The sequence below is a fragment of the Brachyistius frenatus genome, unplaced genomic scaffold, assembly GCF_029030835.1.
Source record: "Brachyistius frenatus isolate BFR_SWC_R1_liver_20210118 unplaced genomic scaffold, ASM2903083v1 Contig_183, whole genome shotgun sequence".
Lineage (NCBI taxonomy): Eukaryota > Metazoa > Chordata > Actinopteri > Embiotocidae > Brachyistius > Brachyistius frenatus.
Window position 1 is genome coordinate 51,233 of NW_027210782.1, and position 121,896 is coordinate 173,128.

General features: G+C 40.0%; 15 protein-coding genes across 18 annotated transcripts; 6 read left to right on the forward strand and 9 right to left on the reverse strand.

Annotated features, from left to right (window-relative positions):
• Positions 1-7,307: 7,307 nt before the first annotated feature.
• LOC138632389 (inhibitor of nuclear factor kappa-B kinase subunit alpha-like) lies at positions 7,308-16,016 on the forward strand. Of its 2 annotated transcripts, none has more exons than XM_069717922.1 (22): positions 7,308-7,578; positions 8,164-8,324; positions 8,422-8,516; positions 8,627-8,744; positions 8,820-8,889; positions 8,987-9,075; positions 9,182-9,271; positions 9,360-9,484; positions 10,180-10,287; positions 10,490-10,625; positions 10,742-10,942; positions 11,414-11,516; positions 11,708-11,831; positions 11,919-12,070; positions 12,170-12,231; positions 12,317-12,426; positions 13,441-13,490; positions 13,811-13,919; positions 14,051-14,198; positions 14,926-14,975; positions 15,255-15,354; positions 15,642-16,016. In XM_069717922.1, exons 2-22 carry the CDS (start codon positions 8,220-8,222, stop codon positions 15,696-15,698), a joined length of 2,202 nt encoding a protein of 733 aa, XP_069574023.1. In that variant the 5' UTR covers positions 7,308-7,578; positions 8,164-8,219; the 3' UTR covers positions 15,699-16,016. The 2 variants fall into 2 exon arrangements, with proteins under 2 accessions (XP_069574023.1, XP_069574024.1); XM_069717923.1 differs by having other exon boundaries at positions 15,645-16,016.
• A 1,092-nt stretch (positions 16,017-17,108) lies between these two features.
• Positions 17,109-24,941, forward strand: erlin1 (ER lipid raft associated 1). The gene is made up of 12 exons (XM_069717900.1): positions 17,109-17,291; positions 18,191-18,319; positions 18,854-18,935; positions 20,172-20,218; positions 20,309-20,370; positions 20,451-20,576; positions 20,663-20,736; positions 21,010-21,068; positions 21,258-21,349; positions 21,470-21,559; positions 21,675-21,754; positions 22,538-24,941. The coding sequence occupies exons 2-12, from the start codon at positions 18,207-18,209 to the stop codon at positions 22,718-22,720; spliced, it is 1,008 nt and encodes a 335-aa protein (XP_069574001.1). The 5' UTR covers positions 17,109-17,291; positions 18,191-18,206; the 3' UTR covers positions 22,721-24,941.
• Positions 24,942-28,820: 3,879 nt separating this feature from the next.
• Positions 28,821-33,587, reverse strand: spef1 (sperm flagellar 1). The gene is made up of 7 exons (XM_069717906.1): positions 33,392-33,587; positions 33,066-33,177; positions 31,668-31,815; positions 31,488-31,533; positions 30,321-30,399; positions 30,134-30,239; positions 28,821-29,484 (listed from the first exon to the last, which is right to left on the reverse strand). The coding sequence occupies exons 1-7, from the start codon at positions 33,498-33,500 to the stop codon at positions 29,374-29,376; spliced, it is 711 nt and encodes a 236-aa protein (XP_069574007.1). The 5' UTR covers positions 33,501-33,587; the 3' UTR covers positions 28,821-29,373.
• Positions 33,588-33,771: 184 nt separating this feature from the next.
• Positions 33,772-42,046, reverse strand: adam8a (ADAM metallopeptidase domain 8a). Its single transcript, XM_069717938.1, has 25 exons — positions 41,957-42,046; positions 41,717-41,826; positions 41,536-41,609; positions 41,337-41,415; positions 40,582-40,658; positions 40,056-40,287; positions 39,486-39,563; positions 39,331-39,399; positions 38,773-38,942; positions 38,589-38,670; positions 38,357-38,499; positions 38,068-38,245; positions 37,879-37,968; positions 37,515-37,710; positions 37,341-37,422; positions 37,064-37,244; positions 36,875-36,961; positions 36,716-36,800; positions 36,228-36,339; positions 35,917-36,115; positions 35,492-35,539; positions 35,335-35,391; positions 35,165-35,215; positions 34,979-35,059; positions 33,772-34,642 (listed from the first exon to the last, which is right to left on the reverse strand). The coding sequence occupies exons 1-25, from the start codon at positions 42,000-42,002 to the stop codon at positions 34,598-34,600; spliced, it is 2,652 nt and encodes an 883-aa protein (XP_069574039.1). The 5' UTR covers positions 42,003-42,046; the 3' UTR covers positions 33,772-34,597.
• A 749-nt stretch (positions 42,047-42,795) lies between these two features.
• znf511 (zinc finger protein 511) lies at positions 42,796-46,192 on the forward strand. Its single transcript, XM_069717925.1, has 6 exons — positions 42,796-43,049; positions 43,122-43,195; positions 44,003-44,204; positions 44,389-44,513; positions 44,943-45,218; positions 45,526-46,192. The coding sequence occupies exons 1-6, from the start codon at positions 42,864-42,866 to the stop codon at positions 45,596-45,598; spliced, it is 936 nt and encodes a 311-aa protein (XP_069574026.1). The 5' UTR covers positions 42,796-42,863; the 3' UTR covers positions 45,599-46,192.
• Positions 46,193-47,173: 981 nt separating this feature from the next.
• On the reverse strand, positions 47,174-49,075 carry msx3 (muscle segment homeobox 3). Its single transcript, XM_069717926.1, has 2 exons — positions 48,612-49,075; positions 47,174-48,161 (listed from the first exon to the last, which is right to left on the reverse strand). Exons 1-2 carry the CDS (start codon positions 48,970-48,972, stop codon positions 47,755-47,757), a joined length of 768 nt encoding a protein of 255 aa, XP_069574027.1. The 5' UTR covers positions 48,973-49,075; the 3' UTR covers positions 47,174-47,754.
• An 18,483-nt stretch (positions 49,076-67,558) lies between these two features.
• Positions 67,559-68,997, forward strand: LOC138632373 (uncharacterized). The gene is made up of 4 exons (XM_069717898.1): positions 67,559-67,640; positions 67,781-67,835; positions 68,004-68,041; positions 68,133-68,997. Exons 1-4 carry the CDS (start codon positions 67,633-67,635, stop codon positions 68,842-68,844), a joined length of 813 nt encoding a protein of 270 aa, XP_069573999.1. The 5' UTR covers positions 67,559-67,632; the 3' UTR covers positions 68,845-68,997.
• Positions 68,990-70,721, reverse strand: fuom (fucose mutarotase). Its single transcript, XM_069717899.1, has 6 exons — positions 70,633-70,721; positions 70,341-70,409; positions 70,183-70,253; positions 69,991-70,089; positions 69,826-69,899; positions 68,990-69,370 (listed from the first exon to the last, which is right to left on the reverse strand). Exons 1-6 carry the CDS (start codon positions 70,715-70,717, stop codon positions 69,304-69,306), a joined length of 465 nt encoding a protein of 154 aa, XP_069574000.1. The 5' UTR covers positions 70,718-70,721; the 3' UTR covers positions 68,990-69,303.
• A 3,085-nt stretch (positions 70,722-73,806) lies between these two features.
• Positions 73,807-78,768, reverse strand: echs1 (enoyl CoA hydratase, short chain, 1, mitochondrial). The gene is made up of 8 exons (XM_069717897.1): positions 78,631-78,768; positions 76,979-77,176; positions 76,738-76,865; positions 75,484-75,583; positions 75,278-75,382; positions 74,610-74,729; positions 74,344-74,411; positions 73,807-74,250 (listed from the first exon to the last, which is right to left on the reverse strand). The coding sequence occupies exons 1-8, from the start codon at positions 78,719-78,721 to the stop codon at positions 74,185-74,187; spliced, it is 876 nt and encodes a 291-aa protein (XP_069573998.1). The 5' UTR covers positions 78,722-78,768; the 3' UTR covers positions 73,807-74,184.
• A 1,650-nt stretch (positions 78,769-80,418) lies between these two features.
• sprn (shadow of prion protein) lies at positions 80,419-80,886 on the forward strand. Its single transcript, XM_069717942.1, has one exon. The coding sequence runs from the start codon at positions 80,419-80,421 to the stop codon at positions 80,884-80,886; it is 468 nt and encodes a 155-aa protein (XP_069574043.1).
• Positions 80,887-82,081: 1,195 nt separating this feature from the next.
• On the reverse strand, positions 82,082-85,828 carry mtg1 (mitochondrial ribosome-associated GTPase 1). Its single transcript, XM_069717918.1, has 11 exons — positions 85,591-85,828; positions 85,391-85,457; positions 85,071-85,173; positions 84,896-84,982; positions 84,707-84,763; positions 84,214-84,304; positions 84,059-84,120; positions 83,872-83,968; positions 83,665-83,746; positions 83,429-83,541; positions 82,082-82,344 (listed from the first exon to the last, which is right to left on the reverse strand). Exons 1-11 carry the CDS (start codon positions 85,691-85,693, stop codon positions 82,247-82,249), a joined length of 960 nt encoding a protein of 319 aa, XP_069574019.1. The 5' UTR covers positions 85,694-85,828; the 3' UTR covers positions 82,082-82,246.
• Positions 85,829-86,954: 1,126 nt separating this feature from the next.
• paox (polyamine oxidase) lies at positions 86,955-92,530 on the reverse strand. The gene is made up of 10 exons (XM_069717924.1): positions 92,195-92,530; positions 90,857-91,033; positions 90,468-90,598; positions 90,117-90,304; positions 89,726-89,907; positions 89,185-89,354; positions 88,884-88,969; positions 88,647-88,759; positions 87,705-87,859; positions 86,955-87,614 (listed from the first exon to the last, which is right to left on the reverse strand). Exons 1-10 carry the CDS (start codon positions 92,346-92,348, stop codon positions 87,462-87,464), a joined length of 1,509 nt encoding a protein of 502 aa, XP_069574025.1. The 5' UTR covers positions 92,349-92,530; the 3' UTR covers positions 86,955-87,461.
• A 475-nt stretch (positions 92,531-93,005) lies between these two features.
• Positions 93,006-112,001, reverse strand: rassf4a (Ras association domain family member 4a). 2 transcript variants are annotated; one of them, XM_069717931.1, is made up of 11 exons: positions 111,920-112,001; positions 105,289-105,357; positions 105,077-105,152; positions 98,486-98,592; positions 97,781-97,851; positions 96,808-96,977; positions 96,350-96,451; positions 96,212-96,263; positions 95,988-96,109; positions 94,963-95,060; positions 93,006-94,205 (listed from the first exon to the last, which is right to left on the reverse strand). In XM_069717931.1, the coding sequence occupies exons 2-11, from the start codon at positions 105,339-105,341 to the stop codon at positions 94,136-94,138; spliced, it is 921 nt and encodes a 306-aa protein (XP_069574032.1). In that variant the 5' UTR covers positions 105,342-105,357; positions 111,920-112,001; the 3' UTR covers positions 93,006-94,135. The 2 variants fall into 2 exon arrangements, with proteins under 2 accessions (XP_069574032.1, XP_069574034.1); XM_069717933.1 differs by lacking the exon at positions 93,006-94,205 and having other exon boundaries at positions 94,966-95,060; positions 96,212-96,259.
• On the forward strand, positions 106,138-107,944 carry LOC138632403 (C-X-C motif chemokine 10-like). The gene is made up of 4 exons (XM_069717941.1): positions 106,138-106,218; positions 106,382-106,511; positions 106,609-106,692; positions 107,339-107,944. The coding sequence occupies exons 1-4, from the start codon at positions 106,152-106,154 to the stop codon at positions 107,469-107,471; spliced, it is 414 nt and encodes a 137-aa protein (XP_069574042.1). The 5' UTR covers positions 106,138-106,151; the 3' UTR covers positions 107,472-107,944.
• Positions 112,002-114,263: 2,262 nt separating the features above from the next.
• Positions 114,264-119,574, reverse strand: tmem72 (transmembrane protein 72). Of its 2 annotated transcripts, XM_069717907.1 has the most exons (5): positions 119,309-119,574; positions 116,580-116,646; positions 115,743-115,814; positions 115,309-115,448; positions 114,264-114,967 (listed from the first exon to the last, which is right to left on the reverse strand). In XM_069717907.1, the coding sequence occupies exons 1-5, from the start codon at positions 119,382-119,384 to the stop codon at positions 114,504-114,506; spliced, it is 819 nt and encodes a 272-aa protein (XP_069574008.1). In that variant the 5' UTR covers positions 119,385-119,574; the 3' UTR covers positions 114,264-114,503. The 2 variants fall into 2 exon arrangements, with proteins under 2 accessions (XP_069574008.1, XP_069574009.1); XM_069717908.1 differs by lacking the exon at positions 116,580-116,646 and having other exon boundaries at positions 119,309-119,374.
• Between the last annotated feature and the right edge of the window lie 2,322 nt (positions 119,575-121,896).

Sequence of the window (121,896 nt, forward strand, 5' to 3'; positions counted from 1 at the left end):
GAATTATTTCTTTATCTCTTCGGAAAACCAACATTTATTTTTACAAAGTTTGAATGTACCGTAATGTATTTTCCCTCTCCTCTTCCAAAAGGAGGCCATGCACTACATCTATACTGATGTATACACTGAATCATTTGCTTGTTACCACATGCAGACAGCTGTATTCTTAATCAAGACCACTCTTTAAAGGCACGTACTCCTGAATCTTGAAATAATGACAAGTTAAAGCAAATGTTTGACTGATGTCTTTGATCCTGAATCTGTTTTGGATAACAGCGCAGTTGTTTTGCAAGACAACATTTGTTGCACATCCTTTGTAATACCACTTCCCCCAAAACAATAGGCATTGTAAGTAATTTTGCATGGGACTTTCAAGACTAAAATCTCCCCCATAAGTTACCTCATAAATAACTGACGTCTGTGTTACTCACATTTCCTCGTCTTTGGTCATGACAATGACCAGATATGACACCTACACGTCTGAGGTTTTGTGAATTGGAGGTCTTTGAGGGATGAAATTAATACAAGCATAATGACCAAAAAACATGTTAAATAAATGATTTGCTGACTCCAATAGCATGTACCTGATTAAAGTCTACTTTAAGTCTCGCACAGGTGTTTCATCAAAAGAAAAACTACGTGTTAAAATTACCCAACCCAGGGAAGCCCAGGATATTTGTGGTTTAAGCCAGCTGCAACCTGGAGTGTCCAAAATATCTGACGCCCCCAGTTTAGTCTTACCACCAGCCACACAAATGCTGCCCTAAAGGCTGAAAACACACCTCTTGGTGTTCCTGAATCTTCTTCACTTTACCCTTAAACAGCTGTTGTCGATTTTTAACTCTTTAATGTCCACAGTTGCAGAGACAAGTGATGTTAATAGTCATCAGGCTGTTCTCTGTCTTTATCTAACAAAATCATCTTTGTTTTTGTTTGAGCTCAACTGTCCTCTTTTTGGCAATACTATTTTATAAAACAAATGTAATTGAAATAGAGCTTAAAACCGAGCTTTAGGTAAGATCTTTCTCTTTCCTTTTGGACATAAAAATACTATTCCCACAAGAAAATGCTACCATATATTTGTGAATGACACACCTACAAAAATAACAGTGATTATTATATATATTTTCTAAAAAACATATGGGCTGACAGATTTGTCGATACATCCTTGCAAACACACATTCAAGTCAAACAAATTCGTGTTTTACCTTATTTCTTATTATTAATATTATAAAACATATGTATGAAGGAGCTTCTTTTTAGACACAGGAAACAAACTCGTGTGGAGAGAATGAGTAAGCAGAAAATTACAAATAAATACATACACAGAAACAACGTATGACTCGTGTTTTATTTTTGTCATAATCACATAATATTAGAATAAACTTCACAGATTTGCTCTCTGTCTTGATTACAGACGAGAACATGTATTAATATTTTTCTGAATCTTTAACTTTTGTAATGTGCAAAATATCTTTTCACTGTTCACTTCTACTGTAGTGATGGGGATTTTCAAACCACATCCTTTCCAGCGTACTGATGAAAAGCAGCATTTCACTGGGAAATGTGTAAGGGTAAGGTGTTTTGAGAAATGCCTGTTATATTTAATAATTTGCATCATCCCTTCGTCACTGTTTTGACCATATCAGCACTTTTCTGGATTGATCACACATTTCTTACTGTGAGCTCAGCTTTTGTTTAAAAAAAAAAAGAAGAATTTTTTGTTCTCTCAAACAGTTTATATTTCAGTTAAATAAATCCATCTATTGCACAGACAATGCAGATATTCTGCAATATACTCATTGACAGTTGATTGTTAATTTCATGTTCTTTTATTTTATCTTGTCATTGAAAATTGATTTCTAAAAAATGTTGGAAAATATTGTTTACCCCTGTTTGCATAAAGGTTTCTGCAAAACGCCCTCAAAAGTTTCCATGTCTGACTCAGGTTTACCTATTTGTTAAAAATACATGACAGACATCGTTTGGACGATCTGATATGACCATCAAATGTTGAACGAACGGTCCAATATATATAATATGTTATAGGCTGCGCCATCCATTCGATTTTTTTCAAATTCAACAATAGGCTAAATAACTTGAATAAATTCATCCGACCTCATAGGTGTATTGTGCTCCAATTTACTTTACAGTCACTTAATAAAAACACAGTCGGGTATAAACCTTTTTCTGTTAATAGGCCTACTCTTGAAGCAACATCAGCGGGACCAAAACATTAATATGGAGCCCCTCAGGTCCCGATTGATACATTACACACAATATGTTGTGTGCAAAATAAATAAAGCTGTATCCATATAGTGATCTGTATATTTGTATAAATATGTAATAGCCTGACTTAGGCTCGGTGAGGAAACAAATCTGTGGAGTATTTCATCTGGTGATATTAAGCAGAGAAAGGCATATTTTTCAACCAAAATAATGAACCAATGGAACCCCTGCGTGGATCTCCTGTATTTTTTGTTTTTGTTTGCCTGTGTATGTGCCCGCAGATTATACCGGCTCCAGATAATCTTCAGGTGTGCGTAAGAGGCGCGTTTAAAATTTATCCTGAAATCGTTATTGACGTGACAGTATTGCCTGACTGTCTAATGTGTCGTCATCAAACATGTGGGGCAGAGCTAGCCTGATAACTCATCCTACAAGACCATATCTTAATTCACACTTTGTTGATTTCGGGAAATTAGTGTTGATAAGTGATGAGCCTAATTTCATTTGAAAATCTTGTTGTTTTTCTTAAGTTTATTTTTTTCAAAAATATAGTTATAATAGTTCGCCAAAGGTCTATTTGTGCGCATGCGCCCACGAGTGGGTGTGGGTGTGGCTGTTTGGAAGGTCTTTAATCTTTTTTATGTGTGACGTCATAGGCTGTTGTGGAATACTATAAATTGAGCTGCTTATTAAGGGCCTTCTTTTTCATTCAGACCCGACTTTAAGAGCACATTCAACAACCACAGTGAGGATCCAACAGTGAATATTTATAGAAGCCCAAGTTCCAAACAAGCCAAAGAAAGCAGCATTGTGAAAGAAGAAGGAATGTCTACAATGGAACAAATCAAAACAAAAATTAACTCTGTGAAGGAATTTGAACCAGATGTTGACGTTATGGAGCAATTGAAATTAAAAGTTGACGCTATGGGGGAATTTCAATCAGATGTTGACGCTATGGAGGAATCTGAATCAGACGATGAGGCTATCATGATCTCACAAGATCTTATTCAGCCCATCGTCAACAAACATTTGAAAAGGATCTCTGCAGCACAATGGACCATGTTAGCTACAGGGGCCAATGACTTTGACACAGCAACTACACTGGCTGATATGATGACTGAAATCATACAAAGCTGTTCGACATATATCCTGAGCTTTGCCTTTTCAATGATTTTTGCATACAATTTTCATTGCAAATCTGGGAAACCCGTAGCTGTGGTAGGCTTTGAAACATCCCTGGGAGACTCACTCTCAGCCAGCTTTGCCGAGGCTCTTGATCTCCCACAGAAGACATGTAGGACTTCTAAAAAGTTGACATCACTGGTTGAGAGGGAAGTGTCACACAAGGTAAACACCATTGTTTCTAACACCATCAACAAACCTGATTGGCCATCAGATCCAACCGTTAGTGTCAGTGGCTCCATGTCCAACATAAAATCTCTTCGACGCATGGTGTCTCATACTGCTAAATGTCTTGGAAGATGTTTAAGAAAGGTGAAATCCAAGTACCTCAGACTCTGTTGGCCAAAAAGCAGAGTTTTTAAGTCAACCACATGCTCTGAATCAGAAGGAGATGTAATAGAAATAGAGAAACCAAAGCGATGTGACATTAAAAGCATAAAATCCAAGAAAGTGGACTTAGCTACAAAAGCCATAAGCAAAATTCTCATGAAACATTCTGAAGAGAAAGTAATCATTGGGAAAGATGCTGAATATTCTTTTGTGCCTTTCACCACCTGTGCGGATGCTAATGAGACAGCAATTGAAATTGTCCAAGCAATTGAGGACCTGTATTCTTCTGGAAATGTTGCTGAAGTTGATCAGGAAAATATACCTTATTTTGATATGAGGGAAGTATATGAAAAGGTGAACACGTTTTTCACCTCACTGGCTGCACCAGAATATACCGCCAAACAACAAGCTCACAAAACTCACTTTTGCAAGTTTGCCCAAAAACAATTTGAAAAAATGAAGGAAGAGCTGGAGACCATATTTAGGACAAAAGACACAAAGTTCCTGTTGAATCCAAAACAGGCTCCAGGATCCTCCAAGTCTATCCCGGAAGCTGCTGAAGACATTTTACTAGAATCTGTTCCACATTCTCCCCAATCTAAAACTTGGAGTCTGCCTGGTAGGGTGAAAGAGAAAGAACGTCAATCTTTATCAACAGATTTTGACACCATCAAGCCTGACGTGGAGAGCGTGTTTGATCACTTAAACCAGACGGATAAACCTACAGGACATGCCAGAAAAATACTGAAAAACATCAAGTGCAGTGATGAAATAACAAAGTTTTCAAAGAAACTAAGTGATAAAATGTACGGCAATCTGACACTTGGACGCACAAATCTAGTTCCCGTTACTAAAATGGGAAAATGTCTTTCTGACTCTATCATTCCTATAAGGGGGCAGATGGACGACAGTCCGTTCGACTTTTCTCCTGAAGTCCTCTATGCCATGACAGAGGACGCAGTAGGAAAGTTCTTGCAGCAGGTGCTACTCTGGTTGGAGAGGGAGACATGGGAAAAAACGAGTCACCGTGAGAAAGTGTCCAGTGCACTAACTGATATTGGAAAAATACTCACAACAATGCTGTCTTCAGAAGAAGAAGAAAGCCTGTCAGAGTCCCCTGAAACCAACTACAAGCAGTCAACATCATCTTGGACAACTTCCGTCTTTCCTGTTAATGACACTGTATGCAAAGCAGAAATGGAAAATGAGGACATCATCAGGCCAGAGTCTCCGCAAACCAGTGATAGTATCATTCCATTCAATGCTTCTGGATCCAAAGAGGAACCAGAACCAAAGTCCCCTGAATCCTGCGATAGTATTATTCCTTTCAATGGTTCTGTATCCAAAGAGGAACCATCTACAACAACTAAGACAATGACCAATTCCCTTATCACTACTCTGTTCTCGAGAATACTCAAAAAAGCCCCTCAGAAAAGCCAAACTTTCCCGATGCCAGAAGACACCAGTGACATCATCAATCGTCTGTCAAGCAAGGTGCTGGATGAGATGGACATCACTGAATCTGCTGTCATTATAAATGATGACAATATAAAAGAATTCATGAAGGCCGTGGTTAAAGACCTTCACAAGGATTTTGAATCCCCAAAAAAGCTTCTGGCGGCTGCAATGGCATCAAACGATACATCTTTTGAGGATGCTGTTGTAACATATCTGAAAGTTCATCTGAAGTTTATACCCCGGCCCCCCGAAAAGAAGTCTGCAATCGGCAAGTTGGCTCAAGTTTGTCAGATGTGCCTGTCCAACTGCTACAGATCAACCTGATACCTGCTTATCTAACCAAATACGCCGCAAAAAACACCATCAACCCCAACCCCTCCAAAAAAGACTCATATAACTCAACCCATCCAATTGACCCCCCCCCCCCCCACACACACACACACACCCTCAAAAAATGTAATCAACCTACCCCCCTCAAACATCAAACCAACACCCCCAAATTAAATTAAACGCACCTCACTTCTCTATAAAGGGCAGAGGCATCTCGGTGTTCTCTGTAAAATATCCTCTTGTGTAGGGAAATATTGACACTTCTGTAAATGTTTAGTCTGCACACACACACACACACACACACACACACACACACACACACACACACACACACACACACACACGCATTTTTCAAATGTCTGATGTTACAAAAAACATGTTTTTTAGCTGTTAGTTTATGCACTCATTTGTTTATGGACCCAATTTAGGCACTGATTTGTTTAAGCATTATTTCATGAACTTAAGTTATATGCACTTGTTTATGTGTTTCCTTATGCATTAGTTTATGCGTTGTTTCTACCCTGGATTGATACTGACTTTATACACTGAGCTTATGTGCTGAGCGTACGCACTGTGTTTATGTTTGTTTTACTGACTTAGATGAGTTCAGGTACTTTCAGTTATCCAAGGATGAGAGTCTTTGTTAAAAATCTACTTCCAGACAGCCAATTTCCCATCTGCTCCTTTCAGTCTGTGTTTTATTTGACTTTGGGATCATGACTGAGGCTGCAGCACATGGCACCATCTAGTGAACAAATGAAGACATCACCAAAGTTTTGGAAACATTAGGTCTCATCTGCTGGGGATCGAGCCCAGCTTATAAAAAATGGCAAAGAAAAGAAATAGTCTTGTTTTTAGAGGTTGAAAGTCAATTACTCTACATATGTACATTTCTGAGCTAGGATTGTTACTCAAGTATTTTCATTTGATGATACTTTATACTTCCACTCCACTATCAAAGGGGAAGTATAGCTTATCATACACTACACTTATTTGTCAGATTTAGTTACTTTTTAGATGAAGGATTTGACCTTTTTGTCCTCTTATGTCTTACAAAAATCAGATTGTAGTCAGAGTCACATTTCAGATGTCTGTGAATTGTCAACAGCTCCCCCAAATAGTTGCTAATTTCTCCCTCTAAACTTATCACATTGTTTCTTAACTAACAGTTCAAAGGATCCAATATCTCACCAAAAATCATCTGAAGACCCTTCAAATTTATCTCCTGTCCAAGTGTATAAAACTGGACATAAAGTAGACAAATTAAACCTAGCTTCACCTGCAGTAGCAACAACAATGCTTACACACTGATGTTTCAGTATTAATAATAAAATGATGGTATATCTATTTTAGTCAGAGGGACCAAACCAGTACTTTTTACTTTAATACTTTAACTTCAATTTGCTGTGGGTTTTTACTCCTCATGCAGAACATTTGCCTGTAGTGTAAAAGAATACTTTGCATTGCTGTTTTGGTCATTTTACTGAAGGAAAATACCTGAATATTTCTTCCACTGCTGCTATATAAATACATTTAAAAAAAAACAACGATATCAAAAAAAAAAAAAACTTCTTTCACTGCTGCTAATTTCACATCCCTGTAAATCCGCAAACTAACTCCTCATTAGCTGGTTTGGGTGATTTATGTCTCAGGGTGACAGAAAGCCTCAGCGCCCGCATGCTGCTGGGAAGATGGACACGCATGCGCAGAAGCAACGTCTGGCTGTCAGCGTGTGTACTTTCACTTTGGCCAGATTGAAGCTGTCTGTCTGTCTGTCTGTCTCTCAGCCGAAGATTTGTTTTTTTTCCTCCCCTCACCAATTCCCCCCCACCTGAAACTCCAACGAAAATACAACTTCAACTTCATGTTCGATGAGTTTACAAACGCGGACGCGTAATTTCGCCGGCTCGACCTTTTTTTTTTTACTCAAAACAACACACGAGAAAAAACGAACCGTAAACAATACGGTTAGCTAACTCTGCAAGCAGCAATGTGCTGACACTCAAAAGTGATCCAACTCTCCTCTGCAGACTCCGACCTCCCGGACAGGTGAGTTCAGCGTATTTGCGGAGTGAAGTGTTGCTTTGGGTTGACGTTTTGGTCAAGACGGTCACGCTAACTTTGAGTTATGCGACTTCGCTGAACCCAACTACAGCAATAAGACGACAGCTAGTTAGCTGCAGTACGAGACACATCCAGCATCAGGGGTTAAATATGGCATTAAAGAGCAAATAAGATATTTAAAATGTCATTTTTACCACTTGAATATACAATAAAAAAAAAAACATAATAAGATAACACGATAAAACAATAATCGTAAATATATATATGTGTATAAATCAGGCTATAATATCCATGGAAAGTAGTGTGGGAAAGATATATTAACCTTTGTGTTATTCACTATATATGAAAAGTTTTATATTCCTTAAATACGTGTCGTAAAGACAGTTTAACTGTTGAAAATAACCCTGTTTGTCCTGCTGGCTCTGAGAGGAGTGCTACAGATAGTAGTCAATGAAGTGACTATGTGTTGCATTTATAGTTTAAAGGAAAGAAGCCGTGATGAAAGCTTTCAGTGGAGTCCAAAATTATTTGGAACATTTTTTAATTTGTTGTTGTCGTGGCTCTTTCTAGCTGAGGTCGTTTGCAGACTTCCTCCGGAGCCCAGAGACGGCAGCAGACGTCTCACTATGGAGAGGACTGCACTCAAACAGAGTCAGCTGTGTGGCTCCTGGGAGATGAAGGAAAGACTTGGTATGGGAGGCTTTGGGCACGTCTACCTGTACCAGCACCTTGTAAGTTCTGTCATCCGTCTATACATCCGGGATCATGTGAACTCCAGGTCCAGGTGTGCCTTTTCTTTGTTTTAACCCCTGTTTGTGTTTGGAGCAGGAGTTGGGAGCAAAGATTGCTGTAAAGCTTTGCCGCCTGGAGCTGAACTCCAAGAACAAAGACCGCTGGAGCCGAGAGATTCAGATCATGAAGAAGTGAGTGGAAATCAGCTGTGTGGACAGATAAAGTAGCCCATGCACAAATTGACTGCACATTTTGTTTTTGTCAAACCATTGCGGCATGTTTGGTAATCTTCTTGTTACAGGCTGAACCATGTAAATGTGGTTCAGGCCAGAGAAGTACCAGAAGAGCTGAGCTCCATCGCTTTAAATGACCTACCCCTGCTGGCCATGGAGTACTGCTCGAGAGGAGACCTACGCAAGGTACCAAATGAATGTTTTCTAAAGACCGTGTTGTCTTCAAAGTACTGCACTTAAATGACTTACCTCTTTATGTAGGTGCTGAGTAAACCAGAAAATTGTTGTGGGCTGAAGGAGAGTGAAATCCTCTTGCTGCTCAGTGACATTGGTAATGTTTTCATCAGCTTTTACATTGACTTAAAGTCACTGCAATCACATGTTAATGTGTAAACGTATATTAATTATTTTTTTGGTCCAAAACACAGGTTCTGGTATCCAGTACCTCCATGAGAACAAGATCATTCACAGAGACCTAAAACCAGAGAACATAGTTCTCCAAGAGACCAATGGGAAGGTGAACCTATTTCCCTTTGCACATATCCTGTGCAATCTGCAAGTTCATATACATATTAAGTGGTTCTCTTTGCCTTGCTTTCATAATGAAAATACGTTTCCTCCAGCTTGTCCATAAAATCATTGATCTGGGTTATGCAAAAGACCTGGATCAGGGCAGCCTCTGCACATCCTTTGTTGGAACTCTTCAGTATCTGGTAAGTGTTGAATCACGATGCAGTCTTCTGCACGCAGGTTTCTTTCTGTCATTTCCTGCTCTTGTAAATTCATCTGCACATGTTTTAGGGTCCAGAGCTGTTTGAGAGTAAACCCTACACTGTAACCGTGGACTACTGGAGCTTTGGGACGGTGATCTTTGAATGCACATGTGGCTTTCGGCCCTTTTTGCACCACATGCAGCCGGTACAATGGTGAGTCAACATGGCAGTGATGCAGCTGTTGTCTGCATACTGAAAAATCCAGGTATATGCACAACATTAAAACACACAAGTTGGTAATGTTGATGTGGATTAATGTGAGCTGTCCCATAATAATGAATTAATAAACACATACATGTTTTACATTAGACAGTTCTATAAGAGATACTTGACTAGGTTACAATGAACTCAATACAGACATTTTTATTAGTCAACCAAATAGGTGTTTATTAAAGGACCAGTGTGTAAGATTTTGGAGGCTCTATTGTCAGAAATGGAATATCATATTCAAAATTATGTTTTTAAAAAAAAAAATTATTTAAAGGTGTATAATAATCTGAAAACTAAGAATTATTTTCGTTACCTCAGAATGAGCCCTTCATATCGACAGGTCCTCTTCCACAATGCCACCATGTTGCGTCACCATGTTTCTACAGTAGCCCTGAAGGGACAAACCAAACTTTGGCTTTAGAGAGGGCCCTTTATGTTTTCCATGGGTTTCGTGGCCCCTGTAGATCCTCTGACACGGGGAGGATGAGATGTGGGTTGGTTACAATCTGCAACCTCACCAATACATGCCACTAAATCCTACACAGTGCTCTTGAGGGAACACAGACTATTTTGTGGCTCTAGTTTGCAATTTAGTGGATTTATTTTCTGTCTTTCTGCATGTTTTTCTGCTTTTACAGGACAAGCAAAGTCAAGAACAAAGGTCCCAAAGACATAATGGCCGTAGAGGACATGAACGGAGAAGTCAGATTCTCTACACATCTTCAATATCCCAACAATCTCAGCAGGTGGAGACACACAGACCCTTTTCGGTGCCTGCCAGTAAAGCATTCCTATTCTAACTAACATCTAACCTGTGTGTGTGTGTGTGTGTGTGTGTGTGTGTGTGTGTGTGTGTGTGTGTGTGTGTGTGTGTGTGTGTGTGTGTGTGTGTGTGTGTGTGTGTGTGTGTGTGTGTGTGTGTGTGTGTGTGTGTGTTCGTGTTCATAGGCCGCTGCTGGAACCAGTCGAGTCTCTTCTGCAGATGTTGTTACTGTGGGACCCGGCGACCCGCGGTGGGGGGCTGGATCCCGACACAAACAAGCCATATTTCTGCACCACTCTGCAGAACATTCTCAACATGAAGGTGCATAATGTGAACTTTTGCTTGTATCTAGACTTTTCATGAGTTTTTTTCATGGCTTCATACAAACCGCAAGACTGGAATGTTGTAAGCAAAGAAAACCTCATATTTTCGTCCAGGTCATTCATGTGTTGGACATGACGTCAGCACAGCTGCACTCGGTGGTTTTGGGTGCTGAGGAGAGCTTACACTCCCTGCAGCTTCGCCTTGAGACACAAACTCAGACACACATTTCCCCGCTGAGTCAAGAGCTGCTGCTGGAGACGGGAATCTCCCTCGACCCACGCAGACTGCCGGCACACTGTTTGCCAGAGGGATTGGTATGTAAAACTATTTAATTTCAAACAGGTGAAACAACAAGTACAGTGGACAACAGGAGATTCTGTTTTTTATCTCCATATTTTAAAATGTTGACTTTGTTTTGTAATATTGGACAGTCTGTACTGTAGTGTACTGTAATTTCTGTCAACAGAAATGTGTTTTTGCAATTTTTTTGCATTTCTATTTCAACAGCATGTTAAATTAACCTTCAAATTTCCAGTGGATTTTTTTGTAAAGTAAAAATAAACAAGTCGGATTCGTTGGTTTGTATTAACTGATAAATTATTTTACAATACATTTGCTGACTATATGATTGAATGTATGAAAATGTCGCGCTTACAGTCCCTCCGACTCACCTGGTATGAATTGCAGAGGAAAATCTAAACCTCTGCATTCATGGACGTCCACAATGAGTGAACTTCTGCTAACACATGATAGTATCCACAGTGATATTTTTTGGTTGTTTTTAGCGGGGATGGGACAGCTCCATAGTCTTTCTGTTCGATAAGAGCCTGACCAAGTACTCCGGACCTCTGACTGCCAGACCTCTGCCAGAGAGTGTCAACTTTATAGGTGAGATGTATAACTGTGCAAAGTTTATGGTTCCTTTTCAATCTACAGTGAGTTTTTGGTTTGAAACATGCCCTTGCATTAAAGAAGATCTTTGTGTAATGTTTTTAGCAAAATTATAGCAAATTCTTTGATTGTGGCATCCAAATTGAATTGTGAATCATGTATCTTTTGTGAACTCTGTGTTGTCTCAGTTAGGGAGACGAAGACACAGCTGCCACTGTCTGCTCTTCGAAAGGTGTGGGGCGAAGCAGTAAGCTACATCTGTGGACTGAAAGAGGACTACATTCGCCTGTACCAGGGGCAGAGGGCCGCCATGTGAGTGCATAATCACACACATAAACACATCCACTAACACTCTGACACATTCTTAACTTGGGTTTTTTGGGTTGGTTTTTTTTGTAGGCTGAGTCTGCTGCGTTACAACACCAACCTGACGCGCTACAAGAATCTGCTGTTCTCCCAGTCGCAGCACCTCCGAGCCAAACTGGCCTTCTTTAAGACCAGCATCCAGCACGACCTTGACCAATACACCAAGCAGAGGAGCACCGGCATCTGTGAGTGGATGTTGATGTACTGATGTAATACTGCGTGTAGTTTTATGTCATGACTGAAGCCCTGAGTGGACAATCTGCTGTCATTGTGTTTATCTGAAGCTTCAGAAAAAATGCTGAAGACATGGCAAGAAAATGAAGAGAAGGCTGATGAGTGTACAAAGGTAGGACCGTTTTTTTAATCCATTGTAATTCTACACAAACTTACCTCTCACTGTCACTGCGATGCTGAGGCTTTCTCTGCTGTAGGTTGCAGATGTGGGGTATCTGGATGAAGAGATAGTGGCTCTACATTCTGAGATTGTGGAGTTGCAGAGGAGTCCGTTTGCGAGGAGACAAGTGGATGTGATGGAACAGCTGTCAGTATCTCTGTGACACAAACTCAAAGTATAGTTATTTCCTTAAATTAATGGTTCACGTGTGGCTTTAAAATATAGTCAGGTGTCCATATGTACAGTAAAACCGATGTTTTGAGTGCTGTAATCATTCCTTCTATTTATCAGGCCCCCCAGCAAAGCACAATCTTGAAATCGCAATAATTAACACGAATTCAAGCAATCTCCACAATGGCGCTTGCAATTTAGAAATTTTTTTTCGGCAAAAAAAGGTATTAAAGCCAAAGTAAGGCTTATAAAAAAAAACCTTGCTTAAGTAAAAAAAGATAAGTCCTCATTTACAGTCAGCAGAGCTCTTCAACTTTTGCTCTCATCGCCAAAACAAACCACACACTGGCTGAAAACATTCAGAGCAACTGGAAAAAACATTCAGGGGTTTTGTGGGAAATATGGTTTTATCATGGGAATGAAAAATACGTTATATTAGTTTAATCCACACTTCCTGTCTTTGTGCATCACTTTTATGATTTATTTGTTAACATTTTTCCAAGTGCAAAACATTTACAAAAATATTAGAACTGAAATATTTCTGTGATGTGCAATATGCCTATTATCATGGGAAGTGATTACATAGTAAGCGGTTTCAAAATTGTACGGTTTTTTTCCCCCTGGATTTTTGCAAGTTCTGTAAGTACTACATCGCAATTTTTGAGAAACCATGCTGCAAAATCAGGCAGTTTTTGATTTTAACAATCACAAAAAACTCCTCGAACTCTTGGAGGGTATCGTTTATTCTGTCTTTTCCACACCTAAAGTGGAAGTGATGGGAAACTGTAATTGTCTTTTTGCAGATAAACACCGTCCAGGGAAACACAAAAAGTAAAAATGGAAACAGAAAGTAACTTTAACGGCTGAAGCTTTAAAATATATTTTTGAATGGGGTTTCAATGTACATATGGACACTGTTGTTGTAGGATAGATGTCAACCTGTATAAATAACCATGGTATGCACAAGTTAATATGATCGTTTTTTTCCAGTGAAGAAAAGGCTATTGAACTCTACAAGCAACTGAAAGCAAAATGCAAAAGTTAGTACAAATCATTATACAACTACTAAAATAGTAGACGTGACCTATTACAGGCTCCTGCTTCTTTGTTCAAAGTCTATTACAATGCTCAAGAAACTGATAATGCTTGTTGCTATGGATACAATTCAGTTGTAAGATGTGCAGAAGGAGTCACTGAACAAACATGTCACAATGTCTTTAATGTTTAATTGACTCCTCAGCATGGCTGTGAATCGAAAAAGCAGGATGCATGATGGGTGGTGTGCAGTGTGTATGTGTGTTTTACATCGCCGTGTCAGACGATAGTTACATGGATGATCGTAGAAGTTTGTTTTCTACAGGTCCGGACCCTCCACATGGCTACAGTGACAGCTCAGACATGGTGAGGACCATACTCCAGACAGTTCAGAACCAGGACAGAGTGCTGAAAGACTTGTACACTCACCTGAGGTAATTTATCCACGTTTCATTCAAACAGATACACCCACAAGCACGCAAAGTTCAACACTACCGACGTGTCATTTCACCGTTCCATGTGTGCCGTTTGTGATGTTCCGCACATTTCTCTTTTTTTTCTGTAGTACAATTCTGGTGTGTAAGCGACGCATCGTGGATTTGTTCCCAAAGCTGGAGAGGGCGGTAGAGAATATAAAAACTGCAGAGGCAGCAGTGATGCAGATGCAAATGAAGAGGCAGAAAGAGTTCTGGTATCTCCTCAAGATTGCCTGTGTGAGTATGTAATAATTATACTGGCAGTATGATAATTGGCAGCTGCCTTCTAATGAGGGTCATGTTTTCAGAATTGGTGGAGGTCCCGTTATACTTTTAGTTGTATGGAGTTTTTCTTTGTAATTTGATAATGCATGAGGAAAATGCTAATGTTCCCAACGGCAACATGTTTTCCCTCCATTTTTTTTAATGCTTTTTCAGCATTATGTTACCTGCCTGCTAGCTTGATAAACTGTTAGCCTCTGTTAGATGCTGACAGTAACTTTGATATTAGCTAATGCGCTTTTTACAACCCTGTTTCCCAAAAAATCGGGAGACGCTGTGTCAAATAAAAATAAAAAACAATGCGATGATTTGCAAATCATGCGAACCCATATTTAATTAAAAAAAATAGACCAAAGACAACATATCAAATGTTGAAACTGAGAAATGTTATTGTTTTATGAAAAATATATGCTTATTTTGAATTTGATGCCAGCAAAGCGTTTCACAAAAGTTGGGACGGGTGCATGTTTAACACTGTGCTGCATCACGCCTTCTTTTCACAAAACTATGTAAATGTTTGGGAACTGAGGAATCCAGTTGCTGGAGTTTTGAAAGAGAAATGTGGTCCCATTCTTGCCTGATTTGTAGTTTGGGTCCATTTTGTTGGAATGTTTTAGCAGCTTAAAGCTCTTCAGTGCAGTATGAAATCTATAAGTAATACCATGTGTGCTTGTCTTCGTAGGCCCAGAGCATTTCTCCATCGCAGTCACTTCAATCACAACCCACGGACAGGTAAGATCTGGTTGAGTCCCATTTCTCTGCCTCAAATGTCACAGAGCTTGTAATCCTATATGTTACGATTACATCTGAAAAACATCGAACGAATAGCTTTACTAAAAAAAAATCATGTGGCTGTTTTTCTGTCACCAGATTTATCTGCTGGGTTTTGTAAAAATCACTAGTCTGCCACAAGAGGTCACTCTCTGAACCTTAAAGTCTAGCAGGGGAACTTTTCTTGAATTACTAGACTTGAAGATATGCAGTTAGTTTAATGTCTCTTGTGTCTTTCAGTGAAACTGTTAATCAATTACTGGATGAAAATCAGCGCTACCTGAGTCACCTAACTTCTCTGTTGCAAGACGCCACCCAGGAGCTGGAGCACAGCGTCATGGTACGGTATACAGGCGAGAGGGAGTGTGTTCATACATATGAGCAGATTTCTGAAGTAAATCAATGCTCCCATTCACTGTTGATGCCAGAAAGCATTTGTTAAAAAGTAAATTTTATTTCGAAAATTGTATTGACTTTTTCCTTCTTAAAGTTATACATTTGCATTTAGTCTTTACTCGATCATGCAGGTTCTTCTGTTTGAGATTTGAGAATTGCATGAAAATAGATGGTAGATGGAGAATGGTATGTTGAGTATTAACAGTACATACATGTATCTTCTCTCTCCAGCAGGACTGGAGCTGGACTCAGTACGGAGCTGCGAGAGCCCAACCTCAGCAGTTGTAGAAACTTGCCAAAGACTATACAAAGTGCCTTATGAGAGTTACACTGTCAGAAAGCTTTGTGATCCCTTACTGTGTCATTTACATGTATGTAATGCTGCCAGACAATAATGTATGAAACAGCATGATGTAAGTTACTCATGTTTTAAGTTAATATAAAAATATATTATTGAATGTTCAGAGGTATTTCCCTCTTTAGCCACCATATATTTATTTTAATAGTAATATTGATTAGAGTTAAACGATTGCTGCTGAAAAACAAGGCATGATGGAATGTGAATCTTTTTTTCTTTTCTTTTTTTAAATATATTCATGGCACTTATACCATGTCTTGCCTTCATTCAAATTCTCTTTGAATCAGTTTATTTCTCTCCTGCAAGTGTGAACCTGCTAAAGATAGTAAATTATTCTGGTCATTAACATTCACACAGTGGACCAGATTTTACTCTGGTATAAAGAATGCATTCAAGGATGCAGAAAATTACACAAAACAATACTACATCTATTTTATTCCTAGTATAGTGCTATTTTGTTTTATTTTTTAAATGAAAATATAGCTTTGTAACATCCAATAGATGGAGACATTAGCACATACACAAACACACACATTATACAGACATACATAGATGAGAAAAAGCGGTACTTGAAGCTAATGCAAATAGCCCTCCTCCCATTTCAATGCAAGAGACCAAAATATGTAGCTCTTATCATGTGTGTATATTAACAACGTAAACTATGTATACTTCGACTGAAGTATTTAGGTGTTTATACAAGACAAACCAGGTGAACTGTATTGAGTGGCAGTATAATTTTGAAGAAAAGAAAAAAACTCTTTTAACAGGAAGAGGACCTCCAACAGAAACAGACTCAGGGGCAGGCGACCATCTGCTTCAACTGGACGGGCTGAGACAGGAGCAGAGACAGAAAAGAACAGCATAGAGTTACAAGACACAATACGTAGTTGGTGGGGCCAGTAACCAGAGACCAGAAACATGCTGGTCCAGGGACAAGGATACCTGGAGAAAAAAAACAACTACAGTATACGTCATACCAGGCATATTTTTTTTAATCCGAATTATTTGTGTGGTGTACGTGAAATATTTGAGTTAAAACAACTTGGATCTGTCCGATTAAGATCCACAGGGCAGAGTTCAGGCACTTAGGATATAAGCGGCATCTTATCAACTGACGTGATCGTTTTGTTGATTGTGCTTCAGTCAAATCTTGACGACTGGTATGGGAAAAAAAAAAAAAAAAAAGGTCTCGTCTTGAAGATATTTGGCAAATGTTTATGTACATGGAAGTAAACGGTTGGACAAAAAAAAAAAAGATCTCGTTAAGCTCCTTAAACGTAATAATAGATTCTGTATTTCCGAGGGTCCGTGAAGGCAGCATGTGTAATAGTCACTGAGATATAGAAAGCTGTGGGAGGCGGGGTGAGGGGGATGGGTCGTTGAATGATTAGAGGAGAAGGGGAGACGGTTCGAGTCAGTGGTCATTTCTATTTGTATTGATCACAAACCTGTCGTTTACTCGGACCCCCCGCCCCCTCCAGCCCCCACCCCCCCGCACAGCGAGCGTTTCATTGAGCCGCAAGGTGAGTTCACGCGTTTGCTTCACGGTCGCCGCATAGCGAAGGTAAAGTTAGCATGTAGCAACACGACGGACGGAGTGGCTGACTTCCGAAACCACCCCATGTTGAAAAGCGAGCTAGCCCAGCCTGTTGGGGTTTAACCACGAAGGGAGGCTCAGCCTTGTTCATGAATTAGTTGTAGTTCACAGCGGTGTGGTTACTTTTGAAGGATATAACGCAGCTTTCGGTGACAGAAATGGACCGGGAAGACTTTCCCTGAAGTAATTCTGCAAGCTGATCGTGCATGTTGGCTTGTTTGGCTGTTTAACGCAACGTGAAGTAAATCATTAAACTGGGTGCACTTGTGTTCAAGTCGGGATATAACACGTCCTAGGTACAGTAACGTAAACATCTCAAGCTGTGGGTACGACGTGCTGGATGTGTACTGTTTAATTTACACTTTCATAATTCCTATAATTCCCCATAATTCTCAAGTCACTTGTTAAACCTTAGTTTTGAGAATGAAATACGATAATACGTTTTTTTTTGTTTTTTTGTTTTTTTCTTCCTCTACAGGGTTTTCACAAGCATGTCTGTCTGCAGTTGGGACAATTTCCTTATATTGTTCGTTTATGCGTTTTCTCTCGTACCACGTTGATTTATTGAGATATATATATATATATATGTGTGTGTGTGTGTGTTGTAATTGATATTTCACCTACTCCACGTGAGAGCAGACTAAATATTAGAAACACCTCTCAGTGTGATGACGGGTTAACAGCACTGCAAAAACTACAGGCTCCAAAAAAAAAAAAAAAAACCATAAAGCTGTTACCTTTCAAACTAACCAATACACCTGTGAATGACTGCATGCAGTGCCGCTGACAAATTCACCATGTTTACGCTTCTTTCTCTGCCTGCAGGTGATCTCTGGTAAGGATGACGATGCCGCACGTCGGGGCAGTATTTGCAGCAATAGCAGGAGTGATGGCCATCATATTGCACTCCTCTATCCACAAGATAGAGGAAGGACACCTTGCTGTGTACTACAGGTATCCTAACGCTGACCCTAATATCTGTCTGGCCGAATTAACACACACACACACACACACACACACACACACACACACACACACACACACACACACACACACACACACACACACACACGTATACCAAGAATGAGGACGGCGTATTATTGTTTGTAAGAGACCTAGTTCCTGATAGTGATTTGTATAAATTCAGCCCGGATGTGTAAATATTATCTGTGGCATCGTGGTTCTCTTGAAACCTTGTTTGATGGAAGAGATCAAGTGTCCGTTAGTGTACAAATTACCAAAATGTAACAGGGACGCACAACAAACCTTAATTGTTGACAGTGTTCATGAGATGGGTGAAAATTATAGGGACACCCTGTAAAAAAAAAAAAAGAAAGAAAGAGGAACATTTTTCAACAAAAACAAATTATTGCCACACCTGAAGGAACACATTTCTGTCCAGTCCTTTTCCCACCTTCTTTAAATATATACATCAGATAACCTGATGTTCAGAACGCAGACCAAATTATTTGTTTATATTTGTTTCAGAGGTGGGGCACTGCTGACTTCTCCCAACGGTCCTGGATATCACATTATGATGCCTTTCATAACCACCTTCAGATCAGTGCAGGTAAACCTGCCTTGCAGTCCTGAAACTCGGCCTTTTAGCGGAGGCATATCTATTACATAACGTAAGAGTCAATCGTGAGGTGCTGCTCAGGAGAACCAGAGTGGGATCTCCTATAAATAAGTCCGCCACAGCATGCAAATAGCTGTCATTCAAGCATGGCTGCCGTGTTTCTGTTTTACACCCTGGTCATGCATCAGTTTTGTGCTGCTGCATACCTGTACTAGAATAGTAACTCTATAAAAAATATATCTGTATTTGAATGCTGAATCTGTTGGCAACGGGACAAGACTTTGGTACTGAAAGTGTTCTGGTTTCTGTTTGTAGTCAACCAATCATGTTTGAGTGGGCTTTAGTTGCATACAGATAAACAGCCAGCACAAAAACAGGAATGCATCGGCTGAGATGTAATCTCTGAACCCATCGTCTATCGTCTGATGAGGATTTTGCTTGTTATTAGCTTTATTGTGGCACTTTAACTGTAAACTGGGTAAATTGGGTCGTAGATGTTGTCTCGCAGCTCCAACTGAATTCTCACGTCTAAAGCTGCTAAGCAGACAATAAACAATGAAGAGAAAGTCTTGGCTCAGATATCATCTGCTGGTTTTACTGGAACCCTAAAAATATTGATTGTTGCCCCCCTGAGGGTAAATCGTCGTCAGACAAGATGCCAGTGGGTTCTGTGATTGATAAGAAAAGAAGATGAATTGGTCTTAATAACGTTCAGTGTTTTATATACAATAAATAATTATGTATTACAACAAATAGCTGATAGAAGATCTTGGTTGAATTCATGCATTTTAACAGTATTTTCAAGTTTTCTGACATCACCTTTTGTTTGCATTAAGGGTGAAATTCCATGAATACAACATTTTAATATTTTCTAAATGAAAATGAGATTGTCAAATTTGATCAAATTACCATTATCAAGGTCAGTTGCATTGGAGATCTCACATCTCTAAACTATAGGTCCTAAGTTGGCTAAAAGATTAGTTTACCAAACTCCTTTGTCCGAAGTTCTTAATTAACTTTTACCATCAGCATTTATATGTGACGTATGTATTATGTATGTAGTGTATGTATGTATCTTCTGTAAACTTAAAACAGACATGCAATACTTTATGTATTCTTGCATTCTTAACATAAACTCGTAACATACGTCTTGGAAAAATGCAAAGATTTGTGTATTATTGTGACACTGCGTTTTGAATGAGACTACGTTTTGAATTTTTGTTTCAGACGACACTCCAGACGGATGAGATCAAAAATGTGCCTTGTGGAACGAGGTACGACTGAGCTCACTGATGTAGCTGCCATCACATTCATCCCCTCGCCAAGCTAATAATGTATTTAACAGGTTCTTTGTTTCTTCACAGTGGTGGCGTGATGATCTATTTTGACAGGATAGAAGTTGTTAACATGCTCCTCCCTTCAGCAGGTAAAACATGTTCTCACTTCTTTATTTGTCAGACTCATTAGGCTTTACAATAACGGTTGCTTTTCTTCTTTTATGTGGAGTGGTGGAAATTGTGAGGAACTACACCGCCGATTACGACAAAACTCTAATATTCAACAAGATTCACCACGAACTCAACCAGTTCTGCAGTGTACACACTCTACAGGAGGTGTACATCGAGTTGTTTGGTGAGTTAAGTTTCATGTCGGTACAGTTCAGTTCAGTCCTGAAATACCCGAGACGCATATTCAAAGTTCTTGATTTTCTCTTGCAGACATTATTGATGAGAACCTGAAGACGGCACTGCAGAAAGATCTTAATGGCATGGCACCTGGACTTACAATACAGGTATTTAAACTTCGACACGTGTCACCATTTTATTGAAGTGGTTGTAAAATGGGGTCATAGGTTTTCTGCTGCAACAGCTTATTCAGCCGTTAGTTGACGAGTTCTAGAAGACAGTTGTAAATGAGGCTTAAAAAAAAACAACAGAACATCACAGCTCGTCAATATTACTAAAAAGATACTAGAAGACCAATTCTACCCAGTCGTCCCCTCGGTAAAAATGTCTTGGTTGTGAAGCGAAGTGTCAGTTTTCTTCTCTCTGCCTCTCTGACGAAGGCAGTCCGTGTTACCAAGCCAAAGATCCCCGAGTCTATCAGGAGGAACTTTGAACTCATGTGAGTGTAAAAAATGTACTTCTTTTTACTTGATTTTTTTTTTTTTTTACTTTTACTTTGTACTTTTTTCTTGCACCAAACCTGCTTCAGTTTCTGTTTGACCCAACCACTCAGCTTAAGTAAGATTGCACAGAAAGCACAATATTGGTAAGAACGTCATTTTTTTTGTGTGTGTGTGCGTGCGCGCAGGGAAGCGGAGAAGACTCGTCTGCTAATAACAGCTCAGACTCAGAAGGTTGTGGAAAAGGAAGCAGAGACCGAAAGGAAGAAGGCCATTATTGGTAAATGTGCTGTTTTACTGTAAATCAGCCAGCTGTGGCAGTTTGTCTCTTGGAGTCACTCATGTGAAACCCCACTGCCGAACTACACCTTCTTATAGTTCATGTTTTTTGGCACTGCAGAGGCTCAGAAAGTGGCTCAGGTAGCAGAGATCCACTACCAGCAGAAGGTGATGGAGAAACAGACGGAGAAGAAGATCTCTGAAATAGAAGGTCAGCCTCGCTTGCTCGGTCATTTCTCTTCTGCGAGATGGATTTGTGTACGGTGGCGTCTGGTGTGCTGGTTTATCATGTGTCTGTCTCATTCAACACTGCTTCTTTGTCTCAGATTCTGCCTTCCTGGCCAGGGAGAGGGCGAGGGCTGATGCGGAGTATTACTCTGCTTCCAAGTTAGCTGACGCAAACCGGGTAAAAAAAACAACAACAACTGTTAAATCACTTTCATACATAAACACAGACATCAAGCAGTATCTAATCGAATGGCCTTAAAATGATATCACGGTCGGGAAGTATTTTTGTGGTAGGTACTCTAGAAATATTGCTGGACTTTAACTAATATTTTTGATAATTGTTGCAGCCCACGTGTGTTTTTTGTAGATTTATACAGTAAGCCTGTGTATTCTGATTGTGGTGGACTTGTTTGTTTTGGCTGAGCTGTAGCTCTCTCCACCTCTTTAAAATTACACTGATCAGAGTTTTAATGCATACAAACCTGCTGTCATGACATGAATCAGTTCAGTGCACCTGATCAATAGAGAAGTAGCATTAAATAGATGCGGACTATATTGGATAAAACGTGTCCTGTTGGGTTTTTAGCAAACTAACTTCAGGTTTTTTTTAATGTTTTTTTTCCTCCATGTTTCCTACATGTGACTATTTCTATAATAATAAGAACATTTTCCACCAATCGGCTTCTCTTATTGATTTAAAGAAAGATGTAATGATCAGTTCATAACTGTCCCCTTGACTAGAATCAGATCCTGAAGCCACTCATTTAACTGAAAGTCTGTGTAATCCACCATTTCCGCACTCCTTAAGCTGCCCCAGCAGCAGTGTTAACATTTAATACACATAGATGGCGTACATTGTCGGGTCACATTACGATTAGCACCAGTATTGTCATGAACAGTGGTATGACTCGGCACTAATCCAATCCTAACAGACTGTTGTCTTTCTCTTGAATCTTTGCAGATGAAGTTGACGCCAGAATACATGGAGCTGGTGAAGTACCAGGCCATAGCAGCCAACAGTAAGATCTACTTTGGCCAGGACATCCCGAACATGTTTGTAGAGGGAAGCAACGGCCCCCCCAAGTCTGCGCGCTCCCCTACTTTGACCAATGCTGAACCAGGCCTGCTTAAAGATGGGCAGTGAGTCCACTACTCTGCCGCTGCACAGGACGGGAGACCCTGACGAGCGCTTGTCTCGTCAGTGGGGTGGAGAACGTTGAGCTGAAGACGACGGGTGGGATAGCTTTGCTGCTAATTTGGTGAACAACACAGTTCAGTCTTAAATCTAAATGGCAAAGAAAGAAGTGGGGAAGTGTAAGGTGAAAGACAAGCGACGCAAGTTAAAAAGAAGAAAAGGAAAGTGTTTTTAACCTTCCACTGTTTGGGGAAAAGACGAGCTTTAGGAATGAAATCGATGCCATAGTTAAAAATCAAAAGCATAAAAAATGATTATGCCTAGAAAGGTGGACAACTAGGAGTCGCCCTAATTTACATGTGCTTGCAATCTGTGCAGTGTTTAACTTTGCTTTTGGAGCTGCATACATTTTTTGTTGTTGTTTGCAAGCGGAATGATTTGTGATGAGTTATATTTGAGCATTAAATACCGTCTGCTTTAGCTGCACTGGAATCCACTGGTGACACTAATTAAACGATGGATGGACAATGATTAGGGTGCAAAGAGGGGGAGGGGGGGAGTCATCTCTGTGCCATCTTCTCTTGCACTGTGCCGCTGGTCGCCTCTCAACTCGATTCAGCTTGAGGGCCATTTCATCACAACTCGTGAAAAGCTTCTATTCAGAAGTTTGTGTAGTATAAATAGTGTAGTTCACGACAAGGAGTCCATTCTCATTTCCAGTTGGCTGAAATCATACAGATGCTAGCTGTGAGAGGGGAGTGGTGGACAAGTGGTGTCAGAAGGATAGTAATGTAGTTTATTGTCTGTTCTCGGTTGTGGTTGAGATCCTGTGGCATTTACTGTGAAGCAAAATGAGATAAAAGGAAGGAAACGGTTCTAGTGCTACTTAGACAAAATCAGATTTTGCCTTCTTGAAACTAAGATTCAATAATTCATTAATATAGCAGTGCAACGGTGAAGCAGTTGAATTATAGTAGGTAGTTCCACTGCAGGAAGTTGTGATTTGTATTCCTTGTCAAGAAGTCGGGACATTTTTTTCTTTCAGGGCCATGCATGTTGAAATTTGTAGTTTGGTTTGATTCAGATGATTAGTGGAGCCTGCGACTGTCTGCCAACTCTGTTGTTATACAGCTCATTCAGACGCGGTTAAATGTAAATTCTCAGGAAATGTGTTTTATTTTAAGAGGATAGCTGCCTCATTTTTGGCAGAGCGTTCGCTCCCAAAAGCCAACATCGACAAATAACTTTGATTTAAAGATGAGAGAAGCTGTGATTTAGTGTCCAATGGAAATGGAAAAAAAAATACTGCGCTCAGCTAAACTCAACATGTCTCCTGCCGATGCGTAGGGTGACCTTTTTACTGCACCACCATCATTTTTATTGCACCATATATTCACAGTGGGTGTCAGCGGCAGTAACAATATTATGAGGATGTAGCTGTCAAAGTACAAATAATACAAACACAATCTCCCTTCCACTGTCAACGTTTACATTTTTTTCTGTAATTCAACAACTGATGGTCTAAAAACTTCAGTTTTTGATGAACATGATCATTTAAAGGGTTTCCATGACAGCACACAGCTCCTAATTACAATACTAACTAGTGGGAATTTGGTTAACGTCTGATCAGTTTTGTGACGACATGAGTTCCAGAGCTACACAGAAACGAGCGTTGAATGTTGATATTGCTTTGGCTTAAAAATTTTTTTAAAAAGCTGCAAGTTGGTGCTAGTTTTCTTGTGTTTAAGCTTTTGGATTTTGTTCAGATCTGTGTTTCACAGACATGGAAATACTTCCACTATCGAGAATTACAGCGTTAAATAATGTTGGGTTTCCCCAGACTTAAATATTCAGTGATTCTTGCGAACTAAAAGGCTCCACTTGGACTCGGCTGCAAGACCTCTTGAGAGCTTGGATGTGGACGTACAGCGCGGTACAGCCTCATCATAGATTGTACCCGAGAAAGACTCATGTTTGGAAGATGTCTTGCTGTTTACGTGACCTCCAAATGGCAGTTAAAGGCTGCAGTCTGCATTCACTTTGGTGGTGGGTTCTAATAAAGATGCAACAGAGGTGTATGAATCACTCATGAAAATGATTTTTTTGTTTTTTTGTCAGTATTTTGTACAATCTGTGAAATTTAAACATTGTCTCCTTGTTTTAAAAGGTTTATATGCAAAAATGTTTTCACAATGTTCTTATGTAAAATAAAGCCTATTTTGGTACCTTTCTTCTGTGTTGTGTGTGTGTGGGTGCTGTGGAGTACACTCGGGTGCCAGCAGGAGGAGAGCTGCCACCATGTTAGAGAAGTAATCTGATTGGAAAGAGATGATCAGTTCAAAGTTAAATTTACTGTGACGATCAATACAAATGAATTATACTTTCTTGACATGACAATCAGTTGAACTGAAATTCAAATTCAAACCATAGACCACTAATAAAGTATTCACAGACTTTGTCGCTATCATAATGTTTAACTGATAGATTCAATTTCAAATTATGATCTTTAGATTCAGATTTTCAATTCGATTATTCAAGTTCGATAGTACGGATATAAATTATCGATTCAAATTCAGTCAGTAATTATCTTAAGTTGAACAATTCAAATAATGATTAAAATTCAGTTGTGACATTTCTATGCATGTTTTATTTTGATATTTTCAAAGAGTACCCATGTTTCATCAACTTGTATTTCTTTTGTAGAGGTTTTTCACAGGTTTACAAATGATTTAAAATAATTCCGCAAGCTTGAAATGATTCATATTGCACCAAATAGTTTAATTCAAAAATTGTAATATGATGAGCATGTGTAAGTTAGTTATTCATTTGAATGGCTGGGTGGTTGTAACAACGTGAGGACGAGTCAGTGAAAGCCTGCTGAATAAATAAACAATCAATCACACAGTCCCTGTTGTTCTAACCCACATAATGTGTTGCAAACACGACAAAAACAGAGCCGCGTCTGTCCGTTGTGTTTTTAAAATGGTCGTCCCAAGAGAATGACTAAAACTCAAGTCCTGCCCTCAGCACGGCCGGTCAGATGTTCACAGGGTCTTTCCAGGAAGCATTTGAAGTGTGTGTGAGTGCGTGTGATCACTGCCTGAATGACCAGATGAGGGATAGCTTCCTCTTCTGACCTCTCAGTCCTCACGGAGATCTCCGGTATCCCCTTTACAGCCAAACCATCCGTCTCTGGTTTCTTGTGTCTTGATTTTTTTTTTCCTGATAATAGGATTTGAAAGAAGTCCGAACAGAAAGCAGAAAGGAAATAAACTTCACTCGTCCTCATTTATTTACGAAGCTGAGCAGTGTTTAGTGTGTTTGTCTGTGGCCTGTGTTCGTTTTAACGGGTGGTCTCATTATTTGCTGTCAGGGGTAAAAAAGTCAGTGAGTTTAACGCTCTCCCTCTCAGGAAGTGAGGTCAAGGTCAGGTTTTACTACTTCCAGGCTGAAACAGCACTTTTCTTTCCTTCCTTTTGTCCCCGATCATCAGATCCTGCATGAGCCATCTTGCCTTGACTCCTTCCTGGATCTGTCCCTCCCCGGAGACACAAGGGTGTGGTCCCTCATCTCAGAGTGAATCTATTTCCTAAACAGCAGTGTGATGCTGAGTATGATTCATCAGCGGCAGGCTGCGCCTTTATCAATAGCTGCTCTGTTCTGCAGTTTTTCTTTTGCATTCTTATCTTGTGTGTTTGCACTATACAACCTCACCAGGAGCATTAGATTCACTGTCTCCCTGCACTTTTCACCGTCTGAGCTCCTCTATATTTCTCTGGTGATCCTTTTGTAGTCATGACTCAAGTCTGCTGTTCAATTTAGGCTCCAATCTTAAGTCTGTTGCATCATTTATGCATATTTTGGTCAACCTACTTGTGCTTTGTTCTTTTCATTCTCCCGTTCTCAGTGTAGTCATCATATGAGTACTATTCAGCCTGTAAAAACGTTTGCATTACATTTTCTGTGGCTCTCAAAAGAGCTTTGTTTCGGGGAAAGTGACCCTGATATCGTCAGGGTTATATTGACTTAAGGCACAGGTCACACCAGCAGGTAAAACAGACAGAAGTTGATGGTACAAACATTTCTTTTGAATAATCTACTTTAACTTTTAACTGTTAAGGACCAACTATTTTTTTTTCTATCTTCAACACAACTTTTTGTTGATCCTGAAAATCCTGGACAATCCTGAGACTGAATGAATGTCCCAGCACAGATAAAACAGCCCCAATAATTAAGTCCCTTGGTTTCAAACATCTGGAGCACAACATTTGGTGAAGAGCAGGCATTTGGGCCTGACACTTAAAATGATTTGAGATTAAAAAAAAAAAAAGTTAAAAAAAGCAGTATTATGAACTGGGGGATTGAGGTTTAAAGATGAGGGGATTTCACAGGCTGAGGAAGTATGAAGACATATACTCCTGAGTTGCATTGTGAGAATAGTAGTAATTATTCATTTTATGGAGTTTGACTACAAGAGCTCAATACTCTGTTACTTGGATTTTGGAGACGGCGATAGCAACAGCTAGAGGCATCATGTTTTTGGGTTGTCCGTCCATTTGTCTGTAACTCTGTCTGTTATTTCAGGAACGCCTTCAGAGAATGTTTTCAAATTTTACACAAACGTTCACTAAACTCAAGGATGAACTGCCCAAAGGGTAAAGGTCAATATGCCGGTGGCCATTACTCAAGAATTAATCAAACTAATTATGACAACATTTCCCACAAATGTCTAATAGGATAAAAGGATGAGGTCATGACATTAAACATGTAAAAGGTCAAATGTCAATTTCACTGTGACATCAAAACGGTCTGCAGAAACACTTTTCTGTCCATTATTCAACACAATAACTCAGAGAAGGAGATCATGGCCATATTTTACATGTGGTCAGATACTGAATTGGCGACACTAATCTTTTTTAGAATTTGCAGTTTTGTTGCAGCAACATCTTTGGCATTGTCGGCTGTCAATCATTTATTCAGTGGCCTAGCACGTGAAAACATATCATTTCTTCACATTCACATTTCTTTCACAGTCTTCACCAGATGTATTATACGAGTTTGGACAGACATGGCTCTTAACTGCAACTTGATTAGCTGGTGGAGGTGTACCACCGCAATGCCCTAACTCTAGTTTTTAGTCTGTCAAGAAACTCCTCCAGCTGTATGGAAGTTCAAAACTAAATCGCAGAACTATCCCTAAATAAATAAAACTTTTGATGGCATTCATTTTTCAAAGCATCAACACTTTACTTTTAGTGCCTAAAACTTGAGTACAGATTTATGTATGTAGTCTGTTGTCAGGGTGGAGAACTCTTTTAAGAGGAACCATTTATGATGCTTGGTGGGTTTGCAGAGGCACAGTGGTTCACCACACTTGTTGAGTGGGTTCGGATCAAATGCTTTACGAGACTTAATTTACCCCAAAATAGAATGAGATGCAAGCAAACAGTTTATCAGTCTAACCTACTTTTACTCTGTATACTGTAAAATACATGCATTGCAATGTTCTTTAATTCCCAAATGTATGGTTGATCTCATTTAAAAGTTGTATTTTTTTTATTTTTTTTTACTCTAGTGTTGTGTTCCTTCAGGCTTGATAACGGTGATTAAACAGGTGGTATGAAGCGGAGCAGAACAAGAACAGTGACAGCAGCAGGCAGCTGGAGAACATCAGCTGCTCCTGATAAAGCCTCAGCAGGTTGTCTGCCTCCGGTATTACCAAGAAGACAACAATAGAGACACCACCAGGTCCTATATGATGTGATACGACACTGAAACAACCTTTACATTTCAACAGACTGACCACAAGCCGTGTCAGAAATGCTTGTCTGTATTTGGTCATGTCTCAGCTTCATCGTCACATTACTTCTGAAACGCAGTGGTCGCAAAAGTGGAAATCATGAATAACTGTTCTATCTATAATCAGTTTTCACAGTTAAACAGAAACTCTAGTGTCATTTGAAAAAAGTGATGTAATTTTAGACATGGAAGGAAGTGACGGTCACAGTGAATAAACCTAACGCCACATCTAATTATGTTTGCAGCTCTGACTGGAAATCTCCACTGTCATTTGCAACCCTGTGCTCTTATACAGTGAGACTGGAACATCAAAGTGGTCGGTCACTTTATTGAGCACTTGACAGTCAGAAGTCGTATCGGCTGTGGAGAGAAGACTGTAAATACATAAACACCATCAAAAACACATTCTAAACACTCCTCATAAAAAAAAAAACTATTTCTATGTCAACAAGTTTTTTTCTCACATAAACAGGATTATAAAACATTTACAGCAGAATCTCCATTATTCACAAATATGCATGTTTTGAAACATGTGCACTTTTACGTTATGAAGCACGAAATACTCGTACCTACATGTCTCGGTTGTGAATGATGCAACTGATGTCACCGGGAATTGAATGACTAAACTCAAATTTCTTCATCACAAAAACACACTTTACTCAGAAAACAAGACATTGAAAGATTGCACAGCTGAGGAATTCTACTCAACAGGTCATTTTAGCTGGTAGGACCAAAATCTGGGATCTTCATATGATCATATTGACTAATGGTTTATTGGTGCTTGTGTTGAAAGGTTTTATATCAGAACTTCTAAAACAAATTCTGTGTATATGTGTTACATATTATTGGTATACACATTCGTATCAGCGCTTGGTGCTTGCTTTGTACGTCTCAAGATGCTGTCGCAGAGCTTCAATTCGCATGTCCTTCAAGTGGACCAGATGCTCTAACCTGTCCACTTTCATCTTCAGGATCTGCGCACACACACACACACACACACACACACACACACACACACACACACACACACACACACACACACACACACACACACACACACACACACACACACACACACACACACACACACACACACACACACACACACACACACAAGGATGCAAAAGGGTGAGGTTAAACTCGAGGAAGTTTCTTTCGACAACTGTGAATTAAGAAGAAAACTACCTAATGTGGTCAGAGGAAGTTGCACACTTGTGTCATAATTCAGCTTCTTTCTTAAAACACAGATGTGCCCACAGATGGAAGAGTTAAAAAAAAAAACTGTTATATCCGCTGAGTAGATACTGACTCATTGACCGCTGCTAACACAGGGTATGACGCATATATAACACACACACACACACACACACACACACACACACACACACACACACACACACACACACACACACACACACACACACACACACACACACACACACACACACACACACACACACACACACACACATCTGCAACAGCATTTCAGGTGGTGTTTTCTTTATGACAAGGTTCTTCCCCTGCAGAACATGAGAATGGAAGCCGGTTCTGTTTACAGATGTTGGACCAGTCAGCAGAATGTTTCCCATATTCATGCGAGTGTGTGTATGTGTCAGTGTGTACCTCCACAGTCTCCTGCAAAGCCATGACAGCTTGGTCTTTTTCCTGAAGGACTAGGTGGAAAGTCGGGTCCGTGTCTGAGACAAACTTGGCTTCATGCTGCGGTTTACTGTACAGGAAAAAAAAGACACATTATAAACACTTATACTGATTTGTTTTATTTAAATTAAAAGCAGTGTTTTGGTCAAACCTGTTTTTCTGTCTGTTCTTTTCCTCTTTATTAATCTCTGCCAGCTGAGCCAGAAGTCTTGTTTCAGTCTGATGGATCGCTGACGAAAACCACACAAAAGTACAACATTTCAACAATAACAATGTGAACACATGATGACTAAAAACTCTGCTGTTGTTGGAGACCTGTAGCGGTTCATCTGATAAATGTAACGTAAAAAGATTAGACTGGAGTCTAGAAGCTAGGAGAAGAGGGAGAAACAAGGAGGGAAGATAGAGAAAGAGAAAAATCAGGCTTTAAGTCGGCAGGGCTGAGCTCAGGCCAGCGATAAAGGCCATCTGGTGATGTTGGGAACTGATATGAGGATGTGAGTTTTGTGTCCGATTGTGGATGGGGTGTAGCTTGAAGAGGAAAGAACAGAGGGAGGAGGCCCTGGCCCGAGGTCAGCTGAACAGGATAGTTTCAGGGACAGATGAGGTGTGGGAAACATAAGAGACACATATCAGCAATTCACTCCCTTAAGGTCGTGGCATTTTCTAATCAGTCCAGTCTGTCGCCTTCAAACGGAGGGTTTGTGTCTCTGTGTGGTCACTGCTATCTCTGGGGCTGTTGACAGGCCACATGCATGGACAGTCAAGAGAGAGGGCAGGAGGCAGAGAACATCTCGTGAAAGCATCATTTCAGTGGCAAAATCAGCACCGACAGCAGTCACTATATGGTTCTCTCAAACGCAAAAACCACCTCAGTGTGTGTTGAATATGCTGATTTGGTATTTGTCAGCTGAGCAGCAGATACATTACTAGAATGAATCTAAAATTATACCCACTTCCTTCGCTGTGCTAAAAACAGGCAAATTTCTGACACTATCAGTCCAGTCAGGGTTACAGACTGTGTCAGCTAATACTCTCCCCACAAGACACTAACATGCTGCACAAAAAGGTATAAGGCACACAGTCATCACATTCGTTCTCATTCAGCAGCTGTAGTGTCCGTAATCCACTTGATTTCGCTGACTTAGTCATAGTTTAGTCACTTCCAGCTAAATCTTTATCACTATCCTGTGGTGTGACACGATGTCGGGTCAAATATGACACCAGATATAGTGTCTATCAATTACTAATTTGCTTCATGAGTATGTTGGTGAAATAAGAGATATGTCAGTTTTGTATAAATGCAATAATAGAATACCTGCACGAGATCTCTCCTGGTTCCTAATGTCATAATATTCCAACTCCTAAGTTAGAAAGAAAAAACAAAAGATCAAATGTAGTCATATTTTGTGATTCACATGGAAGACAATCACAAAATACAACACAAAATACTGATTCATATTTTGTAATTAGCATTCAAACAAACAAAGTGTGTCACCAGTATATCGTCAGCGGTGTGCTCCAGTTTCTTTTCCATCTTCTCCCTGAGGGCGCTCAGTACGGGCACTATCACTCCTACGGTGCTCAGAGCAATCTTCTTCACTGTCTCCTCAGGCACATGAAAATCCAGCTTGGAAAACACTTTTCTGTCCATAAAAAAAAAAAAGAAAAAAGAAAAAAAGAAAGACACGAGTCTGATCAACAAAACGAGTTACAATAGGAGCAACATGTGATTTAATTGAGGAGAGACACCACAGGGGCCAATATATTTACAGTGAAGTCCCATAAATCTGAAGCTGGCTATGTGCCATGTTAGTGGCTGGGGAGAGGATGAGTGGGTGGATGTTGGATTTGTTCTCACGACCATATGCAGAGGCGCAGCAAATGCTTTGCCTCTGTGTTTATAGAAAAATTGTCCTGAAAAACAAAAACTGAAGCGAAATCTGTCATTTCTATGAAGAGATATAGATTGGGATTGTAACATTTTGTGAAGTCATGTTGAAATCTGACATTTTCCAGCTGTGAGGTAACATTTTTCGGTAGTTATCATCTCATGACCTACATTCACTTCGTGTTCAGTAGCCTACATTAATAAGGCCTCTTTCATTAGATCAATATGAAATCCGATTAAACAAATAAACAGCGATAGAAAGAAGTGCCTTTACTCGAGTACTGTACTTTATTGAGGTACTTTACTTTAGTATTTCCATTTGATGCAACTTTATACTATATACATTTTAGAGGGAAATATTGCACTTTTTTTTTTACTACACTACAGTTATTTGTCAGCTTTAGTTAGTTTTCCGATGAAGAGGTGTCACAAGCTTTTAAAATACATCACATTGTGAAAGATTAAACCAGTAGTTTCCAACCTTTTGTCTTCTGAAGTCTTAGAAAATATCATTGTGCAGTCGGGGTCACATTTCAGATGTCTGAGTTGCTGACAGTTCCACCAATTTCTTTCTGTAAATTTCTCACATGGTTTCACTTGACTAATAGTTCAAATGATCTAATGTCTAATCTAATGTCTCCCTCACAAAAATGTAAAACACATTTGTTTCAGAAAGTTTTTTGGTTTTTTTTCTCATTTCATCTCCCAGTAAACATCTTACCGCCCCTCAGATTTATCTCCTGTCACTTTATATAAAACAGAAAATAAAGTAGTTCAAACTAGCTCCACCAAACTTTTACTTTAACACTTGAAATACATTCTGCATCTAAAAAGGCTATTTGTGTACTTTGAAAAAGTAGTTTTTTTTTTCCCACTCAGGACTTTGACTAATAGTGGAGTATTTTTTTTTACATTACTCTATTAGTACCCTACTTCTACCTAATTAAAGGATTTTAATATTTCTTCTGCCACTGCAAATACATAAAAAATAAACTGGTGTCTTGCCTGTTGAGGAGGTCCCAGTTAATGAGCTTCTGCTGTGTGGAGTTTGCAGGATTATAGTTGTGCAGGTCAACAAGCTTTGGGAAGAAATATTTTACAACCTCAGCAGCCATCACTGCAGAGGGTTCATCAGAGAGACAGTCAGTTCACAAGTCAGTCAAACCACAAACAGGACATTTGAGTTGGTAAACTACGCAAACAGCCAAACAGGATTGCTTTAACTAGATATACGTGACACTTTGGTGTAAAGATCGTGTTACTCCTGCTGCTTGTTTGGTTTAACATCCTCCCTGCGGACTTCCAGCATAAACGAGGGCTGACTTCACTACCTCCGTCGCTGAAGTCTCTTGATATATGTCTTTTGGGCCGGGACAGAGGTATTTTGTCTATCCATGCGAACAAATCCTGCAGTTCCTCTTCGTCCAGTTCTCGGTCCATTTTTTTTTTTTTTTTTTTTTTTCTTAAAGCGGCATCTGTTTCTCAAACAGTTTGTGAAGACCCAAACTGTTTGAGGGAGCTAGTTTCGTTAGCTTCCCGACGAAAACAGCTTGTTTGAGGAGTTGCTAGGTTACCGCTGCTCGAATATGGCAACGCAGATAAAGACTTCCGGTCAATAAAGGTGGGAAAAAAAAAAAAAAAAAAAAGTGACCGAAACATTTATGGTCGTCATTCACGTTTATTGCAAGCACCTTTTTTTTTTTTTTTTTTTTTTTTTTTTTTTTTTTTTTTACAGGAACAAAGGAAAATCTCAATAAATAAGAACATTCTGTGCTCAGAGTTTGCAGGACAAATCAAGGCAATTGTAAGAATCATTGGCATGAAGGACTGTGTGATCATGTCTGCTGCATAGAATAATCAATAAAAAAAAAAAAAAAAAAAAAAAAAAAATCCCTTGAATAATTACAATCAACATGTATCAAGTCAGCACACAAATAAAGCAGCTGCTGGAATAATTCAGTCCCACAAAGTCAAGCATACATCAGTTAGTACAAAAAGAAAAGAAAAGGTATGTAAAATATTGTTGATTTAAAAAAAAAAAAAAATCTGTAAAGTGCCCATTTTGATGACACGTTTTAAAATCCCTTAACAACATTATTTCCAAGAAAGGCAGTACCAAAACCATGTGAGGGAAGAGTAACTGTTAGTAAAACAGTTACAGCATTGATAGTGCAGTTGTCTCATAAAGTGTTCACATATCCCAGGATCAAGGCAGAGAGATATATCCCTTAAAAAAATCATCATGGCAGCATCGCCATTTGTCATTCAGAAAGCACAGAAGTAGAGTCTGTCGATCATGGCTTCAGGTTTTCATCAACATACAGAAGGCCTATATAAGCAAGACACAGACAGTGGTAATCCTCCGGGAGTCCACGAGGGACAGAAAAGCTGTCACGAGACTTTGCTGGTCTCTCGTGGATCTCGTTTCCACTTTAAAACGGACGAGCGTCTCCTTCTCTGTCCTTCTAGTTGGGACAAAGACAGCGTCCACTGTCAGAGGATCTCAGTGTTTACTCCAAGATGAATTATTCCCTCTGTCATCTGGGCCTGTTGGGGGGCATCAGCGCAGATCTCCCTGCGAGCTGCAAAAACAAACAAATACTGTTAGCACACATACTTCAGATAAGCGTCTCTTAACACAACTGCTCTCTTGTGTCTTTATTTCACTTGTGTCAGTGTCTTAGCTATTCAGTGGTGGCCAGGAGAGGTTTATGAGTTTACTGACTCACTAACAGTGAGCCACTGCTTGTTCATTACACTGCTATGTTGGGACGACTCCAAAAACCACAGACATTCACGTTCCAGCCTTTTGAAACGTGAATGCTGTGAATAACATTAACAATGTCTGAAGGCCGACCGCTGGGATTCGGAGGTTTTAGGAAAGTCTGGTTGTCTCTTGCCGCTGTCTGAACACTTACCAGCTGAGTGTGTGGCAGTGAGGACAGGACTGCAGAGGGCTTCGGCTTCATTGGAGGCATTGGAGGCTTTGGCTTCATGATCTAAGATGGAGAATGTCCATATCATAAACAGGCAGCAAAGGCAAGGACAGTCAAATATGTGGAAAAAAGTGTAGCTTTTATAACGCCACTTGTAATGTTCCTTACTGGTTTTGTTGCAAGTGGTGGCAGAGGTCTGGATGGAGGTAGCGGCTTTCTCTGACAAAAAAAAAAGAGACCAAAAAAACATTATAACAACAATTTATGCATCATTTTTCAAAGCCAACAGTAAAAAAAATAAAATAAGGGATGTCGCCAAATTGATTGTGCAATTTTACCTCAGTACAGATTGGATTCTTCAACAGAGTTGATGGGTGCATGAATGGCCTTATAGCCTAAAGAAAAACATGAATTTACTAAATGAAACACAGTAGTCTGCAATTCTACATATCAATAATGTTACATATAAACTAAGGTCAGAGCATATCTGCTTACCTGTTGTATCGTTGATGGCTGAGGCACAGATGGCAATTTCTTGGGTGGCTGTAAAGAGAAAAAAAACTCAGATAAGTGGAAGCAAAAGCATCTGAATTCTTAGTGGTTTTTGCAGCTTAAATACAATAACGGCCTGTTTATGATGCAGAATCACACTGTGGTTGTCAGCGTGTGGCTCAGGGACACTTCAGCAGGCACATATTTGCTGTTTCTGTAGCTTCAAATATGTTCCAGTCACTAAAAATTAATTACCACGTTGACATGGCTTGAGATGCAAAGTTGCATTCCTACAAATGGAAATTTCACGTCAAAGGTATCGATACAAGATAAAAAAAAAAAAAAAAAAAAGCTAACGCATACAGTGTCAGTGTGCGACACTCAGTGCTCTCTGGTGCCGAAGCTGTTTTATCGAAATGGAAGCTCACCTCTGGAGCTGCTCTGCTGGGCCTCGCTGCTCCAGCCTCTGGTCTGACGGCAGTAGAGAACAGGGGTTTACAAACTCGAGTGGCCGACGACTCCAAAAACGTAGGCTGGCTGATGTGTGTGGGCCGGAGACGAGGGCTACCTCGTGAACTGCTTGACCGAAACAACGGGTTGGATTGTCCTGAGGTAGCTGATAGGCATCTACAAAGAAATATACACACAGGAGCTCAAATTAAAGATGGACAAGATTATGGTGTTTGGTTAAGTGTCTTAATGTACAAAGTGATCTGAAAAGAGCAACATCTTTCTGTACCTCTTTGCAGGTCGCCTTTTTTTGATGCAGCACATTAACGTCCCGATAACCAGGACCATCAGCAGAAGTAAGCCGACCGCCAGTGACACAATAAACACAACCAGGTTCGACTCTACACACACACACACACACACACACACACACACAAAACAGAACAGATTACACTTTTATTGCAGAAAGATGAGCATGCAACAACATACGTCAACTGCTTAGGAAACAAAATTCACTGTAACATCATTACGGCATTTGTACAGACAACCAGGGAAATTCCACTAAATCAGTGTGTGCTTACGCTCATCGGAACAGAGCACAATTGTTTCAGGGTCCATGAGATACCTAATCCAAGTATTAAACTATGGTGAAATACAGAGCATAAGAGTCATGTGTAAATTATGGTTGCTAAAAGGTCAAGCATGTACAGGGGCAGCTACACAGACTCTGACTGTCAGTGTGCACATGTGCATGGGAGGACATTACAAGTACAATACCTTCAGGCAGCTCTGACTGCTGCACGGCACAGAAAGGTGGAGCCCAGCCAGGATCGCAGTGACACTTCCTCTCATGGTTGCAAACCTGTCAGAGATCACACTCAGTCAGTTATGTTATCACGGCACTCCAAAGTGTTGAGATTTCAACAAAGTACTCACCCCACGGTTGTTGCATTTAGCAGAACAGTCATTTGTTCCGTACACTTTTACGTTCTTGATGTCTTGACACCGTTGATTGTAACAAACCTGAAGGACAGATAAAGACACCGTGAGGACACTGATCCTGTTCACAGGTTTGCAATACATGGAGGTTTTGATCACACCGACTGTCACCAGCTGTTTTCTTACCATGTTGCTGCCACACTTGGTGCCAGTAGGTACCATGCCCAGATCTGCGGGGTAGTTATCTTCAGGGTTCATTGTAGCCTCATTGCACATGTCACCATTTCCTAGTTTGTAAAAGGACTTCCTGGATGTCACTGGGAACTCCCATCCTCCAGAGCAGAAGAGCGTCCCACAGGATTGATCTCTGTAACCGATACCCACAAAATCTATTTCAAAAACTAACAGTTCCACCTTTTTAATATGCACCGTTGCAGTGCTGTTTTGGCTTTTGATTACATACCGGCTGGAGCATCTCTGGCTAAACAGTGTCTTTCTGCAGTTTCCATACTGGTAGAAACAAGCATCTGCAGCTACGCCAGCATCTGAACACAATCATAACAAGACGGCTTTATGAGGCATGATGTATCAGAGTCAGAGCATATCTAAATCAAACTGTCAGTCACTGGTGTTTTACCTGGTCCCCAGAGTCTTTTGCAGTGTTCCTGGCGTGAAGGACATTGTCCATTGTAGCAGTATCCTTTCCCGCGGTTGCAAGACAAGCCATTTTGGGTGTAGGCGTCAGTCGGACAGGAGGCGGAGAAGCCAGAGCAGTACTCTGCCAGGTCGCAGGCCCCTGCCTTTGGTCGGCAGACGCTGCCTGTCGGTTTCAGCTGCAGATCAGAGAGAAACACAGATGGTGATGTACCGACTACTGAAATACATAAACTCACACATAACCAGCCAGACGGCGCGGTCACACCGTTTCTAGTTATACTGTAACTTAATTAGTATCAGTGTGACTTCACTCGTCTAGAGAGGACACAGCGAGTAGTACTTACTTGGCAGTTCTGGCAGCACTCTCCCTCTGCACACTGAGCTCCTGCCTTCAGTTGACAGGTGGTGGCATTGCAGCAGGGATTCTTGCATTCCTATGTGGCAGACAGAGGGATGCAGAATATGAAAATTCAGTGTCCTGTGTGTGATTTGCTTATGTGCATGCAAACTCTTTGGGTGTCGCATGTACAAACCTCTACAGTGCCACAGTCGCACTCTTCTCCGGGCTCTAGAAAAGCATTTCCACACACTTGTCCCCCATAGATGCGATCAGTGGTGGGAGTGTCCACCAGACAGGCGGGGTTGATCTCCTCCAAGAACCTGTTGAGCTGCTGCTGACTGCAGCTGCTGAACAGCTCTGGATACACAATTCTACAGGGAGAAGTAACAAGAATAAGACGAGAGAAAGAAAACACTAGCTTTACTTTGGGTTTAAGATTTGTATATTTGGGGGTTTACGTGCACGTCAGAAACTAAGCTTACCCGACACTCTCAGCCATGATGCAGCCTTTTTTGGATGTGAAGGAGCCACAGACGCAGTTTTCAGTATCGTGGGACAAACCCAGGTTGTGACCCATCTCATGTGCAATAGTAGAGGCCACTCCTATCGAGTTAGTGTTATGGTCCTGTGTGCATAGTAAACATAATTCCCTTTAATTACCTATTAATTTCCACATTTTTGCATGAAAATAAGTAAATATTGAAGTATAATTACCTCATTGACAGCTCCAGAGTTAGAAGTGCACATTGCATTGGTGTTTGCTAAGCCGACAGTGGAGCCATCAAAGTCCACACCTCTGAATAAAGATGAGGTAAAATGTTGAGACATCCGCTCTAACAGTTCAGACATCATCCTGATATCATCATTTAAGTGGAGAGTTAAAACAGCAGCATCTTACGTTATGAACTGTGCATTGTCGTGCTTGGTCTTCGGCAGCAGGCTCCGCTGACGCCAGTCGAGGAAGCGAACAAGAGTGAGCTCAGGGTTGGTGCTGACTTCTATCTGATCTTTGTACGACCAGATATCCAGACCGACCAGCATCACGCGAACACCCACGGGGCGATACAACTGAAACAGAGCAGTTAAACTCAGTTTTTCTGAATGTGTAAATCATGTAATGGCACAAACCACAGAACCTATATTTCAATGACAGGAAATCACTGTTGGGTCTGATGCATTCATGTCTCAGGGTATGCAAAGTGGATTGTGGATTATGTGTGAACATTTTCAGCTTTGGTGTGAAGATTCACAGTTAAAGTTAGATTTTCACAGCGACAGAACTTCTCCTTCCTTTTATTGGTCAGATTCCAGTCAGAACAAAGTATCAGGACAGATTTCCTGAATGTGATCCAGAGTGAAAGTAAAGATTGATGAAGTGCTACAAATGTTTCTTTTTCTATACTGAGCAAAACACTCATCGGTTTGAATCATTTAATTCACAGAGAAACAGACGTACCTTGTCCACATGGTTTGCTATTTCCAGTGCTCTGGCCTCTATTGTCTTCTTACTGCCAAACTTCTTGTACTAAAAGAGATTAGTATTTAAATTAGGAATACAACCAACAAATCTCACCTGCAGTAACAGACTCAGTGAAAGACAGGAGATCAAACCTCAGTGTGGTCGACCACAACAACCAGCTCCACCGTCCTCGGTATCACAGTACGGTCTTTGGTCTGGGCTCTGCTTTTCTGAGTAACACAAAAGGTGGAAGATATTAACAATATTAAACACGTGTTTATATTTATTGGTTTAGTTTGAGGGAGTTTACTATCCCCAATAATTGAGACTGTTTTCAAGTAGAGTTTTACTGTTTGACTGTTTAGATGCTTTTAGAGCGAGAACATGCTGTACTGTAGCAACAAAATGCACATTACAATCATCCTACTGAGATATTTTCATGGAAGCATATGACTTTATACATTAAAATATGATATAATAAAATTTTGTCATTTCTAAAATAATGTTGCCTCTTTTTTTTTTTTTAGCTGGTTTCATGTTGTAAGGGAAACATGCAAAAACTGAATTATTGATATAGAACTGTGCATTGTGATAATTTAGAGCTTGGTTTTTTTTTGGCATAAATGTGTCAGTTGCATGAATGCATGGTAAAATATTAGCAGTCTTGTTCCAAATATATCAGCTGTAGTCTTCGAAGCCATGTCCATGCTGTGTTTCTTTACCAGACTGCTGAGCTGGAACAGTCCAGACGGACGAGCTCCATGATCATAGAAAGTGGTTGTGTTTCCATGGGAACAGGAGCTCCTCTTCCTTCTCAGGTGTTTGTAGTTGTAAACAGCATGAAGACCCTCGTCGCTGTGTGCTTCAGAGCTCTGTCCAGCGTCCGGCTGTCCCGCCTCGGGACCGGCCAGAGGTTCAATAAGGTACATCTGATCCTGGAGACGTAAGAAACCCCTGCAGGGCAACACAAGAGTTTTAGAGGGGACAGCAGTAAACTGATCACATGACTCTCTTGGTGTCCCTTCCACCTTAATGACCCTGACATGTGTGACATTGTGATGGAGGACATGGATGCTGAGGGACACATCCCCTCTTTGGATTGGACACGCTGGTCATGATATGGGACTGTAAGTCTCGCGGTTGGAGACTTACAGTCCCATATCATCATGTGTTTAATTAAATTTGACACTTCCATTTTGTAATTACAGCTAAAATATGAACGAGAAATTCACCAGCTGCATTACTCACTTTATTCCTGAGCACAGTCCAATGCTGGCAGAGGAGTCTTCTACTCCCACAATGTGCCCATGGTAGTAGCAGTGAACCTGAACAGACATCCAGAGAGAGATTTGGTTTTCATTAATCTTCAAAATATAGCCAGTCAAAATGAGTCCTAATTTGAGAAATACAGAGTATATCTTACATATATATATTGTACAATATGTGTTGTGGCCAGAGGAAATGACAATCTTTATGTTAAGTTCCTTAACTCAAGAACTGCTGTAGTTGAGGAACTTACATTTCGTAAATGTCTTCTGATATTTTGAAATAAGCAGGAAATACTGGCATGTGCTGTATGAAATGTCCTTAATGTGACTTGATAGGTACATGATGGAGATGACTGTGATCTGTAGCAAATTAATAGCCAAATACCGATTAAATTAGTTTGGCTACTGACTACTGTAATGATAAGTGGGTCAAGTTTAAAGATCCACTTCTCATGGAAGATGTGTGTTTTACAAAAATCTTCTATTGAACAGTTCAAAACCAGGACTTTTAGACTGGCAACAAAATGATCACATCAATTATTTCCTTTACTAGAAATGAAATGACACAAAACCGCTGAAACTGGGACGGCAGGTGGGACAGAATATCCTGCCTTCTTCACTGAATTTTAAGATGTATCTTGTTCATGCTCACAAAAAAGACTAATCTAAATTTTGTATAATACATCCTTCTCACACACTTAACAAATATAAATGAAAGAATGAAAAGCTACATACTCCGAGATCTGGAGTAGTTGAGACTTGGATGCCCTGATCAGAGAAGTGTGTCACAGAAAAGTTTTTCCCGACAAGATCTCTGAAAAGAAAAGAGTTTTTTATGTCAATAATATTGACAGTACAGAATATGAGGACCATGCACAGCCTTCACCAAAAAAACACTGTTCAAAACATAAATGGATGTTTCAGGTTGTCTCACTTGTTCTTTTCCAGGTGCAGAGTGTAGTTTTTCCCTGCAATCCTCACAGAGTACTGGAGTACATCAGGGTACTTCTATTCACACACAAAACAGGAAGACAAAAGACTTTAATGCAGCCGTCCACAGATTTAAACGATGTTAAATAAAGTGATACAACAGTACAGAAGGGTGTGTGTGTTACCTTATGTGTAGCAGCATTATTAATAAGAGACGAATCTTTCAGCCTCTGGGGTTTAACTGTTTGGTACTTTATAACATGAGGCAGAGTCCTCACATTGGCCGCAATTATTCCTGCAAGTATTAGAAAAGATTTATGAGACAAAGAAAGAAAGAAAGAAAGAAAGAAAGAAAGAAAGAAAGAAAGAAAGAAAGAAAGAAAGAAAGAAAGAAAGAAAGAAAGAAAGAAAGAACAGCTACTCACCCCATGAGGAGAAAAATATCCATATAAAATATCCAGTCTGTGACATGTTGCTCTACCGCACGGACTCTGTCATTGTGTGCCTTGCAGTCTGAAGGAAAATGCAGCTCTCCGCCCTCTCTGCTGTGTAATATCCTGAGAATTACCAATTGAAGCCGAGAAACCACGAGTCACAAAACCCCCTGTAAAAGGTTCAACAGCGGTCTTACACAAATATATAGCCTATGAAATGTGGGATGCTGAGACAGACAAAGAGAAGAAACTAAAACGCCTAGAAAGTTATTTTTTACAGTTTATTGAAAAAGAATAAGCTCTGCCTGTGTTGGTCTTAATGTTGGCATCGTCGTAATTATTCTCACAAGTTCATAAGAGGCGGTATAGGCTATCTAGTTCAAATGCGACAGAGTTTTTGTCTTTAAAAAAAAAAAAAAAATATGTGAAAATTTCCAAAAGTTTATCAAATAAATGTTCATTGAGCTGACGGAAGCAAAACCCATTGAGACATATGTCACCATCTAATGGTAAATTGGTAGAATTGTAGGCTTTGCTCTGATGTCCTCTTTTACAATTGAAACGTGAAACTGACTCTCAGTTCCGTTTTTTGAAGAACTTTGCATCCAGAAGGACAACAAAATATAAAGTAAAACACGGAACAGCTTTTAAAATCATAACAAAAATCAATTTAACTTCGGGCGCCGCTCGTAGTGGATTCAACGCCAATGCTGAGTTTGGCCAGTTGGTGGCGGTATCGCACCTTTTTTTTTTTTATTATTTATTTATTTTATTTTGACAAAAGCCATAACGAGAACCCTGCCTGACGTCATCAACCCGCGCCAATTTAAACCAAAACAGACAATTCCTTCGGACGCAGTCAGACTTTTAACTTTGCGGTAAAGAGCAGAAAGAGAGCATGAGAGCAATGCTGCAGCCGCCGGTCGAGCCGCTGACGGCGGGAAAGGTTTCAGTAAGAAGAGAGCAGCAGCAGCAGGAGGAGCGGAGACGGGACGTTGAGGGACAGAGTGAGGACGAGGAGGGACACCCGTTCAGCTTCACGCCGCAGCTCGTCCGTCTTCACAAAGACCACGAGATCTTTGAGGTAACAGCAACAAACGAGCCGACCCGTCACTGAAAAGACTTCCCGCTGTAACATGCTGACTGCTGTTCACAGGACGGAGACGTCCACAGACACATGTACCTGCAAGACCTGGACATCTGCGACGCAGAGGACAAGCCAGCACTCAGGTATGAATGAACTCGTGTCTCTGCTAGAAGTAGTTTGTGTCGTGCATAATTTTACAAGCTAATTATTAGGGCTGCAACTAACAATTAGTTTCATTATCAAATCAATCTGTCTTATTATTTTCTCAATTAGCCTTTAAACTGTCAGATAATGAACAAAAGCTGAATTCAGCTTTTCGATAAATCAGGTTTCCCCGAAATCTTCAGTTTTGTGGGAATCGGTGAAGAATATAAATCAGTGTTTCCCGAATAATCCACAATCCAAACATATTTAGTTTGGTACCACGAGAAGAAACATACAATGTTCACATCTTGAAGCAGTTATATTTTCATTTAAGAAAAAATGACTCAAAACCATAAATTGATGATCAAAATATTTGGTGATACATTTTCTATCAATCAGCTTTACTGATTCGTTGTAAAAGAAAGAAAAAAAAACATGAACTGCTGGAAGTTTTCTCGAACTGAATAGAACAGAAATTAAATTTGATCATTTTATCAGTATTTAGATATTTTTGTGGCTACTGTTTGTTAACAAATTGATATCTTTGTTTTCTGCACTAAATTCTTCCATAAATGTGCTACAATAACAGCTGTGGCGTCCTAATTGACCGCTCCTCTCAGGGAATCGGGGGAGAAACAAACCATCAAACCATCAAACCACAAGTTTCCGCCAGAAATTATCTTTTTTTTTTTTTTTTTTCCCACAAGTGGTTGATTTTCCTTTTCTCAAATTTCCGCCCGGTGTGACGTCAGCGTTGGGTCAGCCGGTCAGTCAACCTTCCTCCTCTTGCTCTTGTCCCCTCTCAGTGTGTCGGAGTTTGCCTGTCACATCTCTGGCTGCAGTTCAGTCTTCAGTACGCTGGAGGAGTACGAGCACCACTACAACTCCCTCCACAGACACGTGTGCTGCTCCTGCCGTCGCTCCCTGCCGAGTGCCCGGCTGCTAGACATTCACATTCAGGAGTGGCACGACTCCCTCTTCACCATCCTCGCCCAGAGGCAAGACATGGTGAGTCCTTGGGTAAAATACACACTCCTGTCATCGCTGCCGTTTGGTGCACATCCTCTTAAACTCTGAGCCAAAAACAAACAAAAAAAACTGCATCTAAAAGAAAATCCTTCATGCATTGTTTAAGATAAACACCAAAGCTTTTAAGGAGAAAATTCTGCTGACGCTTCTTTCACATTTTCAGTACCAGTGTTTGGTGGAGGGCTGTGGACAGAAGTTCAGGATGAGTAAACACAGGAAGGACCACCTCATAAGAATTCACAAATATCCTCCAGACTTCAGATTTGACAAACCTAAAAAGGACAGACGGTGAGACTGCGCCATCTACATTTTGTCCACTAGGTGGCAGCAAGGTTTTAGTAGAAACATGACTCTATGCATGATTTCAGTTGAGGTGAGCTTGTGTTGGATAAAAATGACTTGTGCCTTTGAAATGATTTTTTTTTTTTTTTGGACACATTCTTGAAGTGTGGAAGAAATGTTGTTTTCACTTATTTCAGATTTTCTTTTGTAACATTTAGAACGGTCAAGTTCTAAACTAAAAAGCGCTTTGCTGCTTTATTGAAATTAGTGTGTAACTCGGGATGATGTTTTTTTCCAACAGCTTGTTTTAAATGCATATTTTTGAAGCACATCTTGACCCATTAAACAGTAAAATGAGTTTTAAGTCATCATATTCGCGTCAAATATTCTTATGTTTTTATATATGTATTTTACAAATCGTATCTCTGTTGATAGAACCCGAGATACAAAGAAACAGCAGCAGCAGCAGCAGCAGCAGCAGGACTCAGCCATGGAGGTAGTGGATGATGTGTGTGAGTCTGAGGGTGTGTGTGAGGTTTTGTGTAATGTGCTGTCCGATCAACCCGAGCAAGGGGAATCCATGGAGACGCTTCGGTCCGAGGAAGAAGCCGCTGGTATGGAAAAGTCCGCCTCTACCGAGGATCCTTCTGCAGCAGCTCAGGGCGAAGAGTATACAAAGCCCGCACCACAAAAACCACAATACTCCTACAGGTTAGTCTTTAAACAAATCTGTTGGGAAGCAGACTGAGACGGGCATTTTTAAGATGTTTTTGGGTTCTGGGAAATTAGAATACATTTTTTGCTGTAAGATAGATGTTTGGTCTTCTTAAAGTAAAACTTGGGCAATTATGTTTTTAAGTCTGTGTTAAGCAAACTATCATTCTATTATTTATGTGGAAGGATATATAATTCGAGTGCATGCGAGTTGAAATTTTCACACTCTTTCTTACTGTTTTTATGATTCAAACAATGAACAGTCTGGGATACTAAATTCACCAGCCGTGCTCTTCTCTCTCAGGGTGCCTGCAGCCGTGTGCTTCGGTCACGGCTCTGTCCGCGGCTTCAGAGGACGACGGGGCAGGAGGAAATGAAACGTCAGCGTCAAGCCTTCCGTTTGCTGTCCTTTAAGATTTTATTACTTTGTACCCTTTTAACAGAATGAATTTACTGTCATATGTGTCCTTACATCAAATAAAATGTTTTTGCAAGAAAAAAACAGAATGTGTGTAGTTCTAACTTAGCTGGTAAAGAATACCTTTTGTTGTTGTGGCTCTCATCTCGCTTTTCTCCTTTGTGATGACATCCAGCCTGTCAGCAGACAGGATCAACTGCACTGATAAATTAAAATAGGCTTTATTCCCATGTTGGTTTCCAAATGGAAGGTTACAAAGTACACCATATTATATTGGATGTTGCTGACCTGCTTCATTCTGATGGACAGTTTGACGAAAAAAATATAAATGCACGTATTTTCCTTTTAAAAGAAGGACACAGTGCAATTTGAGGTTTTGATGCAAATGTTTTTTTTGAGTCCGCTGGAAGATTGTTTTGGAGAAGAAAAATGAGAGAGGAAAATTTACATTATAGACTTTAATAATTGTACAAAACAAATGTTCACCCATAAAATAAAAAATACACTGTACAATAATGGCTGATGTGAGTTTATCAGCCGTTTTTAGCACATTGAGTGTTTGCAAAAATAAACAAGGAATTTTATTTACATTTAGTAATGAAACTAAATGTTCTTGAGAGCTCCTTTAACAACTGTGCAAAAACATTCTCCCTTTGAGCTAATGACAATATAAAGAAGATTCATAGTTCAATTGTGTTGAAATGAGAAAATTCATTAGGAAGTTGCAAACAGGAATTGTGTGGTTTGGTTGTTATTGTTGTAGGAAATTCACCTGGAAAGACCTGATGCTGCATAGTTAAGTCGCTGTGCACCACTGAAGAGCTACAGGTAAACATGTTTTTGAAGATGAAACACAATGTACAGACAGATTTCATTACAAACACAACTAATGAGCACATCATAGTCTGATCCATGATACCTGGGTGACGGCAGCTGGATGAGTTGTTGATTGTGAGCTATTACAAATGACCCAAATATTGTAAATATGGATATACTTTTGTGTATGTTTTTGTTGAAATACTTTGAGGCTTAAACATAATTGTGGGGGACTCTTTACCAATCGCATGTGGTAACTTTTATTCTCTTCAGCTTCTTAAACTGTCTGACTGAGCTCTTACTGAATGGTTAAATCCCTCAGATTGTACAAAACAGTGTATTTTCAGAGTTTTAGACGATTAAAACATAACTAATATTCTTTATTTTTTTAAGGCCCGTTAAAAGGCTAAATCCAGCAATGAACTGATTCCAGCAGCTCCACAGAATATTAACAGCCAACACTTCTGAAAATACAAAAGTGATCTCTGTTACATGTTGAGCTGTTTCCAAATAATCTGTATTGCCCTTATTTCTTGTGGAGAAACATGGCACCCAGTGCAACTGTGTTGCTCAGTGAGGTGTTTTTAATAGTTTTTGGACAACAATGGATCTCAATGGCACAAAGGAATAAACTAAATCAAACAAATCTTATATTAAGCTCATTTCCATGGGATTTTTTTCACTTTAAGAAAAATACAGAAAGTCTCCAAAGTCATCCTTTAAATAGGCCTACTGATTCCGGTTTTATTATATCCCCAAAATTAAAACGGTCCTTTAAAATTGAGAACATTTCCTGAAATGGAAATACACAAAAATCACATCTCTTCAGGAGTTATTGCTTTCAGTCCAGAGCTACAGGCCTTTAAATAATCATGTCACTCACGGAATAATTCAGCCTGGACAGAAAAGCTCAGTACAAATGGAATTAAAAAATTATACCATAGAAGGAAAAAAAAGGATTTCACTGGATACGCTGAAAAAAAGGACCATCTTAACAAATAATTTATTGTGAGGTCCTTTTTAAATAATTGTTCACTGAAAATCAAAGACATTTTTGGAAAAATCTAAATTCAGTCAAATTATTTTTCTGACTTCTGTTTCTTGAATGAAACGACTATTTTAAAATTCAGCCAGATCAACAAAATATATATTTCACTTTAACGAAAATAATTGAGATTTGATTTAATATGAATTTTCACAGATTGATTCATAAAATAGACATTTTTGCAATATTTTCTGTTTGAAGGCATTTTTTTTAAACGCAGCTGTCCCAACGAAGCAGCTTAAAGTTAGTGAGAGTTAAGACAAGTAGTACATCCCATACGGTCCAGTGAATAGTCCTGGCACAGGTAAGGCAGGCCGCGGTCCGCTAAGGGACCCGTACAGTGCGGGTGCGCCCACGGGTGCGCTCAGCGGGAAGGGAAAGGCGAAGGCCGGGAGCAGAGGCTTCGCGGCCAGCTTTAGCTTCTCCAACTCGGCCTCCTGCAGTCTCTTGGCTTTAGCCCTGCGGTTCTGAAACCAGATCTTGACCTGGGTCTCTGTGAGGCTGAGGGAGCTGGAAAACTCTGCTCTCTCCGCGATGGAGAGGTACTGTTTCTGACGGAACTTCCTCTCCAGTGAAAGCAGCTGAGAGGTTGTAAATGGAGTTCTGGGTTTCCTGTTGTTCTTGTGTTTCCGTAGGTTGCAACCGGTCGGGCTGGGAAGTCCTGGAAGTAGATGTAGAAAGTCACATCACTGTGGAACATTTGTGATCGATGTGACACAACTGTATATGACTTTTCTAGTTCGATTTTTGCATTACGCATGGTAAATTCAAATCAGGGAAATATCAAACACCAAATTTAGGCATTTGTCAGTGTGCTGCTGCAGGCCACATCGGAGCAGTTATTGAAGTTGTTTAAAGCAAGTTTTTAAAGTCCCTCCCCTTCATCTTTTTTTTTTTAATGGATGAAAATTAAGGACATTGGCTTTTTTTCTACATCGAATTTCCTCATCAGCGCAAGCTGCTCTTATGAAAAGATAGAAAATATAATACACAATGACTGAAGTCACTATTTTGCGCAAGAATCTTTGGAGATCCTCAAAACAGTTTCGGTAAGGTTGGGAAATAACGTGTCTGTCAGAATTAAGAAAGAAAGAGAACAACCGACACTCACTTGTAGGGGATGCGTAAGGAGCCTGCAACCAGGTGCTTGTCTCCTTGTCGCTAAGTTCCACCTCCTCCGGTTTGGACCGATGAAGTCCCCCCGGTGACGCACACTCGGTCTCCTCCGCTCGGACACAGCCTGAGCCAGGCTCGGGGGAGTGGAGGCGTCTGCACGGCGTCTTGTATGATATGAGTGACTCGACACTGAAAGGCAGATCTAAACTTTTGGTTTTACATCTTCGAACAGGTGACAGCTGCAGCTCGTCTGTTCTCACGCCACCAGCGGGGCTATCCTCTGGCGTGGAATCCCCGGGAGCAACCGAGGGCGGTGATCCCTGCGCAGGATTCATCACGCACGATTGAGGTGCCATACAACCTTCTTTCCTGCAGCTCTCTCCGTCACTGTTTGTGTTTTCTTGCTTTCACTTGAGGAGATCCGTGTTATTGCCGAGGTCCCTCCGATGCTGCGCACTGACTTGCCTTTCCTTCAGTGAAGTGCTGCAAGTTCCTCTCTCATCTTGCCGCCTGCCTATCGGTTTTTAGATGTTTCCACGTGACACGGTTAAAGTGGTTCCTGATAGGCCAAGCTTGTAATGACAATGTTGTGGTCCATTTATTGCGCCGTGGTTCTTGACAGATGTAAACCTTTCATCCGTTGCAGAGCGCGGAGTCATGTCATGTAAGGTAGGTCAAATGTGGACCTACCTTTCCAATACCTTCTAAAAACTCCTGAAATACTCTAAATAATATTAGCAGTGGATCAACTGACTAATGTGAAAGGTGTTGTTGATACTCAGATAATGATCACCCAATAGTCCACCTCAGCTCTGCAAAGCATTTTAGTGTCTTTCAACTCGTGTTTTGGTGTTATGTCCCCAACTTTACGGTTTTGCATCACTGTCACTGCTCTCATCAACCTCGTTTTCAGAAGTAACAGACAGCTGCTCTAAAAAAAAACTAAAAAAAAAACTAGACTGGTGGACTATAGAGTCAAATATTTAAATAAATAGTATACAATTTTTTTGGTGTTGTTGTAAAAACTATACAGTGGCATCACTTGTTACAGGGCCTCGTCTGGAAAGTTGTGCTTCAGAATATGTTGTCACCGTATTTAATTAAAAGTAGCAAGTCTATCTAGGCTTGGATTTACAGCGCTCTTTATCTTCCTAAGAGTTATTATCACTGTAAATTTCTATCTTGTGGCCTCTAATCAAATTGTCTATGGCCATATTTCAGTCTCTTGTGTTCATTGTCTGTAATCCTTTCAAGAGACAGTGAAGGGCCCATTGAAGAGGCCCATCCAAATTGGCCTTGTTCTGCAGCTCTTCAAATCAAGTCAAATCATTTTCAGTGAAACCCAATATGTGAGAGGTTTTTTTTCTCTCTGTTATGGGAACTGCTGTTGGGCCTGCAGCAGCACACTGACTGCCTGTCTGTCTATAGGACAATTGGTTAAATGGAGTTAACTGTTTCTCTCCCTGAGGTATGTTCCTGCTTTGATCCTGCTGCGCCTGGCGCCTGTCTGCTCTCTCTCCCCCCTCTCCCTCTCTGTGTGACAGTGATAGATCGCTGGCAAACCATACAAGCTCTCAATGACTGTAATTTAGTGCAACATTACATTCTCCTCTACTTACTGTGAATATTACCACTCTCACTCTTCGTCTGTTTGAAAGGGGATGTAAGGCGGTCTGTAATGTTTTGTTTCTCCTCCATTGTTTCATGCCAGTAAAGGCAACTGTCAGGATTTTGGTTTGAGAAATTTAAATCGGTACCTGCACTACAGTTTTCTTGTATTACAAAGTATGTCTGAAACAGCTAATGTCTCATGTCTTTATTTTCAGGTCAGTCCAACCGCCAGATGTTGAGATAATTCAGTGGATGCAAGCGAACTTTGACCTGTTGGTGGCGCTACATGAAAAGCCCCACAGTACACACAGACAAATTTACACAAACCTATGAATTTCGCTGGCTTCCCCCAGTGGAGAATTGTTGTCAGAGTTAATTGTGGTAAAATAGATTTTTTTTCTTCCGAACTGAACGTGTTGAACCAGGCCTAATATATTTCATTTTTTTTAAATCCTCCTCTTTCATCAGAGTTGGCAGGGCTTACATGGCTCCTAAGCAAACTTTGGGTCGGGGGCCGGACTCGTTTGGGATAAACATTTCTGAAACACACAGCGGGGAACTTGTGGTGGTGAAAGTGTATCGTCTTTAAAGGAGACGGGAGGCCTCCCCGGTGAAGCACAACAGAACATTATTCTGTGTCTTGGGTGGACCTGCCAACATTGGTATGTCAAAATGTCAAAGCATGTCAGATCACTAACTTTCCTTTTACATGCTGACATTTACAATAACTCTCACAGCTTCTGGGAAATAAACGGCGGTCACTTGTTAAGCACCACTTACAGCGATCACATTGTAAAGTGGAGTGATTGATCTGGGTGTTACATCCATCGCTGAAATAATAAAGTGAAGCTTACAGGCTGAAGCTCAGTTTCAATCAGGCCCAATCATGCCAGCCAAAGAGGATGTGGAGGCCCTCAGGTCTTCCTAGAGATGTGTCTCCTTATCTGATCTGAGGTTGAAGAGAATTGCAACATGTCAGTCTCCGTTATTTGTCTGATCTTTACCACGCTCAGCACATTGTGGCATGTGAGCTGCTGCTCTCTCTGTTTACACTCAAGTTCAAACCCAACCTGACGACCTGAACTATTAAAAAAAAACAATACAACAATTTTAACATATCTACATTTTGTCCTTTTTCTCGCATACCTCACGTAATGTCCGGCCTCAGTTATCACCTGAGAACATTTCTCAGGGTGTCACAAAGTCAAACAGGACAGGGGGTGACTCTGTCCTGTTTGTCAGATCAGATAAGGAGACACATCTCTAGGAGGACCTGAGGCCCTCCACATCCTCTTTGGCTGGCATGATTGAAACTGAGCTTCAGCCTGTAAGCTTCACTTTAAATAGGTCATTTAAAGTATGTTTCAACTGAACCTCAACTTTCAGAGCTGGTAATGGAGGTGGCTGTGTCTGACAAGTGCGTGAAGGTGAAGTTTTTATTTTTGAGGAATATTTCTCAGCAACTTTCTTGAGCAGGACATGCTAGGGACTCACATGGCAGATGAGGCCTGAGACCTTTGTAATTACCTGATGGCTTGCTGATTGGTTAAGTGCTTTTCATTTATCCTCTATATGTTAGCATGACGCGGCTGTCAGGGGAAAGTGTTGACAGGCGAGCAGCGAGCAGGTTATTATGCCTCTGTGTACTTTTGTATGTATGATATTGGGTTTGGTGACAGGAAGGCGCGTCCCACATGGCGTCTGACAGAGATGAGCAGAGTGTTTGGCTGACGGGGACTCTGTGGTGAGTCTTGCCTGAAGCGCCAGGTGCTAACAGGTGAACACAGAGATATTGTTGCTGCGTTGTTACGGTTTGGTAGAAATGGAGGGGGGACAAAGGGAACCGGACACCCTCTGTGGACCTGGAGCGAGCCAGGGGTTAGAGTGAGCTCAGTGACGGCGCTGACAGCAGGGGGGGGAACTCGGATGGCAGCCTGCACTCAGTGATGATAATGATGACGATGATGATGATGTTAGAGAATGACCCACTAACAGAGCCTGGGGATGTCAAATTATGATACTGCAGGCTCTTTATTGTCTGGCCATGATAGGAGATGTGGGCGGCCGTATGAGGGTGATGACAGCAGAGGATCAACGGGGACATCGCGGTAACTCACGGAAGCAAGAGAAACCTGACACACACACACACACACACACCACAAAAACACACACACTCGGAGGTACACGTCTTCCAATGCAGTGTCAGAGTCTTAAAATACAGAGAAGCTCAACTGCAGGATCTGTGTATAATGACAGAAGGCTTCCTGTGAATCACAGTGGGACACAGAGGACTGGTATGTCCTCGCAGTATTTGTAGCTATTTTGTGGTGAAGTGGATGACTGAAGGCTGTTACCACAAAATAAAATACAGTATTTTCTTCACTCTCATTCTGTTTCTTGCCTGTCAGTTCCCTGTGTCCCCGACAGTGAATTAAATCTCTTAAATGTGTCTGCCCCAGCATCAGTTTCCCACTGGGCCTCTCAGTGACGAGCAGAGCAAGGTCAGACGGCAGCACAGTGGGGGACGGTAGGGAACACAGTTTGGTGTGTAAGCTCTCTGGAAGATGAAAACGGTGCACTGATTTGTGTAAAACCACCGTTGCTGATTGACTATTTGCACACTGGGTTAAACATTTCCAACAATTTTCTTCAAAACCTCTCAAGTGATGGCAGCTGCTCTGCAACGTGTTGCGACATTTAAACTGTGACAAATCACACAACAGCACCTGGAGACGACTGGCCCACGCAGAAAAAGTCAGGCTTGTGTCTTAATTTGAAGACTTCTGTGTTCCTCTTGGAGATTAAATTTTTTTTTTTTTTAAATGGACTAATAAGTGAAGGTGTAAAAATATATTGCTTTAGAAATGTGACACTTTGTACCTCAGTCTGATAAGTTTGCTCTCTGCTGTTCAACTTTGATGAAAATATTGATTATATTAGACACTGCATTGATATTATATTGATGTATATCAAACCGTGAGTTGACTTCTAGTCCATCAAAAACAAAAGAGGAGTTCAACATTTTGGTAGTTGTGGTTTAGTTGTGGTAGATGTAGTTGAGCCTGTAGCTGGTTAACGTAACTTAGTTTATCTCTTAGACTGGATACAGCTGAAAACAGCTAACTGTCTCTGTCCAGAACCAACCAAATCTGCCTACCACAACGTATTGTTTTTATACTTCAGTTTTTGTGCAGTAAACAAGCAACATACAATGATTAAGTGAGCTTTGGAGATGCTGGTTGAGAATTTTGAAGCTAGCCAATCCCCAAGTCGTTGTGCCACTAAAATCTGCTGGCTTTAGCTTCATATTTACTGCGCAGAAACAAAACATATGAGTCAGCAAGACAGCAAATCATATCTTCCAAAATGTCAAACTATTCCTTTAATAGAGGCGAGCTAAAAGCACCTTCTCTTAATTGTTCCTCCTTTGTAAGTCTCTGTAAGAGTCTGGCTCATCAAATTATCCACTGGAGCAAAACTGTGCACAAGAAACACGATTTTATTTGACATTTAGCAGAACAATTGTGTGTTTTAGATCATATTAATGCTTAAATACTGCTGTCGATGTCTGTTCAGAGAAAATGCAAATGAGTTCAGGAAATCTTTCAATCTTTAGAACAATTTGTTTTAATCAATCTTTAACAGTATTTTCAGAGGAGACATTTTTTATATTTTCTCCCTTATATTACTGTAGCTTGTGACTCAGATTGACTTCAAAAGATGTTGAAAGCATGTTGATGATGTCAATAAATTATGGCATCATCATCTATCAGAGGCTTTGGATAATGTGGCCACAGAGGAGCCGAAACTGGAACAAATTGGGAGTTTCATGCCTTGCTCAGGGGCATTTTAGTGTTAGTTTGAGATGGTGGGAATTGCCCTTTGCATTCACTTCCTCTCAGCAGCCTATAATGTTCTGGTCACACCTTCCTCTCAAATTTTAGGAAACCGTTGTACTTCAGCTGTCTTGTACATACAGATTCGACATAAGAATATAGTTTAAAATATTTAGGGGCACTAACCTGTGAATTTGAGTGCGAGTCTGTGATCTCAGCCCGAACAAATATGCCGAGTTGATTCTTCTGTGATTACAATAGATTCCACGTCGTCTCATGAAGCTCTGAAAGGGATGGGAGGGCACAGTGGAGGCCCCTGAATAAACAACCATTAAATTCTCCCTACGCCTGTATGAGGGGAATCTTCAGGGGAGTTGGGGCTGTGCTTTAAACCAACCAAAACACAAAAGCCAGACGCAAACAGATTTAAATGTAGAGAAGGGGAAAAGTGTTACCTTTACTGCTTCATCTTTTAGTATGGATGCTCAGTAAAAGAAGCAGATTAGCGGACAGCGGGATAAAGGGAGGTAGACGTGTGGAGGGAGAGAAGAGGGGGATGAAGTGGATGAAGAAGATGAAAGCTTTGTTGTGCCGATGCTTAATGAGCTGGAAAACACAATTGAACTTCTCTGACTGTGGAAATTGCTGTGAGGGCATCGTAAATTAGCGCCAGTGTGGGAGCTAGCCCGCTGACAGAAAAGGGGCTTTGTGTGGTAAAAGGCTTCTTCACAGGCCTGTAGCTGCTGAGATCTTCACAGCGGTATCGTAGCTCGATCTGTCACACAACAAGGAGTTCGGCGGTTACTTCTAAACATGGATGAGGAGCTGTTTGGCAGCATTTTAGTTCGTCCATTCATCAGTTTTTCCTGCTGTACTGTCCCACCTGTTGGTCTGCTGCACTCTGTGCTGGTACCTGTAGATTATAAACAGCGAGGCTCGCCAAAGATAGGGCGAGGGAGAAAAGGAGATGGGTCTAATTCTTCCCTGATATTTGGTGAACTCCAAAAGGGTGACTCTTCATTCTGGCTTTGCAGGCTTGGCACATGCCTTCTGTTACTAAGTGGCTTCGTATTGAAAGGCTCCACGGCCGCTATTCTCTCTCCCACTGGGTGCCAGCCTCTCTGCCCTGGCAGCTGCTGGGCTTTAGAATAGACCCATAGTTTCCCCTCTGCAGGTGAGCTGCACAGCCAAAACAGGGCCCCTCAAAGGCCTTTTCAGAGCCTCAATAGGAAACTGACTTGGGGAAAGAGGAACGGGCACACAATGGCCGCCTTCTCTGGACACAGAGAAGATGGAGATGAGCTATTGGGGTGCTGCTTTAGTGTTGCTTATAGCCATATCGAGGAGAGGTGATGAGAGAAGAGAGGACAGGATGAGTCCCCCCTTTTTAAAGTTTCTGAAGGCGTGGTTCTTTCCCCTTCGATGTTTTCTAGCTCTGCCGCTGCTGTTCAGGGATGTCCTGTCATCCTGCGTCTCCGATGTAATTGCTGCTCTTTTGAAACCTGATGAAACAAAATAGTTTTTTTTTTCTTCCATGTCCTGGGGTGACGGAGGTGACACCCCTATCCCCACCTCCCCTCTCTACACCCCGCCTTCCCCTCCAGTCCTGTCCCAGACCACTGGGACTCCCTTTTGCCCCGGCAAAGCTCTTCCCATGCAGACAGGAAAGAATGCACTTCCCTCTGCTCCCTCTTACCTCCTATTCATAGTTTGCTTTTTAACTTTTATTAGCAACAGCTTTCACTGACATATGAAGAGTTGGCAGTCGAGAGATGGGCTGAGCGAGGGGGTGAGAGAGGAGGAGAGAGAGTTTAAGAGTGCGAGGATAGAGAGGAGCAATGAAGGAAAGGAAAAGCGGGATATCTTTTGTGCAACATGTCCACATGCCGTCAGAGTAGGACAAAAAACAAATACAATCTGGCAACCAGGATCTCTGAATCTCTGCCAACAAACGTTTTGCCAAAAATATTGTAAATTCTTCCATCAGTATAACATGGTTTCTTATGATTTGTTAGCTCATTTGACACATTAGTTGTCCATACCTCCCTCTAGGAAAACCATAGGAGGAACAAAATCAAACACTGCATCTTCAAAGCTGTTCTCTTGAGTTCACAGATGTCTAATTTTTGCCTGGAATGATCAAATGTTTGCCCAAAGTGAAACTGATGTTTTCACAGGCAGTACCAATCTACAGAACTGTTTCTGCTGCTGAGATACTGCACTAAACAGTTTTGCCCCCAACAAATGAGTTGTGATTTATAGCAGAGTCTACAGCTACAAAACAGGCAATAAACAACATTTAGAAATTCCCCTAACATTTGCTTAAAGCTATTTAAATGATCACAAAGTAACTATGAGTGCAGACATCTCAGGTGGACATAAAGTCTAAATGATTGATGACCAACTAAATAATTCTTTACACATGTGGAGCAAAATTATGTGACTGAAGCCACATGCTTTAGGACAGATTACATATGTTGCATCTAAGTTAATATGAACAAATAATTTATCTAAAGTTGCTTGAAATTAATTTTTTGAAAAAGTTCAATCTTAATACTTTTATATGTGTATTTCATTTAAAACTTGTATGATTTGTAAAACATAATCTCCTGTGACTTTATAGCATGAAGTAAATTTTCTACTGTGGGATTATGAAAAACTGTCCCATCAAACGTAATGATGGTGAGTGTTATTTTAATCATGCCAATAACACCCACTCCTACCCCAAAATTACAGAAATATATCTGCAGCACACTCTTTTGTTATTGTCTGCATTTCACATGAGATTTAAACACGCCGCCATCTGAGAGATTAGGAAGCCTTTAGCTGTCTAATATGATTATTTTGGGTAAGAAGATGCTATCAGTCCCTGTCTCATTTTTCCTCTCTTTTCTTTCTGTCTCCCTCCTTCTGTCTCCTCCTCTAATCAGTTCCACTCTGTTATTGCTGGCCCCGGGCTGTTTGCCTCTTTGCTCAACTGCTTTCAAGCATGAGCCCGAAGCCTGCTCAAATGTCTATTAGACGCCTTTAAATACCCAGTCAGGCCCACAGTCACTGTGTGGCTGACCTTACGCCGGTTGTTGCCGACATTATGGCATCAATGCTCACTGATCTGGCGTTCTTCACACCTTCTTCAGCCAGGAGTCGTTTTCCCCTCTGAAGTTAGTCGCCCACTCTTGAAAGGTTAAGTGGTGAATAGCGGCTCTCATGGCAGCACAGAGGACTGAGCAGACTGACAGAGACTGACTGTGAACGCGGCCATGGACGACGTTAGACGCTAGGAAACCCAGGACAGACAGTTCAGCATAAGTTCTGAGGACAGACATACTCATGAATGCACCGCACTTCATGTACTATTTACTCTGAGGTTTTGAGAAGAAAGAAGCATTTCCTCCAGTCAGGCCAGCTGGGAGTGATTTAGTGACATTAGTAAAATCCCATTCTGGCAAGGTTCTTTCCTCAGGGATAAGTTCATAGGGCTATGTAAACCAACAATGTAACACTAACCCTCTTCAGTGAGATTCATCTTGTGTTGGTTTATTTGGAAAGGACACAGTGGGCATCATTATTGTGTTTGTTTAATTCACTGTGACTTTTGAGATTAACCTTTCCTGGTGCAACATTCAATAACTCCTTTATGTCAATAGTTGCTGAAATACATACTGTACAGCACCTACATAGTCTTCAGTACAGTGCCTTCTACGCCGAGCAGTTTCTAAACTAAGGAGGTTTGATGTCCTGTGGTGATAAAAAGGTGTACAATGTATTATTGAACAGAATTTACAGTTTTGCTGATATGAAATGCAACTTTTAACAAAAAAAAAAAAAAAACTGCCAAAACATTCCTGTTGAGCACCTGTAAGCCAACATATCTGTAGCTATTACCATTGCTCTATGCGGCCTTATGTCTTGTTTAAGTTCTCACTTTCTGAATTTACCGACATCATCATAGTTATGATAAAGGGGAACGAGATCAAATATTACTCTCAGACCTCATGTTTTCAAACAAGTGGTGACACTAAGTTTAGACTTAGTCTGACTCACCAGATGTAGAGCGTAGGACTAAATCTGCCGTTAACCGACTATTTCAGTCGACATTCTCTTCTCCTTCTGCTATCTGTGACTTACCGTTTTCAAAATACTTGTTGCGGCAGGAAAAAAACAACAACATCCTAGCTGGCAAAAGAAACTACAAAAGAAAATGGCAAGTTTTGAAGAAGATTTGGATCACGCAATAAGGCTGTGGTGCTTTTCAGTCTTTCGCAGGGATTTAGATGTTTTAATGGCAGCTAGCTTTCCCACACGCAAATGTTCAACTAAAAGTTCCATCCTGACAATATTTTTCAAAGGCATGGCAGCTTAATCCTGATCTTAGAGCTGTGCAAAACGATTGTGATTGCTTTAAAAAAATACAAATAGGGCGGCACGGTGGTGCAGTGGTTAGCATTGTCGCCTCACAGCAAAAAGGTTCCGGGTTCGAATCCGGTCCTGGGCCTTTCTGTGCGGAGTTTGCATGTTCTCCCTGTGCTTGCGTGGGTTCTCTCCGGGTTCTCCGGCTTCCTCCCATCATCCAAAAACATGCACCTCAGGTCAGGTTACCTGGCGCCGCTAGTGGCAGCCTGTTGCAGCAGCTCCCCCTTGAGAGCCCCCCCTGCTGTAGTGAAGAAATTTCCCCTCGGGGATTAATAAAGTGAAATAAAATAAATAAACAAACAGGCCAGTGTGTTTATTACCTGATAACAGAATGATATATGTGCAGCCAGTCCATTCTGCTGAGCGAGATTATCATCAAACAAACAAAACCTAGCTGTCTCCCACTAAAACTGAAGCAGAAGAGTGTTATACTTCACTGACACATTGAATTATGTAAGAGCTTGTAAATCAACGCCTAAACACTTAATTAAAGAGTTACCAGAGCGATGAGCAAATTGAGCTCAATAGGGAACTTAAAACCACAACATACAGTAATGTACAGCAGCTACAGAAAGGTGTGGTTTTCTCTAAGCAGCGAAATACAAGGAACTCAAACCTATACTATTTTCAAAGTGTACCTATTCATCTTTCACAGCTTAGTTTAACTTCCACAGTCTTATCTTCATATTTAGAAATCACATTAAAGAGTATAAACAACAGAGAAGCATCTGCTGTTGCTTCCTGTTCCGCCCCCATTTCTATCCCTGAACTGTTTGACTACACAGTTTCTGCAGTTGTTTTTATCCGCATGATGTAAACATGTCCAATGACAATATTCTTATCAGTGACACATGTACCACTATATGTTAACCGGGTGGGATTTAGAGGAACTAAGGAAATAATAAAGTTCATTTAGTTTAGTTTGGTGAAGCACCGTTCGCCATGAAATCAGAAGAAATATACTGCTGTGCTTTAACCTAAATTACAGCACAGTGGCAGAAAGTGATCACTGATGGTAACCCCTCTCCCTTTCGTGCTGTGTCTCTCTTTACTCTGCTGCCGTCTGCTTTCTGCAGGTATGTAATTATGTTTTGTCAAAGTTTGGAGCCAGACTTTCCACAGGGTACAGCGTGGGAACAAAGCAGGGGCTGAGCAGGGCTGAGGTCAGGGAGCACAGTGGCTGCATGGTGGCGGCTACAAACAACAGAGAAAGACATTGAGGGACAGTCATCATTGTCAAATGAAAGTCTGCTATGGTGGAGTCAATTCGAAGGTCTGACTCACATCCTCTGACTGTGCCGAGGATAGTTAACGTGGCACTTGAGCAACTTTTTTTTTTTTTATCTCTGTCATGAATGGAGGTAGTTATGATATCTACAGTTGATGAGCAATGCATTACTCATAACAAGATTCCTCAAATCTGATTACAATTTGTCATTGAGACACACTGCAGAACAGAAAAACACACAAATAAATGGTCAAAATTATATAAAAGGGCAGATAAATATTGGAAAGATTGATAAAAGGAGACATTTTATAAGATGACTGATTGATTGAGACATATTTAAATTCTTGTTATATTATTAGCTGTAGTTATCTAACAGGGTATAATTATGTATTTATATAATAAATGTGTTTTTTCTGCCCACATTCACCTAACATTTACTCTTAGGACCCATCAAAACGTACCAAAAGAGAGATGGAAAACATGTTCAAATCCAAGATGCCTTTTTCAAAATGATGTGAAATGCTAATTTCTAGAAGGTTTTTTTTTTTCTTCATAATTTTAGGTGTCTTTATATATTGTGTTGTGCTACATGTCAGTTCCTTGCTGCCATAACTTGAAGATTGGTACATTAGGCAAAGTTTGGGACAGTGTTGGGGCGCTGGGACTTTTCTTTGTAGGGTAATACTCTGGATTTCAACTATGAACAGGGATTAAAAGTTGTGCTAGATACTCATATTTTAGGACAAATTGTTCACTCTATGGTGGTAAACAACATGTGCACATGAAAACAGCCCTGGACTCAGAGCTCCATTTAATTTTGGATAAGGGAATCATTTTAAATTATAAAAAGATAATTGTTGTTACCAAGGAATCTGTAATTATCCTTTGACTGTGTAACAAAGAAACCATTGGTATTTTGAAATATGAAGATGCGCACAACGGAAATCAATCAGATTCACTGATAACAGTCTTTATACAGTAAGCGTTCCATATATTCATAGGCTGAGTTTGTTATTTGTTTTAAAGGAATGTATGAACTGATCATATCTGTGCAAAATCCGGTCTGTATTGAGAAAAAAAAGTAAAAGCAAAGAGCACAAAAAGTTTCACCCTCTGACATAACTGCTCAGAGCGGGCACATGTTTCTTTAATAAGGATGAAAGCGCAGCGCTCTTGTAACCGGATCTTTCTGTAGCAGGCAGCTTTCCATCAAGGAACAGCAGGATCCTCTCTATAACCCGGGAGCATCAGGACATATGGGACTGTGACACGCAAACCCAGACACACAAACTCAGACAGATACTGAGAGCATTTCTGGATGCAGTGTGCTGTGAATATCAAGGTAAAGGGCAGGAGTGAAGACAGAGTACAGAACATCTGTAACAACTGTATACTGTTAACACCTGTATTCATTGTCTGTCGTCATAACAGTGTTGGCAGGATGCACTCCCCTCTGAGATCTTTTAGCTGACGGCCCTGTGATGAATTCTGAGGGGCTGGGGGTCAGAGGTGAAAGGTTAGGGGTACTCCAGCTGGCAGCTAGGGCTGCAGCGGACTCCAGTGAAGAGGCATTCAGTGACTGGAGCAGGAGGGGGGAAATGGGGAAACAGAGAAGGGGGGCTAAAATGGTCTCTCTGTGTGTTATTGTGTTTTGTGTTTGATGTCCTCAACCCTCGAGGCCTTTTTTTTTTGTTTTTTTGCCTGAGTCATCACTACTCTAAAATGTCAATAAAAGCTAAAAAAAAAAAAAAAAAAAAAAACACACACAAAAAAACCCCTAAAACTAGATAGGTTATATTGCACAGACCTCTTTATTTCTAAAAGTTAATCAACATTTTTAATGAATCACATGACTATTATGTAATACTATGTTTCTTCTCATCCCTTTATAGATTTGCCAGAAAAGGACAAACAGTGGTCAGTCTATGCTTCAGGGTTTTTATTTTTTTATTTTTTTTATTCTCTGGAAGGTTGAATGAGTTTTGTTCACTAAAGACAGACGTTATTGACATTTATTTAACTTGTCATGTGTAGTGATAAATGGATGCTATACCATACTTCACATTTGCCCTCCGCTCTGTCTAGCTTTATCTTGCCATTAAAAGGTACTATATGTAGGTTATTATTTTTTAGTTGAAAACATTTAAAAATGAACTAAAATTTGCAACAGAATGTGAAGAAGAGAGATATCTACTGAAGTTTAGCATGTTAACCTGCCAGCCCCGCCTGTCCAGTCTTGTAATACCACCCGGCACCTCAAGAGGCGATAGTGAGTCACTGCGGCGTTCAGTCTGCCCTCAGATGTAGTCTATTCTAACTTCTTGTTATGATGAATGGCGTAACTTTAACAATTGCTGAAATTCTTGACAAAAAAGAATCAGAACAAGAGTTGACATTGGCATTGCTTTCCCCTGCTGATAACAGCTCTCGGCAAGTAAAGGAATGAAGTTTGATGACTGGTGAGTAAACAGTTGTTAATACTAACATGTCAAGCTCAATTAGCTTCAAAACATCTTTTAGTGCAACTAATGACAACACAAGCCATCACCCACTAAAAAAACATTCTAAATTGAGTTGATATATATGTTTTTGGTTGTTTTCTTACTACTATTTTGCACAAAAAAAAAAAAAAACTGACACAAGCAAGCTATAATGTAAACTATAGGCTTAACTAATCACCATTTTTTTTTTTAGTCAATCCACCTCTGGGCCCATACAATCCAGCTTTACAATTCGTCATCATTTAAAAAAACAAAAAAAAACATCCACTAAGTAAAGGCAGGGCAAGTATCCACAAAATACAACCAAACTGCAAAAAAAAAAACCAAAAAACACCGAGAGCCGTACTGGACTACATAACTGCAGTGACTCACTAACACCTTCTACGAAGTGGTATTCCAAGGTGGGACATAAATCTTACATTTTTCCCCTTTAAGTTTGAATGTTGTGATTTCTGGGCCTAGAGGTTGAACATAATAGATCATTTAGTAGTTAAAGAGACAAATATTTAATTCAGAAGTTGAACATAAAAGAAAGTAAATATTTAAAAGGTCATTATTTGTCTTGTGTTTACAATTTGTTTACCACTGTCGTTGCAGATTTAAAGTTTTTGAAAGGCCGAAAGCAGTACATAAAGACAACTGCTGTGAGTCCATGTCAGTAGTCCAGTTTCTACAGTTCCCTGTTTTCTCCAATAGAGGGCAGATCTCTCAATTACAGGAACGAGCCGCATGTGCCAAGTGTTGGCATGATCTGTTTCATCTAACAGAGTTTTCCAAAACATTAGTTCTCCTCGAGTGGAAAATCTCTTTAATGAGAAGTGTACAAAACACAGTAAATAGCCATTAAACTTACATTAACAGCTCCCACATGTTTACTGAGTTTATGACGGGTGTGATTGAGGGAGGAGAAGGTCATATGGCATGTTTGTGTGTGAGTGTGTGTCAGAGAGAGAGAGAGAGACCACCTGAGCTTCCCCTCTCATTATTGTGTCTATAATATATTATTTCCATGGGTGACACACACTGTCAAAGCAGTGTAATGGCTCATGCAGCTAGGATCTTTCATTCAGATCAGCTATTCAGATTAGCTGCCCTGGATGAAAAAGGCCAACCATGCCCCTCTCTTAAACAAAGAGCTTCCCGTCATTCACATAACAGTTACATAACAGGCTGTTCTGTCTTTCTCCTGTGCGGTTCCTGGTCCATCTCCCCTCATCTGCCTCGGCTGTCGTCGGCACTATTGTTACTGGAAAACTCAAGCATTACCTGTGGAGCCAGATAGTCAGGTGGCTCCGGGTCTCAGACTGACTGACTCATCACTCCCCTCATTTTACCTACACCCCCCCACCCCCTTAAAATCCCACCTGTCCGCAAGCAGACATTTTATTAAGCAATGTTAAAGGCAGTGTCTGAATCCAGTGTGTTTGCATGCAACTGTTGAGCAGATGGCTCACTAATTCTTTCTGCGGCCGCTTCGTAAGTCTGACGGCCCCCCTACCAGACCATCGACATTTCGTGTTGGCCTTAGCTCTTCCACGGAGGTCCTTCCCCCCAGCCCTGTAATTCGTGCAAGTAAACTCCACCGTTGGATGTCTGATGTGTGCTTAATGGATGTTGGTGAAGCATCAATTAAGTTAATTGTAGATCATTGAGTTAATTTTAGTTATTTAGAAAACCCCAGCTTTCCTAAATGTTGTGAGTGCGGGGGATATGACGGAAAACTGTGTGTAAAGACAGAGGGGTGGTTATCCTCAAATACAGCCCTGCACTCCGGCACGACCTTTATGGGATTTACTGATAGTAATGACGGTGATGATGAGGTTTTGGTGCTGATGATTGTTTTAGTGTGGAGAGGAGTGGCTTTTTCTGTTTTTGTTTAATTTCAAACAGCAATACATTATGTGTTGAGGTTTGGTGTGGAGTCTGATGTCTCTGGCTGATTGTCACCTGTTAAATATTATGTTCTCTATTTGTTTGTCAGTTGAAACGTTTCGGTAAAGATGCCAATTAAAGTCAAGTAGAAACATGACATCTGCATTCCTGAGAGTCAAAGCAGTAATAAGCTGTTATTGGTTTCAGGGTAGAGCCAGGACACCGTATCCTGCTCTTCACCTATAATTTGAAGAACTTTCATTTGTTAGCAGTGCAATGACATATTAATCTACTGCATCTGACTACACATGGTGCCCGTGTGTAGGTATGTGGTGCTGCAAACTGCACACACATGCATTCATGCTCATAAAACTCATGCAACAAGTGTGTGATGTGAACATTAAGCAAAATGAAGCCAGGATCATTCATTGTAAAAATGGGAATTTTGTCAAATATTCATTTTGGTGGTTTCCCCCATAAATTGCTGCAAGCTGCAACATTTGGAGCATGTTCTCTATCCCAGAATTACGGGCAATAAATCAAGACTTGATGCTGCATTTAAACAGTTACAGACAGGCAATTTATTCTTGGCTCGCTTTGTGCGTTTTGTGAAATAACATTGTGTGCCTCTGTGTGTGTGTGTATGCGTCTCAGTTTATTGGCAGCAGTCATTACTTGCTGACAACTCCCACTCATTGTGGTCTTCATTGTTGCCCTTACATTTTTTTTAAAGGGCTTGTTATTCATGAGATGCATGCACGTTCATACGGTGCACCAGCACACACAACTAGCCAATAGCAGGATAAAGGCAGAAGAACGCAGTGTGACGGGGAAATAAATTTGCACCTCATGCACTTGGCAGAACAAATAAGGCTTCTGATTGCTTCGGTATCAGGGCACAATCTCAACACACCTCATATAAATTATCTTTGCATCACCCGCAGCCAGTTTGAAGCAAAAAAAGCTGAGGGTGGGTCAGAGACTCGGAGGAGAGATTCCGCCTTCTTTTCTGCTTATTTTGCTTCTGGTCTTGATAATGACCTTCCGTAAATATCTTCACCTCCAAAGTTGAGAAGAAAATAAGTATTGTTTGTAGTGTATGATCATGTTAAAGTGGTAAATCTTCATCTTGATATTGAAGTTTTATTTACAGTTGGTCTGTAAATTGTAAAGTTGTAGGTTTGTACATATGGCTCTGATAGACGGGCAGATAGGCAGCAGACGTGCTGGAGCCATCCTCTGAACAGAGCAGGAAGTGTGTGGTGTGTCCTACTGATTCTGTTCTGTTGTACACTACACTGAATCCTGTTGTCATGAGACATTATTAACTCACATGTTAACGTAACGGCTCCCCTATGAACACTGAAGGAGGTGTATTGAAGAATTCTCACGGCCGCAATGGCAAACAGCAGTTTGATGGAGGGGCTGCCAGATACACCGGGCTGAGATGAAAACACACTCCTGTGGGGTGCGTGTGTTATTCAAGATGAGTTGAATTAGTTTATGGCTGCGTATTTCAACTTACAGATGTTTAACATGATCTCAGTTCACATATCAGAAAAAGTGATTCATAACAGAATTGTAATTTAAACAAATTAGTCTGTGCATCAAACACAAAGCTGTTTTATTCTGAAACAGTTTTTAAAGTGTGATAGGATCTTGGCATGAACATAAATTAGAGCAGACACACACACACACACACACAGTTGACTCTGAGTGTGGTGCTGGCACTAAGATCACAGACCGATCATCTGCCTCCAATCTGTCCTCCTACAGCGGTTGTGCATGTGAAGGGTAATTAGTCGTTTTTAAATGATTGAAGCTGTACACAGTAGGACTCTGTCTGCGTCTGAGAAGGTTCCCATGAAAGTGAGCCAAGCATGGGCAACATATGCACTGTTGCTTTATGGTACTCTAACATGATACATATGCAAAACATGTAATTTGTTGGGCACCATCAGTTCCATTGAATAAATTATCAACCACCAGTTAGCGTATTAATACATAAATCCAAAACAATAACAGACTATTACCCCCTCTGAGGCCTCTAAGCAGGACTCACAGTTAGTTTGCGGGTCCTGCAAAAAACAGGAAGTCAAAAAGGTTATCATTATTACAACCTTGATTTAATCATGTGACGCCCAGATTATAATCTCATTTTTCATGGGAGATCTGAGTTGACATAAACGAGCGCTGCTTTGAGCAAAGTCTACATGTTACACCAGTAAGCTAACACGCTGACAGTATATGTTTATATGCTAATGTTTCACAGTTATAGAGTGTTTACCATCTTAGTTTCGCATGTTAGTATTTAGTTAGTCACATTTGCCGATTAGCATGGCAGTGAAACCGAAGTGCACCCGAGGCTCATGTCATAAACTGAAGTATTTGAAAAACTAAATTTGGTGCTTTATCAAAAGTCTTGGGATGACCAACATTATTACACTACAAAGAGAATCAGATTTCTATCCAGTAGTTCTCCAGCATTTTACTCAAAACCTCAAATTTACACCTCCAGGTAGCACTAGAAGAAATGTCTCCAACGTTATTAGGCTTCCTCATCTGGGTTACATAAATATCTGTAAAAAAAATGCCATGACAGTCCATCTAATAGCTGAGATATTTCTGTGTGGATTATGCGGTGGACAAATCCACACACAGACTGCCACTGCCATCTGGCCGTGTCAACAGCATGACCAGATGATAATATAACAAAATTAAGAAACTGCAGTGCGTCTTCGGAGTAGGTTTGGTGGGTTTCTGCATTTCAAACTAACAGATGTAAAGTACGCTGGTAGTTTACTAAGAAGCATTTAGTCGATGAACACGTGCCTGGTTTGCTGCTGTCTTTCAGCAACATGGGACCAGCCAGATGTTTCATTCGGCACAGAGGAAAAACCAAAATCATCACTACTGAAAATCAGAGTGACGAATAGAAAACTGCGTATAATTTATTGCTCACACGGTCTAGTACAGAAACACAGGCGGACTCAATGATCACTGCTCAAACACATGTACTCAATAGATAGTAAACTTAATTTAAACTGTACTGTCATTACTTTGAGCCGAGGTAATATCCCTTTAAAGAGATTGGATGAACTAATTATGCAAGATTAAGTTTGTCTCACTAGCTTAACCTCATATTTAAGGCTATCAAGCTTTATGACCTTTGAACTGCATGAGTGATTGCTGACATGATGATTAATCACAAAAACTAGTTATACTACTGTCAATTAAATCGTATCAGGATATGCAGTCGATTTTACTATCTTTGCATGCAAGAAATCAGACACAAGCATAACCTTTAAATCACAGTTAATGATTATAAAAATGGAATTATGGGTATTCTGCAGTTTTATTTTTTCAAAGGATGAGCCCCTTTTTTTTTTATCCACAGCACAGACTAGATAAGGAATGAAGTACTTACAGCTGACGTTCACGTGTCCAGAGGATACGAAGGTCAGGAGAATATTACAGGTTTACGGGCCAAACTTTGATCCTTCATTTCCACAGCAAGGTGTTCAAAACATTTAGCAGACAGCAGATAGAGACATCATGTTCAGGTAAGAAAATGTTCTGGCTGCTTTTAATGCTTAACCATGTAAAAGTGCGCAGTTTGTTTTAATGACTGAACATGGATCTGTGTGTAACATCTACGAATCATGGGAACCAGACGTCTAATCCATACTCTTTTCACTTGTAGGATTTCTTTAATCGTCTGTGTTTCCCTGATATTTGGCGTCACAGCAAAGTCCCTGGTATGTACAGAACCTATTGCTCCTGGCTGTCCACAATATTATACTGTAGCTTCTACACTTTCAAACGTATCATACAACCTTCCTGATGACTTTAAATTGAAAAATATGTTTGTATGGTAACTATTTGGACAGCAGATGTGTAAAGTTTTCCCTCTTTTTTTTTTCCAGAATAAACTTACAGATGAAGCCTTCCAGGAAGCTGTTGTGTGAGTTGTAGTTTCCTTCACTAAAATAGAGGTAAATATTCTTCCCTTGCACTGAGAAAATGCATACTGACATTGTGTGACATTATTTCAGGTCCATAGATGAAAAAGGAAAGATGTCATGGAAAGTGGAAGTGGAGCCTCCAGAGGAAATGGATGAGATTCAGTATAAGATCGACCCCAGCATGAAGATTTGGAAAAGTATGAAAAACCAGGACAAACAGCCCCTGCAGGTCAAGGAAGACTTGGATGAGCTGCACCATCCTTCAATGGCGGATCTCCTCCAAGTTCAAATCCAAAACCTGGACCCTGCTGCCGCCATCCAGGCAGAGCGCTTTCAGGGAGGTGCAGACCTGAAGTACAGTGAGGAGGCAGAGAAGGATAAAGATGACATCGACCACCCTGTTTTCAGTGAAGTGGCCTCAGAGGAACCTGAGCAGGACCGGGATGAAATCTACCACAAAGCAAGAGAGCAGCTGGATGTATATCTAGCCCCACTAGTGGCTGAATACAAAGTTGGTGCTGAGGTCCGTGGTGCACTCTATGAACCGGAGAAGGATGACAACGACCTGTATCACCATAACGACCAGCCTGTGATGGAGCCACGGAGACGTGAGTTGAAGGGTGACAGTGAGGTCAGAGTTCATCTTCAACCAGAGGAGGATATGGACGACCTGTACCACCAAGACTTCTTCATGCCCGTCCATTACCATGACGACACTGAAGCTGCCGCTCCTGTCGATTTGCCGTCTCAGATGAAGTACAGTGAGCCAGAGGTAGATCTGGATGATTTCTACCACCAATGATCCTTCAACAACTTGTCATTTTAAACCAGACACACCGCTGACACTCTGTAGCTGGAACAAGTACATTGAATTGTCATTTAATTTTTTTAGCAAACTACCTTAATAAGAATGAAGTCATCTTGATGATAAAGATACTTTAACACACTTATTAAAGACGTCATGTGTTTTATTTATTATAATAAACATACAGCACAAGTTATTTATAAAGATATAAAATCTTGCCTGCTCCACGTCACATCATATTAACTATTAATTATAGATTAAAAAAAAAGATGTTTTGAATTCACAGTTTCTGATGGAAACCAAACAAAATTGAAAATCAGTTTTATACAAAAATATTCACCTTTTGATCGGAAAGATTTACATTATAAGGACTGATATCACTGAACAAAATGTGTCCAACAGAAATTAAAAACAGAAATTATTAACTTAAACAACCATTAGGTCAAAATATGTGTTTCACTGCAGCTGCTCAGCAGGAATGACCCCCTTCTTCAGTATCAGGTTACCATACAGAGCCGTTTCCCTGAGTATAACAATAAACAGGAAAATATTTAAATTTAACGTGCATTTTTAAAAGACATGTTTGAAATAATTACTTTTTTTTTGTGCAGATTTTCAAAACACTCTGTTGTGCATATGACAATCTCAAATCATTAAAAAGGTTGATTAAAACTTAGACTGGTTCCAGGCCTCTGAATTGTTGTCCACATTTCACATTTCTTCTGAAATTCATGAGTGAAGAGAAACTAAATGGACATTTTATCTGGCTGCTGAAACTTCATACAGATCTACCCGTTTTTGTCATGGTAGGTATGCTGCTTTCTGAAAGGAACAACTAATAAATAAAATCTTAAAAAAGGTCCCTTTAGTAGAAAATGTCTACATTTTACCTTAACTACACCTTTTTGTAGTAATTTTGCCGACATAAAATGAAACATTCAGCTTTACTATTCGAATGAAGGCAGAGAAAATACGCACCCTGTTGCCACAACAGCGTAGGCCTTCTTAGCTCGTTCATAGAAAGCAAACCTTTCCACCTTCTCAAAAAGATCCTACATGAAAACAGAAATTAGTGCATAGAGAGAAATCATTTTTGTTTTACTCCCTGGACGTTTTATTCACTGGGTGGACAGGCTGTCTTACCGGAGACCCAGCCTGGCTCAGGAGCAGGGTGTAGGTCTCCCAAACAGGGACAGCTAAACATTTCTGTTTGTCAGTGTCTACCAGATCCATGACTGCAGCCTGGGGAAACACATGAGCACAGATGCAACAAATGAAATGACAGAAGAAATCACTCATTGATTTTGGTATAGATGTGTTGATCCTATATCCTACCGCAAAGGGGACGTAGGTGTCCAAGGGCAATAACTTCAAAATGGCCTCCAAAAGCTGTGGGATTCCTAAACCTACATAAAGACGGTACACAGTTTGAACTATGAAAACACACTCACCCAATATTTTTATTTTTTGTTTGTTTAGTGGTAATTACATACCATCAGCTCTTATTTCTTTTGGACCACAAGCACAAATGGATGACGCTGGGAAATTTGCATCAGCAAGCACTGAATTTAAAAAAAAAGAAAAACACTTATTGACTGAATAAACAATAATGAAGAACAACAGCCTTTTCCGCCTCTGTGTAGCCTGAGGTGAATGACCCTGTGAGATCTGCTGTCACTCTTTACATAGTGTTGACATCAACTTATTAGCTTCCTGTCCTGCACTGTACACAGGTTATAGGCTATTCCTGCTTAGCACCTATGTGTATATAGTCACAGATCATACCCAGCTCATCCCCATGCCCCATTTTGGCGAGGGCATGCAGGAGGTCAGGCGATAAAACAGAGGGGATTCCTTTCAGTACGACCATACTCGCGCAGCCACAGAGAACAGAGAACCAACCGGAGAGGAAGTAAAGCGAGAGAAGTAACTCCAACGAACTTCCGCCTTCGTTAAATAAGCAAAATCAAGCCGTAACGTGTTGTGTAAGTTCGTTGTCTACAGGTTGACAAAGCACGCGTTTACACGCGTAGGCGTACTCTAGGCAGAGCGTGTACTCTTGGTCGTAAAGATAAACTTTCCGACTGTACGTTTTCGTCTGCCGGACAGAGATTTTAGGGATGGATTGAACTATCTTGACTGTCTTTGGAGACGAAACGAAGCGCGTCACGTGATTAGGCAGCCGATATACGTGGTTGAGCAATAGTGAGAGAGGGGGGGGGGCCCACGAAGGTGTTACATGCCTTAATTTAGCTCATTAAATGAGGCTTATGATTATTTTTTTTTATTTTTATTTTTTCAAATACACTAAACAAAATGTGGTAGCCTATCTGAAGCTATATAGGGTGGCATTAGTTTGACAGAGAACCTCCTATCTGTGTTGTTTCTAACACCCTTGGGTGGGCATAATTCAAAGCAGACACCGGTGAATGTGTTATTCCGACATTATGCCAAGAATGTGAGATAATGAAAATATTTGTCAGATGAAAACCACTGACTCCACCCGGACTGTTTCATCTGTGCCAGAAAAAACTCTCTCAGCTGGATGGCAGAAAAATGCTGAGGAATCCTTTCCATGACCGCAGAGCCTGGCGCTGTTAGAAAAAAAAAGAAGAAAAAAAAGGCTGATCTGCATATAAAAAGGCTTTTATAAAACTCAAGTCACAGTTGCAGGCTTGTGGGCTTATACACTGACTTTACAGCTGCTGTTAATAATGAACAGGAGGAATATCTTTGTGCATGCTTTTAATCTGAAAATACATGTGATAATATTTCTGCATTCCAAGCCAACAATATATTTTGCTTTATTCCAGTTATATTCACCTATAGCTTTAAAACTTGGAATAACCTGTATGTAATGCCAGTTTTGCTTTTTACATTTAAATTTTTTTTAATTTTTTTTTTTATTTCCTGTTTTGCTATGAAGGAAATAGGCCCACATTGTATTACAAAAACAAACAAACCATGTGTTATCAGGAACTATAACTTACCATTAACTTAATTGTTCCTTATGGAAAAGGTTTATGTTGCTGCTCCCTTTTTCTATTTCGCCTTTTGACGTTCTCTGCTTTGTTTTACTAGAGTGAGTTTCTTATTTCATGTGAATATAACGTTGAATTAAACTGGCTGTAAAAGAGCAGGAAAAAGTCACCAACATGACTGAGTGTCACAGATGCGACGTTGTTCAGGAGTATGAGAGTTGTTTCAGAGGGGTGGGGGAGACGGGAGGCTGCTGTGCAGGAGAAAAGGCCCTGTCGCAGGAGCCAGGCCTGTCTGCCAGACTGAAAGCCCCTTCTCCCTCTCCGGACCCATGCTGCTCTCTCTTTCTTTCGCCTTCTTTAAATGAGTTTATCACGCTACGAGGGTCTGCGCTGCCAAAATGTAACGTTTTGCCCCCTTTGTCTGCGCGGAGAGCCTCAATTGAGTCTACATTTATTATTTTGACCTTTCGGTAGCCTCAAAGAGGAGTCTCTTTTCGGGCCCTCTCTGCGGACTTTTGTGCTTCCCCGCAGAGCGAGGAGACGAGTTTTTTTTTTTCTCTCTCCTCCTTTTATAAGTTTTTGTTCCAGGGGTCCGACAAGAAAGCAAGCTCCGGGGGAATATTGAATGAAAAAAAAAAATCAATTAGGCCATGGCCTTGTGAAGATATGGGGCGCCGCCGTGTGAAGATCAGAGAAAAAAAAGGTGCCTCCTGATGATTGGAGCGCAGAAAGAAAGCGCGCACTAACCAAATTTGTTCTGGTGTTTTCTTTGAAGTCAAAATTATGGTTTTATGTAGTCTGGAATATTTTCAACCGATAGGTGATGCGCATGAGTTGCCACGGATCAATCTGTAAGGTTAGAGGTTAGATCAGTCTTTTTCATATTTTCAATTAAATTGCATCCCCCTCCCTCTGATTTGCATAATTGATGCTGTAAAATGATATAATTTCCTCTAAATCAGCTTACAAGAATCTTATACTAACATTTTGTGTAAACGCCAGCAGCTATAAGAGTTATTTAGTGCTGCAGGCCAATGAGACTGCTATACCACATATTTTTAGTAAATAAATCAAGTCAGATTTCCTTTGATAGACTGATGACGTGTTCTCTGATTAACATACAAAACCCAATGCAGACAGGAAACGTTTATATGTGAGTTTTTACAGTATTTTAATGACCTCATAAGTGTCACTTTTCTTTCAGTTGCTCAAATTACGCGCTTGTCTGTGTCCGACTGTCTGTGCAACAAGGCCCACTGAGTTTCCTGACCACGTCCAGTTTCTGTACTTGTTTCTCAACGCGAGAGCGCCATCTGCTGGAGTGAAGTGCACACTGGTTGAAATCTGGATAACCTTCCCTGACTCAGCTCTGTAGCAGACGCTCTTTCTTAAATTTGGTATTTCTATAATGCGAATTATATGTGATTAATCTATGAGCGTCTTATGATTATGCAACAACGTCTTCCCTATGAAACCACGGTTTCCCTGAGGGCTCCATAATGACTGGTTTCTTGAGCAAGTACATGTGTATCCTCCAGGATTATTGGTTACCATGAATGTAGATTGTAATATGGAGTCATCATATTTCTAGAATTGCCCATGTCGTTATGATTAAACCTTACTACCATCTGCTGGAATTTAACATGTATTGCATTTAATACACCAAATGTCATATCTTGCAATGTAGGCAAAATGAAAGTAAATAATTAATGGATCCCAGTTATTCTGGTCTGCTCCAAAATGTGGCCCATGCTACACTCTTCCACCAGGTTTCATGAAAATCAAGCCAGTAGTTTTTCTGTCATCCTGCTAACAAACAAACAAACGTCATTGAAAAAATGACCTCCTCAGCAGATGTAATTAAGTACTGAGTCATTTGATATTATAAATGTGTAGTAAGGAACACCCCAATGTCTTTTAAAGCATGTTAATAAATCATCTTCCCATTTCTATTTACGCTTTACTTTCAGCACTGAAAAACACTCCAGATCTTTATTTGTAAAATGTACACAGGAAGGGTTGCATACAAAATGCAGACAAACCTTTGACAAATGAAAAGGCAGTTAGTACAAGTCATTGTGACTAATTTCTCTCATTTCACACCGGATATAACACGGTTATTAAATCATGTTCGCAGACAAGCCTCCTGCACCCAGACTGCATTTGATTTTAAGAGTTCCAGCAGGCAGAGCTTCACTGTGATAAGACACTCTTGTGCACGCACTCGTTGCCAAATCATAATAACCATAGCTGGTGTGCTCCACGACAGTCAGGATTTTTGCATCATTCAACGTATTGCAGATGAAGAAGTGACCAGCTGATATCAGGAACTTTGTGGTCTTGGCCGAGCTCTTTCCTAGTTGTCCTGGAAACTGGCCTTTCTCTTCTCCACAAAGGCACTCATGCCTTCTTTACGATCATCCTGTCGGGACAAACAGATGCACACATCATGAATGGACGGTTAAAATCAGAGTCAGCGCTTCTTATATTCTCTCATACGAACTCTTGTACTTACTGTTGCGAAGGTGGAGTGGAACAAACGCTTTTCCAAACGATTCCCCTCAGCCAAGGTCAGTTCAAAAGCTGCGATCACACACACACACACACACACACACACACACACACACACACACACACACACACACACACACACACACACACACACACACACACACACACACACACACACACAGCAACAAGTCAGACAAAAATGAAACATTAAATTCTGCAGGTTATAAGTTACTCCGCTTTTTAAAATGAGCAGAAACAAAAACTACACACCTGCGTTAACAGCCTCTTTAGCCATAGCCGAGACCAGTTTGGAGTTGGCAGCGATTTTCTCCCCACATTTAACAGCTTCAGACACCAACTGGTCCACAGGATAAATTTTACTCACCAAACCTAGGAAACACAAAACCCTACTGAGTCAAAGTACAGTAACGTTTAGGAGGTACACCGGCGCAGTCCAATTTAAGAAGCTCATATCCCATCTTTAGTCAGGTGCAGGTCTATTCTGTCAAAGGTTTTAGCATTGTTGTTACGTAGAGGAAGCATTCAGGTCCTTTACTTATGTAAAAGTACCAATACTACGTCCTAAAAATGCTCATTTCATGGAAAAGTTCTTCTTTTCAAAATCCTTCAAGTGCTTTAGTGATATCAGCAAAATATGAGGTTTTTTTTTTCTTTTTATGAGATAACTTAATATTTTTCGAACTCCAACGAATTGTTCAATGAAACCATCTGAAATATTTAGAGGGAAAATGTCTCTTCTGCCACCTCGTGGACAGGTCACATCAGACGTTTATCTCGTAATGTTTTGTATTGCAGAGAGCATAAAGCGAAATATTTCCCTCTGAACTTTGGTGAAGTATAAATGTAGTACAAACAGAAATACTCAAGAAAAGTCCTTCAAAGTGCAAAGTAAATGTTCTTTCCAACATTATTGTTACCCGATTGCTTGGCATCTTGTGCATTAATCTTGTCTCCCGTTAGCACCATTTCCATTGCTAGGGATTTGCCCACTGCACGAGTCAGCCTCTGAGTGCCACCCGCCCCTGCAAAGAGAGACACGTCAAGAGCAGCTGCAGGAATCTGGCGACTTCCCTGTAACGAAGTCTCAGCAGGAAGGAAAGTAGTCACGAAATAAGTCTTTCACCAGGAATGGTCCCCAGCAGGATCTCTGGTTGGCCGAACTGCGCCTTCTCTCCGGCGTAGATGATATCACACATCATTGCCAGCTCGCAGCCTCCACCCAGCTGAAACGGACGAATGCAGAGGGTGAAACACAGAAACAGGACAAGGACATGACTGAGATTTTCACTGGTACAGGGACTCACTATTTATTGTTTTACCACCCAACTACATTTTGTGCATTCTGAACTGATCAAATACTGGATTTATACTATAGCATTTGGACACCCACGTCTTTTTGGTCTGTTTTCATGTGCAATTAAGGAAAAGCTCAAAACTATACCAAATAACAATATTTTAGACTCCACTGGGCTTCCACGGTTGTCACAACAGTTTGGGGAAGGCCTTTTCTTGTTATAATACAATGATGCTCCAGTGCACAAAGTGAAGTTCATAAGAATTTATCCTCTCAGATTTATGAAGAAGAGCTCGGCTGTTCCGCAAGAAAGCCCTGACCTCAAACCCATCCAACATTTTTGATTTATTAAAATGCAAACCGCTACTGATGATCCACTACAAAGCCCTAACCGAGGAGAGAAAGCCATTTTAGCAGCACGATCCCATACAGACGAGACATTCAGCTATCACAGGTGGGTGAAATGATTGGTGGTTTCACATACTTTTGAAGAGTATAAGGGTTATTTCATTTTATATCCAAGAAAAGTGTAGGGTTTAGATTGTATTGTGTTTGAGTTAAGTCAAGGTAATGATAGTGTACCAGTGTGGCCAGAAGTAAACAGGAGGTGGTTATATCATATCTAGAGATAAACGATGATTTAAACTAAAAGCATAACTAGAGCCCCAGACTTAGTTCAAGAATGAAGTGAATGGTGGGAGGAAGATGGGAAGATTAAAAAAAAAGAAGAAAAAAGGAGGTAAATAGGTGGGAGAGAGAAAAGAAAGGTGAAGGGGGAACAATACGTGACATGTTAAAAGTTAATAAGGTAAAAATAACCTGACCCGTGCAATAAAAATATTACACTGGAAAAGTTATCTATTTTCATTACTTGTAGAGCTGCTCATTTGTTTAATTACTCTTATTTTAAGAATGGTTTCAGTTTTCTTTTCATTATTTGGATTTAATCACATTAATATTCATTTTCTTGCCATAGAATACTTTAGTGTCATTATATTGTAATGCTTGTGTATCGTTAAGTCCACCTACCGTCCCTCAATAAAAAATAATAAATATATAAATAAAATGAAATATGATACTCACAGCAAACCCATTGACAGCTGCGATCACAGGCTTCTTCACCGTGGACACTCTGTTCCAGTGAGCCAGGAAGTTTCCGCCGTAACACTCTTGGAAGGTTCGATTCTGCATCTCTTTAATATCCGCTCCGGCTGAAAAACAAAAACATTGTAAACAGCTTAATGCACGTTATCTTGTAGGGGGGTACACATTAAAACACAAGCACAGAAGAAAAAAACAAAAAAAACACACTCAATTCTCTCACCGGCAAAAGCTCGGTCACTGCCGGTGATGACAATAGCTCCCACGTCTCCGTCGGCTTCAAAGGTATCCAGCGCCTGTCCCACCTCCTTCATCAGCCCGTCACACAGAGCGTTGAGAGCCTTCGGCCGGTTCAGCTGAATGAAACCCACGTTGCTGTTCTCGCCACGTTTTTCCACCAAAATGTACTCATACTGACCACCTGCAGGAAGAAAGCACCGACACGGACGCTCAGGCGACACTTCTGTGCAAATATTTCTGCACCAAAAATAAACATGATAAATGTCAATACCAAAAAGAATGCAATTAATTAGATGTATTTACCATATCACATTTTTTTCTGTAGTTTCCAGCAGAAAATAACAGTTTCCTGATAATTTAAGTCTTTGCTGCAATTGACACTATGAGATGATGAGCCTTTGAGTTACATTTAATACCCAAGATTACCAAGACTGCTGTAATTTATAGATCCCCTCCAGGCATGTTTCAAAACCTAAAGAATATATTCCACTTTGAAACAATAATTTGTGTCCAATAGGTGTTTTTTTTCTCTCCAAGAAAAAAAAAAAAAAAAGATTTTCATCAAAAAAAAATCTTTAAAAAATGACACAAATTTCTACTCACAAATAAAAAAAATTCCACAATCTATAAATATATTTAATTTATAAAGTTTAAGGGTTCGACACAAGACGCCTCATTCTTCACTGCAAAGTCCATTTCCAGTGTTTCCAGTGTTTCCACATCACACTTGTGTAAGTTGAATTATACCAGGACGGACTTCTAAACTATTTGTGATGTCACATATCATGTTTGAAGATCGCCCCCTTAAAAATCCGACTGTAAAAACAGCCTTCTAGTTTTAAACTCTGCACCTTAATCGTTGTGCACAGTGAAGCTCAAACATTCAGGAACAAAAAGGAAAGTTTCAGTGACTTTTTATGCGGAAAGCCAAGTTCAATTGTTCTTTTTGTTCAAGACCTGCACTGTCGACTCCGAAACTGCTTTTGAGTGTAATTCTTCCACCAGGTAATGGGTCATCAAATTGGTCTGACTTAATCCAATTTATCTTGATAAAAACACGGCTTTCTCCAGGCGAGGTCAGTTATTCAAGAAAAGGTGAAAGCACCAACAGTAACAGCCTTGAAGCAGACCTTTAAACACAAAGACCTTTAACACACAAACACCTTTACAGCCAATGAGCAAGGAGTCTATCAGGATTTCAATGAATGAATGAATAAATAAAGGATTTCTTTAAAAAAAAATGATTGTGTCTGTGCCTACCCAGCACGAGCGTGCAAGACACCACAATTTAATAAACCATATCCCTCTGAATAAATATTTTAAAAAAAACAACCTGACGAATAACAACAACAACAAAAAAATCAAATTCAATCATAACACTTATTAGAGAGTCTCCTACAGAGAGGTCCAATTTCTGGAATAACAGCAGTACATTCCCTTCGCGTCATTTCTGGTCCTTCTCTTCAATTTAACTTTTAAGTTCTGTGGTATAAATTACACGAATAAAAATGTTGCAACAGACTAATTGAGCGGGTACAAACGTCGCACAGTGAATGACGCAGGTTTCTTGACATTGTGGCAGCAGTTCGTGCAGACTTCAACAACCGGAGCCCGGGCTGCTTTTTAAACACACACCTGAGCTGTAGAGGCGGCAGGCGGGCATGACGGCCGGCGCTGCTCTGGAGGGCCTCAGGAGCAAAGCGGCGCTTCTGCAGAGGAAAGCCATGACCGCAGACTGTCGTCAGTGAACTTCTCTGCTGGGTCGCCGGAAGCTTCTTCCGCCTCCTGCAGCTTCTACTTTGTTGGTGTTTATCGTGAGGTTGCATGCTCAAGGTTTACGCGTTACCGCCACCAGGTGTCTGCAGAGGGTAAAGCAGGCAGGGTGGAGTTACCCGCTTTTTAATTTTTTTAAATTTTTTATTAAGAATTAAATTAAATCTGCTTTATTCATGAGGTTGTGATACTATGACACTGTTATTTTTATTGTTTGCTCCAGGGCCTGAATGTTTTTGTTACAGACCTACCATTTTCATTTCGGCAACAACATTTATTGGAATTTGAATATTGGTTTAATGCAGGTCCTGGCAAAATGGACAAAATGTATACGATTATGTCAACAGCAGGCCTATTGTGTTACAATATCTGGTAAAGTGTAAAACACTATGTAATATTTTAAAAGGATAAGACACATAGGCTATTTAGTAGGCATAAACCTCAGAATCCCGATATGAGAATTTTTCACAAAGGATAACGTTTTTTTAAAGGGATCATATGCATATTTTACTATAACAGGATGCATGTTTTCACATGTTTGTAAGAAACCAAACATAGCCGATCATCAATGATTATCAATGATCACCAAGGTAATCTGATTACAATAAAAGAACATGGAAAAATAAATCAGAACATTTCAGAAAAAAAACTAATATTAAAGGCACAGAAATGATAAGATACTTTTGACTGGACACACCTCAGTCTGACAGCTTCACTGTATTTGATGCTCCCGTGTATCAGACGCTTCAGATGCGCCTGTGTGCGCGCGCTGCGCGTTCTCGCCATCGTCTGCGTGAACGAGCCTGTATCGGTCCTCCAACAATTCCCCTCATTTTTTCCTCCGAATACCAAAACATAAGCAAGGATAACGACACACGGGAATAAGGTAAGCAGCAGCTATCAGGATATAGTGGATATTAAAGGCCTGGGTGTGTATCCATAGCATACAATGCCTTTCATTTTTAACGCTGTGATTCGTTCAGGCTGCACAGGCAATAATAGCGCACAGGCTAATTTATGACCACAGATGAACATCATTCATGCATTTATTTGTATTGTTTATGCAGTGTAGATTTTTTTTTTTTAAATAAATAAATGATGGTACATACAATAACGAAAATATTGGGAACATACTAGCCCAGTTACCTGCTAAGTCATGCATTTGAAATGATGGCCTCAAGCCAACAAATGTGCCGTCTTTTGTGTATTACTCAATCATACATGCATGAAATATCATTTCATGTAGGCTATATAAAGGCTGAAAGCCAACAGCGATTTCTCCTGGTGAAAATATTTATTTTCAAACTGACCTACTTTAATGGAAATGTGCAACACTGAAATGTTTCTTTAAGACAATATTCAGCAGCACTAGACATTTGTTGATCATGAGTTCTTCAGTGCCTGTTATGTCACACATATTTATGGTGATATTTTGATTTTTAGACAGACTTGATCAGTGAATAAAAGTCATTTATACATAGCTGTTTGCTGAGAATTTGTGCCACCCAAACTAAAATAAGAAACCATTTGTTTTACCACGAAATACAGCCTTCACGGATACATTCTCCATTTTTATCCTACACATTAAAAGGTGCAGCCATTAACTTCCACGGGTTGAATGTTCTTCTTAGCTGCCTCTTCCTTGCACAGATGTCAGGGATGAACCAGGTGGTTGCAACATGCTGGACTTGCCTCCTGCTCTCTGCTTTGCTGTTTGAGCCCGTGCTGTGTAAAGGTGGCCGTGGTGGGTCCCGGGGCTCCTCTCGAGGGTCTCCCTCCCGCAGCTCCACAGCGGGGAACTACCGAGGAGGAGGCGCCTACGGTGGGACCCGGTCCCGCTTCAGGGGGTCAGTGCGGACGTCCCCGGTGAGGGTGGCGGCAGCAGCGGCCGCAGGGGCAGCGGTGGCGTTGACGGCGGATAAATGGTACGCGTCTGCGTACCGCCGCAGCAACGCCGACAGCTCCGATGAGGAGCTGGATTACTACAACAGGACCAATTACTTTGATGCACAAATGTCAGGCGCAACTCAAAACGGATCTTTTCTTTCTCAAGTGGTTTCTATCTTTATTGCAATATTTTCCCCCAAATGTGGACTCTTACTGGACAGTATACTGTAGATGTTCAGGTTATATTTTAGGATACATTTCTGAAAGGCACTAGGACTGAGCTTCTGCACCTCAGTGTGCAGGAACCTGCAATGGAGAGGCCAGTTAGAGGTGCAGCACAGTGGTGGAAGGATAAAAAGGAACAATCACAAGTACATCACCGTACTGTATTATTTTACACCTATAATCATCTATATCAATGGACAGATGTACATTACCAGCACAGTATTCCTTGTGACATTTCACCTCTCAAAGGGAGCGCCTTATGTCAAATCTACTTTAGAGTCAGACTTGGGCCAAACTTAAGAATTATCACTTTCTCTGTCTGTCTGATTTGTGTCGCTCAAACTGAGGAACATATTCCATCAGAAAAATGTCAAAACCTTCTGAAAGAGTCTAATGAAACTGCTGCTTAACAGTTTTAATTGTACTGCCAAACTACATCAAAAAACTCTATTTTTATAATATGCATACAAAAATACAAAGTGACCTGCACTGCAACTCTGTACAACTGAGGAAAAGTATTTATACATATTAGCAGAAATGGGTCTAAAGCACTTGTTTATGTAGGATACTGATGTGGAGTTCATTTCATAAAGAGGAACCAAGTTAAATCAAGTTGGCACCAGCAATTTACCATCCCAACCATAATAATTTGTTTTGTACTCCATTCTTTCTGCAAAGTTCAAGACTGGATTTGAAGACTTTATATAGTTACATTGTGATTTATAGGATTTGTATTGTCTGTCACTAGTGCGGCCATAAAGATGATCGTCTACAATAATACAAAGTAAATAAGAGTGCAGTGTATCAAAAAAGTCAAACTTCATTTTCCACAATCATCTTGAATTTCGGTGTAATTCCTTCCCTTTTAAAACACCTGAAATTCAGCATATTTATTTCTCATACGTGTGTACGAACTACGACATGGTTGGGAGGAACATTAGCAAACCAACTGCTGCTCTCAGTTATTAATGAAGCATTTTGGTCATCCCAGAAGACCTCTTTACCCACAGAAGACACTCAGGAACAACAGACTGTTCCACATCTATAAGTACACTCTATCATATGCTACAATACTTATGTACATAACGAATAAAGAGTTTGTAATCTCTGTCTTTATGCTAATAAATATCCTGTTTACACCATGCCATATAGCTGCCTCGTGTATTCCAAAACAACGCTGAGAATAAATGTTGCAGCTGAATAAAGTTGAATTCTTTTATTTACAAAAGATACAAGTGACTTTTTATGTCATCATGAAACCAAACAAACTGCATCAAGTCAGGACAGACATGGACTATATTCTCTTGAAGACTTTAGTGGTCAAAGGGCAGACAGTCTTTGTTTATCTTGGTTAAAAAGGCTCAGGTCAGTCCAGCATGACTTGTCCCAGTTCTCCTTTCCTGAAGGTTCTGATGAAATCGTAAGCTGCTGCTGTATAGTTTGGGATAGTGATGGTAATGTTTCCTGAGGGAGACGAGGAACAAACATTTTATTCATGGGGCTGCTCTTTGCAAGCCTGATATGATGGTGATTACACTGTCGAAGTGAAGAGAAAAGTGCAACAAACAAACAATACGAAGATGGATTTTCCCCTGCAGGAGGACAAGTTCTCCAAAATGGAAAACAATGTTTTTTTAGAGATCAGAACAATTCACCATTTTTTGGGAGCCTGCCCCAGCTGGAAAATTGTTTGTCAGGCTGTTTACTGCCTACCATTTTAAAATTTCTGCTGCTATGTTTTAAAAGCCACTCTGGTTACTACAACTGTATAAAACACATATATATATATATATATCTTTAAAAAAAAAAGCACAAATCTAATAATGTAGGCCATCAGCTTTTAAGGAACAGGTTTTTTGAGAAACAAGCTTATTCTCTTTGAGAGGTAGATAAGGAGATTGATCCCACTCTCATGATATAGATTACATATGAAGCTACAGCTGGCAGCCTGTTAGCTTTACTTAGCTTAACGGCTGGAAACAGTTTACCTGGCGCTGTCAAGAAATAACAAAATCCGTCCTGTCAAAGCTTGCTGACTAATTGCTGATTTGTTGTTTGTTTATTCTGTACAGAACGTGTATAAATGACCAGTTGCTACTTTATGTTATTCTATGGAAATTCTTGCACCCTGCCAGGGTTAGCAGAGAAGCCAGCTTTCTACTGCTTTTTGTTTTACTGAGTTATGTTAATTTGGTTCCCCTGAAAAATCTGGTCAAAGTCCAGTTATTATGATTGTTACTGAAAAAAAATAATCAAAAGACCCCACATGCATCAATAACATTGTGGCATTTCAGCTCAATACAAATATTTTCCTATTAAATTCTCAAAAAATAATTAAAGAGATTTAGAGATGCTGGCAGGTGGATTTTGTTCCTTTTAAACAGTCAGGTTAGCTGTTTCCTGTCTCAAGTCTTTATGATAAGGCATTTGCTTTATATTTACTACACAGTCATGACAGTGGTATTGATCTTACGCTCAGCAAGAAAGCAAGAAAGCTGAGAGATAAATAGTCAGCAATACTGTATGTGTAGGATCAGCACTTTCTTACCCACGCCAGTGATGGCTTTGACCCGCTGAGTCTTTCCAAGTTTTACAGCTATGCGTTTGAGGACATGCTGGATATCATCGCTGGGCTCTTGGAGATTGTACCTCTCCACATAACTGCACGTAAACAAAACATAACTGTAAACAATCTGAGTAGTAAAAGTCTGTGAAGTAAAATAATTCACAGAGCAGAGGAAAGTTTACATAAACAAAATTTAGGTGATTGAAAAGAAATCCCACCTGAACTTCCCGAGCCTGTTCAAAGAATAGAGCAAGTAGTCAGCGATAACGTCTTCACCCACTAAATGGTCTAGTATAGTCCCTGCAGAAGAAAGATAAAAGTTAGCACATTGGAAAAAATCTCTTTCACAGACAAATGTGGTGGAATTTCCACCAATTTTAACAATATAATAAAATAAGTATATAAAAGAATAATGATCTGCTCACCACATAAGGCCAGCTTCATGCCTGTTTCAACACTTTCAATCTTCGGAGGGAAGACGCCGGGTGTGTCCAACAGGTACATTATGGGACGCTCACACACCTGAGGACAACAACAGCTTTAAATACAGCACATGGGGCTCACGCACACAAACACAGAAACACAGAAAAACACATTGTTCTCTACACACACCTGAATTTTAGTCAGGACAGCTTTAGTTATACCTGGCTCCCCACCAACTCGAGATGCACGACCTGAAATTGGTGTATTATCACAACATTTATCACTTAGGACGTGACGATTATCTTTATGTATCAAACAACTACTTTGTTTTTGTATAAATATACCTTTTTTCAAGTTGGTTCTTCTCAGTGAGTTTATAAGAGATGACTTCCCCACATTGGGCACTCCAATCACCATCATGCAGTAATTTGTATTCTAAAAGTTTCACATGACAAAGTTAGAACATGGCAAGTATGTTCACATTTATCCTACAGTAAAAAAAAAAATAGTTTAAAAACATGCAACAAGTGCAAAAGAAAACAAATGATTTGATGTGGATTCCGCTCTACTGAGGTAATAAAATGTATGACTGGCATTATTCTTGAAAATGTTTGGTAGATTTGTTTCATATTTTCTGTAGCTTATTGCAGATATCTTGAGCAATACAGAATGAGAAATGATGTTTGAGGTTGTTCAGAAACAGCAAGGACACAATCTCTGCCAGAGATTCCTGACAGCTTTCAAATGTGTATCGGGCTATAATTTTAAGTTTATTAGTCCCAAAGTTGAAATGAACAAAAATATAAGTTTACATTGCCCGGAGTAAGTATACTGTACCTCCTCTCTGTTAAAGCGTGGTTTGCCCTCAATAATCTCCATAACCATTGGCACCAACTACATAAAAAAAAAAATGAAAAAAAAACCCAAACCTTTTTACATTAATGCTCGTGATTTTCTGTTTAATTTCAGCTGCAGATAAATCTCTGCAAAGTTAAATGTTGAGTATGAAGTGAAGGTGACCTTTACCTTTTTTATGTTGTCATTTCTTTGCCTCAAACAGTCCGCGAAGATAACATTTCTCACTCCACTTTGTTCGAGCTTCTTTAGGATCCTCTGCGGAGACAATCTAGCGTTAGTATTTAACATTTTTTAAATTCTGCTGACATGTGACTCTGCTGCAGAGGCAGGACGAGTTGTCTACCTGCTTGTTGGACACATCAGCGAGGTCCATCTTATTGAGGATTAGCAGATGTGGTTTGACATTTAGCGTGTCCTGAAACACAGGGTTTCTTCCAGAGAAGGGGATGTGCTTAATGTTAAAGAAAAGGCAGGAATGGTCCGATTAACCTGCGAAGTCTCCAACGCACTTGTAGACTCAGAAAAGGCTAAAACAGGAAGAATCTTTCAACACTCACAGAAAATATATGAATCCAAAATGAATCATATAAATGAGATTGATTGATTTAAATGTTATACGCTACTATCAGTTGTACACCACAGTAAAAAAATAAATAAAAGGATATTCTGGCATCATGGATTTCTATGATGCAGTCCACACTCTTGAGGCTGGCTCTCATCTGCTTAAGTCCTGCAAACATTTAAGTAATATTACAGCAAATATGTGACTATGACGTTATGTTTCAAATCGGCAGACATGTATATTCCAAATACAGCTCATACATTTGACAAATTCGGGAGATAACGCAAAACAAAGCTGTAACCTTTGGCCATGTGTCCGGGGAACCAATGAGCCACTTCCCGTCCACCAAAGTCGAAAACTGTTCTGAACTTGTCGATATTACGAAGTGTCTGGTACAGTTTCATGGCTACTTTTAATCTAAATACGACAATACCTGACTTTCATTTGTTTTAGACTTATTCCATCCTGCTCGCCACAAAAACTATTCTGCTCTGGACATGATGATGTGCGACACTGTTTACATGCCGACTCGACTGGAAGCAAACAACTTCCGTTCCGCTCATGGTAAGTTCCGCTGATGTTAGGTCGTTTTTCGCAGGTTTGTGGTTTGTACGTTAATACGCCGGTTACTGCCCTCCTCAAAAAATGGATTACTTAAATCACAGGAGCATCCATCTGTGTCGTGCATGAACTGAATACCTGGTGTAGGAGCTATAATAATCAGAGGTGCATTTGTAAAATGTATCTCTGATTATTATAGCGGCTGCAGTTGTTCTCCTGCTGCAACAGCAGAGAACCTCCTCTGTGACGACACTACTTTATCCTCGTAGGTGTAAAGTTTCACTGACAGGCTTAACGTGACATTTGTTTTTATTCTAAGACCTTCAGAGAAGTTATCACCTGTAGTTATCTCTCCTAATGTATTGATCTGCTCCTTCTGCAGCTCAGGTTTTACATCTGGATACAGACACACTGCAGTTTTACATCCAGCAAGAAAGCTGTAAAAATAGGTTGTTTCTATTAAACATACTTAGATTTGATTTTATGTGTCCAACACTGATGTAAACGGTGTCAGCTCTTCGATCTGAAATATTGACAATTATAAGCTTAAAATACAAATCGCAGAGCAGCTGTGCAGTTTTTCCTGCTATTCTATCCAAATGTCTGATTGGTCTATTCTACCTGTTTTCTGATTGGTCTATTGTATCCTGCTTTCTTACAGGTCTCCTGCTTTCTGACAGGTCTATTCTATCTTGCTATCTGACAGCAACTGAGAATCGGAGAGGAAGTTGAGACTTTTCTCCAAACTTCTGCTTTAAACTAACCGGTTTAAATAATAACTATATGCCGAAGAGTTGCTGTGTTGCTCGTTGCACCGGCAATGATGTGAGAAACTCTTGTCTTCGATTTGTTTCCCTGCCGTGTCCTAAAAAAATCCTGATAGAAGGGCTTTGTGGCACCACTACATATAAGGGAAGACTGGAGTGACACGACTTCCTTTTCTCAACCCTTTTTAACCTTGTTCTGATTATATATAATTTGTGGAAAGCTTGTGCCAGCGAGTTCCACCACAGCTGCTTTGGACTGTAGGCAATATTAATTTATACAATTATTATTATTTTTTCTTCAGTTTTCTAGCAAGAAAACATAAAAACACAGAGATGGAACAGTTAAAAAAATATGATTTATTCATAATTAATTACAATCAATCCATAAGAAATAATGAGATTGGCAAAGTGAAAATGTGAAAAATGGAATTCAGTCAAAAAATGAAATTACAAACTCAATACTAATTATTTTAAGCACTGATGTATAAAATGATTTTGAAAAGAACATGTGTGTTATTACTCTTGTGTTTCAATACTCTTCTTCACTGAAAGTATAGAAAAATGCCTGCCGGTAAATATCAAAAGCTGTATCATTAATGTGTTTAGTTAGAATATAATTACTTGATAAATTGTGTGGAAGGCCTGCCCTTGTTAACAGCACTAGGGAACTGTATTTGTATTTTAGTGCACTGAACTCTGCCAGGTCAAAAGTATTACTCCTCACTGGCTGTGGCACCTTCCAAAATTTTAAGTAACTGATTTAAATCAACCGCAGCTTCCATATAATTCTTCAAATCAACTCGGATGTCATAGTTTGTATGTAATTTGTTAACTCAATGTTCCTTTAAAGCTTTGACTTGATAGGCTCAGATGGACTGAAAGAGGAGTAGTGAGAGATGAGTCTCTCAGCTTCTCTCCATCCAGTGAGAACAGCCCCATGGACGGTGGAGTAGTAGCAGGGGTGAGTCGCCTCTCCAGCAAACAACACCTGCAGGGACTGAAACAGGTCATAGAGTTAAAAAGAAGAGTCAGGTGGTGTGTACACTCAGGGCACATATTTATGTTTTGAGTATGAGCAGGTAAGTACATGTGACTGTGATCCCTTCGGTGGAAGAGGCTCCATCAAGTTGTCCTGGTCCTGCTGCGAGCAGCCTCTTCTCAGGTGACTGTAGGACCCACATGTCCAGAGGTCATGAAACCACTGGGAGCGTAGGATTCTCCTCGGGGTGATGGCAGGGTTCCCTAAACACACAGTTATTCTCCAAGTGCTGACAGAGATCAGACTAAAGTTCAAAATTTAATGATCCAGAAAAGGTCTCAGTGAAAGAGTTTGGTGTTGTAATGTCACATGTGAGCTGCTGTTGTATTCAGTCCTCTGCCTGATTTCATGCCCCAGCGTTTTAGAAGCAAAGCATTTTGTCTGGCCAGTTTTGTTGACTTTCTGATTTGGTATTTATTCCTTGATTTTTTTTTTTTTGTGTGTGCTTCTACCTGGTAAATGTTGTTGAATGGTTTCTATTTTGTCTGATTTGTGTTTATTGTTATTATTTTCTAATTTGCTGTGATGTAACCCACAATATTAATAGGGTTTGCAGTGTTTTATTCATCTTCATAAGTTATTTCTGAACTATTTCATGTGCAGTACCTGTTGGGAGGGGGAGAATGAATTTGTTGTCCTTCTTGAAAGACAGAGGGGGGTGGGAGAGGGTTGACAATGATGTAGTGATGTGATATACGATTCAGAGACTGCACAGGAAGTTCTATTTTGAAAACGGACCGGATTCTCGATGCTGTTACTGTGTCTGACTTCTTGCCTGGTTGATCAGCTTTGTGAAGCTTGACGTGTTCTCCGTCTGACTTCTGTCATAAATACACCGAGCCGAGACACTTTTGGGACACTGACATGCGCCACAATGCGTCTAGTTGAATACCAAGCACTGACTGGAGTGGCAGTGATCAGCTCTGGTGGCTGCGTCGAAGCATGAATGCGAAGTAGCCGATTCAGGTGGAAAATAGCCTTACAACTCACCTGTAAACCTGCGAATAAGTTGTGTGACGGCATGGGTGACCTCCAGTTCAGACAGCGTCTCCATATACTCTGACTCATGCCCAGCAATCCAGCCACACAGAACATGGCCAAACCTGAAAGTTAAAGCACAAACAGGTCTGCACTCTTAACCAACAAATCAACCACTTCATTACCACTAAACACACAATGAACAAGCGGGTAAGCATCGGCGTTTGTGTGCCTAATGTGACTGTTGACCTTTCAGTGGGTTTGAGTACAGTGAAGCCAAACAACTTCTTTATCCAGGATCTGTGAATATCTGGCACCTGGTCCACCATACCATCCTGATACAGGGAAAGAGGTCAAACAGACAATCAAGTGTTTGACATTTTTGCTAACTACAGGTGTTATCATCAAACATTTTGGGCGAAAGATGTAAGCACATGTAATCCTGTTAAATCATAACAATTTAACATAGCTGAAAGTGATAATCAGTCCAATATGTAATCATATTTTATACAGTTGAACTGCACTTTTATTCTCTGACTACATGTCTCACCTCAGCTTCCCACAGGAGATAAATGACCTCACAGTCAGCATCCCACCACGGGACATCAAACTCCACAAATATTTTATTGTTTGTCCCAAAACCTAGCCTCTGGACGGAGTGCAGCTTGTGTAGAGGCAGAGGAGGATGGAACATGGTTGAAAGGTGCTTTTTTAGGTATCCTGAGAAAAAAAGAACAATAGGTTTGGTCAACACTGAATATCTTGACTTCATGTTGCTAAACAATCACACTGAACGGTTCAACAGTGATTCAAGTGCAAGATTAGGGAGATTGAGATCGTAGTGGGTAACAGAATATAGTAATTAAAATGGTTGAAAATAGGTCTCTGGCCACACATGTTGGCTTCCCTGATTGGACCTCGAATAAGGGCTGTGTGAGTGCTTGATATAAATCTGACTGTCAAACCTATTAAGTTTCATATTGGGCGGGATAGCTTACACCTCTGTGTAGTTTGGTGAACTCATGTAATTCCCCCATTTTCTCCACCCTCAACTCTAACCTGTGTTCGTGTATGTATGCATCTAATTTTACCAAGAGGTACTGTGACAATAACGTGATCAGCGTCAATCCTCGCCCCATCCTCACACTCAACCACCACAGGGTTTTCTCTCTTCTCTGTGTTGCTCCAGTGGACACAGCGCACAGGCTGATTGTAGGTCACTAAGCCACGGGGGAGCGCCGACATTATGTTTTTGATGAGACCTTCGTAGCCACTGCACAAGAAAGAAAAAGTCATTTTGAAATACACTGCACATGTATGCTGAAGCATTCAGTTTGTTAGCTGACTTTAAACATTAAACTGTATAATTCACCCAGGTAATGTATGTAAAACTACCAACACATGCAGGTTAGAATATCACAAGCATTTAAAAACAAAAAAAAACTGTACTATATAGTCTGTAAGCAATGGTGGCGTCCGAACCGTGGGAATGTACAGTCCAGTCCAGGTAGAGTCTTGTACAGGCCAAAGGCCCCCAGGCCCACCTCATCCATGCTGTGAGTCCCAGTAACACAGCACTCAACTTTCAGCATGTTACTGATGGCACATAGTCGCAGAGATCTGGTGCTCGCATCAACATCTTTCCATTTCTCTGCTGCTCGTTGTTGCACCTCCACCAGACAACAAACAAAGCCTTAATTCATGTGGGGTGAGAGAACATTTGACATATTCCAGACAATTTTTGCTGGCAGCTGATCTAAGATATTTGAAGCTGACACTACACACTCTGCCAGTATTATTGTTTCATTCACTGAAAGAAATGTAACTATGTACCTCTGAGCGTATGAATTCTCCCACACTGGCCCAGGGTTCTCCTTGTTGACCCTGAAACTCTGAACCTTCATTCAGAAGCTCAACAAACATCTCCTGAGCAGGATAGATGTCCTCAGCACTCAGCTTCCGACCTGCACACGTTCCAAATACTGATCAGGAACATACCATCAAGTTTACTAACTTACATCATATGCTACAGTTAGTAATACATGACCATCCTATATCAAAGACGCTGATTAAATGTTCTATTGACTGCAGTGTGAATATCTATCCACCTCTAGAGTGTCACACAGGTTGATTCAACTCTACGGTACACGTTCATACTGTCATCGAAGTGTTTGTATTAATTCAAACTATCTGGGTCAATAATTCTTAAAACATCTGGAAACCTGAACTGCTGAAGAAGTTGGGAAACCAGGGGGGATGTCCTCCGACGTCCATGGCCTGGTTCTCAGGAGTGAGGGCCTCTGGATCCAGAAGGCCGTATTGACGGGCCAAACAAAACACTGGGTTCTCCTCGGACGGTCCATGGATCCAGTTTGCCCCAATCTCAACAATATTATCACCTGCAGATGAAAAATAACAAGCAGAAACAGAAACTATGTTCATCTATTTGTTTTGCTTCACAGCAGTGTTTATCTAACTACCCTTAGATAAAGGTATATATGTTTATATCACTCACATAACCTAGCAGACAGACATTGCTAGGTTTGGTCCTTGGTCAGAATGAAAAATATATATTTTTTTTAAATAGCTTGTACTATAGTTGGAACTTTAAGATGTTATTTTTTTTTTTAGTATGGAATCCCATTTCCCACAGAAAACCAATGAAATTTGAGCAAATATATAAATAAAATTGCTCTCGCAAAGTCAGAATTATGATTTTTCCAACTAAAACTAAAAATAACAGTGAGTAAAACAATAAAGTACAAGAACGAAAGTTCAATAAGTGATTATTTTTTATTTAAAAAGTATTGTGTTTTCACTTTCAGGAACAGAATTTTGACTTAAAAAACTATAATGTTCTTCTTTTTTAATTTTTTTACTTGAAGTCCTAACAGTTCATCACTTGTTTGTTTTTCCTTACAGAAATGGGCCTCCACAGTTTTACCAAAAAAGTGTGGCTGGATAAATATATTAACAGTAAAGTATAACAAGTTTTAATGCAGATAAACCTCTGCGATTGTTCGTTATTATACACTGAATCGTTGTCACTGTTAGCAATTCACTATTGCAGCTAATTTAACCCACATTATATACATTTGGATAGTGTAACAACGCGTCATAAAACATAAATTAATATGAATTGTATTTACAACCAGTAGAGCTCCATGACCTCTCTACTACCCCTCATACTGAGGTTCAGCTACACCCTGCATTCACATCAGGAGCCTGCAGGAGTTCAATTTCCAAGAAAGACTCATAGCAGGTCTGCTTCTTGAGGACTGACTATGGCCAGAGAGTACTTTACAACCTGCTGTCACTGCTCACTTTACAACCAGCTGTCTGATGCACACCAGCTGGACGAACCATTCTCTCAGAGACCTTGTTGATCACACAAGAAACCCACATTTCTTGCGTAATCGCGCGAGGTTGCACATCCTGACCTTTGAACTCCTGCAACAAAATGTGCTCTTGTGATTAGATAAAAAAAGCCATCTGTAACAGACACTGCGGTCTGACAGCTGCTGAGGTACTTTTTAAAGTAGTTCTTGCACATCGCTCACCCAGTCTTCCTGTTTTTATTCGTCCTCCGCTCCTCGCAGTCGCTTCAAGTATACGGACGTGATGAAATCCAGCTTTGACGAGCCGGTGTGCCGCTGATATACCTGATATCCCGCATCCTATTATAACTATGTTGGCGTTCACACCCTCAGCCATGGCTGGTTAGCACTACTTACTTCCGTGGACAGTCCCCTCCTTCCACTTGGAGCAAAGAGCGCTGATGATTTCCGGTCAAGAGTTTCAAAATAAAACGTTACTTTTTGGAGGCTGGAATTGTTTACAATTTGGTAAAAAGTGACAAACACCGTTGAACAAAGAAGAGGATGTTCAGGAAAAAGGCCCTTATACACCCCTCCCCCAGGACAAAAGTCTTTGCTATAATATGCAGTATTTATAAAACTGATCTTTTTTTCTTTTTTTTTTGGACAGTAAAGGAATCTTTTTTGTTGACATTATAAAAGAATTCAGAGATTAATTTCAATATTTAAAACCATCCTGGTTTGTAATTCAGCTCTGGTGTTTGCAAAATTGAACGCATTTGAAACCCTTTTATTCTCCCGTTTTCAGGCTGAACCTAAGGCCCTTTCTACAAAACAAACAATAAACATGCAACTGCTGTGAGGTCTATTTACAAAAATTAACAAACAGTCAATGCTATTGAGATCAATGAGATAAACAAATTAAGTAATTTAATTAAATTTAAACATTTAATATTATAAATATCTTCTCCAGGATAAGCCATTCAAGGATAATTCCGGTTTGGTTCAACCTGTTGTTCATACAGAAAATTAATATATGTCCATTTATGAAAATGCCATCTATGTCATGTATATACAAATGCTAAAATTACATATGACATTGAAATGCCATATAGGCTTACTGTAAGTCCATATTTAAAACAATAAGTTCATATAGACATAGATATATTTTCCACATAGGCCTATATACCAAATGTAAATTAATGTATCATTTTGCTATAATGTCATGCATTTTATTGAACTGTGTTTTTATATTTTACAAAGATGTGACAAATCTAATGAACATGTGTGTAGGTTTTTCAATCTCATGTATGTTGAGAATTGGTGAGAGCCGGGAGTAGTCAGCATTATTTGTATTAATACTATTATCTGATTAATCAAATAATAGCTGATTGTAGGTAAATTTTTAAGGGTCAAGGTTAGTTCACCAAATATTACAGACTCAGTGTTTGTGAAACTGTGGGAAAAAGGAAAAGCCCTCCTCTCTCAGGATACCTCCATTGTGCAATGTTGATAGGTTCTCACACACACACACACACACACACACACACACACACACACACACACACACACACACACACACACACACACACACACACACACACACACACACACACACACACACACACACACACACACACACACACACACACACACACACACACAATCTCATGGGAACTAGTTGGCAAACAGGGTTGCTCAGTACAACAATGCAAATCTGTGCTCAGTCCATGGAAGTACAGGAAATAATAAATATGGTTGTTTTCTTTGTGGGAAGCTCGAGCTGGGTATCATGTGTGGTGTCAGAAGAACTCCAGCAGCCTTTATATAGACAGCACTAATGCTGATTTATTACATAGAAAGGTCTAAGTCAGAGAAAACATTACCAAAAGTAATGTGCAGTCAGAATTTTCATACAAAATGTGAATATGTTATTGCAGATATCAAAACAGTGATAGATGCCATAGTAAAAATATGAACAAAAAGATCATACAAAGCAGTGAGATATGTAGTTCTAAAAGTAAAAGCACATCACAAGTACAAGCACCCGTTCACCATCACTTCTACATTCACAACAGTATTCGGAAATGTTCCCACAGTAAATCAACAACCATTAGTGTTGCCCACACCCTTTTCCATCACACACACGCACACACACACACCAGTCCACGCATACAGAGACACTCATACTCTATCGCTGGTGAGATCTCTGCCTTCGAGCTGATGTAGGATCGTAGACTTCAGAGCACTGTACCTGTAGAGGTGAAAAAAACATAATTAAAGACTCTGTTACACATGCCCACACTCACACCCAAATTTGTACTGATTCAAATACCCACACATTTCAATGTATTCTTTATAAATACTGAGGATAAGGCTGGTGTTCATTTTCTTATCGTCAATAAAGCCCATTGAAAGACCAAACCAGGAATGTGTTTCTTGGTCTACTTTCTGTCTGTGACACTCAGCCCCGAGCACTTTTGTCCCTATAACATATAAATCTTCAAACTACAGTGTGGAACAATGACTCAGTGTTTGAGCCCACATGGTGCAAGTGAACTGTCATCATGTCACACATTCAAATTTCCTCGACACATACCCCTATCATACCAATACAAACCTATCATGACCTTACCCAAACCATTCACCAAGTCTTCACATTATACTTAAATATTTTTGTTATGGGGACTTCCTTTTTGTGCCCAAATGTAAGGGAAGTCCCCACAATGTAACTGTAAACAGATCTAGGTTCCCACAAAATGAGCAATACAAGCATAAACACACAAAGTCTGCTTTACAAGGCTGAAATCTCAGTCATGAGTTAAGTTGTTATGCAAGCTTACAAATAGTGAGTGATGAGTGTTTCCGATAAACACTGTCTTCACTGAGGGGCAGCTGCCTTGTTCTGATTCCATAACAGTGGAAGGAGACACACATATTGGCCTCATAATGAAATAAATCAGAGCGAGTTTTGCAACACTGTTTGCTGAGTTGAGAGACTTTTGACTTACTTTTTGGTTAGTTTTGTTATCTCCCGTTCCTCTTCCTCTTTAAGTTTCACTACAAAGCTGTCTAAAACAGGGATCTCAAACTTTATGTATTGGGCAACCTAAGGAAAAAAACAAAGAAAAAAACATTCGAACATGTCAACATGAGTCAGATACACTCGTCCTTGTTACAGGACACAAGCCGGACCATTACTGAAGAGATACAACAGGCATCCAAAAAGCATTTTAACCTCAGGTCGAAATGAAAAAATGTATACCAAATAAGCTGACTACCTGCGAACAGCTCTACCACTGACTACAATTGTCAGTTCATCTAAAAACAAACAAAAAATAACCAAACAAAACAACAGCAGTTTTGACTTAAAAAAAAAAAATCACATTTAAAACTTTATTTAAATAACAAACTATCTGTTCTCAATAGTCTACAAAACACACTTAACAGCTTTTTTCAAAGCAATGCTGTTCCAATAAAAAAAAAAAAAAAATTTAAATCCAGTTCTGTGGTGCATCCAGAGTTTGTTTGTGGAAAGAAACATTACTCTTAGATATTTTAATTGGAAACTGTTTATGCTCTGAGCAACACAAATCCCCTCATCTTCATTGGGTTGAGGACAAAATAATAGGAGCATATTTCAAATTAAACCAAAAGTATATAGAACTAAAGGTAAGTAAGATTTTTATATATTTTTTTTGAAGAACTGATCCTTTAACTCGTGTCACTCAGTTCATATTAATGTGAGTGATTCCAATCATAGAGTGTCCAGAAAATGTGTCCAGCAACAATCCTGTTCTATTTTTATTACTCAGCACGGTCACAACAAACAGTCAGTCATCTAAGCCTATTGTTAAATCAGTCCCCAAACAGGATAGCTTTCCTCAGTGTGCTAAATTTAACCAAACTATCTATCATTGGCCTATTGTATCATTGTGTGTTCATGTTGAGGGCTACACAAAGAACTGGAAAAAGGTCACTAATCGTGAACAAGATGAAAGAATAGATAGAGTGGTGGAACATGGCACAGACTCACATCATATGTGACTTCTTCTCCCAGGTCAGCCTCCGTGATGAAGATCTTGGAGATTTTCTCACAGGGTCCATAAAGCACACGAGTAACCAGTGGGTATTCACCATCCCTGAGTCGGGCTCGCTCTACAAGGTCAGAGACAAAGAGAAAAACTCTTCACAAACACACAAATACAAAAAAAAAAAGCACATTTCTAGTGACATAAACCACAATGAACGTTAACTTACCGCCAGACTCATGAACCATATAAAGGACAAACTCTTCAGATATATTCTCTACCTTGAAAGACACAAACACCAATTTATTTTTATTTTACGTTTTGCTGAAACACCAGTTGATGTGAAAACAGGATCTGTACTGCTCACCCTAAACTTATGTAGCAGCAGGTTGAGGACTTGTCCAGTGGTCATCGAGCTGTTAACTCGTACATTGGTGACCGAACCATAGGCTGGAGTGAATACAGATGTCTGGAGGCAGAAAGAGATATATATAACTGGGAATGTCTCAGGAGAGCTTTGTTTCCAGGACTTGAACACCTCGAACATTTTGAACAGGAAATCTAAAACAGAGAGGAAATCCCTCAGTCTGCAGCTGGAATCTGTTCAATAACAACATACACACATACAGTATCAGGACCAAACTGATGCAGGAACTCGGTGTAACCTTGCTTTCTGTGGCACATTAATGAAATCAGCCCACAGCAGGCCATTGTGAAACTCATCATTAGTACAGGCAGGAAGCCACTGCCCCGCTGCACCTGGAGATGTGTCAACAGCCAGATACATTAATGCGCGTGCTCGTGTGTGCACTCTGGGTATTGTACCTTGTGGTTGTAGAAGTGACCATTGATGGAGAACCTGTGTGTGCGCAAGCGCTGCAAGTCTCGGGCGGTGTGTGTGTTTGACCTCCTCTGAACCCGCATGAAGGAAGCATCACTCCTGGTCCTCAGCAGCTGAGGGGAGTCCTCTTCCTCCTGACCACCTGTGTCACCACCTCAAGGAAAACAAAAACACACCTCCCTTAACACGTGCATCAGATAGTGCCGCCTCCCCATTTTTTCAAATCAGCCCCATTGTACTCTTGAAGTCAAACGCTGTTGGTTCTCCTCGTTTCATTTAATTTGTAGAAATATAAACAGTATCCAATATTTCATCCTATAATTCAGTTTTGTTCAAATATTTTTTGAACAATCCCTTCACTATCAAGCATATGAATGTATCCTTATCCAACAAAAACATATGCAATCTTATGTCACACCTTTACACATTTAATAAGCAGCACCTACTTTTCACCCCTTGAATGGTATTGGTATCATTTATGAGATGATTACCACTATCAAGAGTTAGGGGGTGTACATTAAATTAAAATCCCAAATATATTCAATTTAGCTATAAAGATGCAGAACTTTAAATCTTCTACAGCATCAGCATCCTCACATTGCGTGTAATCAATGATCTGGGCTGTCAGGGGGAGTAATTAAAATGTGTACAAAGGAAACACAAATTAGTTCAGTTTTCTGTAGTTGAGAAGGACCCATGTGAAATATCAGCAACTGACAAAACTGCTTAAAAAAGGTCACTGACAGAGCAACACTCAAGTAGCCTAACCCTAGTTATTTATAATGTAGTGACCTGGATAGCATGGATCATAATAAATGATCTACACGTGAGCAAGCCTTTCCACTGCTAATACTAAATAAGCACTTGTGGAGCTCTAATCTGTTTCAGAGTGTGTGTAATCTACATTAATCCAGCATGTGAGTGTGTGTAAGACTGACTGCACATGTTTGTACTCACCAGCTGGTCCAGTTTCTCTGTCCAGTGAATTATTGTTAGACTCTGCTGATAACTGCTTTGCCACAGCAGATCTATAATTTTTGTAAAAAGACAAAAGAAAAATGTACTGTATCTTAACATTTCCAACATTGTTAACATTTCATCTTTACTCAAGCTCCACTTACTAGATTTTACCAGTGCACCATTGCATCTGAATGAAGACTGAGATGTAGTTAAAGCCTGGATATAGCCAGAGTTCAAAGAATGGTTCAACATTTTGGGGAGTACGGTTGTTTGCTCTGGTGCTGTGTGCTAGATGATAACATCAATATCTGTCAGATATGATGCTAAAGCAAGGCGATGATTAGCTTAGCTTTGCTTAAAGATTAATGGCTAAAAATGGCTAACTTAAGAATTTTTAGCAACTGATTTCAATTTTGATTTATCTGCCAATCATTTTGTTGATTACTATATATCTCGCATTTGGCTGTAAAATGTAAGAAAATGGTCTTTATAATTTCAAAATTTCCACTACATATTCATATATTTTGTTTTATGTTACCAATAGTCCACAAATAATAGAGAGCAAGTTTATAGTTGACTGTTTGACTTTCTGTGTGAGAGGCCTATGTTGACGGTGTTGTCGTTACAAGATCCACATCTGTTTGTTCTGTTCTTTAAGACCTGACCAAACAGGGAGTATCAGTTTGAATCAGGTCGTCATACCTGCTGAGACGAAATCTTTCATTGTCATCGTACATCTGAAGTCTTATTGGTCGGCGTAGACCCCAATAGATGTTCAGCAGCCCCTCAAGGATTAGCTCTCCATCCTCCTACACACACACACACACACACACAACAATAACTATCCGCAGTCGTGGTCAGAGGGGATATCCTGCTGGCTGGCCGCCACAGCTCAATATCAGGTGTACGTGCAGGAACAGTCGCTCACAGCGATTGGGTGAACCCTCTCATCTTGGAGAAGCCCTGTCAGGTTGGACCCACCCATTTTTTCCCCCAACAGTACAGAGGTAAAGTCAGGTCTGAGAAAGCAGCCGAAATAAGAACAGAGCCAGGAGTGCTGCGGGTCACGTACATGCAAGGGGAGGCGTTTCATTTTGAAAAAAATGAAACTCTAAATTTAGAGGAAAATGGAAACCAGACAGTACGTGCTCTGAGTACAGAGGAAAGTATAGTTGGCTTTTAAAACTGAAAGCAAAACAAAAGATAAAGGCAGTGAGTCTAATCATAATAATAATGAAAGCTCTTGCCCGAGTTTAGCAGACAATCAAGTTTTTTGTGCCTATATTGCAACTAAGCCACCATCAAATCAGAGAATACACCACAACTGTGACTGTTGTAATAATGTGGATAATTCTGCCAGTTAAGAAGTCCTTAAATACAAACACATGGCTTCACTGAGCTTATGACAGATTAATTGTGAATTAGAGGAACAAACATTGCATGCAACTGAAGAAAAGGAGCAATAGAGCTCCAAAAACAAATCAAACAATGAAATGGCATCTAGAAACTTCAAAAAACTGATGAGAAAACTTGTTTGCAAAACTGTGCAAATTGCGATCGAGGCAAAAAATACTGTAAGGAATTCCTGATGTCTTGTATGATCACACTCAAAGCCGCTGACATAAAGATCAGCCACATGATTAGTGGGTGTTTATACACAAACAGCTTATGGAGTGAGACACATTTGTCATACTGTTTTCAAACTGTTAATGGTTTAGTGTGCGTGGATAATTGAGACTGACATATTTTTTGTGTTACACTTACACTAATTGTTCTGTCATAGTTGTACAACAGGGAGATCAAGGGGATTCTTGACAGTAAGAAATGTAAATTACTGAAAGAATGATACTGCTGGTAGTCATTTTTAGACTTTGAAAAATTTAACATGTCAAAGAAGGGCAAGAAGTGGCAGAACACTTTCTGTGGAGGCGCTCACAGGGCTTCATTGTTTCTGAAACATAAACATTGAGTGCAGCTGCAGTACTGAACCTCGCTAACCCGCCACTCCTGAGTTTCCTGCACAAGCATTAACACACCCTTACATGCACACGCACACAAATTCACACAGACACGAGTAAGGTCAGCATAGCTATTTTTGGAAGTAGTGGGTAATCGCTCTGCCACAGTGCCTCTATAAAGCCTGGATACACGTTCCAGTCCACTCATACTCAACACAGGCACAGGCTACACATGACTGTTTCTCTCTGAGCCACACCTGCAACTAAAGCATCAAAGGTGAGTTTTTTTGTCCTTTTTATTCTTCATTATCAGAAAAGGGCTTTCAATCTAGTCATCGCCACAAGTTGATTAAAAATCATTGTAACATAAAATTAATAATAATGAAAAAAATTCTGATTGTAATCACACTATCAAATAAGGAAAGGATGTTTTAGGAGCACAGTCGCTAATTAAGAATTTGAAATTGGAGTTTCTATTTAGATTTTAGTTTTTAATAAACAAAGCAGACAAAGAGTCATAGTCTAACTATTTCATTTTTCCTCTCTTGTTGCAGAATGAAACGCAGGCGGTTGTTACTTTCCCTGCCTCTCTTACCCACTATCACTGAGACCCTCGAGGACCTGCCCGTCCATCCTTCATCCTCCCAGTCTACCCAGGCCTCCCAGTCTCTTGAGGACTACATGACCAGTATCCAAGCTCTAGCCCGCTCTGTTGAGGCCCCGAGCTGTGGCCCTGTCAGACTTCAGAGGTCCCCCAGGCTGTGTCAGTTCTCAAAGGCTCAGATTAAACTCTCTGTCTCAGCCTCAGCTCCTCGCGGGTCTCCCCGCACACTAAGGACTTCCAGACCCTCCAGTCTGAATTTAAACAGCACAGAGGATTTTTCTTTAAAAATGAGCAGAGAACGGGACTGCAGGGGTAAAGACCCCGTTGACTGGCTGTTTGGACAGATAAGGACTTGAGGAGAGACGCTGTTGTTGTTATGGGAAACCCTGAAGGTACTTCGATGGAGTAACCAACCAAGGTTGGAGGAACCTCAGGAGGAAATGCATTGTTTGCATTGGCTGAACAAAGACAAAAATCACCACATGGGACATGAGACTTATTTATTTAAATGCACTAAGGACTCTGGTGTACATGTTTACATTTTTGTAAAGATGTAACGGATAGTGTTTCTAATAAAATACTAAAATAATCTGGAAGATTTGGATTATTTGCCATTTCTAAAGTTACTTTACAGAAGAGCTGAAGACCATCACGTGAAATCCAGCTGAAGTGAATTATCAAAACAAAATAATCATATTGTGCTTGATGAACTTGTGATAATTTAACTTTGTTCTAACATTTTAAAAACTAAATGATAAAACTGAAAATAAAAAAAATAAAAAAAGATAGATTAACAGATATTAACAATAATAATTTACAGACATTGTTGAAATGTCACTGCCAGGATGGCATCCATAGATGTTAAAGCCTGTGATAGTTTTGTCTCCATTCTAGAGGTACTTATTTACAATGCTACAAAGTTTGAGTATTTTAATTTCATGCTACTTTTCTGTATATTTCAACTCTACTATAAACCATATCATTACCCAGTTGTGGTATTTAAGTATAGTTTAATTTACTTGTACTGTACATGATTTCCTTAACAGCATTTTCATTCCTTGCAACTTTAAACTTCTATTTCCCTAGACTTTGAAGGCAAATATTGTCCTACTAAATTTATAGTTTATATTATAATCAACCAGTAAATTATTATTTAGGATTAAAGATAGGATAAATAAGATTATGACATGAAATACAACATTCTGCATAATCAGTATGTTTACATTTAGGGACTTAATATTCTGATGCTGATTTCTATCCCAGGTCAAATACCAAATTTCAGTGTGGGATTAATACTTGTAACTGAGTATATCTATACTATGATCAGATTATCCACAGGATTTAAAAGGACCTCCTTTCACCTGCTACAACAAAACGTTACCACAAAATTCTACTTTAATATTAAAGCATCAGCGGTAATAACCCAATAACATCAGATGCAACAATATAACACTCACAAAAGTAAAATAAATAAGTATTCTGTTCATATTATAACACCTTGCACATAAAACTGTTAATGCAGGACTGGTAAATTGACTATTTTAATTTTTCTCTGCTACTTTAATAACGCACATGAGCACTTCTATCACTGCTACACATCAACCTCACAGTGAGTTATCTTTCTACAGTGAGTCTCAGCATCTTACTGCCATCTAGTGGTAAGAATTGGTGCTACAGTGGTGGCCTCGTAAATTAAAAGTACCTAACATAGCCACGAGAGTGAGCTCCACGCACATAGATTGACATTGGGTTACTACAGCTGACAAGAAAACGCAAATAGATTTTCAGTTGTAAATACATCGAGCCACTCCTGTGTTACTGTGCCCAGTGTGGACTCAGGTGAGACTCAAATCTTCTCTATAGCATATTACAGTCTAAAAAGTATTCAGCAACAAGGGATTTGGCTACTAAAATAATCAGGAGACCAAAGTTTACAGCACTTTTACCACAACTCCATTATACTGCAGTGCTCTTGAGTGACACAGTGAATCATTGATGGTCCTGACTGTCTGTGCAGTGAAAGGACAATAAAGTACCCCCACAAATCAGCTGATACACTCTCACTAGGTGTACATGTAAGGACTTGTTCTCTCCTCAAATGTTGTAGGTTAGTTTACCTCCAAGTCAAGCCACCTGACTCTGTATGAATAACACACATCACCTGTCAATACCTGCAGAGTGTGATCATGATCTAATCTTAAAACAATATTTATTCCAATCCAGACAGGTCGTCGCGTTTCTTTTTCAAACAGAACCTGTTTGCATCAGACATATATGATCAAGTAAAAGCTCTGTCTGAGAATTATGATATCTGGGATTACGGTCTATGACTTTGTTACATCTACACAGTCACCATTATTTCCGAGAAAATTGACATCAGGAGTTTCCACATTTTGGTCTGAGGCCAGCTTCCAACCAAAGAATGTCACTGCTGAGTAATGATTCATCCCTCATACCCACAAAATATCTAATGAGTCAGTCCTCAGTAAATGACATTCATTTTTTTGGATCTTGTGGGGAGACTGTTCATCTATTTGTCAAGAATCAAACTTCAATCTTAAAAAAGTTTCTGGAGCCTCAAAGTGTGATTTTGGCTTGTTGTTTAAAATGTATTATGTTTATTTCTTAGCGTACTTTGGTTTCTTTTGTAGTAAAGACAATGTTTTTTGTTGACATATTTCCCACCACCTCTCAGTCTGCCCTTATAAACCTCAAAAGGTGCAGTGAAGCTGATTCCGAAGAGTTGAACAAAGCCCTCAAAAAAGACAAATATTAAATTAACAAAAGCTGATGTATTGAATATTGGTCTTATGTCTGTACTGTAACAGACATGCATGCAAGACTTAACATCAACAGTGTAAGACCACATTAAGGCTTAATTTGTGAAGCACTTCTTGTAAAACTATATAATAAGAAAGAAGACACAAGTTGCTTTTGCATATTTATTTTACAAATAGTGTACTTTCAGAGTACAATCTAAACACTGGAGCAATAATAAACTTAGATTGTTTTATTTTTTACAACTAAATGTTCATCCATCCAATTTCACATCACTGAGATGATCAGACTGTTCTTGTATTGCTTCTGCAGCAGCAGTAACTGAATTTTTTTTTTGCGCTGCAAATGCAGCATTTCATTCACAGCGTGGGCAAACAATGCTGTTGTTGCACTTACAGAAATTGTTTGCCCAATACCATCAAAGTTGGCACAGTATCATTTACAGTGTCCCTCTTCCTGTCTGTCAGTTGCCAATTTCTTCTAAGTAATGCTAACCATCAACATTTTTGATGGTGTATTTGACTTTACTGTTATTGTTAGATTAGTTGCAACTAGACTGAACGGTTTTTTATGTGATAAACTGTTACAAATATTTATAGAATATTTAATTACCAATGTAGCAACTATATTGTTCTTGACTAAGTACAGGTTACTGTGCATGGAGAAAGAGTTGATGCCATGCACCATATAAAGTTTTCATATATAAGTGAAGCATTGTCACTGTAAATGGGTCATTCTACTATTCTGGCTGAGACCCTTAACTTGTTATTTGTTTCCTTTTTTTTTCTCTCTAAACTGGAACATTGGACAGCCTGAGTAATGTCACAGAAAGCACACAAATGTAATGTAAAATCTCCTGTTTTCACTGCAGGAGTCTCTTTTTACAGCTATCAAACTTCACATATACATATTTGAGTGAAGCAAGGTGTTCGGTTGAATTACATGAACACACTTTTTAATTTAAGTTTGAGTAATTTTGAAACAGAGATGAGACAGTTAAAATCCCGTATCAAAGCTTCAGATGGCCTCTTACAGAGTTAGTGTTGTAATGCAGCACTGTGACTAGTTTCGAGTCATTCTTCATGCAATGAAAATGAAAGTGCCCTGTTTAATCTGTCCTCGTTAAATATGAAGGCTCCCACTTTTAAGAAGGTCAAGCTTTGTTTGGTTAATATTAGGTCAAGATTGTGACTTCACTGGTTCCTCTGTATCCATATTAGGTCTGTGGTTCTGGGGGATTTTCCCACAATGTGACAATGTAGTGAGTCTGAACGAGGGAACAAAAAAAACATGCGAAGATCTTAACCACCCTACCCTGCACACACACACACACACACACACACACACACACACACACACACACACACACACACACACACACACACACACACACACACACACACACACACACACACACACACACACACACACACAATGGCTCTCTCTCAAAAACCTGCTGGTGAACACAAAGGGGATCTCCCAACCATAAAACCCATAGGTTGATTATCAAACAAATAACCAAATTCTTTTAAACAGCTTTACAGACACAACAGCAAGATGTTTAGTGAGGAAAAATTTAGCTAAGCAGAGTTTTGTAATTGAAATTTGAGACTCCCCCGCTCCTTCCATTTTCATTTTGAGGGCAATGAGAGCTTTTTGTGGTTTACCAGCCATTTGCCATGTTGGAAAGGAACTCAGAAATCGCATGTCTGTGCTCAGAACTGCTTCCACATTGGAAGCCAGTTTGGTCTCGGGTTTTCTGTCCTCTCATTATCTGCCAGAAAATCAAAGTGCTGGGCTGCAAAAACTGGTTCCAGTTTTGTTACGTGTATGAGGTATTAGTCCTGCAGTCCTGCATGCCAGTTTCCACTAACTTTTGTGTTTAACTTTATATTTCCACAAGTATTTTGTGTCTCCTGCCAGGTAATCCATCTGTGACCGAGCTTTTCTTACCTCACGAGTCCTCAGCTGGAAGTTTTTGCCTTCGTGGTAACAGTTGTAGGTCCTCAGTAGTGACAGGATGTCAGACCTGAACATGAACGCACAACCACAAAGAGTAGATTAGTGTGAACAATGCCAGCAATAATGCAATTTAAGACATGTAATCACCACTGTGATTTTATTCTGTTGTGCATGAACACTGTGCAGTGTGTAGAAGGGCTTACTTTGGTATAAATTTCTCTTCATTGAGCTTCACGTACATCTGATGCTCACTCATTCTGACAAAAGCCCAGCTGTGGCAGAAAAACACAAGAAACAAACATTAAAAATGGCATTAAGTTTTTAATATCTTGGTGTGTAACTTTAACTAACCCTAATTATTCCAGAGATATTATGTTCATTTGAAAGTACAATAAGCAACCACATAGAAATATATGACAAAACATTTAATACATATACTGTAAATAATAATATAATCTAAAATATGCACATTAATGTAATGTGCTGTTGTGCTTAATTTTTTATAAATTTTAAGGGGACTGGAACGTTTTTTTTTAAATGAAAAGGTATTGAAATAATTGCTCGGGTGTTGAGGGAAGGGAATTTAGGAGAAATCACATGGTGTTGTTGACACAGAGCCAGCGGACTGACAGAAGGAACGTGTTGTGGCAACGCTCAACAAAGCAGTGTCTGCGTCTCATTCAAGGGCAACTCCTGCTGCTGTGGCCAGCCTATTAACTGTTAAAGAAATTAAACACAACTCAGTCATCACTTAGGTTACACCAGAAAGCATCCCTGCAGTTTGTGCCTGAAACACTGGTGTCATCTTTTTGTCCAGTGCATATGACATTGGAAACCAATTAATCACTTCCACATCCTTCAAGATGTTTTCTCTGACAAACCCAGGATAATGCTGTCCCTGATCCTTGCATCCTGATTCCTGAGTCCCAATATATCCAAGGGAAGGTGCAATGGGGAATTTCCTGGTTTGGAAAGCCCAGTGTGCAGTGAGTGGGGGAGGAGCAAGAGTATAAAAGAGAAACATGTGGCTCAGCGGCTCAGTGTCCACGCTCAGCTTATCTCTAGAATGAAGCTTTGTCCTCAGTCGGTCTGTCAGCTCGCCTTCCTCAGCCTCTGCTGTGTGCTGATCACAGGTAAGAATCCAGGAATGGATCTAAGCTTAAATAAAGTGAAAGCAAGGATTGTTGTTTTGTTTGAGCATAACTGTCTGCGCATGTTAACGTACAGTAATTTAAACTCTGCTCGTGTTGCACTTTTATTGACTTAATCTTTAATCTTGTTACTGTGTTTGTGCAGTGAAGCAGTCGGACAGCACGTTTGTACCAGGAAGATGTTTGTGTCCACTGATGCAACAGGGTGTCAGAGGGCAACTGAGTGAGTTCTCAGTCTACCCAATAAGCCCCAGTTGTTACAAAGTCACAGTCATGTGAGTACTAGATACTGCAGACAAACACACACGAACAGGCACACCCATGCACACATAGACGAGTTTGACTAACTCTGTTATTTTACATGTTTTTCAGAGTGACACTGAAGAGAAACAATGAGCCAAGGTGTCTGGATCCAGAGGCACCGATGGGCCGTCAGCTGATTCGCTGCTGGAATAGGTGAGATCCTCGACCAATAACACTTACCTATTAGTAAATTAGTAGACACAAACTCACTGAGCTCCTGCACAGCAGTGGTGTCCTGATAGCTTTGGGAACCCTCAGTAGATCATGTAATCTTTAAATTTAGGTTGAAAAGAATTAAACTCAGCAATGACCTTTGCACATGACAAATGTGTAATAATCTTTATACACAACATCATAGAATATTCAAGGTCTGCCCATCCTCATATTTCCTGTGAATCAATAACAACAGTATCAGATTTGTTGCCAAGCCAGTTCTTGTAGTAACAAAGCACCTACTTGTGCTGTTTCTTAGTCTTTCAGGCGGCTTTTGCTACTTTGGAAACAATAAAAGAAACATCAGTCAGTGCTGATACATATGGTAGAAATCAACACATTTTCTATTAGAAGCCAAAGTTGTAAATGTGATCTTTCCATAAATCTTATTTTGCCACTTCACACACTTTGTATGCAAACATTTAGCCATGAGAAAATGGAGTAGGTCAAATTCATGTTTAACATTAATGCAATGTACATTATCACCTCTGACCAGCTGAGAGGTCTGACATTGATCTGGGCAGGGACTTTGTACTCTCATCCCTACATGTAAACTAAGTGTTGTGCTTCTTCATGTGTTTTCTAGAGCTCAGAAGTTGGGTCGTGATGTGAAACTGTGCCTGAGGAGGACGAGGAGGAGAGGGAGGGGCGGTCAGCGCCAGCAGCCTCGACAGAGGAGACGTGGCCACAAGAAAGCCTCATCCTCAGACTCTCAGTAGTTAAGCTGACTGACAAATGACACAAAGCTACTGCATGGAGAGAAGTGAGGACTGACTGGTTTGCCACACTGTAGACTCTTACTGCAACTCCAGAGCCACCAGTGGCTGTTAACAAACAGCACGCTACCACTTTTCTTCAGAAAAAAATGTCACACAGCTCTGACATCAAGCTCCCCTAAAGTGTTGTCTGAGCTGTAACTCAGACTGACGGGCAGCAGCAGGAGGGTCTTATTTTTTTCTGTGCAAATGACTGATGTAAAGTTAAAAAAAAAACGAAGCCCTGGAGGCTTGTCATAAATGTTAACAGCTCTAAAGCATTGTTAAATGGTAATCATATTGTTTATGTATGGTTCTGTATATGCAGCTAGGAAAGCAAACTGAACACTTTGTCGGTTATTTATTTTTATATGGGCATTTCTTTTCAATAAATATACCAGAACAATACTGTGACTGTAATTTCTGGTTAAAGACTTTGATATTCGTGATAATTGAAGGAAGAGAAAACTGGTTACTTTCTTGGCAGGACATGAGAGGTCACTTTGACTACAGCCTAAGTTTTGGTTAATAAACTACAGGATGTGAATCAGCAGCTGGCAAACCTTACTGACTCAAACTATCTCCACAAATATCTCAAGGCTACAAAAGAAGTGTCTTGTTTTTGTGATTGGGCTGAATCTCTTTCCACAGCTCTCTAACAGGCTCTAACAGAGCACTTAATGTAAGAGTGCTGCACAGCTCTGTTACTGTGCAGCCCACAGGTTGTAATGTTTTATAATTTTATGGACTATTATCGGTGTTATTCAGCTGATACATAAACATCCAGGTTCTCAAGGTGTGGAGCGTTGAAAGGGAGAATTTTATGACAGCTAATAAACATGATCACAAGCTGTTGAGATTTCTTGTACATCATGTGACAGGATAGACCACATTCAAGGCACCAGATTGTTCACACAGACACACACACGCAATTGGCTACTTCTGCCCTACACCCATATTGATGTCAATAATGTTAATAACTAAAGCATGTGTCAACCTGCTTTTTTTCCACGTTGGCATTCACTTGGTCTCTTGCAAAACGGTTATCTGATCCCTTTCTCATTCTGTGCTTATCAGCACATGGCAGTAAATTGGAAAGTGAAAGCAATACTCAACAACACCAGTTGGTTCGAGAAATGTAAGGGACTTTTCCCTTCTAGTGTGTTATCGTTGAATACTTTGGAAAAAGTTGAATACCTTTGAAATCAAATATTGCTCACACAGTGATGGGGTTATGAGTAAAAGACTGGCAATTATCAAGATGACTGCCTTGTTACTGGATGCCAAGTGACTGAAAGAAACCCTCTTAAAATCAAATTGATAATTGTCAAGGAAATTCTATTGTTTAGTCCGGACATACTATGAGATTCCTCTGATTCCCTCAATGGGGTAAAGGTCCCATAAAGGACACCCCGACCCAAGGAACTAACTGTCAAGGATACGTGTTGATTATGTCTGGCTCTGTCTGACAGTATTCAGCCAAGGCCCCATTGTTATCCTTGTCGGAACCAATGTGTTTCTTATAGTCGAGCCCTTGTGAGAGTACGGGAGAGAGGTGTAGCAACCAGGCACGGCCACATGTTGTGATCTCTCTCCTCGATCGAGCTGCTGCCAAAAAACATCACTGCGTTGACACCTAAAACAGTCTCCTCTGCCTTCTTCACCTCATCCCCACGATTTCCATCACAATAATGTAAATAAATATATTTACTTAAGTATCAAATAATTTACACAGAAATGGTACTTTTATGCCTCCAGTGACAGTCATATTTTAGAAATAAAACTATCAACTATAGGCCAATGATGAGCCTATTAAATTGTCCGACAAAGGCCCAAAAGCTTCACCTCAAGAAAAACCTCATTAAAATGCTACTTAATGCATTAGTAATACCAACTACATATATCAAAATACACTGAAACTAAGAGAGGCTATTCAAATTAATACTTTACTTGTGAAACTTGTACCTTTTACGCCACTTCCTCCACCACTGTTAAAATCAAATTTAAGATTCCACGAAAGTGTTTTGTGAAAATCTTTTAGTTCACAAATCATTCAAAATTTTTAATATTAACTGCCAGATTAGACAGATTTTTTGGTTTTCATTAAATTATTTACTCATTGATACAAATTAGCTGTATGGCAAAAGAAACATTGATTCATTGACAGCTTTTAAAGGTGTTAATAATGCCTCTCTCATGATGTAATGGTATCAGATTCACTAGGTATTTGAATGGTAATTGAAGCGATCTCAAGTAGAACCATAATTGATGTGAGGTGATGAGATTTTACAATGATATGATTAATGATATATGACATAAGAAAGATATAACAAATGTCTTACTTTGCTATTAAAGTTATTATTATTCATGTATTTTGGCCATAACATAGACTGCTCTGAACAGACACTAAAAGTTTGGACTTCAATATTTGTTTGTAATGCATGCTTAAAATCCCACTTTATCCATGTGGCCATGATACTGGTGATAAGATGGTGCCACCTGCTGCCTACAGACATACAGTGAACTTTCTCAGTGATTTCCCATTAAGCAGTTTGAAGAGAAAGCGTGTCATTGTCTACAGGGACTGCAGTTTCCTTTCACACTGGCAACAGAGACCGAACAAGCAGGGAACTGGACAGCTTTAATGTGGACTTTAATCCAAATGGCTGAATTATTGGTTGGGACTCAGAACTTTCTGAGATGATCAAATTAGTTTCAGTGTGTCAGGACAAAAGTTAATCAGCAGAAGTAGGCTAATGATGTGTGACTTATTTAAAGCAACTAAAGTTCCACTTTGATACACTCAATTTTACTGAGGCATTCCCAACAATCCTAATCATCAATCCTTTGACAATTGTTATTCTTTAAAGCAAATAAAACAGATTTTCCTGAAGAACAACTACACAGGAAGTGATTATTTTGCTTTTCTTGTAGCTGAAACAGAAGTTTGTTGAAGGGAAAAAAATAGAAGAAAAAAAAATGCTTGCATGAGCAGTGGTAGTCACCACAAAAACCAGGAAACAGACTGACCACTGCTGTCTGACTGGGAAGTGATCTCTGGGAGGTGAGGTGCTAATTCAGCTAAACAGTTCTCATGAAAGGTGGAGACAGGATACTTTTATGTCTGTCACACTGCTGCTCCTCTTATTATCTGAACATAGCTGAAGATTAAAACCCAAGCTCATTGTCAAGGAAACTTTATTGTTTAGCCCAGGATACGTGTTGATTATGTCTGACTCTGTCTGACAGTATTCAGCCAAGGCCCCATTGTTATCCTTATTGGAACCAATGTGTTCCTTATCGTCGAGCTCTTGTGAGAGTACGGGGAGAGAGGTGTAGCAACCAGGCATGGCCACATGTTGTGATCTCTCTCCTCGTACAAGCTGCTGTCAAAAAACATCACTGCGTTGACACCCAAAGCGGTCTCCTCTGCCTTCTTCAATTCATCCCCGCGATTTCCATCACACTCATCATACAGACTTTTCATAATCAACATAAATCTCCAAAGACAGTGTTTATGTTAATGAGTGAGGTAAAAGCAACACCTGTCAGTCCCCCTCCCTCCCTCCCTTTATTGACCTCTGTCTATCTCCACTCTCATCCAAGGAAACTGCTGACAAAGTATTTGCATAATAGGATGGTCAGTCCATCTCTCATACATATTTATACACAATAATGGGTGCATACATTTTCCATAACTTAAAGGATTCCAGTCTGTCGCCATAATTATGAATTATTCAGCCACTGCACATGACTGCACCAGAGATGGACCAAAAGCTGGATGATGGGCAAAGAAAATGGGGGTCACTCTATTGAGGTGAATTTACATAATCTTCTCTTCTCTTGTCTTCTTTTGTCTTCTCTTCTTTTCTCTTCTAGCTCCCTCGGTGGACAAAGAACCCTCTTTGCAGGTCTGCTAATTGGTTTAATCATCGCGAGATTCGTTTTCAATTATCGCACCTACACCGGCAGCTGCGCCCACAGACCATCCATTCCCATGCGTAAAATGTCTAAGAGAGCTCCAAAGAACGCACATGATGTCTAATTTAGTAAAAACCTTTCCACAAAAGTACTCTATAACCTATACATTTCGAGACAAACGCAGACTAGGCATATACATTCATAGTCGATTAAAATCGTCTATGTCTGTCGCAGCAATCGCTGTATTGAACGTGTAGTTTTATAGTAGCTACAACAGACGAGCGCTGACCAAAAGTTTGACCAGACATCATTGCATCAATACTCCTAAATGCAAAACAACTTAAATAAACCTGCATCCAACTTCCGAACATCTTATCATCAGAGATTTTTGTTGTTCTATAGGATTTAATTGCATCGGTACACTTCCTTCCCTCTTAATGTTTTCGTACAAACATCTCCTGCATTGATTTGATTAGTTTTGTTTGTCTTACCATTACAGTGTGAGTCCCCCGTATTCTTCCGTATATCAACCAGCGATGTGGTCCAGCTTATCGGTATCAGCTTTCATGCTCTCTGGCAGCGAGTGCGCTATTCAGAGCTGGAAGATAAGACTGACCACAGGATACTCCAATAGAAAGATGCGTTGATACTCTTTACCCAATCAGAGTTGAGTATGGGCGGGACGATCCATGATTGCGTAGCCTACCTCTCCTCACTTACTTGATCAAGGTGCCTCTGGGGTCTTATCCTCAGTCTCAGCAGTCTCTTTAGGCTTCACTTCTCAAGGCAAGACAAAACTCAGCTCAGAAGACCACTAGATTAAACTTCGTTTTTCATAAATGTGTTATTTTGACCTTTAATTAAAGGTTACATGACTGATAATAATAAATAATACATACTTTCCTAAGTACAATGATTATATATATATAATGAGTGGACACCCAAATTCTGGTAATTGGATGTAAAATTACTTGTTTTCCATAAGGATACAAGAGTGTGGATTTAGGTTACAGTAAGTTTAAGTCATTTTATGAATATCGGCTTTTATGTTATAGTTTTTTGTTTTGGGGTTTTATTGTACTTTATACTTTTTCCTTTTTTGTCTTTGGATGGTGTGTTGTGTACATGAAGTTTGAAATAGTCAAATAAAACCAATTGTACAAAAAACAAAACCAAACAAAGACCCACGTAGCTACATTTTCTGTGTGCTGTCTGCAGTGACATCCGTTAAACTAACCACTTTTTTTTTTTTTTTTTTTTTTCCCCCCATCTGAGCAGTAGAGGAAGTTCCTGTGACCGGTTAAGATTTATTTCTCCCATCCTGTTTTTGAGCCTGCATCTGCCATCTAGGAAACTATTGTTGGGTGGAAACAAACTGGAGGAAGTCTCTCTTGCTCTCTGTGTCTGAATAGGATTTATGATTTAACTTACACAGAGGAAGTAAGTTGTTGCAGCAGCTGAACAACTTCCCTCACAGGGAACAACTCATTCTAAAGGATGTCAGCATAACAAAGCTGCTAGAGCATTTGGGGAAGCGGATTGGAAATAGTGAGGTTCTTTTCCTCACTGTTTATTATTGGGTCACTCAGCTGCTAATTGACCAGAGATCATTGTGAAGATAATAATGCAGCTCAAATTATGGGCCAGTGAGCAATCTCAGCAAACACTGGACAAAGAATCTCTGTTGTCTCTATAAAAAACACCAGAATGTCTCGTCCCTCCTGACTCGATTCGCATTTTGTGATGTTGATATTTTCTGCACAAAAACATGTTTTGGTAACTGAAGCGATGTATCATACCAAGCAGCTGCTGGGGATGTAATTTGTGCCAAATACAGAGAATAACCCAGTTGTTTAACCTTCAGGCTAATTATGTGGAAGTGTGTTTTCACGTGCCGGCTGTCTGGCCCCAGTTCTCAGTGAGATGCGTTCTGATGAATGAGGCTCTCTGCTTTTATTGATTCTCTCTTAAGCTTTGATGCTGCAGAGAGATTGCGTCTTAAGGCTACCTACAGTTATATACCTGCAGTTCAGTGAACAAAGGACTGAGGAATACAGTGTGTATGTGTGCAGTGTGTGTGTGTGTGTGTGTGTGTAGTGTAGTGTCTGTTTTGACAGAACAAACCAGTATTGATTTATGACCTGAACAAAAGGGAAATGTCTGTATAGAGAATGTTATCCTGTGTAGCGTGATAAAACAAAAGGAAAACAAATAAAATGTTAATACAGGCTTTTCATACTTGCTATAATATGCTAATTTCAGGGTGGTTTATAGAGCTTGGGTTTGATTCACACAACCTATTAATATTACCAGTGTTCAGTGTAGGACATGTACAGGATTAGGTGCGCCAGCTAGACACGTTTTGGTGAAACATATGGGCCTTTGGTGGAGCTTTGGTGGGCGATCTGATGTTTCTCTCATCACCATATTAACGTGAACACTCCTCCCAGCGCTCTGTCTCCATGGTCACCGCTCACACATGACAAACACACAATGAGGAGGCTTGAATGTGTCTAACACATGCACCTGCATATGCTCTAACGCCTGCCACTTTCAGTCACATTTGCACATGTTTTCTCTGAATGAATGAAACAGTTGATCCAATTTACTACCTTATGAATAATGTATGCTGCAGGAACTAGATTGGATTGCTCGGCATTAATGCCTAAACTCAAATCAATTCTGGCTTTGCAAAAAAGAGGCCTAAAGCCACCCACATGCACATGTCGGTACACATGGTTTAATTTTTTACATTTGAAGCTCAAATAATTGTCCCTAAAAATACTGTAAATGGATTTCACATTTCATTTTATACAAAGATATCTTTTTGAAGTAAAAAATATACAAATCAGTCAAATATTTAATAAAAAAAAACAACCAACAACTAATAATCTTTATATTTTAGTTGTGTAATCACATAGAATAAACATTACCAAAAACTCAAAAATGCTTATTTTGGTATTTCCATTAAAATGGCTAGAGTGTAGCACCAACGAGAGCTGTATGCAGTCAGTATGAATACATTATGCATGCTTTCCATTGTGTGTTATCAGTATGGCGGTCAGTGTGCAGCGTTCAGTTAGTAATCATAGGTGCAGTGTCTGAGGTGGTGTCTGGCTCAGGCTCACAGTACCCATCCATCTCCTCCATCTCTCTCTCCACAGGCTCCTCCCTCTCTCTCTCCACAGGCTCCTCCCTACCTCTTAAGCATATCAGTGTACTCTCTCCCCAGCTCCTCCTCTCCCTGTCTGTGTCTTTAGGCACTGATGTCTGCTCCAGCTCCAGCATGGACTGAACGCTTTCTCCTCTCTCTTCTAGGCTGAGGCAGCGGTCTCTGCTTGTGAGTGCCAGACCCACTCCTCTCCTTCCCGTCACCATATGGAAGAATGAAAAAGTGCTGGCCGAGCCTGCTCTTTCTGTCACACAGATGGTGGTCGGGCCTTGATCCCCGCAGCTCTCCTGCTGCCTTTTGGGAGACTTGGTCTTTGTTTTCTTGCTTAGTATGAAGTTGAAAAAGGCTGTCACCAGAAGCATAGACCCTGCATGCAGAGATTATATTCTATTTCTATTGGCTTTTTATCACAGAAGATGTATTACAGTGTAGGGAAAAAAAAACAAGTATCAATGATCAAATTAATGATGGCTAAATTCCATTTAGCTACATCAGTTTTAGGGTCCTGGTGTCAGGCATGCTGGTGCTTGGTCCTGTCTTATGAGAGCACTTAAACAGAACAGAGCCATCATGAATTTGATCGGCTACACCAGTGCTTTTCCTGCTACAGTATATGAGAAGTCAAAATGTCTGCTGTCAAAACGTGACATTGACAGGAAACAAGAATGTAATATATGCTAAGTATTGAACCTGTTGGTGTTATTTTACCTGGGATAACGGCATGCCACACCAACACAGGGTGCAAAAAGCAGACCAATGACATGATAGAGTAATACAGGAATTTATGGAAGCCTCCAACGTGAGCCATCTTCCCCCACAACACAAGCACCGGCCAGCCTGGAGGACAGCTGTAGAGGCAAATAGGAAGAAAGTGAGGAACACAGAGACAGGTAGGTATAATATACAGTCAGTTCTACCTACTGTGATACCTGTCACGAGTAAAAAAAAAAAAAAGTAATGTTCTTTTCATGCTTTGGAAAGAGACAGCTAAGACAAGCTAAACATGTGAATGCTAATAACAAAATTGAGATCTGACACTAAAGTTCGAAAGTTTCTTCAGAGAATCATCTTGTTATGTGTGATGTTTATGCTACAGTACCCGTGCCAACCATATATATTGCCGATGAGGGTTGTGTACTCACGGCAGACACATGAGCAGGAGAGTATCCAGGAAATAGGCCAGCTCAAACATCATGATGCCAACAGACGACACTCTGAGGGGAGACATTTTGATCCCGATGAAACTGATACAGTCGCAGTGATACAATCAGTAAACTGTTTCTAAATTATGTAAAGTGGATGTAGCTTATGAAAACATAATAAAAAGAAGAAATATCACCCTTATATGGTGCAGAAAACATAGCTTTGAGGAGTTGTATTTTATTTTGTTTTGTTTGGCGCTGCAGTAAATGCCCCCTCTCTATTTTGTGTTTAAATACTCTGATAACCATCTAATCCAGTGAACCAGAAAAATGCCCCGAGACTACCCATCATCATACACTACCCTCTCTTTTAAGTCTTATCGCTGAGTTGTGTATTTGTGTTTGTGTGAGTACAGCACCGTCTGCATTTGTTTTTTGTGCAGTAACAGAGTAAACAGTCATGCATTTCTGGTCTCCTTCGAGAGATGTTTTCCTGTGGCTCAGTGGGAGTTTGGCTGAGTCACAGAGATAATAAGAAGTAGAAGAGGAATATGGGTCTTCTATCTGCCCTCTGCCCCCAGCGTCATCCTTCTGACTCCTTTCCAACATCTCCTTGGATGTGTATGTATTTACTGCATGAAAGATTATAAAATCCGGTACAGAATTAAAGCTGTTTTCTACAAACCCTCAAGTTACAAATTCTTTGCCATATTAAAATCCAGGTCATATATTTGTAACTCTGAAATGCAACCAGTTTAAGTACAGTCAGGAGGGATTTGGTAGGTTTAAATTCCCACAGTATGTTGTGAAGTAGATTCAAAACCTATAAGCACTTACAGTAGGTAGATGCCGAGGCTGTTGAATTCTCCCTGTTGGATTGTCTCCACTCCCACAGCACACAACACTGAAAAAGACAGGAAGATAGTCTCTTCTTTTTTTTTTTATTCTGGTGAGAAGTTGCTGGTGAGCAGACTCTGTCCACCAGATGTCAGACTTAGTTCATGTACTTTTTAGCTGGAGGCAGGGTTGCAGTAGAGGGTAAGCCTCTCAAACTTATATATACTGTTCGTATTTTTGCTGTGATGCAACTTTGTGTTGTCTGTTTAAATTTTTTTAGGCTTTTTTTTTTTTTTTTAATGTATCTTTGTCATATTGCGCTCAAGGTAGCCACTACTGTTTCCTTGCAGACATTCTCATTGCTGTGATGTTTATAAAAGTTTGAAATAACTAATTCAATTCTTGGCTGAAACCCATTTTTCTGCTTTTTGAGCAAAAACGACTCACTTTAATTGACCAAAAGTGACTAAGCTTAAAGTCATACTTCACCTGCCAGTGGGGCACCACTGACCTGATGATGTACATGATACAAGGATAAGGACAAATAATTTGTTGTAATTATTACAATTGTTTCTGTCATGGTCACAGAACTTTTGTAATAGCTTACTCATGCTTGCAATTACCATATCAGTGCCAGCTAGCAAGGCTATTTCAATTGAGTGGGAATTTAAACCATCATGGAGGTTCTGCCTGTAAACCACAACCATGCTGTCCTAAAAAAAACGCCACTACTTGTGTTTGAAGTTGTCACTGGGTGCCATGTTGACTTTGACTAATAAATAACAACATTTCATCAGTATTTCTGCATCATTTATCAGTAATAATAAATGAGTGATAAATGATACAGCATAATACATATTCTATTCTATTCTATTCTATTCTATTCTATTCTATTCTATTCTATTCTATTCTATTCTATTCTATTCTATTCTATTCTATTCTATTTCTTTGTGTACTTATTCTATTTTAGTGAAAATAGACCTTTTGTAAAAGGGATGCTAGGCTGCAACAGTAAGTTGCTGATTTTTTTTTTTGCCTTTTTCTGTAATATCAACTTTGCTGACATGCTTTTGAGCAAGATGATAAATCTCAGCTACCCTTAACCTGTGACCTCACTGCAGTGGGAGAAGCTAATATGATTTTTTTTTCTGCAGGGGATCAATACAGGGCTTAATTGAATTGATCTCCAATTTAGCCGCTGCATTTCTATTATTTTAAAGAAATATACTCGGTTCCTTGTCAGAGTTATATATGAGGACAGATAGCACTCCCACTTCTGTATGATAAATATGAAACTACTGCCAGCAGTTGTTTAGCTTCACTTTAAGGCTGGAAACAAGGGCAAGCAGGTGTCCAAAGGTATATATAAAAAAAAAAAACACCTACCAGCATGTCTCATTATCTGAGTGGACTGACACTAAAACATGGTTGATGCTACATGTACTGGATACAACTGTATTGATGTGTCAGAATAGAAGAAACGCAGTGACAACAAAGTCTTCTGAACTATGAAGAAAAACCTGTTTTATTAACCAATCTTTTTCCTGAGGTAGTTGAGTGATGATCACATGGAAGCAATTTTTCCGGCCTGCTTAACAGAAATTCAAAGATAGAATCAGCTCCAGAGGGAAAGTTGGGGGAATGCTGCTAAATGGTTTCTGGCAGTTTCGAGAGTGTAAAAGGAATTAATGCTGCATATACAACAGCTGGATATTAACAGTGTATGCACCTCCCTGCATGCATGTCTGTAAGTAGAACACACACATAGGCCAACAGGCTTACCCAGACATGTAGACGTGTGAACAGACCAACAGCCAACCAGCCAGCCAGAGGCACACCCACGCATGCCATAAACATACACACACACACACACACACACACACACACACACACACACACACACACACACACACACACACACACACACACACACACACACACACACACACACACACACACACACACACACACACACACACACACACATAAAAACAGTGCACAGCGAGCGCACATAGGTGTGAATGTATAACAGCTTGTGATCACATAAGTCCAGTGACCCAGCTGGATACAGAGACTTAGTTTCGGTGTCATGTGAGGCACATGTCTCTCAGTAAATGTTCAGTGTCTGCAGCTGTTTGAATTTAAGTGAAGAGGTTCCCATTTTTTTTTTAAAACCAGAGAGCCATTTCCCTCATGATGATTTAATGTGACTGCGAGAGCTGCGTGCAATCTGTCCCTGTGTGCCGGAGGAAAACAGAGGAGGAGGGACAATAATAGCAAGGTTATGTATGATCAAGTATGTTTTTATACGCTCTATATATCAGCCAAGAGAAGGTTTACTGTTCTTGGTGGTAAATAAATACAGTTGGCCTATGTCACCGTTGGATCTTCCAACATTTTGAGTTCTAAAAATCCTGAAAAAGCCCAGCTGGATGCCTCTCCACCACAGGAAAGCTTAAGGCATGTTTCTAAGAAATGAAGCATTTTGGAGATTGAATTAGATAAATACTATTCAGCACTGAGTCAGATGTCAGCACTAAACAACAGGTCACACTTCTCAGAGACTATGATTACTTCTAATACTACTTATCATAACCTTTTATGTTGAATTTTAAGTTCTGACCTCAGATCTTCACTGAGAAGATCTGAACTCTGTTGTGCATCTGCTGTGTCCAAAGAACAAAATCAGGCTCATGTTAAGATGGTTTGTTTTTATATTTATGTCTTACCTGTTGCTGTAGAAACACCAAGGATCCTGCAGGCGCACTCCACTACAATCCACCATATGCTCTCTGAGTTCCCCATGACCTCGAATACTTTCCCTCTTCACTTTTGAAAAATGTTTCACTATTTCAAATAGTTGGTGACCTAATTGTTATTAAAGAAGAATTCTAGATGCATAGTCGACTGTTAGCTAAATAGATGGATGGTAAAAACACTGAAGTAGAGTAATCTGTCAGGGCCATGATGTGGAGCCTCTTAGACTGGACAAGTTTACCTCAGAAAGGTTTGTGACTCAATGCCCCTGTTGCTCCAGTAACTGCTAATCATACACACACACACACACACACACACACACACACACACACACACACACACACACACACACACACACACACACACACACACACACACACACACACACACACACACACACACACACACACACACACACACACACACACATAATACCCCTTTCAGCTGCTTTAGCTTTCTACTTGTCCGCCAAGGTGAAACTGTTCAGATCAAGGTCATTTGTTCAGTGTATCACATTTGTCCTTCGAGTTGGTTAAACATTATCTGAAAGGAATTTATATAAAACTAACTCAAACACATTCAGAATTAGCATTTATTTGTGTGCAGCTCTGAACTACAAATGAGATCATTGACTTTGATTTCTGCCTCCCTACAACTTCTTTCTGTTTTCCTGTATAATTTCACCTTATGGTGAGGATTTTGGTGTTTCGGTGTAATCAAATCATCTGAACCACTTCACACAAACACCCTTTTTTTTTCAAAGGCACAGCCACAAATGCAGCCTCCATATTTTCATCCACTTATTGGGACTTTGTTTCAGCTTCAGTGAGCATTGACGAAATAGGCCACAGCCTGCATCACTCAATAGAAAGCAATTCCTCCAGGTTTGCAAATATTATGAACAAACTCCACTTTCAGTTTACTTTAATGCACCACTGCCTCTGCATGGTGTGAATAGTTTAATAACGCAGTGGATATGGGATAAAACAGCACGAGAACAAACAGACACCCTTTCACACACTAACACATGCGTCAATGCAAGCCCACATAATCAGTTGACGCAGGTTTAGCTGAGGTGTAAGCTTGTTCAGGCGCAGCAGAGGGCTATTGGAACAAGCAGTCAGAGTTACAAAGTTCATATACACATAAACACACACACTGACTCCTGGTAGGGGCCAAAGTAAGCTTCATAAATCTCCTTAAATCTCTAACAAAGACACTTTTGTGTTTTTGTACCAGTTCTACTTGTTTCCGGCTTAGCACCCAGGTAATTTGTGGCCTTTACGGTACACAGTGTACAGTGTGTATAAACTGTGCTGTAAAAACTACTTCTAGATGCAAAACAACAGATGAATACTTTAATCCAGAGAAGATAATGTTAGTCAGCCTGTCCTCTGGTCTAGACTGAAATATCTCGACAGCTATTAGACATGTTTCAATGAGGTGGAAGCAGACTAACTTCAGTTTCGCTGAAGCTCATTCCCCTATCTTTAAGGCTGAGCCTGGCCACCCTGCAGAGGAAAGTCATTTCAGCCACTTGTATCTTTAACCTAATTCTTCATTCACTACCCAAAGCTCATGACCATAGATAAGGGTCAGCACATAGACTGACTAGTGAATCAAAAGCTTTGCCTTCCAGCTCAGCTCTTCTTCACCAGAACAGTCTAGTACCAGACCTGCTTCACTTATGATGCCATACTGATCTGCCTTTCAATCTCCTGCTCCATCCTAAACCTTACTCGTGAACAAAACACCAACATACTCCCTCACAACCTACAAAATGATATGCCCATCAACCTGAGCTGTACTTCATGGGTGGTACTAATTAACAAATGCTTAACTTTTGACTTGCCTCATATAACTATCTATTTATGCTTAAATCATTAGTAATACAATATCCATCTGGCTGGTGTACGTCCTCCTGTAATAATTTGATCCATTTTGCTTGTCTTCTGTCTGTTTATCTATTTATTTCATTCATCCCTTCATTTATCCTTTCTGAAGCAGAACAACTATGGCTGCACAGCATATAAATCAAAATTCACAGTTACAAACTTGGCAGTTATTGATGGATGTTTATGAGTTGGATTATCAAATAGCTAATTTGCATTCGTGTAGTTATTTTACCCACAGTACTTAAAAATGTGCCTTCTAATTACTCACACATCAGCAATCACAGACAGAGATGGTGGCAGAGGTATCATATAAGGCATTCCCCTAATCATCTGGAGCAACTGGAATTGAGTATTACTCAAGTACACTCTGGTAGGAGGAGCTCGGAAATGAACCACCAACTGGACAACTGGACACCAAGTGGACAACTTTCACACACTTGTACTATAAGTGAGAAATAAGAAAAATAGTTTGACCATACACTTTATGTGATACGATTTATAAAAGAGCAAAGATATCAGAGGAAATCGCGATTAAATCTCATTCATGTTCAGCACCGCAGGGCGTCATTGAGCAGGAGTCAGACAAGCATGAGCTATGAGTTGCTAAGTGAGCAATGCCACAGGGTGGTGTGTGTGTGTGTATGTGTATGTGTATTTAACATGTT

Coding starts and splice junctions, on each gene's coding strand:
- LOC138632403 (XM_069717941.1), top strand. CDS start 106,152: ATGAAGCTTTGTCCTCAGTCGGTCTGTCAGCTCGCCTTCCTCAGCCTC. Junction 106,512..106,608: donor TGTTACAAAGTCACAGTCAT/GTGAGTACTAGA, acceptor CATGTTTTTCAG/AGTGACACTGAAGAGAAACA. Junction 106,693..107,338: donor CTGATTCGCTGCTGGAATAG/GTGAGATCCTCG, acceptor TGTGTTTTCTAG/AGCTCAGAAGTTGGGTCGTG.
- tmem72 (XM_069717907.1), bottom strand. CDS start 119,384: ATGGGGAACTCAGAGAGCATATGGTGGATTGTAGTGGAGTGCGCCTGC. Junction 116,647..119,308: donor TGGTGTTTCTACAGCAACAG/GTAAGACATAAA, acceptor TGTCTTTTTCAG/TGTTGTGTGCTGTGGGAGTG. Junction 114,968..115,308: donor GTGGCATGCCGTTATCCCAG/GTAAAATAACAC, acceptor CTCTGCATGCAG/GGTCTATGCTTCTGGTGACA.
- echs1 (XM_069717897.1), bottom strand. CDS start 78,721: ATGGCTTTCCTCTGCAGAAGCGCCGCTTTGCTCCTGAGGCCCTCCAGA. Junction 74,412..74,609: donor TAAAGAGGCTGTTAACGCAG/GTGTGTAGTTTT, acceptor GTGTGATCGCAG/CTTTTGAACTGACCTTGGCT. Junction 74,251..74,343: donor TCCACTCCACCTTCGCAACA/GTAAGTACAAGA, acceptor TTGTCCCGACAG/GATGATCGTAAAGAAGGCAT.
- mtg1 (XM_069717918.1), bottom strand. CDS start 85,693: ATGAAACTGTACCAGACACTTCGTAATATCGACAAGTTCAGAACAGTT. Junction 85,458..85,590: donor CCCCGGACACATGGCCAAAG/GTTACAGCTTTG, acceptor AAATGTTTGCAG/GACTTAAGCAGATGAGAGCC. Junction 84,983..85,070: donor CTGATGTGTCCAACAAGCAG/GTAGACAACTCG, acceptor TTGTCTCCGCAG/AGGATCCTAAAGAAGCTCGA.
- spef1 (XM_069717906.1), bottom strand. CDS start 33,500: ATGGACCGAGAACTGGACGAAGAGGAACTGCAGGATTTGTTCGCATGG. Junction 33,178..33,391: donor AAGAGACTTCAGCGACGGAG/GTAGTGAAGTCA, acceptor AACCCTCTGCAG/TGATGGCTGCTGAGGTTGTA. Junction 30,400..31,487: donor CCAGGAGAGATCTCGTGCAG/GTATTCTATTAT, acceptor GGTTTTCGTCAG/CGATCCATCAGACTGAAACA.
- LOC138632373 (XM_069717898.1), top strand. Junction 67,836..68,003: donor GCGTCACAGCAAAGTCCCTG/GTATGTACAGAA, acceptor TTTTTTTTCCAG/AATAAACTTACAGATGAAGC. Junction 68,042..68,132: donor GCCTTCCAGGAAGCTGTTGT/GTGAGTTGTAGT, acceptor ACATTATTTCAG/GTCCATAGATGAAAAAGGAA.
- msx3 (XM_069717926.1), bottom strand. CDS start 48,972: ATGGCACCTCAATCGTGCGTGATGAATCCTGCGCAGGGATCACCGCCC. Junction 48,162..48,611: donor TCCTTACGCATCCCCTACAA/GTGAGTGTCGGT, acceptor ATCTACTTCCAG/GACTTCCCAGCCCGACCGGT.
- adam8a (XM_069717938.1), bottom strand. CDS start 42,002: ATGTCACAGACTGGATATTTTATATGGATATTTTTCTCCTCATGGG. Junction 36,962..37,063: donor CCAAGTGTGGCAGCAACATG/GTAAGAAAACAG, acceptor TCTGTCCTTCAG/GTTTGTTACAATCAACGGTG. Junction 35,392..35,491: donor AGCCATCAACGATACAACAG/GTAAGCAGATAT, acceptor GTTTTTCTTTAG/GCTATAAGGCCATTCATGCA.
- rassf4a (XM_069717931.1), bottom strand. CDS start 105,341: ATGAGTGAGCATCAGATGTACGTGAAGCTCAATGAAGAGAAATTTATA. Junction 97,852..98,485: donor GAAAGATTTCGTCTCAGCAG/GTATGACGACCT, acceptor CAAAAATTATAG/ATCTGCTGTGGCAAAGCAGT. Junction 96,110..96,211: donor TATGGTTCATGAGTCTGGCG/GTAAGTTAACGT, acceptor CTGACCTTGTAG/AGCGAGCCCGACTCAGGGAT.
- znf511 (XM_069717925.1), top strand. CDS start 42,864: ATGAGAGCAATGCTGCAGCCGCCGGTCGAGCCGCTGACGGCGGGAAAG. Junction 44,205..44,388: donor TCGCCCAGAGGCAAGACATG/GTGAGTCCTTGG, acceptor TCACATTTTCAG/TACCAGTGTTTGGTGGAGGG. Junction 45,219..45,525: donor AAACCACAATACTCCTACAG/GTTAGTCTTTAA, acceptor CTTCTCTCTCAG/GGTGCCTGCAGCCGTGTGCT.
- fuom (XM_069717899.1), bottom strand. CDS start 70,717: ATGGTCGTACTGAAAGGAATCCCCTCTGTTTTATCGCCTGACCTCCTG. Junction 70,410..70,632: donor GGGGCATGGGGATGAGCTGG/GTATGATCTGTG, acceptor TTTTAAATTCAG/TGCTTGCTGATGCAAATTTC. Junction 70,254..70,340: donor AAAAGAAATAAGAGCTGATG/GTATGTAATTAC, acceptor GTCTTTATGTAG/GTTTAGGAATCCCACAGCTT.
- erlin1 (XM_069717900.1), top strand. CDS start 18,207: ATGACGATGCCGCACGTCGGGGCAGTATTTGCAGCAATAGCAGGAGTG. Junction 20,371..20,450: donor CATGCTCCTCCCTTCAGCAG/GTAAAACATGTT, acceptor TTTTATGTGGAG/TGGTGGAAATTGTGAGGAAC. Junction 21,069..21,257: donor AGGAGGAACTTTGAACTCAT/GTGAGTGTAAAA, acceptor GCGTGCGCGCAG/GGAAGCGGAGAAGACTCGTC.
- sprn (XM_069717942.1), top strand. CDS start 80,419: ATGTCAGGGATGAACCAGGTGGTTGCAACATGCTGGACTTGCCTCCTG.
- paox (XM_069717924.1), bottom strand. CDS start 92,348: ATGGCTGAGGGTGTGAACGCCAACATAGTTATAATAGGATGCGGGATA. Junction 89,908..90,116: donor CTGGACTGTACATTCCCACG/GTTCGGACGCCA, acceptor TTTCTTGTGCAG/TGGCTACGAAGGTCTCATCA. Junction 88,760..88,883: donor GTACTCAAACCCACTGAAAG/GTCAACAGTCAC, acceptor TTTAACTTTCAG/GTTTGGCCATGTTCTGTGTG.
- LOC138632389 (XM_069717922.1), top strand. CDS start 8,220: ATGGAGAGGACTGCACTCAAACAGAGTCAGCTGTGTGGCTCCTGGGAG. Junction 11,517..11,707: donor AGAGAGTGTCAACTTTATAG/GTGAGATGTATA, acceptor GTGTTGTCTCAG/TTAGGGAGACGAAGACACAG. Junction 14,976..15,254: donor CAATCACAACCCACGGACAG/GTAAGATCTGGT, acceptor TGTGTCTTTCAG/TGAAACTGTTAATCAATTAC.